This window comes from Oncorhynchus masou, chromosome 27, assembly GCF_036934945.1.
Source record: "Oncorhynchus masou masou isolate Uvic2021 chromosome 27, UVic_Omas_1.1, whole genome shotgun sequence".
Taxonomy (NCBI): Eukaryota; Metazoa; Chordata; class Actinopteri; order Salmoniformes; family Salmonidae; genus Oncorhynchus; species Oncorhynchus masou.
Genome location: NC_088238.1, coordinates 2,696,949 through 2,821,064, shown reverse-complemented (window position 1 = coordinate 2,821,064; position 124,116 = coordinate 2,696,949). Strand labels below are relative to the sequence as shown.

The 124,116-nt window shown below is 46.3% G+C and overlaps 2 protein-coding genes and 2 pseudogenes across 3 annotated transcripts in view; 3 read left to right on the top strand and 1 right to left on the bottom strand.

Annotated features, from left to right (window-relative positions):
- The first annotated feature begins 3,801 nt into the window (after positions 1-3,801).
- LOC135515569 (nuclear pore complex protein Nup107-like) lies at positions 3,802-41,829 on the top strand (annotated as a pseudogene).
- A 90-nt stretch (positions 41,830-41,919) lies between these two features.
- LOC135515568 (solute carrier family 35 member E3-like) lies at positions 41,920-54,964 on the top strand (annotated as a pseudogene).
- Positions 54,965-63,299: 8,335 nt separating this feature from the next.
- On the top strand, positions 63,300-89,140 carry LOC135515567 (E3 ubiquitin-protein ligase Mdm2-like). Of its 2 annotated transcripts, none has more exons than XM_064939189.1 (11): positions 63,300-63,974; positions 65,596-65,685; positions 65,806-65,880; positions 72,008-72,141; positions 73,384-73,433; positions 73,623-73,681; positions 78,510-78,579; positions 80,666-80,829; positions 83,228-83,383; positions 83,681-83,743; positions 88,151-89,140. In XM_064939189.1, exons 2-11 carry the CDS (start codon positions 65,608-65,610, stop codon positions 88,754-88,756), a joined length of 1,455 nt encoding a protein of 484 aa, XP_064795261.1. In that variant the 5' UTR covers positions 63,300-63,974; positions 65,596-65,607; the 3' UTR covers positions 88,757-89,140. The 2 variants fall into 2 exon arrangements, with proteins under 2 accessions (XP_064795261.1, XP_064795260.1); XM_064939188.1 differs by lacking the exon at positions 63,300-63,974 and adding an exon at positions 65,076-65,475.
- A 9,852-nt stretch (positions 89,141-98,992) lies between these two features.
- Positions 98,993-124,116, bottom strand: part of LOC135515566 (carboxypeptidase M-like) — a 123,661-nt gene continuing 98,537 nt past the window's right edge. The window contains exons 5-9 of the mRNA XM_064939186.1: positions 119,173-119,360; positions 116,061-116,231; positions 111,915-112,067; positions 108,751-108,899; positions 98,993-99,629 (exon numbers count right to left, since the gene is read on the bottom strand). Coding sequence (XP_064795258.1) covers positions 99,375-99,629; positions 108,751-108,899; positions 111,915-112,067; positions 116,061-116,231; positions 119,173-119,360 — 916 coding nt within the window. The 3' untranslated portion in view covers positions 98,993-99,374. The remainder of the gene's footprint in view (positions 99,630-108,750; positions 108,900-111,914; positions 112,068-116,060; positions 116,232-119,172; positions 119,361-124,116) is intronic.

Sequence of the window (124,116 nt, the reverse complement as noted above, 5' to 3'; positions counted from 1 at the left end):
TGTCGAGGTCATAATTGAAAGGAAACCCCAAACCAGCAGACACGAGGCCCTCCATGGAATGAGTTGGACACCCTGCTGTAGTAGTACCTGGTTGTCGAGGTCATAATCGAAAGGAAACCCCAAACCAGCAGACGCGAGGCCCTCCATGGAATGAGTTGGACACCCTGCTGTAGTAGTACCTGGTTGTCGAGGTCATAATCGAAAGGAAACCCCAAACCAGCAGACACTAGGCCCTCCATGGAATGAGTTGGACACCCTGCTGTAGTGGTACCTGGTTGTCGAGGTCATAATCGAAAGGAAACCCCAAACCAGCAGACGCGAGGCCCTCCATGGAATGAGTTGGACACCCTGCTGTAGTAGTACTGCTTTCCTCTTTATCCCTCTGTAGCTTTGAGGTAGAGGAGGGTGAGATAGTCAGATACACAGACATACATGAATAGAACCAAGACGCGAAGGAAAGTTTCAGAAATGTTCCTGCTCTGTAATGTAAATCTCGCAGTAAGCAGTTGAAAGACAGCACAGTTAGGCAGCAGCACCAGTCACACTATGGTACCATACTGCAGGAAGTCAGATGTCTTGTTGAATACAAGATCACAGCAGAGCTCACCTGACTAGGGTTCATATAGAAGTCATCTATCACACCATTGGCAGATATTCTGTTTCATGTACCTCTCTTGCCTACTTTCTCTTTCTCTGTCTCTCCCTCACTATCTCACCCATTCTCTTTCTCTCACTGTCTCTCCCTCACTCTCTCACCCATTCTCTTTCTCTCACTGTCTCTCCCTCACTCTCTCACCCATTCTCTCTCTCACTGTCTCTCCCTCACTCACACATTCTCTCTCTCACCGTCTCTCCCTCACTCTCTCACCCATTCTCTTTCTCTCGTGCTCTCTATCTATCACAATCTCTCTCTCCCTCACTCACTTTCTCTCTCTTTCTCTCTCTCCCTCTCTCCATATCTCTCTCTGTCAGGGAAAAAGTCATTATCAGACAGTGGCTAGGAGTGAGCTGCTCAAGCCGAACAGTTAGACTCCATACAATTCACATATCCTACATCTCTTTGTGTATAGAATCACAGAGCACATGATCATTGAAAATATGTTGCTGATAATTAATTCAATTTCTTCTTTAATCCCGTGGATGACATGTTGGGATTTGAGGATCTGAGGCCTCTAGTCCTGTCATCGCATGACTTCCTATAGGGCTGCTATTCAGCGGGATGGGTCTTTAGGATGTCTGGAGACTGGGGGACATGTCTAGTGTAACTCTATCTCTAGTGTACATACAATAAGACAGTAGCAAATGAACTCATCAGCTGCTCTGGGCATCTGCTGCAGAATCTACAGCTAAGCTTAGTGTAACTGATATGCCTGTCAGGGATAGGTGGAAGCAGCTGTCAGGGGTCAGAGAAAATGGAGTCATTCAGGCCAATGATTGGACTCCTTGAGGGTGGGAATAAAGTAAGTCGGGCCAAGGAAGCAAACTATAAGTTAAAATGATGAGGAACGTGGCTGGCCTGAAGTGACTTGCCCAGAGTGAGTTCACCCATGGAGGTTCATAGCAGAGACTGTAACATACAATGAGCAAATAGCAGTCTGGTCCCTTAGGAGAGGGAGTGGGTCTTTATCAGACAAACACACACACACATACATATATATACACACACACACACACACTGCTCAAAAAATAAAGGGAACACTTAAAAACAACACAATGTAACTCCAAGTCAATCACACTTCTGTGAAATCAAACTGTCCACTTAGGAAGCAACACTGATTCACAATAAATTTCACACGCTGTTGTGCAAATGGAATAGACAACAGGTGGAAATTATAGGCAATTAGCAAGACACCCCAATAAAGGAGTGGTTCTGCAGGTGGTGACCACAGACCACTTCTCAGTTCCTATGCTTTCCTGCATTGATGTTTTGGTCATTTTTGAATGCTGGCGGTGCTTTTCACTCTAGTAGTAGCATGAGACGGAGTCTACAAACCCACAAGTGGCTCAGGTAGTGCAGCTCATCCAGGATGGCACATCAATGCGAGCCAGGCAAGAAGGTTTGCTGTGTCTGTCAGCGTAGTGTCCAGAGCATGGAGGCGCTACCAGGAGACAGGCCAGCACATCAGGAGACGGGAGGAGGCCGAGGAGGGCAACAACCCAGCAGCAGGACCGCTACCTCCGCCTTTGTGCAAGGAGGAGCACTGCCAGAGCCCTGCAAAATGACCTCCAGCAGGCCACATATGTGCATGTGTCTGCTCAAACGGTCAGAAACAGACTCCATGAGGGTGGCATGAGGGCCCGACGTCCACAGGTGGAGGTTGTGCTTACAGCCCAACACCGTGCAGGATGTTCGGCATTTGCCAGAGAACACCAGGATTGGCAAAATCGCCACTGGAGACGCCGTGGAGAACGTTCTGCTGCCTGCAACATCCTCCAGCATGACCGGTTTGGCGGCGGGTCAGTCATGGTGTGGGGTGGCATTTCCAGACCTCCATGGGTTGATACATTTGATTTTTTTGATAATGTTTGCGTGATTTTGTTGTCAGCATATTCAACTATGTAAAGAAAAAAATAAATAAATAATAATATTTCATTCATTCAGATCTAGGATGTGTTATTTTAGTGTTCCCTTTATTTTTTTGAGCAGTGTATATAGCCTTTATTTATCTAGACAAGTCAGTTAAGAACAAATTCTTTTTACAATAACGGCCTACATAAACACTCACAATGTGTTATCGGGATACATATTCTCCCTTGAGTCCGTTCCCAGACACATACCTTTTAAATAAACCGTTTTTAAAACTGTCCATCCATTGTTCCTCAACAGTTATTGAACTACTTCTATACTGTGAGTATTGTCCTTTCTGTGCTGGAAACGCCATGGGTGTGTATGAAAATGGCACCCTATTCCTTATATAGTGCACTACTTTTGACCAGCTTCCATAGGTCTCTGGTTAAAAGTAGTTCACTATATAGGGAATACTTAAATGTAATGTAAATGTAAATAGGGTGCCATTTGGGACTCATTCTATGGACTTCTCCAGCGTCTCGCAGGGTGTGACCACTCAGCCTGTCTGACGTTTGTCTCAGAAACACACAGCATCCTTGGAAAAAGCCTGAATCACATAAACAACACAACACACAACGGTGCTATTCTGGGTCTCCAGGAAGTTCTGTGGACAGATACACTTCCTGTTCTTCAACATGCAGGAAAATAACATGGACTTTGATGAAACATTGATATGGCCTTGCACTCTCTGTCTGAAAGGGACTGCTGATGACCACATGGGAGAAAGAAAATGAAAATATATATACTTTTGTTTTAAGACAAATTTGTGCAAAGTGCAACATTCAGACACATAGCCATATGTTATTGTTTAACTTCACGTGCTACAAGTTCATGTTTAATACATTGCCATGATATCAAGAAAGAATGCCTTGGTAAATGAGATTATTTAAAGAAGTGTAGGCTGAGAGAATAACCACTTCATGAGTAAAAAGAAAAGAAAGAATACGGACATTTAACTGTTGCTGCCCGAGGGTGGCGCTGTAGGAATGGTCCGTTATTGAGCGCAACATGACTACTCTTTACAGCCTGTGGAATAGATGACGCTCAGCAGTCATAGAGAATAATAGAGGCCTGTAAAATGGTCCAAATACCAGTTATAGCATGTGTAGCTCCATTGAAGGGCTTCAGCACCATTGTAATGTAGTTAACTGGGTGAGACGTCCAACGTTATTATCTGATCCCTCCGGATGACTCTGTTGGAGTCATGTCCCAATCGGGTCATCAGGAGGCATCAGACAATAGAGAATAAGAAAATGGACTACTTCATATAGAAATTGCCTCAATGGCGCTGCCCCGTGTGCTCACAGATGATATAATGGCACAGATATAAAAACATGAATTATCTATCTATCTCTATGGCATTAGCTGTTTACGGTCATCAGTCCAAAGTAATCGATTATAATCTCAAATATAATTTAATAACTAGTAAACACTGATTTGCCCAATTTAAAATGACTTTATTTAGATTTTAAGAATAATTTTGAGTCGCAAAAGAATGGGATATTGGCTCTATTTAATGGGCGGGGTGTGTATTAATGAACAGTATTGGAGTTCGATTGTAATTCCTTGTCGAGCGGGAACCAGAAGTAGAAACAACCAGACTGGATTAGTTTACTGTGGAGTTAATATCCTGCTGTCATGAACTGGTAAAACTCTTCTTATGCTGATATAAAAATATGAATTACAGGGATATATGTGACATTGTTACAGTATTTAGTGAGTGTACTACATATAAGTACGCTGTCTGTAGATTTGTAATGGCAGGTATGGGACATGTGTTAGCAATATTAGCTAGTTAAGCTAGTCGTTTGAACGTGTCTTGCAGCTGTCTAAGCAAGTGGTTTGTTTGTACCACCAGCTAGTTAACTAGTGGGTCTTTATAGTAAATCACGTTTGCTGGCGTTTTATTTTCATTTGAAGTGTTCAGTAACTTGTGACTTGTTTAACGGGATATATTGTTTCTGGATTACAGGTAGCTAGCGTAATTTTAGCATCTGGTCCTGTGCGGCTTCAACGCCATGTATCTTCATTCAGTTCCCCCATAGAGGATCCCCCCCCCCCCACAAAAATGAAATTTGCAGGAAAACGTTGTTCAGAGTCTTCATGGACAGATATGGAAATATCCAATAGAAATGTAGAAAGAAGATCTAAAAATGAAACCACTATCATGAGTTGCTAACATGACTTGGATAAAGTCGTTGGTTGCTTGACAACGAAATTAAAATAATTGCCTCTACGTTTCTATTGTATGATTTTTGGCTATAGGCTACTTTTGAAGCAAGGTAAGACATTTTAAGGAACAGGGGAAAATATAGCAATGTTATTGACAGGCCTAACCGTTTTCTGGTAGATGGAAAGGCTTTCCTAAAAAAGCTTTCTCAGTTAAATTATAACTAGCTACACAGTATCTGATGTCCACCTGGCAGAATGATATCTGGATTATTTGCGAGTAATGAATTTGAGAGTGCAGAAAGCAATTAAAACCTGTGATTTTTCTTACTCAGCTGACAGCCTAATTTATTCAAATAAATTTATTTTAGATAATTCAGAGTATGTCATTTTTTTTCTCATAGAATTTTTCACACAGGGCATCTTTCCTTTTGTGGGGGAAGGCAGTTTGGGGGAATGATTTGCAACATTTCTCCAGGAACCACTACTGCCAGGGTTCAATATCCTGTCGTTACGTACCTAAGTAAAGTTATTACTAGAACGCTGGCCAACTTGTCTATGTATGCGCAAGCTGTTTCACCAAAATACAAAATAAATGACTTCTGCGCACTTTGTTTACCGTCAAACTATCTCTGGTCAATGAGCATTGGGCCACGTGGCTCTTGTGTAGGGGATGACGCAAAGCCCTGCTTTACAGTAGCTGAACTGACATGGTTCCTCTGTGTAGGGACCAGAATGAGTTGCTATCGCCTGTTGTACGGGATGCTGAAGTGACCAGAGCAGCACGACGAAAGAGTTCAGTTCAGAAGAAGGCTCAATTCAACTGTATCCTTATTGGGCCGTTGCCGTGGTAAACCCACCTACCTGTTGTCTTTGTGGATTGTGCTATGTCTATGTTACACCATTTAAGACCAGCATTACTGATTCAACTGTATCCTTATTGGGCCGTTGACGTGGTAAACACACCTACCTGTTGTCTTTGTGCTATGTCTATGTTACACCATTTAAGACCATTTTACCTTTATTTAACTAGGTCAAGTTAGTTAAGAACAAATTCTTATTTTCAATGAACAGTGGGTTAACTGCCTGTTCAGGGCAGCAGAACGACAGATTTATACCTTGTCAGCTCGGGGATTTGAACTTGCAACCTTCCGGTTACTAGTCCAACGCTCTAACCACTAGGCTACCCTGCCGCCACCCACTGATGCTCATTGGTCACACACACCGTTGCTCAGACTAATAGTTAGCTAACAGAAGTCTCATGGGGCTGTTATATGACTGCATAAGGTGTGTCTTTTAGATAACAGTAACTAGCCAGTTATATTCCCTGACCGTTGTTGTCCAGTCCTTTCTCCTCGTGATGACAACCAAGGTAGTACCACCACACCTGCCCGTTCCCTGCCCTGCCACACACCTGGATCCCTCTTCAAACAGTCCTGTAAGTGTGTCCTCTTCAAACAGTCCTGTAAGTCTGTCTGTCCTCTTCAAACAGTCCTGTAAGTCTGTCCTCCTCAAACAGTCCTGTGAGTCTGTCCTCTTCAATACCAACACAGCCCGCTGGCTCTGCTATGAGAGCATTGTTTGGTTAAAGGTAAAACCGGTGTCCACCACGATAAAGACATCTAGATAAAATAAGACATATGTCCAGTTTGTTAACCCAGACTCTCACCATCCACTAGTTGGTGTCTCCCAGAATGACCGGAGACGAGGCTATACTGTTGTAACAGATTGTTCTATATTGTAATTGCTGTAGTGGTGATTCCTCCTCCCTCTCCCTACAGTCACGCCGAAGAGTGCTGCTAGGAACCCAGATGTGTCGGCCATCTTGGCGACAGGGCGCAGGACTCCTCGTTTCATCCATACACCACGACCTCCCCTGGGCAGTATGAGCATGGTGAGGAGATGGATACCAGTCTTGACTGGGTGTTTTTGTCTGCTGACAGACACTGTGGTTGTGTGTCTCTCTCCAAAGAGGGGATCCGGAGACAGAAGAACCTAGCCAATAGAATAGCCAATTAAACCACACTGCATCACCATTCATCAGTTGTTGACACTTATTAAAGGTAGAATCAGTGATATGACGTAGATGCACAAAGTAAACAGTATAGTGAGTCAATTTTCTGCAACAACTAAAGAGAGTTGGAGCGTGAGGCTAAACTTCTTCACTGTTTTGGTCATGTAGCTACCATGTTGTAAGAGTGTGAAGCGAACCCCGTGCAGATACTGTGTGAGAGGAAGTGTTGCATCTTGCTCGTCGCAATATCTGCGGTGCTGCTCGTGCAAAACGTCATTTCGCTGACTCTACCTTTTAATCAAGTATCGTTGATGCCGATCCACACGCTGAATGTTTCTGTGTTTTTGACTGCGTCTCTGTCTCCCTCTGGGCTCCAGAACCTGGATCCACACGCTGAATGTTTCTGTGTTTTTGACCGCGTCTCTGTCTCCCTCTGGGCTCCAGAACCTGGATCCACACGCTGAATGTTTCTGTGTTTTTGACTGTGTCTCTGTCTCCCTCTGGGCTCCAGAACCTGGATCCACACGCTGAATGTTTCTGTGTTTTTGACTGCGTCTCTTGTCTCCCTCTGGGCTCCAGAACCTGGATCCCACACGCTGAATGTTTCTGTGTTTTTGACCGTGTCTCTGTCTCCCTCTGGGCTCCAGAACCTGGATGACAGTGACTGGACCAACAGCCTGTACCCGTCTCCTCTGTCCGGGCTGGGACTGGGGGACACCAGCTTCACTGACGACATCAACATGTCCTCTGTAATGCTGAAGGAGGAGGATCCTGGAGAGGCTGGTCAGATTCAGTTATTTTCTCCCTGGTTGTTGATTGATTTTTAATATCACTGACGAGCCAGTGGTTCCGTTTCCCAGGTTTCCCAGCCAGGTCTGAAAATCAGTACGTATAACTGACTACAAGGCCCAGATTTGGGGAAAGGGGTTACAGAGGGTAGTGGCTAGGTGTCGTTCTGTAAATGTATAGAATTTATTTTTTAACCTTTTTATTTTAACTAGGCAAGTCAGTTAAAGAACAAATCCCCCCCCCCCAGTCAGTCTGTTCCCAGAGTTCCTCCAGTCCTATCTCAGACACTCCTCCACTGCTGACCTCTGACCCTCCCCTCTGTGTCCTGCAGCGTCAGTCAGTCTGTTCCCAGAGTTCCTCCAGTCCAATCTCAGACACTCCTCCACTGCTGACCTCTGACCCCCCCCCCTCTGTGTCCTGCAGCGTCAGTCAGTCTGTTCCCAGAGTTCCTCCAGTCCTATCTCAGACACTCCTCCACTGCTGACCTCTGACCCCCCCCTCTGTGTCCTGCAGCGTCAGTCAGTCTGTTCCCAGAGTTCCTCCAGTCCTATCTCAGACACTCCTCCACTGCTGACCTCTGACCCCCCTGTGTCCTGCAGCGTCAGTCAGTCTGTTCCCAGAGTTCCTCCAGTCCTATCTCAGACACTCCTCCACTGCTGACCTCTGACCCCCCTCTGTGTCCTGCAGCGTCAGTCAGTCTGTTCCCAGAGTTCCTCCAGTCCTATCTCAGACACTCCTCCACTGCTGACCTCTGACCCCCCCCTCTGTGTCCTGCAGCGTCAGTCAGTCTGTTCCCAGAGTTCCTCCAGTCCTATCTCAGACACTCCTCCACTGCTGACCTCTGACCCCCTCCCCTCTGTGTCCTGCAGCGTCAGTCAGTCTGTTCCCAGAGTTCCTCCAGTCCTATCTCAGACACTCCTCCACTGCTGACCTCTGACCCCCCTCTGTGTCCTGCAGCGTCAGTCAGTCTGTTCCCAGAGTTCCTCCAGTCCTATCTCAGACACTCCTCCACTGCTGACCTCTGACCCCCCCCTCTGTGTCCTGCAGCGTCAGTCAGTCTGTTCCCAGAGTTCCTCAGTCCTATCTCAGACACTCCTCCACTGCTGACCTCTGACCCCCCCCTCTGTGTCCTGCAGCGTCAGTCAGTCTGTTCCCAGAGTTCCTCCAGTCCTATCTCAGACACTCCTCCACTGCTGACCTCTGACCCCTCCCCCTCTGTGTCCTGCAGCGTCAGTCAGTCTGTTCCCAGAGTTCCTCCAGTCCTATCTCAGACACTCCTCCACTGCTGACCTCTGACCCCCCTCCCCCTCTGTGTCCTGCAGCGTCAGTCAGTCTGTTCCCAGAGTTCCTCCAGTCCTATCTCAGACACTCCTCCACTGCTGACCTCTGACCCCCCTCCCCTCTGTGTCCTGCAGCGTCAGTCAGTCTGTTCCCAGAGTTCCTCCAGTCCTATCTCAGACACTCCTCCACTGCTGACCTCTGACCCTCCCCTCTGTGTCCTGCAGCGTCAGTCAGTCTGTTCCCAGAGTTCCTCCAGTCCTATCTCAGACACTCCTCCACTGCTGACCTCTGACCCCCCCTCTCTGTGTCCTGCAGCGTCAGTCAGTCTGTTCCCAGAGTTCCTCCAGTCCTATCTCAGACACTCCTCCACTGCTGACCTCTGACCCCCCCTCTGTGTCCTGCAGCGTCAGTCAGTCTGTTCCCAGAGTTCCTCCAGTCCTATCTCAGACACTCCTCCACTGCTGACCTCTGACCCCCTCCCCTCTGTGTCCTGCAGCGTCAGTCAGTCTGTTCCCAGAGTTCCTCCAGTCCTATCTCAGACACTCCTCCACTGCTGACCTCTGACCCCTCCCCCTCTGTGTCCTGCAGCGTCAGTCAGTCTGTTCCCAGAGTTCCTCCAGTCCTATCTCAGACACTCCTCCACTGCTGACCTCTGACCCTCCCCCTCTGTGTCCTGCAGCGTCAGTCAGTCTGTTCCCAGAGTTCCTCCAGTCCTATCTCAGACACTCCTCCACTGCTGACCTCTGACCCCTCCCCTCTGTGTCCTGCAGCGTCAGTCAGTCTGTTCCCAGAGTTCCTCCAGTCCTATCTCAGACACTCCTCCACTGCTGACCTCTGACCCCTCCCCTCTGTGTCCTGCAGCGTCAGTCAGTCTGTTCCCAGAGTTCCTCCAGTCCTATCTCAGACACTCCTCCACTGCTGACCTCTGACCCCTCCCCTCTGTGTCCTGCAGCGTCAGTCAGTCTGTTCCCAGAGTTCCTCCAGTCCTATCTCAGACACTCCTCCACTGCTGACCTCTGACCCCTCCCCTCTGTGTCCTGCAGCGTCAGTCAGTCTGTTCCCAGAGTTCCTCCAGTCCTATCTCAGACACTCCTCCACTGCTGACCTCTGGCCCCTCCCCCTCTGTGTCCTGCAGCGTCAGTCAGTCTGTTCCCAGAGTTCCTCCAGTCCTATCTCAGACACTCCTCCACTGCTGTCTTTGACCTGCTGGGGGAGTATGAAGCCATCTGTCAAGACAAGGTACCGTTTTCTCACGTACCTCAACCAACTTCCCTCTAATGTGTGTGTTTTAGAACCTGTGTGTGTGTGTTTTAGAACACGTGTGTGTGTGTGTGTGTTTCAGAATCCGTGTGTGTGTTTTAGAACCTGTGTGTGTGTGTTTTAGAACACGTGTGTGTGTGTGTGTGTGTGTTTTGGAACACGTGTGTGTGTGTGTGTGTTTTAGAACCCGTGTGGGTTTTTAGAACACGTGTGTGTGTGTGTGTGTGTGTGTGTGTGTGTGTGTGTGCAAAAGTTTGTAGAGCAGGTGGTTTGCTCCCCAAGCGTGGGTATGTGCGAGGGTATGTGTGTGTGTGAGTCATTGTGTGTTTTATATGCAGAGCTGTGTGCAGCCTTATGAACACAGTGATAATGGTGTATTGTATAGCTATGCTGCCCTTACGAACAGTGATAATGGTGTATTGTATTGCTATGCTGCCCTTATGAACACAGTGATAATGGTGTATTGTATAGCTATGCTGCCCTTACGAACAGTGATAATGGTGTATTGTGTACCAGGTGGGCCTTATGAAAACAGTGATAATGTTGTATGTATGGCTATGCTGCCCTTACGAACAGTGATAATTGTGTACCAGGTGGGCCTTATGAACACAGTGATAATGGTGTATTGAATGGCTATGCTGCCCTTACGAACAGTGATAATGGTGTACCAGGTGGGCCTTACGAACAGTGATAATGGTGTATTGTGTACCAGGTGGGCCTTACGAACAGTGATAATGGTGTATTGTGTACCAGGTGGGCCTTACGAACACAGTGATAATGGTGTATTGTGTACCAGGTGGGCCTTACGAACAGTGATAATGGTGTATTGTGTACCAGGTGGGCCTTGTGAACACAGTGATAATGGTGTATTGTGTACCAGGTGGGCCTTATGAACACAGTGATAATGGTGTATTGTGTACCAGGTGGGCCTGCTCCAGAGGCTGGTATCGAGGGCAGCTCCAGGGCAACAGAAGTCCTCTAAGACTGCTGGTATGAGATGGCTTTTACAGCAGGAGATGGTCACCTGGCGCCTCATCACTTCTCTATACAGGTTAGTGGCTGGCTGGCTGACTGGCTGGCTGACTGGCTGGCTGACTGGCTGGCTGACTGGCTGGCTGGCTGGCTGGCTGGCTGGCGGTCTCACGGTCCGTCTGTCTCTATTTTGACCTCTTCTCTATACAGGTTAGTGTCTGTCTGTCTGTTCCTTCCATTCTCTATCGCTCTCTATCTCTCTCTCTATATATATATTTGTTCTGTGAATTACCAGGGAACTCACAAAACAATATCATCACAATACTTACATGCCGATACCAAATGTATAGTGATTTTATTGAGATTCGATGTTCCAAACATATGCTCACCATATGTCTGCTGCAGAGGGACAAGAGAGAGAGCCATGTTTTAATGCTGAACCAATTGGCTCCCTATTTAAAAAGATAGAGAACAAGCTGTGAAGGAAAAGTTTAGGTACAGCCAACTAGCGCAAAAACAAATGTATAACTAAATGTCGATACGCTATGTCATCCAAAACAATATCCCTATCTACATGTACCTATTTATTTTTGCATTCATTTTCCTCATCACTACATAGAGGAATGGTGTTGCTATGGAGACGTGTGGTTTGACTTTGTTACATCACTGTGTCCCTCCCCCTCAGAGACAGGATCCAGTCAGAGCTGGAGGATGACATCATGATGGATGTGGCTGTGAGTACTCCTCTACAACTATGATGTTGTTAGGGAACTACAGGTGTTTCTTGGAGAGAGAGGGAGAGAGAGAGAGGTGGAGTGACTGTCCTCTCTCCTGTGTGATGGAGAGAGAGAGAAGGAAATGGAGTGACTGTCCTCTCTCCTGTGTGTGTGACCATCTCTCCTCAGGCTCCCGGTGTTAGTGAGAAGGTGGTGATGGAACAACTTTTCCAGAGAGATGCTGTAGTACGCCAGAGCCAGGTTAGACTCTCACACACATACACACATACAGTACCAGTCGACATGTTCTACATTGTAGAATAATAGTGAAGACATCAAAACTATGAAATAACACATATGGAATCAGGTCGTAACCAAAAAAGTGTTAAACAAATCAATGTATTTTAGATTCTTCAAAGTTGCCACCCTTTCCCTTGATGACAGCTTTGCACAATTTTGGCATTCTCTCAACCAGCATCACCTGGAATGCTTTTTCCAACAGTCTTGAAGGAGTTCCCACACATGCTGAGCACTTGTTCGGTTGCGTTTGGGTGATTGTGGAGGCAAGGTCATCTGATGCAGCATTCCATCACTTTCCATCTTGGTCAAATAGCCCTTACACAGCCTGGAGGTGTGTTGGGTCATTGTCCTGATGAAAAACAAATGATAGTCCCACTAAGTGCGAACCAGATGGGATGGAGTATCTCTGCAGCATGCTGGGCTAGCCTTGCTGGTTAGGTATGCCTTGAATTCTAAATAAATCACAGACAGTGTCACCAGCAAAGCACCATCACACCTCCTCCTCCTCCATGCTTCACGGTGGGAACCACACATGCGGAGATCATCTGTTCACCTACTCTGAATCTCATAAAGACACGGCGGTTGGAATCAAAAATCTCAAATTTGGACTCATCAGACCGAAGGACAGATTTCTACCAGTCTAATGTCCATTACTCATGGTTCTTGGCTCAAGCAAGTCTGTTCTTCTTATTGGTGTCCTTTAGTAGTGGTTTCTCTGCAGCAATTCGACCATGAAGGCGTGATTCACACAGTCTCCTCTGAACAGTTGATGTTGAGATGTGTCTGTTACTTGAACTCTGTGAAGCATTTATTTTGGCTGCAATTTTGAGGCTGGTAACTCTAATGAACTTATCCTCTGCAGCAGAGGTAACGTTCCAAGTTCTTGAAATTTTCCGCATTGACTGACCTTCATGTGTTAAAAGTAACGGACTGTTGTTTTTCTTTGCTTATTTAAGCTGTTTTTGCAATAATATGAATTTGGTTTTTTACCAAATAGGGTTATCTTCTGTATATCACCCCTACCCTGTCACAACACAACTGAGTGGCTCAAACGCGTTAAGAAGGAAAGAAATTCCACAAATCAACTTTTAAGAAGGCACACCTGTTAATTGAAATGCATTCCAGGTGACTACCTCGTGAAGCTGGTTGAGAGAATGCCAAGAGTGTGCAAAGCAGTCATCAAGGCAAAGGGTGGCTACTTTGAAGAATCTGAATTTGTTTAAAATGCTTTTTTGGTTACTACATGATTCCATATATGTTATTTCATAGTTTTGATGTCTTCACTATTATTCTACAATGTAGAAAATAGTAAAAATAAAAGGCCTGGAATGAGTAGGTGTTCTAAAACCTTTGACTGGTAGTGTATATACACACACACACACACCACCTCCCCTATTATCTGTCCAAAGTGGTACAGTCCTGTTTGGTCTGATGGATGGTTGTAATAGAGACATTGTAAAGTGTTTAAATAATCGTTTCGCCTCCTCTCTCTTAGTTGGTTGTGGATTGGTTAGAGAGTATCGCCAAAGATGAAATCGGAGACTTCTCCGACAACATTGAATACTACGCCAAGTCTGTCTACTGGTGAGTAGCTGGAGTCATTGGAGAGAGACGAGCACTTTTATGTCGTTAGGAAGACCATGTGCCTCGGCTAATATTCTGTTTAACTTTCAGGGAGAATACCCTTCATGCTCTGAAACTGAGAAGAAACACCTCCAGCACAGGCTTCACTGTTCCCCTGGTTACCGAGCTGGTAAGAGGCTTTTAGTCCTGCTCATCACAGGCTTCACTGTTCCCCTGGTTACCGAGCTGGTAAGAGGGGCTTTTAGGCCTAATCATCACAGGCTTCACTGTTCCCCTGGTTACCGAGCTGGTAAGAGGGACTTTTAGTCCTGCTCTTCACAGGCTTCACTGTTCCCCTGGTTACCGAGCTGGTAAGAGGGACTTTTAGGCCTACTCATCACAGGCTTCACTGTTCCCCTGGTTACCGAGCTGGTAAGAGGGGCTTTTAGTCCTGCTCGTCACAGGCTTCACTGTTCCCCTGGTTACCGAGCTGGTAAGAGGGGCACAGGCCTGCTCTTCACAGGCTTCACTGTTCCCCTGGTTACCGAGCTGGTAAGAGGGGCTTTTAGGCCTGCTCTTCACAGGCTTCACTGTTCCCCTGGTTACCAAGCTGGTAAGAGGGACTTTTAGGCCTGTTCTTCACAGGCTTCACTGTTCCCCTGGTTACCGAGCTGGTAAGAGGGGCTTTTAGGCCTGCTCGTCACCGAAGGCTTCACTGTTCCCCTGGTTACCGAGCTGGTAAGAGGGGCTTTTAGGCCTGCTCTTCACAGGCTTCACTGTTCCCCTGGTTACCGAGCTGGTAAGAGGGGCTTTTAGTCCTGCTCTTCACAGGCTTCACTGTTCCCCTGGTTACCGAGCTGGTAAGAGGGGCTTTTAGTCCTGCTCTTCACAGGCTTCACTGTTCCCCTGGTTACCGAGCTGGTAAGAGGGGCTTTTAGTCCTGCTTGTCACAGGCTTCACTGTTCCCCTGGTTACCGAGCTGGTAAGAGGGGCTTTTAGTCCTGCTCGTCACAGGCTTCACTGTTCCCCTGGTTACCGAGCTGGTAAGAGGGGCTTTTAGGCCTGCTCGTCACAGGCTTCACTGTTTCCCTGGTTACCGAGCTGGTACAAGGGGCTTTTAGGCCTGCTCTTCACAGGCTTCACTGTTTCCCCTGGTTACCGAGCTGGTAAGAGGGGCTTTTAGTCCTGCTCGTCACAGGCTTCACTGTTCCCCTGGTTACCGAGCTGGTAAGGGGGCTTTTAGTCCTGCTCTTCACAGGCTTCACTGTTCCCCTGGTTACCGAGCTGGTAAGAGGGGCTTTTAGTCCTGCTCTTCACAGGCTTCACTGTTCCCCTGGTTACCGAGCTGGTAAGAGGGGCTTTTACCAAATAGGCCTGCTCTTCACAGGCTTCACTGTTCCCCTGGTTACCGAGCTGGTAAGAGGGGCTTTTAGTCCTGCTCTTCACAGGCTTCACTGTTCCCCTGGTTACCGAGCTGGTAAGAGGGGCTTTTAGGCCTGCTCTTCACAGGCTTCACTGTTCCCCTGGTTACCGAGCTGGTAAGAGGGGCTTTTAGTCCTGCTCTTCACAGGCTTCACTGTTCCCTGGTTACCGAGCTGGTAAGAGGGGCTTTTAGTCCTGCTCTTCACAGGCTTCACTGTTCCCTGGTTGGCCGAGCTGGTAAGAGGGGGCTTTTAGGCCTGCTTTCACAGGCTTCACTGTTCCCTGGTTACCGAGCTGGTAAGAGGGGTTTTAGTCCTGCTCTTCACAGGCTTCACTGTTCCCCTGGTTACCGAGCTGGTAAAGGGGCTTTTAGGCCTGCTCGTCACAGGCTTCACTGTTCCCCTGGTTACCGAGCTGGTAAGAGGGGCTTTAGGCCTGCTTGTCACAGGCTTCACTGTTCCCCTGGTTACCGAGCTGGTAAGAGGGGCTTTTAGTCCTGCTCTTCACAGGCTTCACTGTTCCCTGGTTACCGAGCTGGTAAGAGGGGCTTTTAGGCCTGCTCATCACAGGCTTCACTGTTCCCCTGGTTACCGAGCTGGTAAGAGGGGCTTTTAGTCCTGCTCATCACAGGCTTCACTGTTCCCCTGGTTACCGAGCTGGTAAGAGGGGCTTTTAGTCCTGCTCTTCACAGGCTTCACTGTTCCCCTGGTTACCGAGCTGGTAAGAGGGGCTTTTAGTCCTGCTCTTCACAGGCTTCACTGTTCCCCTGGTTACCGAGCTGGTAAGAGGGGCTTTTAGGCCTGCTCTTCACAGGCTTCACTGTTCCCCTGGTTACCGAGCTGGTAAGAGGGGCTTTTAGTCCTGCGCTTCACAGGCTTCACTGTTCCCCTGGTTACCGAGCTGGTAAGAGGGGCTTTTAGTCCTGCTCTTCACAGGCTTCACTGTTCCCCTGGTTACCGAGCTGGTAAGAGGGACTTTTAGTCCTGCTCTTCACAGGCTTCACTGTTCCCCTGGTTACCGAGCTGGTAAGAGGGGCTTTTAGGCCTGCTCTTCACAGGCTTCACTGTTCCCCTGGTTACTGAGCTGGTAAGAGGGGCTTTTAGGCCTACTCATCACAGGCTTCACTGTTCCCCTGGTTACTGAGCTGGTAAGAGGGGCTTTTAGTCCTGCTCGTCACAGGCTTCACTGTTTCCCCTGGTTACCGAGCTGGTAAAGAGGGGCTTTTAGTCCTGCTCGTCACAGGCTTCACTGTTCCCCTGGTTACTGAGCTGGTAAGAGGGGCTTTTAGGCCTGCTCTTCACAGGCTTCACTGTTCCCCTGGTTACCGAGCTGGTAAAGAGGGGCTTTTAGTCCTGCTCGTCACAGGCTTCACTGTTCCCCTGGTTACCGAGCTGGTAAGAGGGGACTTTTAGGCCTACTCGTCACAGGCTTCACTGTTCCCCTGGTTACCGAGCTGGTAAGAGGGGCTTTTAGCCTGCTCTTCACAGGCTTCACTGTTCCCCTGGTTACCGAGCTGGTAAGAGGGGCTTTTAGGCCTGCTCTTCACAGGCTTCACTGTTCCCCTGGTTACCGAGCTGGTAAGAGGGGCTTTTAGGCCTGCTCTTCACAGGCTTCACTGTTCCCCTGGTTACCGAGCTGGTAAGAGGGGCTTTTAGTCCTGCTCTTCACAGGCTTCACTGTTTCCCTGGTTACCGAGCTGGTAAGAGGGGCTTTTAGTCCTGCTCTTCACAGGCTTCACTGTTCCCCTGGTTACCGAGCTGGTAAGAGGGGCTTTTAGGCCTGCTCTTCACAGGCTTCACTGTTCCCCTGGTTACCGAGCTGGTAAGAGGGGCTTTTAGGCCTGGTCGTCTTCACAGGCTTCACTGTTCCCCTGGTTACCGAGCTGGTAAGAGGGGCTTTTAGTCCTGCTCTTCACAGGCTTCACTGTTCCCCTGGTTACCGAGCTGGTAAGAGGGGCTTTTAGGCCTAATCATCACAGGCTTCACTGTTCCCCTGGTTACCGAGCTGGTAAGAGGGGCTTTTAGTCCTGCTCTTCACAGGCTTCACTGTTCCCCTGGTTACCGAGCTGGTAAGAGGGGCTTTTAGTCCTGCTCTTCACAGGCTTCACTGTTCCCCTGGTTACCGAGCTGGTAAGAGGGGCTTTTAGGCCTAATCTTCACAATCTAGCTCTCTCTCTCTTCTCTCTCTCTCTCCTCTCTCCTCTGTCTCCCCTACATACACATGCTCTGACGCCATGATAGGGAATACATAGTTTTAACTCGGTGTGTCTGTAGGACCCTGACGCCCCCATCAGACAGAGACGTCCCCTGGCAGACCTGGACAGAGAGGATGATGCCAGACTGCTGAAGTACCTCTGGACCCTCCTCAGAGCGGGCATGACTGACGAGGTGAGGAACAGGAGACACCTCTCAAATGGCACCATTTGTTCCCTGTGCTCTGTTATTGACCAGGGCTCATAGTTCTCTGGTCACAAAAGTAGTGCAGTGTATAGGTAATAGGGTGGCGTTTTGAGACCGATCTCAGTACAGCGCCACCTGGTGGATGGGAGGGTTACGCTGAACTGGTTTCGAGTCACAGTGACGTGTGGTTGTGTGTAGGCCCAGAGGCTGTGTAAGCGCTGTGGCCAGGCATGGAGAGCTGCTACTCTGGAGGGATGGAAGCTGTACCACGACCCCAACATCGACGGAGGTCAGTTCTCCATCGTACACTCTCACCGACAGATGTATAACAACAAGTGGAGGTCGTGACCTTTTGGTCAGCCGGTGATTGTCATGTGAATAACTGTCTGTCTCACGGTAATTGACCTTTTTAATGAACATAAACACGTTTAGCATCTCCTGGCTTCCACACACAGCCTACAACACACTGATTCAGACCTTTGGAACGTCGGCATTTTAAAAAGTCAAATAAATCTTGCCAACAGAGTGCTGAGTACCAGGCAGTTAGCAGGTTAGGTAGGCTACTAATGACCGGCAGGTTTGGTAGGCTACTAATGACCGGCAGGTTTGGTAGGCTACTAATGACCGGCAGGTTTGGACTAATGACCGGCAGGTTTGGTGGGCTACTAATGACCGGCAGGTTTGGTGGGCTACTAGTGACCGGCAGGTTTGGGGGCTACTAGTGACCGGCAGGTTTGGGGGCTACTAGTGACCGGCAGGCTTGGGGGCTACTCGTGACCGGCAGGCTTGGGGGCTACTCGTGACCGGCAGGCTTGGGGGCTACTCGTGACCGGCAGGCTTGGGGGGCTACTCGTGACCGGCAGGCTTGGGGGCTACTCGTGACCGGCAGGCTTGGGGGCTACTCGTGACCGGCAGGCTTGGGGGCTACTCGTGACCGGCAGGTTTGGGGGCTACTCGTGACCGGCAGGTTTGGGGGCTACTCGTGACCGGCAGGTTTGGGGGCTACTCGTGACCGGCAGGTTTGGGGGCTACTCGTGACCGGCAGGTTTGGGGGGCTACTCGTGACCGGCAGGTTTGGGGGGCTACTCTTGACCGGCAGGTTTGGTAGGCTACTCGTGACCGGCATCATCCGAGCTTAGAGAAGTTTAGTTACCGTGACCAAACGGTCACGTTGGAATTTGACTGCGGTCCTGACTCGTGACCGCCGGTGTGGCGGTAATTGGGTCACCGTAACAACCCACACGTCCCTATGAACGGTCTGTAATGGAACTGAGGTGTGTCCAGGCGGGGCAGAGCTGCTACCGGTGGAGGGGAACCCTCAGCGATGTGTGTGGAAGGTCTGCTGCTGGAGGATGGCTGATAATGAACACTTCAGCAGATATGAGAGAGCCATCTACGCTGTTCTGAGTGGGAACCTCAAACGGGTATGTTGGGTGTTGTCTCCCTAAGACTCTCTCTTCTCTTCTCTAATGGGTATGTTGGGTGTTGTCTCCCTAAGACTCTCTCTCTTTCTCTTCTCTTCTCAAACGGGTATGTTGGGTGTTGTCTCCCTAAGACTCTTTCTCTTCTCTTCTCTTCTCAAACGGGTATGTTGGGTGCTGTCTCCCTAAGACTCTGTCTCTCTCTTTCTGTATGTTGGGTGTTGTCTCCCTAAGACTCTGTCTCTTTCTCTTCTCAAATGGGTATGTTGGGTGTTGTCTCCCTAAGACTCTCTTTCTCTTCTCTTCTCAAACGGGTATGTTGGGTGTTGTCTCCCTAAGACTCTCTTTCTCTTCTCTTCTCAAACGGGTCTGTTGGGTGTTGTCTCCCTAAGAGGATTCTCTCTTTCTCTTCTCTTCTCAAATGGGTGTGTTGGGTGTTGTCTCCCTAAGATTCTATCTTTCTCTTCTCTTCTCTAATGGGTATATTGGGTGTTGTCTCCCTAAGACTCTGTCTGCCTCTCTGTAGCACTTGTATGTGTTGGGGCGGGAGGAGGATTGGGGGGGGGGGAGGAAGAGGATTGGGGGGTCAGGGGGAGGAAGAGGATTGGGGGGTCGGGGGAGGAAGAGGGTTGGGGGGTCAGGGGGAGGAGGAGGATTGGGGGGTCAGGGGGAGGAAGGGGAGGAAGAGGATTGGGGGTAGGTCAGGGGGAGGAATTGGGGGGGGAGGATTGGGGGTCAGGGGGATTGGGGTGGGAGGGGGAGGATTGGGGGGGGTCAGGGGGGGAGGATTGGGGGCAGGGGGAGGATTGGTGGGGTCAGGGGGAGGAGGAGGATTGGAGGGTCAATGTCATAGTAAACATCTAACAACAATGTTCACATAAGAGAGGACTTTAGTAGACTGGTAGTAGACAGGACTATACTAGAGTGATTTGTCTGTCTCTCTGTCTCCCTCTAGCTGCTCCCAGTGTGTGAGTCGTGGGAGGACAGTGTGTGGGCCTACTTCAGGGTTCTGGTAGACTCTCTTGTGGAACAGGAGGTCCGGTCCTCAGGGATGGGCAGTGAGGAGCTGGAGGAGCTGCCACGAGAATACCTGGAGGCCAAGTAAGATCCCCTCTGGTAGAGAATACCTGGAGGCCAAGTAAGATCCCCTCTGGTAGAGAATACCTGGAGGCCAAGTAAGATCCCCAGCCTCTAGTAGAGAATACCTGGAGGCCAAGTAAGATCCAGCCTCTGGTAGAGAATACCTGGAGGCCAAGTAAGATCCCCAGCCTCTAGTAGAGAATACCTGGAGGCCAAGTAAGAGCCTCTAGTAGAGAATACCTGGAGGCCAAGTAAAATCCCCAGCCTCTAGTAGAGAATACATGGAGGCCAAGTAAGCTCCCCAGCCTCTAGTAGAGAATACCTGGAGGCCAAGTAAGGTCCCCAGCCTCTAGTAGAGAATACCTGGAGGCCAAGTAAGATCCCCAGCCTCTAGTAGAGAATACCTGGAGGCCAAGTAAGATCCCCTCTGGTAGAGAATACCTGGAGGCCAAGTAAGGTCCCCAGCCTGTAGTAGGCAGCCTTACCCAGGGACAATACCCTTTAGTGGGTAGCCCTGCCTAGAGAATACAGCCTCTAGTAGATACTACCTGGAGGCCAAGTAAGATCCCCAGCCTGTAGTAGGCAGCCTTACCCAGGGACCATACCCTTTAGTGGGTTGCCCTGCCTAGAGAATACAGCCTCTAGTGGATACTACCTGGAGGCCAAGTAAGATCCCCAGCCTGTAGTAGGCAGCCTTACCCAGGGACCATACCCTTTAGTGGGTTGCCCTGCCTAGAGAATACAGCCTCTAGTAGATACTACCTGGAGGCCAAGTAAGATCCCCAGCCTGTAGTAGGCAGCCTTACCCAGGGACCATACCCTTTAGTGGGTTGCCCTGCCTAGAGAATACAGCCTCTAGTGGATACTACCTGGAGGCCAAGTAAGATCCCCAGCCTGTAGTAGGCAGCCTTACCCAGGGACCATACCCTTTAGTGGGTTGCCCTGCCTAGAGAATACAGCCTCTAGTGGATACTACCTGGAGGCCAAGTAAGATCCCCAGCCTGTAGTAGGCAGCCTTACCCAGGGACCATACCCTTTAGTGGGTTGCCCTGCCTAGAGAATACAGCCTCTAGTGGATACTACCTGGAGGCCAAGTAAGATCCCCAGCCTGTAGTAGGCAGCCTTACCCAGGGACCATACCCTTTAGTGGGTTGCCCTGCCTAGAGAATACAGCCTCTAGTAGATACTACCTGGAGGCCAAGTAAGATCCCCAGCCTGTAGTAGGCAGCCTTACCCAGGGACCATACCCTTTAGTGGGTTGCCCTGCCTAGAGAATACAGCCTCTAGTGGATACTACCTGGAGGCCAAGTAAGATCCCCAGCCTGTAGTAGGCAGCCTTACCCAGGGACCATACCCTTTAGTGGGTTGCCCTGCCTAGAGAATACAGCCTCTAGTGGATACTACCTGGAGGCCAAGTAAGATCCCCAGCCTGTAGTAGGCAGCCTTACCCAGGGACCATACCCTTTAGTGGGTTGCCCTGCCTAGAGAATACAGCCTCTAGTGGATACTACCTGGAGGCCAAGTAAGATCCCCAGCCTGTAGTAGGCAGCCTTACCCAGGGACCATACCCTTTAGTGGGTTGCCCTGCCTAGAGAATACAGCCTCTAGTGGATACTACCTGGAGGCCAAGTAAGATCCCCAGCCTGTAGTAGGCAGCCTTACCCAGGGACCATACCCTTTAGTGGGTTGCCCTGCCTAGAGAATACAGCCTCTAGTAGATACTACCTGGAGGCCAAGTAAGATCCCCAGCCTGTAGTAGGCAGCCTTACCCAGGGACCATACCCTTTAGTGGGTTGCCCTGCCTAGAGAATACAGCCTCTAGTAGATACTCCTGGAGGCCAAGTAAGATCCCCAGCCTGTAGTAGGCAGCCTTACCCAGGGACCATACCCTTTAGTGGGTTGCCCTGCCTAGAGAATACAGCCTCTAGTGGATACCTCCTGGAGGCCAAGTAAGATCCCCAGCCTGTAGTAGGCAGCCTTACCCAGGGACCATACCCTTTAGTGGGTTGCCCTGCCTAGAGAATACAGCCTCTAGTGGATACTACCTGGAGGCCAAGTAAGATCCCCAGCCTGTAGTAGGCAGCCTTACCCAGGGACCATACCCTTTAGTGGGTTGCCCTGCCTAGAGAATACAGCCTCTAGTAGATACTACCTGGAGGCCAAGTAAGATCCCCAGCCTGTAGTAGGCAGCCTTACCCAGGGACCATACCCTTTAGTGGGTTGCCCTGCCTAGAGAATACAGCCTCTAGTGGATACTACCTGGAGGCCAAGTAAGATCCCCAGCCTGTAGTAGGCAGCCTTACCCAGGGACCATACCCTTTAGTGGGTTGCCCTGCCTAGAGAATACAGCCTCTAGTGGAGGGCTGGGGATCAGGAATTTAACCTTTCTAACCTTTCTATTTCTAAATGTAAATTGTACTGTCTCCCTTTCCTCTCCAGCTGGACACTAGAGAAGGTGTTTGAGGAGCTGCTGGCAACAGAGTCAAAGGTCAAGCATCTGTTTTTCTGCTCTGTCAAACTGGCTGTGTGTCTGCATCACACCAGTCTACTAGCTATCTACATCGCACAGGTCTACTAGCTATCTACATCGCACCAGTCTACTAGCTATCTACATCACACCAGTCTACTAGCTATCTACATCGCACCAGTCTACTAGCTGTCTACTATCTATCTACATCACACCAGTCTACTATCTATCTACATCACACCAGTCTACTATCTATCTACATCACACCAGTCTACTATCTATCTACATCACACCAGTCTACTATCTATCTACATCACACCAGTCTACTATCTATCTACATCACACCAGTCTACTATCTATCTACATCACACCAGTCTACTATCTATCTACATCACACCAGTCTACTAGCTATCTACATCACAGTCTACTAGCTATCTACATCACACCAGTCTACTAGCTATCTACATCACACCAGTCTACTAGCTATCTACATCGCACCAGTCTACTATCTATCTACATCGCACCAGTCTACTATCTATCTACATCGCACCAGTCTACAGCTGTCTACTATCTATCTACATCACACCAGTCTACTATCTATCTACATCACACCAGTCTACTATCTATCTACATCACACCAGTCTACTATCTATCTACATCACACCAGTCTACTATCTATCTACATCACACCAGTCTACTAGCTATCTACATCACACCAGTCTACTAGCTATCTACATCACACCAGTCTACTAGCTATCTACATCGCACCAGTCTACTATCTATCTACATCGCACCAGTCTACTATCTATCTACATCGCACCAGTCTACTATCTATCTACATCACACCAGTCTACTATCTATCTACATCACACCAGTCTACTATCTATCTACATCACACCAGTCTACTATCTATCTACATCACACCAGTCTACTATCTATCTACATCACACCAGTCTACTATCTATCTACATCACACCAGTCTACTATCTATCTACATCACACCAGTCTACTAGCTATCTACATCACACCAGTCTACTATCTATCTACATACATCTACTATCTACATCACAGCAGTCTCTATCTACATCACACCAGTCTCTACTATCTACATCACACCAGTCTACTATCTACATCACACCAGTCTACTATCTACATCACACTATCTACATCACACCAGTCTACTATCTACATCACACCAGTCTACTATCTATCTACATCACACCAGTCTACTATCTATCTACATCACACCAGTCTACTTCACACCAGTCTACTAGCTATCTACATCACACCAGTCTACTAGCTATCTACATCACACCAGTCTACTAGCTATCTACATCACAACAGTCTACTAGCTATCTACATCACACCAGTCTACTAGCTATCTACATCACACCAGTCTACTAGCTATCTACATCACACCAGTCTACTAGCTATCTACATCACACCAGTCTACTATCTATCTACATCACACCAGTCTACTATCTATCTACATCACACCAGTCTACTAGCTATCTACATCACACCAGTCTACTATCTATCTACATCACACCAGTCTACTATAGCTATCTACATCACACCAGTCTACTAGCTATCTACATCACACCAGTCTACTATCTATCTACATCACACCAGTCTACTATCTATCTACATCACACCAGTCTACTATCTATCTACATCACACCAGTCTACTATCTATCTACATCACACCAGTCTACTATCTATCTACATCACCAGTCTACTAGTCATCACACCAGTCTACTATCTACATCACACCAGTCTACTATCTATCTACATCAAACCAGTCTACCATCTATCTACATCGTAGCAGTCTACTATCTACATCACACCAGTCTACTATCTATCTACATCACACCAGTCTACTATCTATCTACATCACACCAGTCTACTATCTATCTACATCACACCAGTCTACTACTATCTACATCACACCAGTCTACTATCTATCTACATCACACCATCTATCTATCTACATCACACCAGTCTACTATCTACATCACACCAGTCTACTATCTATCTACATCACACCAGTCTACTATCTATCTACATCACACCAGTCTACTATCTATCTACATCACACCAGTCTACTATCTATCTACATCACACCAGTCTACTACTATCTCACACCAGTCTACTATCTATCTACATCACACCAGTCTACTATCTATCTACATCACACCAGTCTACTATCTATCTACATCACACCAGTCTACTATCTATCTACATCACACCAGTCTACTATCTATCTACATCACACCAGTCTACTATCTATCTACATCACACCAGTCTACATCACACCAGTCTACTATCTATCTACATCACACCAGTCTACTATCTACATCACACCAGTCTACTATCTATCTACATCACACCAGTCTACTATCTATCTACATCACACCAGTCTACTATCTATCTACATCACACCAGTCTACTATCTATCTACATCACACCAGTCTACTATCTATCTACATCACACCAGTCTACTATCTATCTACATCACACCAGTCTACTATCTATCTACATCACACCAGTCTACTAGCTATCTACATCACACCAGTCTACTATCTATCTACATCACACCAGTCTACTAGCTATCTACATCACACCAGTCTACTATCTATCTACATCACACCAGTCTACATCACACTATCTACATCACACCAGTCTACTATCTATCTACATCACACCAGTCTACTATCTATCTACATCACACCAGTCTACTATCTATCTACATCACACCAGTCTACTCGCTATCTACATCACACCAGTCTACTATCTATCTACATCACACCAGTCTACTATCTATCTACATCACACCAGTCTACTATCTATCTACATCACACCAGTCTACTCGCTATCTACATCACACCAGTCTACTATCTATCTACATCGCACCAGTCTACTATCTATCTACATCGCACCAGTCTACATCACACCAGTCTACTATCTATCTACATCACACCAGTCTACTATCTATCTACATCACACCAGTCTACTATCTATCTACATCACACCAGTCTACTAGCTATCTACATCACACCAGTCTACTAGCTATCTACATCACACCAGTCTACTAGCTATCTACATCACACCAGTCTACTATCTATCTACATCACACCAGTCTACTATCTATCTACATCACACCAGTCTACATCACACCAGTCTACTATCTATCTACATCACAACAGTCTACATCACACCAGTCTACATCACACCAGTCTACTATCTATCTACATCACACCAGTCTACTATCTATCTACATCACACCAGTCTACTATCTATCTACATCACACCAGTCTACTATCTATCTACATCACACCAGTCTACTATCTATCTATCTACATCACACCAGTCTACTATCTATCTACATCACACCAGTCTACTATCTATCTACATCACACCAGTCTACTATCTATCTACATCACACCAGTCTACTATCTATCTACATCACACCAGTCTACTATCTATCTACATCACACCAGTCTACTATCTATCTACATCACACCAGTCTACATCACAACAGTCTACATCACACCAGTCTACTATCTATCTACATCACACCAGTCTACTATCTATCTACATCACACCAGTCTACTATCTATCTACATCACAACAGTCTACTAGCTATCTACATCACACCAGTCTACTATCTATCTACACCACACCAGTCTACTATCTATCTACATCACACCAGTCTACTAGCTATCTACATCACACCAGTCTACTATCTATCTACATCGTAGCAGTCTACTATCTACATCGTAGCAGTCTACTATCTACATCACACCAGTCTACTATCTACATCACACCAGTCTACTATCTACATCACACCAGTCTACTATCTACATCACACCAGTCTACTAGCTATCTACATCACACCAGTCTACTAGCTATCTACATCACACCAGTCTACTAGCTATCTACATCACACCAGTCTACTAGCTATCTACATCACACCAGTCTACTAGCTATCTACATCACACCAGTCTACTAGCTATCTACATCACACCAGTCTACTAGCTATCTACATCACACCAGTCTACTAGCTATCTACATCACACCAGTCTACTATCTATCTACATCGTAGCAGTCTACTATCTACATCGTAGCAGTCTACTATCTACATCGTAGCAGTCTACTATCTACATCACACCAGTCTACTATCTACATCACACCAGTCTACTATCTACATCACACCAGTCTACTATCTACATCACACCAGTCTACTAGCTATCTACATCACACCAGTCTACTAGCTATCTACATCACACCAGTCTACTAGCTATCTACATCACACCAGTCTACTAGCTATCTACATCACACCAGTCTACTAGCTATCTACATCACACCAGTCTACTAGCTATCTACATCACACCAGTCTACTAGCTATCTACATCGCACCAGTCTACTAGCTATCTACATCGCACCAGTCTACTAGCTATCTACATCGCACCAGTCTACTAGCTATCTACATCGCACCAGTCTACTATCTATCTACATCGCACCAGTCTACTATCTATCTACATCGCACCAGTCTACTATCTATCTACATCGCACCAGTCTACTATCTATCTACATCGCACCAGTCTACTATCTATCTACATCACACCAGTCTACTATCTATCTACATCACACCAGTCTACTATCTATCTACATCACACCAGTCTACTATCTATCTACATCACACCAGTCTACTATCTATCTACATCACACCAGTCTACTATCTATCTACATCACACCAGTCTACTATCTATCTACATCACACCAGTCTACATCACAACAGTCTACTATCTACATCACAACAGTCTACTATCTACATCACAACAGTCTACTATCTACATCACACCAGTCTACTATCTACATCACACCAGTCTACTATCTACATCACACCAGTCTGCTATCTACATCACACCAGTCTACTGCTATCTACATCGCACCAGTCTACTAGCTATCTACATCACACCAGTCTACTAGCTATCTACATCACACCAGTCTACTAGCTATCTACATCACACCAGTCTACTAGCTATCTACATCACACCAGTCTACTAGCTATCTACATCACACCAGTCTACTAGCTATCTACATCACACCAGTCTACTAGCTATCTACATCACACCAGTCTACTAGCTATCTACATCACACCAGTCTACTAGCTATCTACATCACACCAGTCTACTAGCTATCTACATCACACCAGTCTACTAGCTATCTACATCACACCAGTCTACTAGCTATCTACATCACACCAGTCTACTAGCTATCTACATCACACCAGTCTACTATCTATCTACATCGTAGCAGTCTACTATCTACATCACACCAGTCTACTAGCTATCTACATCACACCAGTCTACTATCTATCTACATCACACCAGTCTACTAGCTATCTACATCACACCAGTCTACTAGCTATCTACATCACACCAGTCTACTATCTATCTACATCACACCAGTCTACTATCTATCTACATCACACCAGTCTACTAGCTATCTACATCACACCAGTCTACTAGCTATCTACATCACACCAGTCTACTATCTATCTACATCACACCAGTCTACTATCTATCTACATCGTAGCAGTCTACTATCTACATCACACCAGTCTACTAGCTATCTACATCACACCAGTCTACTATCTATCTACATCACACCAGTCTACTATCTATCTACATCACACCAGTCTACTAGCTATCTACATCACACCAGTCTACTATCTATCTACATCACACCAGTCTATCTATCTACATCACACCAGTCTACTATCTATCTACATCACACCAGTCTACTAGCTATCTACATCACACCAGTCTACTAGCTATCTACATCACACCAGTCTACTATCTATCTACATCACACCAGTCTACTATCTATCTACATCACACCAGTCTACTAGCTATCTACATCACACCAGTCTACTAGCTATCTACACCACACCAGTCTACTATCTATCTACATCACACCAGTCTACTATCTATCTACACCACACCAGTCTACTATCTATCTACATCACACCAGTCTACTATCTATCTACATCACACCAGTCTACTATCTATCTACATCACACCAGTCTACTATCTATCTACATCACACCAGTCTACTATCTATCTACATCACACCAGTCTACTAGCTATCTACATCACACCAGTCTACTAGCTATCTACACCACACCAGTCTACTATCTATCTACATCACACCAGTCTACTATCTATCTACACCACACCAGTCTACTAGCTATCTACATCACACCAGTCTACTATCTATCTACATCACACCAGTCTACTATCTATCTACACCACACCAGTCTACTAGCTATCTACATCACACCAGTCTACTATCTATCTACATCGCACCAGTCTACTATCTATCTACATCGCACCAGTCTACATCACACCAGTCTACTATCTATCTACATCACACCAGTCTACTATCTATCTACATCACACCAGTCTACTATCTATCTACATCACACCAGTCTACATCACACCAGTCTACTATCTATCTACATCACACCAGTCTACATCACACCAGTCTACATCACACCAGTCTACTATCTATCTACATCACACCAGTCTACTATCTATCTACATCACACCAGTCTACTATCTATCTACATCACACCAGTCTACTAGCTATCTACATCACACCAGTCTACTAGCTATCTACACCACACCAGTCTACTATCTATCTACATCACACCAGTCTACTATCTATCTACACCACACCAGTCTACTAGCATCTACATCACACCAGTCTACTATCTATCTACATCACACCAGTCTACTATCTATCTACACCACACCAGTCTACTAGCTATCTACATCACACCAGTCTACTATCTATCTACATCACACCAGTCTACATCACACCAGTCTACATCACACCAGTCTACTATCTATCTACATCACACCAGTCTACTATCTATCTACATCACACCAGTCTACTATCTATCTACATCACACCAGTCTACTATCTATCTACATCACACCAGTCTACTAGCTATCTACATCACACCAGTCTACTAGCTATCTACATCACACCAGTCTACTAGCTATCTACATCACACCAGTCTACTAGCTATCTACATCACACCAGTCTACTATCTATCTACATCACACCAGTCTACTATCTATCTACACCACACCAGTCTACTAGCTATCTACATCACACCAGTCTACTATCTATCTACATCACACCAGTCTACTATCTATCTACACCACACCAGTCTACTAGCTATCTACATCACACCAGTCTACTAGCTATCTACATCACACCAGTCTACTATCTATCTACATCACACCAGTCTACTATCTATCTACACCACACCAGTCTACTAGCTATCTACATCACACCAGTCTACTATCTATCTACATCACACCAGTCTACTAGCTATCTACATCACACCAGTCTACATCACACCAGTCTACTATCTATCTACATCACACCAGTCTACTAGCTATCTACATCACACCAGTCTACATCACACCAGTCTACTAGCTATCTACATCACACCAGTCTACTAGCTATCTACATCACACCAGTCTACATCACACCAGTCTACTAGCTATCTACATCACACCAGTCTACATCACACCAGTCTACTATCTATCTACATCACACCAGTCTACATCACACCAGTCTACTAGCTATCTACATCACACCAGTCTACATCACACCAGTCTACTAGCTATCTACATCACACCAGTCTACTAGCTATCTACATCACACCAGTCTACTATCTATCTACATCACACCAGTCTACTATCTATCTACATCACACCAGTCTACATCACACCAGTCTACTAGCTATCTACATCACACCAGTCTACATCACACCAGTCTACTAGCTATCTACATCACACCAGTCTACTATCTATCTACATCACACCAGTCTACTAGCTATCTACATCACACCAGTCTACATCACACCAGTCTACTAGCTATCTACATCACACCAGTCTACTATCTATCTACATCACACCAGTCTACTAGCTATCTACATCACACCAGTCTACATCACACCAGTCTACTATCTATCTACATCACACCAGTCTACTAGCTATCTACATCACACCAGTCTACATCACACCAGTCTACTATCTATCTACATCACACCAGTCTACTAGCTATCTACATCACACCAGTCTACATCACACCAGTCTACTAGCTATCTACATCACACCAGTCTACATCACACCAGTCTACTATCTATCTACATCACACCAGTCTACATCACACCAGTCTACTAGCTATCTACATCACACCAGTCTACATCACACCAGTCTACTAGCTATCTACATCACACCAGTCTACTATCTATCTACATCACACCAGTCTACTATCTATCTACATCGTAGCGGTTTTAGGGATTAGTAGTCCATAGTCCTGTGAAAGATGCTGAATGTCTCCTTCCCTCTTCTTCACAGAAAGTCCTGGAAGAGACGAAAGAACACTACCACATTATCCAGAAGTTAGTTATCCTGGATGACCTGGACGGTGAGTCTGTTATTAACCTTTAACTAGCTGTCTAGTGTTTGATATTAACCTTTAACTAGCTGTCTAGTGTTTCCTGGGAGACGGTGAGTCTGTTATTAACCTTTAACTAGCTGTCTAGTGTTTCCTGGGTGACGGTGAGTCTGTTATTAACCTTTAACTAGCTGTCTAGTGTTTCCTGGGTGACGGTGAGTCTGTTATTAACCTTTAACTAGCTGTCTAGTGTTTCCTTGGTGACGGTGAGTCTGTTATTAACCTTTAACTAGCTGTCTAGTGTTTCCTGGATGACCTGGACGGTGAGTCTGTTATTAACCTTTAACTAGCTGTCTAGTGTTTCCTTGGTGACGGTGAGTCTGTTATTAACCTTTAACTAGCTGTCTAGTGTTTCCTGGGTGACGGTGAGTCTGTTATTAACCTTTAACTAGCTGTTTAGTGTTTCCTGGGTGACGGTGAGTCTGTTATTAACCTTTAACTAGCTGTCTAGTGTTTCCTGGGTGACGGTGAGTCTGTTATTAACCTTTAACTAGCTGTCTAGTGTTTCCTGGGTGACGGTGAGTCTGTTATTAACCTTTAACTAGCTGTCTAGTGTTTCCTGGGTGATGGTGAGTCTGTTATTAACCTTTAACTAGCTGTCTAGTGTTTCCTGGGTGACCTGGACGGTGAGTCTGTTATTAACCTTTAACTAGCTGTCTAGTTAACTAGCTGTCTACCTCTAATGAAATAGGACCCAGAATTCATTACAATGTGAGTTAAATCGATTTTCCTTACTATTGTTTTAATTATGTTAAAGAGCAGCCAATTAAACACCGTGACATCATGTTCTATCATGACATCATGTTCTATCATGACATCAGGTTCTATCATGACATCAGGTTCTATCATGACATCAGGTTCTACCATGACATCAGGTTCTACCATGACATCAGGTTCTACCATGACATCAGGTTCTACCATGACATCAGGTTCTACCATGACATCAGGTTCTACCATGACATCAGGTTCTACCATGACATCAGGTTCTATCATGACATCAGGTTCTATCATGACATCAGGTTCTACCATGACATCAGGTTCTATCATGACATCAGGTTCTATCATGACATCAGGTTCTATCATGACATCAGGTTCTATCATGACATCAGGTTCTACCATGACATCAGGTTCTATGAGCAAATGCCAAGCTTTTTTAAACGGTCTGTTTGAGATATAAATTTGAGTTTTTTTTAAATTTATTCATGTTTTGGCTACAAATAAGTATCGGATGAGTCAACAACATTATTTATTATGAGTTAACAGAATATAACTTTTAAAGTGAGATTTTCACTGGACTGTGATTTTAAGTCCATGGCCATGTCTGTGTCAGCCTATGGAATGACCGTACAGTCAGACAAAAGTCACGATGGAGTCAGTCACTCTCCAGGGTGACTTTGTGGTTCTGGTCACCAGATACATGAGGTAGTCAGTGACTATCCAGGGTGACTTTGTGGTTCTGGTTAATGCAGATGCATGAGGTAGTCAGTCACTATCCAGGGTGACTTTGTGGTTCTGGTTAATGCAGATGCATGAGGTAGTCAGTCACTATCCAGGGTGACTTTGTGGTTCTGGTTAATGCAGATGCATGAGGTAGTCAGTCACTATCCAGGGTGACTTTGTGGTTCTGGTTAATGCAGATGCATGAGGTAGTCAGTCACTCTCCAGGGTGACTTTGTGGTTCTGGTCACCAGGTACATGAGGTAGTCAGTCACTATCCAGGGTGACTTTGTGGTTCTGGTTAATGCAGATACATGAGGTAGTCAGTCACTATCCAGGGTGACTTTGTGGTTCTGGTTAATGCAGATACATGAGGTAGTCAGTCACTATCCAGGGTGACTTTGTGGTTCTGGTCACCAGGTACATGAGGTAGTCAGTCACTATCCAGGGTGACTTTGTGGTTCTGGTTAATGCAGATACATGAGGTAGTCAGTCACTATCCAGGGTGACTTTGTGGTTCTGGTCAGCAGGTACATGAGGTAGTCAGTCACTATCCAGGGTGACTTTGTGGTTCTGGTTAATGCAGATACATGAGGTAGTCAGTCACTATCTAGGGTGACTTTGTGGTTCTGGTCACCTGGTACATGAGGTAGTCAGTCACTATCCAGGGTGACTTTGTGGTTCTGGTTAATGCAGATACATGAGGTAGTCAGTCACTATCCAGGGTGACTTTGTGGTTCTGGTTAATGCAGATACATGAGGTAGTCAGTCACTATCCAGAGTGACTTTGTGGTTCTGGTCACCAGGTATGTTACTGCTGTGTGAAAGAGTATAAAACAGTGTTTTGTGTGTTCAGGTTTGTTGGAGGAGTTCAGTAACTGGTTGACCAGGAGTCCTGCTCTGCCCTCTCACCTGCTGCGCTTCATGACACACCTGGTGTTGTTCTACCGCAGTCTGGGCATGCAGCTCAAGGTACAGTAGTACACACACACACACACACACACACACACACACACACACACACACACACACACACACACACACACACACACACACACACACACACACACACACACACACACACACACACACACACACCTGTTGTTCTACCTCTGCCTGGTCATGTAGGTACAGTAGTAAACACACACACACCTGTTGTTCTACCTCAGCCTGGTCATGTAGGTACAGTAGTAAACACACACACACACCTGTTGTTCTACCTCAGCCTGGGCATGTAGGTACAGTAGTAAAAACACACACACACACACCTGTTGTTCTACCTCTGCCTGGGCATGTAGGTACAGTAGTAAACACACACACACACCTGTTGTTCTACCTCTGCCTGGGCATGTAGGTACAGTAGTAAACACACACACACACCTGTTGTTCTACCTCAGCCTGGTCATGTAGGTACAGTAGTAAACACACACACACACCTGTTGTTCTACCTCAGCCTGGGCATGTAGGTACAGTAGTAAACACACACACACACACCTGTTGTTCGACCGCAGCCTGGTCATGTAGGTACAGTAGTAAACACACACACACCTGTTGTTCTACCTCAGCCTGGTCATGTAGGTACAGTAGTAAACACACACACACCTGTTGTTCGACCGCAGCCTGGGCATGTAGGTACAGTAGTAAACACACACACACACACACACACACCTGTTGTTCTACTTCAGCCTGGGCATGTAGGTACAGTAGTAAACACACACACACACACACACACACACACACACACACCTGTTGTTCTACCTCAGCCTGGTCATGTAGGTACAGTAGTAAACACACACACCTGTTGTTCTACCTCAGCCTGGGCATGTAGTTACAGTAGTAAACACACACACCTGTTGTTCTACCTCAGCCTGGTCATGTAGGTACAGTAGTAAACACACACACCTGTTGTTCTACCTCAGCCTGGGCATGTAGGTACAGTAGTACACACACACACACACACCTGTTGTTCTACCTCAGCCTGGTCATGTAGGTACAGTAGTAAACACACACACACACACCTGTTGTTCTACCTCAGCCTGGTCATGTAGGTACAGTAGTAAACACACACACCTGTTGTTCTACCTCAGCCTGGTCATGTAGTTACAGTAGTAAACACACACACCTGTTGTTCTACCTCAGCCTGGTCATGTAGGTACAGTAGTAAACACACACACCTGTTGTTCTACCTCAGCCTGGGCATGTAGGTACAGTAGTAAACACACACACCTGTTGTTCTACCTCAGCCTGGGCATGTAGGTACAGTAGTACACACACACACACACACACACCTGTTGTTCTACCTCAGCCTGGTCATGTAGGTACAGTAGTACACACACACACACACCTGTTGTTCTACCTCAGCCTGGGCATGTAGGTACAGTAGTAAACACACCTGTTGTTCTACCTCAGTCTGGGCATGTAGGTACAGTAGTAAACACACACACACACACACACACACCTGTTGTTCTACTTCAGCCTGGGCATGTAGGTACAGTAGTAAACACACACACACACACACACACACACACACACACACCTGTTGTTCTACCTCAGCCTGGTCATGTAGGTACAGTAGTAAACACACACACCTGTTGTTCTACCTCAGCCTGGGCATGTAGTTACAGTAGTAAACACACACACCTGTTGTTCTACCTCAGCCTGGTCATGTAGGTACAGTAGTAAACACACACACCTGTTGTTCTACCTCAGCCTGGGCATGTAGGTACAGTAGTACACACACACACACACACCTGTTGTTCTACCTCAGCCTGGTCATGTAGGTACAGTAGTAAACACACACACACACACCTGTTGTTCTACCTCAGCCTGGTCATGTAGGTACAGTAGTAAACACACACACCTGTTGTTCTACCTCAGCCTGGTCATGTAGTTACAGTAGTAAACACACACACCTGTTGTTCTACCTCAGCCTGGTCATGTAGGTACAGTAGTAAACACACACACCTGTTGTTCTACCTCAGCCTGGGCATGTAGGTACAGTAGTAAACACACACACACACACCTGTTGCTCTACCTCAGCCTGGTCATGTAGGTACAGTAGTAAACACACACACCTGTTGTTCTACCTCAGCCTGGGCATGTAGGTACAGTAGTACACACACACACACACACACACCTGTTGTTCTACCTCAGCCTGGTCATGTAGGTACAGTAGTACACACACACACACACCTGTTGTTCTACCTCAGCCTGGGCATGTAGGTACAGTAGTAAACACACCTGTTGTTCTACCTCAGTCTGGGCATGTAGGTACAGTAGTACACACACACACACACACACAGACACCTGTTGTTCTACCTCCGCCTGGGCATGTAGGTACAGTAGTAAACACACACACACACACACACCTGTTGTTCTACCTCAGCCTGGGCATGTAGGTACAGTAGTAAACACACAGAGCGAGAGAAACACACTTCTGTTGTCATACACCTATATAAACATCAACCATTCCTCACACAATCCACATATCTCTCCACTCATGCCCCACCCCCTCTAATCCGGCCACCCAATCAGGAGGAGGTATCAGTGGATGTCCTGAAGGCCTACATCTCTCTGTTGATGAGGGAGAAGCACGTTGATCTGATAGCCTTCTATGTCAGTCACCTGCCGCCAGACCTGGCCACCGCCCAGTACGCTCTCTTCCTGGAGGAGGTCACCGAGGCTGAGCAGAGACAACGCTGTCTGGAGCTGGCCAGGGAGGCAGGTCAGTGTCTCACACCGAGGCTGCTGGGATGGGGGGCCCCGCTGGGCCACATTTGGTCCTCCGGACCTCAGTGAAGACCACACTTAAAATGTGTTAGATTTCCTCGACATTTTCTACAAATAATTCCAGAAGTGATGGATGGAGGACTCTTCTCCCTGTTGGGCCAACTTATGGTTTGAAGACTTGTACACGGTTTCAAACCGCTGAAAATACATTATTTGTTGGTTATTGAAAATATATTTCAGTGGTTTCGATGGTACAATGATTCTCTACAGTGTACTTGATTATTTTGTCATATGAACTGAAATTAGGCGAACGATTTGAATTTTAGCAACCAGGAAATGGTGGAGCATATTGCACATTTTAAAGGTACAGGTGTCTAACTGTCCTGTTGTGGCCAGGATGTGACAGCAGTCTGTTAAAGGTGTCTAACTGTCCTGTTGTGGCCAGGATGTGACAGCAGTCTGTTAAAGGTGTCTAACTGTCCTGTCCTTTCCAGGTCTGGATGTGGCAGCGGTCACTAAGATGGTGGTGGAGAACATCAGAGAGAGAGACACTGAGGAGTTCGCTCATCATGACCTCACCCCTGCACTGGACACTGGCACCTCAGCGGTATGAAACACACACACACACACTGGACACTGGCACCTCAGCGGTATGAAACACACACACACACACAAACACACACACTGGACACTGGCACCTCAGCGGTATGAAACACACACACACCATGTGGTCATGTTAACCCTGTAACCCCCCCCTCCCCCCAGGAGGACCAGAGGAAGATCGATGTGATTGATTGGCTGGTGTTTGACCCCGCCCAGAGAGCTGAGGCCCTCAAACAGAGCAACGCCATCATGAGGAAGTTCCTGGGTACGTGACACACAAGGCTGTGAGACAGATCAATGCTTTTCTGTGTGAGAGAGTTGTTCTCCTCCACTACTGACACATCAACCATGTTATTGATCCATTGTTCTCCTCCACTACTGACACATCAACCATGTTATTGATCCATTGTTCTCCTCCACTACTGACACATCAACCATGTTATTGATCCATTGTTCTCCTCCACTACTGACACATCAACCATGTTATTGATCCATTGTTCTCAACCATGTTATTGATCATTGTTCTCTCATACTACTGACACATCAACCATGTTATTGATCCATTGTTCTCTCATACTACTGACACATCAACCATGTTATTGATCCATTGTTCTCTCATACTACTGACACATCAACCATGTTATTGATCCATTGTTCTCTCATACTACTGACACATCAACCATGTTATTGATCCATTGTTCTCCTCATACTACTGACACATCAACCATGTTATTGATCCATTGTTCTCCTCATACTACTGACACATCAACCATGTTATTGATCCATTGTTCTCCTCTACTACTGACACATCAACCATGTTATTGATCCATTGTTCTCCTCATACTACTGACACATCAACCATGTTATTGATCCATTGTTCTCCTCATACTACTGACACATCAACCATGTTATTGATCCATTGTTCTCCTCTACTACTGACACATCAACCATGTTATTGATCCATTGTTCTCTCAAACTACTGACACATCAACCATGTTATTGATCCATTGTTCTCTCACACTACTGACACATCAACCATGTTATTGATCCATTGTTCTCCTCCACTACTGACACATCAACCATGTTATTGATCCATTGTTCTCTCATACTACTGACACATCAACCATGTTATTGATCCATTGTTCTCCTCCACTACTGACACATCAACCATGTTATTGATCCATTGTTCTCCTCCACTACTGACACATCAACCATGTTATTGATCCATTGTTCTCCTCCACTACTGACACATCAACCATGTTATTGATCCATTGTTCTCTCGTACTACTGACACATCAACCATGTTATTGATCCATTGTTCTCCTCCACTACTGACACATCAACCATGTTATTGATCCATTGTTCTCTCATACTACTGACACATCAACCATGTTATTGATCCATTGTTCTCTTATACTACTGACACATCAACCATGTTATTGATCCATTGTTCTCTCATACTACTGACACATCAACCATGTTATTGATCCATTGTTCTCCTCCACTACTGACACATCAACCATGTTATTGATCCATTGTTCTCTCATACTACTGACACATCAACCATGTTATTGATCCATTGTTCTCCTCCACTACTGACACATCAACCATGTTATTGATCCATTGTTCTCCTCCACTACTGACACATCAACCATGTTATTGATCCATTGTTCTCCTCCACTACTGACACATCAACCATGTTATTGATCCGTTGTTCTCTCATACTACTGACACATCAACCATGTTATTGATCCATTGTTCTCCTCATACTACTGACACATCAACCATGTTATTGATCCATTGTTCTCCCATACTACTGACACATCAACCATGTTATTGATCCATTGTTCTCCTCCACTACTGACACATCAACCATGTTATTGATCCATTGTTCTCCTCCACTACTGACACATCAACCATGTTATTGATCCATTGTTCTCTCATACTACTGACACATCAACCATGTTATTGATCCATTGTTCTCTCGTACTACTGACACATCAACCATGTTATTGATCCATTGTTCTCTCGTACTACTGACACATCAACCATGTTATTGATCCATTGTTCTCCTCCACTACTGACACATCAACCATGTTATTGATCCATTGTTCTCCTCGTACTACTGACACATCAACCATGTTATTGATCCATCGTTCTCTCATACTACTGACACATCAACCATGTTATTGATCCATTGTTCTCCTCCACTACTGACACATCAACCATGTTATAAGGGTCCTGTGTGGCTCAGTCGGTAGAGCATGGCGCTTGCAACGCCAAGCGTCGTGGGTTCGATTCCCGCTGGGGCCACCCATATGTAAAAGTAGTGGCCCCAGCCGACTTGTAAGTCGCTTTGGACAAAAGCGTCTGCTAAATGGGATATATTATTGATCCATTGTTCTCCTCCACTACTGACACATCAACCATGTTATTGATCCATTGTTCTCCTCATACTACTGACACATCAACCATGTTATTGATCCATTGTTCTCTCATACTACTGACACATCAACCATGTTATTGATCCATTGTTCTCTCATACTACTGACACATCAACCATGTTATTGATCCATTGTTCTCCTCCACTACTGACACATCAACCATGTTATTGATCCATTGTTCTCTCTGTCGTCTCCTCCAGCCTGTAAGAAACACCATGCAGCTAAGGTGGTGTTCGCTAAGGTCCCCGAGGACTCCATGAGGGAGATCTACCGCCAGTGGGAGGAGCTAGGCCTGGACACGCCCCTTCCCGCAGAGGATGAGAACGCCATCAGGGAACACCTGTGCGTCCGCTTACCTGGTGAGGGGGGACGAGCTCTCGCAGCGCTGTGATTTGGCTCGACTGTTTATTGAGTGTCTTTAGAGAGGTCTCCTGTAGTTGTTATAAGTGGTGTGTGTCTCTCTCTCTTCCCTCCTCCACAGGAAGCTCATGAGGCGTTTAATGAGTGGTTCCATCACATGAACTCCCCCTCAGAAGCCCAGCCTGCCGGCTCAGGCCAAGTTCACTGAGAAGGTGGCCTACGAGATGAAGGAGAACGAGTACCAGGTACCCAAAACGGCAGGTAGCCTAGTGGTTAGAGTGTAGAGGCGGCAGGGTAGCCTAGTGGTTAGAGTGTAGAGGCGGCAGGGTAGCCTAGTGGTTAGAGTGTAGAGGCGGCAGGGTAGCCTAGTGGTTAGAGTGGGAGGGGCGGCAGGGTAGCCTAGTGGTTAGAGGCAGGGTAGCCTAGTGGTTAGAGGCAGGGTAGCCTAGTGGTCAGAGGCAGGGTAGCCTAGTGGTTAGAGGCAGGGTAGCCTAGTGGTTAGAGGCAGGGTAGCCTAGTGGTTAGAGGCAGGGTAGCCTAGTGGTTAGAGGCAGGGTAGCCTAGTGGTTAGAGGCAGGGTAGCCTAGTGGTTAGAGGCAGGGTAGCCTAGTGGTTAGAGCGTTGGACTGGTAACCGAAAGGTTGCAAGTTCAAATCCCCGAGCTGACAAGGTACAAATCTGTAGTTCTGCCCCTGAACAAGGCAGTTAACCCACTGTTCCTAGGCCGTCATTGAAAATAAGAATCAAAAAAAATTAAAACGCACTATATAGTGCACCAAAGGGTTTAATTTGTTTAGTGTAGCTGTTCCTGGATCAGGTGAAGAATGCTAATGCCAACAATACTATTATTTTAGCGTAGTGATAGTAAAGGTGTGACCTTCTCCTCTACCAGGTATACAGTATACTCTGATCCCAGATCAGTCTCTGTGTTATGGGTGAACTGGTGAGGAGTTAAATTTGTTTTAGTGTAGCTGTTCCTGGATCAGATAAAGAACGCTAAAAAGGTGTGACCTTGTCCTGTAGCTGGAACATGACAGCTGGACCGGCCGTCTGGAGGCTCTGACTGAAGACGTGAAGGAGAGGATCTACAACGTCCTGCTGTTTGTGGACGGGGGCTGGATGGTTGACGTCAGACAGGTCTGTCTGTATATCTGACTATTAATGGTGGTATGAGGGGCTCAGCGCTGGGTTAGCATGTCAGCCTGTATTAGAGCTCTCTGTCTCCATGACTACGGTGTTCTTACTTCTACCACTGTGGTTCTATTCCAGGATACGGAGGAGGACCCAGAGAGAGGCCACCAGATGGTGCTGCTTCGTAGACTCTGTCTGCCCATGATGTCCTTCCTGTTGCAGACAGTACTGCAGAGAACACAACGCCACCAGGAGAGTCTCAGACTGGCTGATATCATCGCCTCAGACCAACACCGCCTCTACGAGGTCTGTAGTTTAGACATGATATGTCCATGGTCTGACCTGGGGTCTGACCTGGGATCTGACCTGGGGTCTGACCTGGGGTCTGACCTGGCCTGAGGGCATCCTCTTCTCTCGCCTGTCTCCTTTCCTTCGTCTGCTACAATCTGCGACGACTCTGCTCTGAGGTGCTTCTCAAGTCTACTGTGGTTTCAAGGAAACACTATTGACATTCACCTAGTAGTCTAGTGTGGCTTCCTCTCCTCCTTCATCTGGCACCTGTCCAGTTCTTTCACATCAGTACTGATGAAGGCAATGAGACTAGGAGAGGAGCCCACTTTAGACTATTGGAACGCACCGCCAGTCAGGCTGAATCTCTGGGTAGACGGAGGTTGAGTGTGAGCCTGGACTGACGGCTTCAATCAAATGTATTTATTAAGCCCTTCATACGTCAGCTGATGTCACAAAGTGCTGTACAGAAATCCAGCCTAAAAACCCCAAACAGCAAGCGATGCAGGAGTAGAAAGAGTAGAAAGCACTTCAACGTTGTAGCTCTACACAATATCAACACTATCTTACAGTATCTCTCCCTGTCACTGTGTTGCTTTCTTCTCTTTCCCTCGTCTACTTTCCCATCCTCCTCTTCTTTTTTGCTAACTATGTTCTCCCTCTCTTTCAGGTGTTCTCCAAGGATGAGCTGAGGAAGTTCCTTCAGAAGATGAGGGAGTCGTCTCTTCTCTTATTGGATAAGGGTCTAGACCCGCTGGGGTACGAGATCCAACCATAAATACACCCCACCCGGACATTTTTTTTTTTCAAGTAAATGGAGTGAATGATTTTCTGCATTTTGTATACAATAAAAGTGAGGTGTCTGAAATATTGTTTTGTCTTTGGGCCATGCACAGACAGGATGCATATACCTATCTGAATCTAGAAGAGTATAAGGATGGTTTGAGACACCACCTTGTCTTAGGTCGAGAGGAGATGGTTTAGGTCATCGCCTTCGCGACTTTACAAAGTGTCCATGTGTAGGCGCTGTAGGCCACTGTGACGTGGATATCGTTCTCTTCGCAGAACACGGAAGTAAAGGTCGCATTATGACGTCACTCCTCCCGTTAAGTTTGCCACCAGGCTCTTTCCTGTATGATCCACATGCGATGGTATGAAAGTTGTACAACGCTAACTCTACATGCAGGACTGAAATACTCTAGAATGTAATGCCACTGTATAGGCCCTGTAATTTTTTACGAAAGGGGATGTATGCCCGATCAGTCGGTAGTGTCGAAGCCTGGAGAGACCCCCGCAACTTTTCCTGATGTGTGGCAGAGGGTAGACATTTTTTTTGGTTTACATTAGCTACCTAGCTTCATACTATACAGTACTACTGAAACCTGTATGTAGATTTTACAGGACAGTTCTCAAGACGACCATGGCTAGCCGACTGTCAGACCTTTTCTCGAACAGCCGCCTCGTCATTGGATTATTGGCCAATTTGCTATCATCGATATGCATCGTTTTCATCAACAAATGGATCTATGTTCACTATGGCTTTCCAAACATGACTCTAACTCTGATTCATTTCGTTGTGACATGGCTTGGACTATGGGTATGCCAGAAGATGGACATATTTGCGCCAAAGAGTCTCCAACCCACCAAAATTATCTGGCTCGCTCTAAGCTTCTGTGGCTTTGTGGCTTTCACCAATCTGTCTTTACAAAACAACACTATCGGTACCTACCAGCTGGCCAAAGCGATGACAACTCCTGTGATCATTGTCATACAGACAATGTACTACAAGAAGACTTTCTCCACCAAGATCAAGTTGACTTTGGTAGGTAGGGGGGGGGGGGTTGCAATGTACAAATGCTGTCTGCTACAAACTATCTAGAATTCTATGCAGAATGGCAGATTGGCATTTATTGAGAATTCACTTTTTTTATATTAAATACTTTTCTAATTGTACAAACATAACGGAAGTTGAATTATGCTACAAAGTATCTAGAATTCCATGCAGAATGGCATTTATTGAGAATTCACTTTTTTTTAAATATTAAATACTTTTCTAATTGTACAAACATAACGAAAGTTGAATTATACACAACCAAGCACAAGTTTTAAGAAAAATAAACTTTTACAAACAGAGGTCTTATATACATTAAATGAGGCATATCATGTATGTTTCAAATGTAGTAGTGAGTTTCAGGGCATGTTTTTTTTTTAAACTCATCTTAATGATTGCAAAATAAAAAAGATAAAGCTCTCTTTCAAAAAATAAATTTCAATAATACAATAAAATTATTGACCAGGAAATTGAATTCATTATCATATTGGAATAAACCAAATGTGACGTCATTGTATGTGAAATTGGCAATATTAATATTATATAACTAGCATGCTAGCAGATATCCATAGACTTCTAGTCATTACGCCTACTAGCATGCTAGCAGATATCCATAGACTTCTAGTCATTACGCCTACTAGCATGCTAGCAGATATCCATAGACTTCTAGTCATTACGCCTACTAGCATGCTAGCAGATATCCATAGACTTCTAGTCATTACGCCTACTAGCATGCTAGCAGATATCCATAGACTTCTAGTCATTATGCCTACTAGCATGCTAGCAGATATCCATAGACTTCGAGTCATTACACCTACTAGCATGCTAGCAGATATCCATAGACTTCTAGTCATTACACCTACTAGCATGCTAGCAGATATCCATAGACTTCTAGTCATTACGCCTACTAGCATGCTAGCAGATATCCATAGACTTCTAGTCATTATGTTAGCAACTTCCTTCAAACTGCACGCATTAGACATAAATATGGTGTCCACTAGTTCATCTGACTCTGGGGAAGTAGATAAAGGGCATCATTGACTAAATCCTGAAGTACCCCTTTCAAACCCTGGGGTGGAAGGGTAGCCTAGTGGTTAGAGTGGAGGGGCGGCAGGGTAGCCTAGTGGTTAGAGTGGAGGGGTGGCAGGTAGCCTAGTGGTGAGAGTGTTGGACTAGTAACTGAAAGGTTGCAAGTTCGAATCCTCGAGCTGACAAGGTACAAATCTGTCGTTCTGCCCCTGAACAGGCAGTTAACCCACTGTTCCTAGGCCGTCATTGAAAATAAGAATTTGTTCTTAACTGACTTGCCTGGTTAAATAAAGGTATCAAAATAAATAAAAACCAGGGCTCCCGAGTGGCACAGCGGTCTAAGGTACTGCATCTCAGTGCAAGAGGCATCACTACTACATCACTACAGTCCCTGGTTCGAATCCAGGCTGTATCAAATCCGGCCGTGATTGGGAGTCCCATAGGGTGGAGCACAATTGGCCCAGCGTTGTCCAGGTTTGGCCGGGGTAGACCATCATTGAAAATAAGAATTTGTTCTTAACTGACTTGCCTAGTTAAATAAATAAAAATCCTAATCCTAACTTTTTAAATGTATTTTTATGGTTACAGTAACACTATTTACCTGCTGTTTTCCTGTGTGTCTGTCTACTAGGTGCCCATAGCGTTAGGTGATGTGTATCTGTTATGGGCATCTACTAGGTGCCCATAACGTTAGGTGATGTGTTTTCCTGTGTGTCTGTCTACTAGGTGCCCATAACGTTAGGTGATGTGTATCTGTCTACTAGGTGCCCATAACGTTAGGTGATGTGTGTCTGTCTACTAGATGCCCATAACGTTAGGTGATGTGTGTCTGTCTACTAGGTGCCCATAACGTTAGGTGATGTGTGTCTGTCTACTAGATGCCCATAACGTTAGGTGATGTGTGTCTGTCTACTAGGTGCCCATAACATTAGGTGATGTGTGTCTGTCTACTAGGTGCCCATAACGTTAGGTGATGTGTGTCTGTCTACTAGATGCCCATAACGTTAGGTGATGTGTGTCTGTCTACTAGGTGCCCATAACGTTAGGTGATGTGTGTCTGTCTACTAGGTGCCATAACGTTAGGTGATGTGTGTTCCTGTGTGTCTGTCTACTAGGTGCCCATAACGTTAGGTGATGTGTGTTCCTGTGTGTCTGTCTACTAGGTGCCCATAACGTTAGGTGATGTGTGTCTGTCTACTAGATGCCCATAACGTTAGGTGATGTGTGTCTGTCTACTAGATGCCCATAATGTTAGGTGATGTGTGTCTGTCTACTAGGTGCCCATAACGTTAGGTGATGTGTGTCTGTCTACTAGGTGCCCATAACGTTAGGTGATGTGTGTCTGTCTACTAGATGCCCATAACGTTAGGTGATGTGTGTCTGTCTACTAGGTGCCCATAACGTTAGGTGATGTGTGTCTGTCTACTAGGTGCCCATAACGTTAGGTGATGTGTGTGTCTACTAGGTGCCCATAACGTTAGGTGATGTGTGTCTGTCTACTAGATGCCCATAACGTTAGGTGATGTGTGTCTGTCTACTAGGTGCCCATAATGTTAGGTGATGTGTGTCTGTCTACTAGATGCCCATAACGTTAGGTGATGTGTGTCTGTCTACTAGGTGCCCATAACGTTAGGTGATGTGTGTCTGTCTACTAGATGCCCATAACGTTAGGTGATGTGTGTCTGTCTACTAGGTGCCCATAACGTTAGGTGATGTGTGTCTGTCTACTAGGTGCCCATAACATTAGGTGATGTGTGTCTGTCTACTAGGTGCCCATAACGTTAGGTGATGTGTGTCTGTCTACTAGATGCCCATAACGTTAGGTGATGTGTGTCTGTCTACTAGGTGCCCATAACGTTAGGTGATGTGTGTCTGTCTACTAGGTGCCATAACGTTAGGTGATGTGTGTCTGTCTACTAGGTGCCCATAACGTTAGGTGATGTGTGTTCCTGTGTGTCTGTCTACTAGGTGCCCATAACGTTAGGTGATGTGTGTCTGTCTACTAGATGCCCATAATGTTAGGTGATGTGTGTCTGTCTACTAGATGCCCATAACGTTAGGTGATGTGTGTCTGTCTACTAGATGCCCATAATGTTAGGTGATGTGTGTCTGTCTACTAGGTGCCCATAACGTTAGGTGATGTGTGTCTGTCTACTAGGTGCCCATAACGTTAGGTGATGTGTGTCTGTCTACTAGGTGCCCATAACGTTAGGTGATGTGTGTCTGTCTACTAGATGACCATAACGTTAGGTGATGTGTGTCTGTCTACTAGGTGCCCATAACGTTAGGTGATGTGTGTCTGTCTACTAGGTGCCATAACGTTAGGTGATGTGTGTCTGTCTACTAGGTGCCCATAACGTTAGGTGATGTGTGTTCCTGTGTGTCTGTCTACTAGGTGCCCATAACGTTAGGTGATGTGTGTCTGTCTACTAGATGCCCATAACGTTAGGTGATGTGTGTCTGTCTACTAGATGCCCATAATGTTAGGTGATGTGTGTCTGTCTACTAGATGCCCATAACGTTAGGTGATGTGTGTCTGTCTACTAGATGCCCATAATGTTAGGTGATGTGTGTCTGTCTACTAGATGCCCATAACGTTAGGTGATGTGTGTCTGTCTACGAGGTGCCCATAACGTTAGGTGATGTGTGTCTGTCTACTAGGTGCCCATAATGTTAGGTGATGTGTGTCTGTCTACTAGATGCCCATAACGTTAGGTGATGTGTGTCTGTCTACTAGATGCCCATAATGTTAGGTGATGTGTGTCTGTCTACTAGATGCCCATAACGTTAGGTGATGTGTGTCTGTCTACTAGGTGCCCATAACGTTAGGTGATGTGTGCCTGTCTACTAGATGCCCATAACGTTAGGTGATGTGTGTCTGTCTACTAGATGCCCATAACGTTAGGTGATGTGTGTCTGTCTACTAGGTGCCCATAACGTTAGGTGATGTGTGTCTGTCTACTAGGTGCCCATAACGTTAGGTGATGTGTGTCTGTCTACTAGGTGCCCTTAACGTTAGGTGATGTGTGTCTGTCTACTAGGTGCCCATAACGTTAGGTGATGTGTGTCTGTCTACTAGGTGCCCATAATGTTAGGTGATGTGTGTCTGTCTACTAGATGCCCATAACGTTAGGTGATGTGTGTTCCTGTGTGTCTGTCTACTAGGTGCCCATAACGTTAGGTGATGTGTGTCTGTCTACTAGATGCCCATAACGTTAGGTGATGTGTGTTTGTCTACTAGATGCCCATAACGTTAGGTGATGTGTGTCTGTCTACTAGGTGCCCATAACGTTAGGTGATGTGTGTCTGTCTACTAGGTGCCCATAACGTTAGGTGATGTGTGTCTGTCTACTAGATGCCCATAACGTTAGGTGATGTGTGTCTGTCTACTAGATGCCCATAACGTTAGGTGATGTGTGTCTGTCTACTAGATGCCCATAACGTTAGGTGATGTGTGTCTGTCTACTAGGTGCCCATAACGTTAGGTGATGTGTGTCTGTCTACTAGGTGCCCATAACGTTAGGTGATGTGTGTCTGTCTACTAGATGCCCATAACGTTAGGTGATGTGTGTCTGTCTACTAGGTGCCCATAACGTTAGGTGATGTGTGTCTGTCTACTAGGTGCCCATAACGTTAGGTGATGTGTGTCTGTCTACTAGGTGCCATAACGTTAGGTGATGTGTGTCTGTCTACTAGGTGCCCATAACGTTAGGTGATGTGTGTCTGTCTACTAGGTGCCCATAACGTTAGGTGATGTGTGATATTGTCGTTCTTTTAAGTAACGGAACGCAATCAACCTTGCTAGCTAGCCAGCTAGCCCCCGAATAGCAGCACTGTAGAAACTATTACACTCGACGGAACGACTTGATTAGTGTAGTGTCAACATCGCAGCCACTACCAGCTAGCCTACTCCAGCAGTACTGTTTCATTTCAATCATTTTAGTCAATAAGATTCTTGCTACGTAAGCTTAACTTTCTGAACATTCGAGACGTGTAGTCCACTTGTCATTCCAATCTCCTTTGCATTAGCGTAGCCTCTTCTGTACCCTGTTAACTATGTGTCTATCTATCCCTGTTCTCTCCTCTCTGCACAGACCATACAAACGCTCCACACCGCGTGGCCGCGGCCACCCTAATCTGGTGGTCCCAGCGCGCACGACCCACGTGGAGTTCCTGGTCTCCGGTAGCCTCTGGAACTGCCGATCTGCGGCCAACAAGGCAGAGTTCATCTCAGCCTATGCCTCCCTCCAGTCCCTCGACTTCCTGGCACTGACGGAAACATGGATCACCACAGATAACACTGCTACTCCTACTGCTCTCTCTTCGTCCACCCACGTGTTCTCGCACACCCCGAGAGCTTCTGGTCAGCGGGGTGGTGGCACCGGGATCCTCATCTCTCCCAAGTGGTCATTCTCTCTCTCTCCCCTTACCCATCTATCTATCGCCTCCTTTGAATTCCATGCTGTCACAGTTACCAGCCCTTTCAAGCTTAACATTCTTATCATTTATCGCCCTCCAGGTTCCCTCGGAGAGTTCATCAATGAGCTTGATGCCTTGATAAGCTCCTTTCCTGAGGACGGCTCACCTCTCACAGTCCTGGGCGACTTTAACCTCCCCACGTCTACCTTTGACTCATTCCTCTCTGCCTCCTTCTTTCCACTCCTCTCCTCTTTTGACCTCACCCTCTCACCTTCCCCCCTACTCACAAGGCAGGCAATACGCTCGACCTCATCTTTACTAGATGCTGTTCTTCCACTAACCTCACTGCAACTCCCCTCCAAGTCTCCGACCACTACCTTGTATCCTTTTCCCTCTCGCTCTCATCCAACACTTCCCACACTGCCCCTACTCGGATGGTATCGCGCCGTCCCAACCTTCGCTCTCTCCCCCGCTACTCTTTCCTCTTCCATCCTTTCATCTCTTCCCTCTGCTCATACCTTCTCCAACCTTTCTCCTGACTCTGCCTCCTCAACCCTCCTCTCTTCCCTTTCTGCATCCTTTGACTCTCTATGTCCCCTATCCTCCAGGCCGGCTCGGTCCTCCCCTCCCGCTCCGTGGCTCGATGACTCATTGCGAGCTCACAGAACAGAGCTCCGGGCAGCCGAGCGGAAATGGAGGAAAACCCGCCTCCCTGCGGACCTGTTATCCTTTCACTCCCTCCTCTCTACATTTTCCTCCTCTGTCTCTGCTGCTAAAGCCACTTTCTACCACTCTAAATTCCAAGCATCTGCCTCTAACCCTAGGAAGCTCTTTGCCACCTTCTCCTCCCTTCTGAATCCTCCTCCCCCTCCCCCCTCCTCCCTCTCTGCAGATGACTTCGTCAACCATTTTGAAAAGAAGGTCGACGACATCCGATCCTCGTTTGCTAAGTCAAACGACACCGCTGGTTCTGCTCACACTGCCCTACCCTGTGCTCTGACCTCTTTCTCCCTCTCTCTCCAGATGAAATCTCGCTTCTTGTGACGGCCGGCCGCCCAACAACCTGCCCGCTCGACCCTATCCCCTCCTCTCTCCTCCAGACCATTTCCGGGGACCTTCTCCCTTACCTCACCTCGCTCATCAACTCATCCCTGACCGCTGGCTACGTCCCTTCCGTCTTCAAGAGAGCGAGAGTTGCACCCCTTCTGAAGAAACCTACACTCGATCCCTCCGATGTCAACAACTACAGACCAGTATCCCTTCTTTCTTTTCTCTCCAAAACTCTTGAACGTGCCGTCCTTGGCCAGCTCTCCCTCTATCTCTCTCAGAATGACCTTCTTGATCCAAATCAGTCAGGTTTCAAGACTAGTCATTCAACTGAGACTGCTCTTCTCTGCATCACGGAGGCGCTCCGCACTGCTAAAGCTAACTCTCTCTCCTCTGCTCTCATCCTTCTAGACCTATCGGCTGCCTTCGATACTGTGAACCATCAGATCCTCCTCTCCACCCTCTCCGAGTTGGGCATCTCCGGCGCGGCCCACGCTTGGATTGCGTCCTACCTGACAGGTCGCTCCTACCAGGTGGCGTGGCGAGAATCTGTCTCCTCGCCACGCGCTCTCACCACTGGTGTCCCCCAGGGCTCTGTTCTAGGCCCTCTCCTATTCTCGCTATACACCAAGTCACTTGGCTCTGTCATAACCTCACATGGTCTCTCCTATCATTGCTATGCAGACGACACACAATTAATCTTCTCCTTTCCCCCTTCTGATGACCAGGTGGCGAATCGCATCTCTGCATGTCTGGCAGACATATCAGTGTGGATGACGGATCACCACCTCAAGCTGAACCTCGGCAAGACGGAGCTGCTCTTCCTCCCGGGGAAGGACTGCCCGTTCCATGATCTCGCCATCACGGTTGACAACTCCATTGTGTCCTCCTCCCAGAGCGCTAAGAACCTTGGCGTGATCCTGGACAACACCCTGTCGTTCTCAACCAACATCATGGCGGTGGCCCGTTCCTGTAGGTTCATGCTCTACAACATCCGCAGAGTACGACCCTGCCTCACCCAGGAAGCGGCGCAGGTCCTAATCCAGGCACTTGTCATCTCCCGTCTGGATTACTGCAACTCGCTGTTGGCTGGGCTCCCTGCCTGTGCCATTAAACCCCTACAACTCATCCAGAACGCCGCAGCCCGTCTGGTGTTCAACCTTCCCAAGTTCTCTCACGTCACCCCGCTCCTCCGCTCTCTCCACTGGCTTCCAGTTGAAGCTCGCATCCGCTACAAGACCATGGTGCTTGCCTACGGAGCTGTGAGGGGAACGGCACCGCAGTACCTCCAGGCTCTGATCAGGCCCTACACCCAAGCAAGGGCACTGCGTTCATCCTCCTCTGGCCTGCTCGCCTCCCTACCATTGAGGAAGTACAGTTCCCGCTCAGCCCAGTCAAAACTGTTCGCTGCTCTGGCCCCCCAATGGTGGAACAAACTCCCTCACGACGCCAGGACAGCGGAGTCAATCACCACCTTCCGGAGACACCTGAAACCCCACCTCTTCAAGGAATACCTAGGATAGGATAAGTAATCCTTCTCACCCCCCCCCCCCCCTTAATGACTTAGATGCACTATTGTAAAGTGGCTGTTCCACTGGATGTCAGAAGGTGAATTCACCAATTTGTAAGTCGCTCTGGATAAGAGCGTCTGCTAAATGACTTAAATGTAAATGTAAATGTGTGTCTGTCTACTAGATGCCCATAACGTTAGGTGATGTGTGTCTGTCTACTAGATGCCCATAACGTTATGTGATGTGTGTCTGTCTACTAGATGCCCATAACGTTAGGTGATGTGTGTCTGTCTACTAGGTGCCCATAACGTTAGGTGTGATCCTCAACTCCTACTATGATGTGAGATTCAACCTCCTGGGGATGGTCTTTGCCACACTCGGAGTGTTCGTCACCTCCCTCTATCAGGTGGTAAGTAGTGATGCTATGGGTGAACCGGCTGTCTTCCCAAATGGCACCCTATTCCCTATGAGTCCTGGTCAAAAGTAGTGCACTTGAAAGGGAATAAGGTGCTAGTTGGGATGTGGGCAGACGAGAACACGTCAGTGGACTTTCTTGCCTTATTCATACCTTCTATTATCAAGGTGTATTGTACTATTATCTCAGGCCTCATAATTGATTGATGATACATCTCTCTCTCCCCCCCCCCCCCCCCACATCCCTCCCTCTCTCTCCCCCCCACCTCCCTCTCTCCCCCCCACTTCCCTCTATCTCAGTGGGTAGGTGTGAAACAGCATGAGCTCCAGGTTAACTCCATGCAGCTACTCTACTACCAGGCCCCCATGTCCTCTGCCTTCCTCCTCTCCCTCGTGCCCTTCTTCGAACCTCTCTCTGGGGAGGGGGCATCTTCGGACCCTGGTCCTTCCCAGCACTGGTAAGAGACAGAGAGGGGGGGGGGAGCACCAATCAGATCTCAGCATTGACTCTGTCACTGAGAGTTATTCTACAGTTTCCTCTCTCTCTCTCTGAGACACACAGAGAAACATTATGTTGGAAGAACTCAGCATTGTGAGTCTGTTCAGAACCTGATGAATGCCATGGCCTTGGTTTGGTTCAGGGATGGTGCAGCTGTAATCCCACTACCTGACCTCATACTGCATGACTGGGGCGGCAGTGTAGCCTAGTGGTTAGAGCGTTGGACTAGTAACTGGAAGGTTGCGAGTTCAAACCCCCAAGCTGACAAGGTACAAATCTGTCGTTCTGCCCCTGAACAGGCAGTTAACCCACTGTTCCTAGGCCGTCATTGAAAATAAGAATTTGTTCTTAACTGACTTGCCTGGTTAAATAAAGGTAAAAAAAAAAAAAAGACTTTAAGACCAGGCCTCTTTTGCATGTAAGGTTAGAAAGGGGGAGGAGACTTTGGGGGAATTCCTGGCTTATAGCCTAAATATTCAAATAGTCTTATTTTGTTCATGTAAATTATTTTGAGAGAGAGAGAGGGAGGTGTTTCATACTTTCAGGTTGTCTTCAGAATGAGTGAGAGACTACATCCTGTGATGGATTTACTCAGACGAGATGAGTCACTGAAGACGCACAAGCACTAGTCCTCTACGAACATGTCAAAGCATGTTCAGCTGTGTGTGACCTGTCGTCTGCCCAGCAACCAAACCTGCCACTTGGTCAACGGAGCTCACTTCAACACCGTTGTTCTGACCCCTAAGGTCTACAAGCCTCCACTTCCACCCCTGGAGAAAGACTAGTTATAACACAGTGGTAAAATACTGATGTTGCTAATGCCGCTAACATGCTACTGTGCTGTTGTTACCTTCAGGCCATGGTGATACTAACATGTTGTATCTCTACCTTCAGACCATGGTGATGCTAACATGTTGTATCTCTACCTTCAGACCATGGTGATGCTAACATGCTACTGTGCTGTTGTTACCTTCAGGCCATGGTGATGCTAACATGCTACTGTGCTGTTGTTACCTTCAGGCAATGGTGATGCTAACATGCTACTGTGCTGTTGTTACCTTCAGACCAGGGTGATGCTAACATGCTACTGTGCTGTTGTTACCTTCAGACCAGGGTGATGCTAACATGCTACTGTGCTGTTGTTACCTTCAGACCAGGGTGATGCTAACATGCTACTGTGCTGTTGTTACCTTCAGGCAATGGTGATGCTAACATGCTACTGTGCTGTTGTTACCTTCAGACCAGGGTGATGCTAACATGCTACTGTGCTGTTGTTACCTTCAGACCAGGGTGATGCTAACATGCTACTGTGCTGTTGTTACCTTCAGACCAGGGTGATGCTAGCATGCTACTGTGCTGTTGTTACCTTCAGACCAGGGTGATGCTAACATGCTACTGTGCTGTTGTTACCTTCAGGCCATGGTGATGCTAACATGCTACTGTGCTGTTGTTACCTTCAGACCAGGGTGATGCTAACATGCTACTGTGCTGTTGTTACCTTCAGACCAGGGTGATGCTAACATGCTACTGTGCTGTTGTTACCTTCAGGCCATGGTGATGCTAACATGTTGTATCTCTACCTTCAGAGCATGGTGATGCTAACATGTTGTATCTCTCCCTTCAGGCCATGGTGATGCTAACATGTTGTATCTCTACCTTCAGACCAGGGTGATGCTAACATGTTGTGTATCTCCCTTCAGGCCATGGTGATGCTAACATGTTGTATCTCTCCCTTCAGGCCATGGTGATGCTAACATGTTGTATCTCTACCTTCAGACCAGGGTGATGCTAACATGTTGTGTATCTCCCTTCAGGCCATGGTGATGCTAACATTTTGTATCTCTACCTTCAGACCAGGGTGATGCTAACATGTTGTGTGTCTCCCTTCAGAGCATGGTGATGCTAACATGTTGTGTGTCTCCCTTCAGAGCATGGTGATGCTAACATGTTGTATCTCTATCTTCAGGCCATGGTGATGCTATCTGGCCTCATAGCCTTCCTAGTCAACCTGTCAATCTACTGGATCATAGGGAACACCTCTGCTGTCACGTATCCTTTTGTTCTGGCTGGAGGTCAAGGGTCAACCAATAGGACTGTCTCAAAATGTCAATTAATCTGTCCGTCGATTCCTCACATCGTCTCTCCGACTCAAAACTCATTGGAGAATAAGGTCAGAGTGGAGGGACCTTTGACCTTCTCCTCCAATATTGTTGATAAGGAGGCGGAGATATGAGGAATCACCATGACAACTAGTATAACTCTGGGGTCAATATTACAAAGGTGTGTATGTGATAAATTTCAAATTCACTGTGTGCGCCTTTTTTTATTTGACCTTAACGGTGAACTCCTACAGCTACAACATGTTTGGCCACTTCAAGTTCTGCATCACCCTGTTGGGGGGCTATGTTCTCTTCCAGGACCCCCTGTCTCTAAACCAGGGCCTGGGTATCCTCTGTACACTCACTGGCATCCTCTCCTACACCCACTTCAAGCTGGCAGAGCAGGAGGAGGGCAAAAGCAAGCTGGTCCAGAGGCCATGATAGGCCCACCGGAGTGCCAATCCATAGAGGCTGCTACTCTCATTGGTTGCTCGACAACTCACTGGTTCCCTCGGACTGTTTGGGGGAAGGGCCAGGTTGGAATCATAGAACTAGAGGTTGGAATCATAGAACTAGAGGTTGGAATCATAGAACTAGAGGTTGGAATCATAGAACTAGAGGTTGGAATCATAGAACTAGAGGTTGGAATCATAGAACTAGAGGTTGGAATCATAGAACTAGAGGTTGGAATCATAGAACTAGAGGTTGGAATAATAGAACTAGAGGTTGGAATAATAGAACTAGAGGTTGGAATAATAGAACTAGAGGTTGGAATCATAGAACTAGAGGTTGGAATCATAGAACTAGAATTCTATAGTTGGAATGTGATTGTTGAGTGAAAGGGGAACTGGCCAAACAGTGAGATAAAGGGAGATAGTTCTGTCAGGGAACACTAATGATGACGCTGATAATACACTGTTAAAGAAGTGGAATGTATACTGTACTGGAAGATGTGGGAGCTCAGCAAGCCTAGTATTAACATAGTTTTTGCATTACTGAAGATGCTGTCTTATATTCCAGTATTTTTGCAGGTACGATTAAAGAGAGGACAACTTGCTCTTAACAATGTCCAAATGCTGAAGATACTTTTGCATTATTGAATGATTCTTATTTTTTTTCATACTGTGATCTTCAATAAATTGTATTTTATTGATCGTTTTTGTCTCATTTAGGAATCTTGGGGAAGTTACCTGAACCTGCCACAGAACATTGAGAGGCCCATTGACAGCTGTATGAGTGGAGGTTAGGTAGGGCTACCACTCGTTGTGGTCATAGAGAAAAGAAAGGACTCGGGAGGGAGGTGGGGGGGGGGGTGAGAGGGAGGGAGGTGGGGGGAGGGGGGAGAGGGGGAGGGGGGGGGAGGGGGTGAGGGAGAGAGGGAGGGGGGGTGGGGGGACGGGAGAGAGGGAGGGAGGTGGGGGGAGGGGAGAGGGAGGTGGGGGGGGAGGGGGAGGTAGGGGGGAGAGGGAGGTGGGGGGGGGGAGAGGGAGGGGGGGGGGGGTGGGAGGGAGAAAGGGAGGTGTGGGGAGAGAGGGAGGTGGGGGGGGGAGGGAGGGAGGTGGGGGGAGAGAGGGAGGTGGGGGGTGGGAGGGAGAGAGGAAGGTGGGGGGGGGATAGTGCTGCTCACAACCTATTTATGTCAAAGGTTGCTGAAGTGAATAATGCACGTCTCAAATACTTTCTAATTACAGATTGTTACATGGAAAAAGAACTAAATCACATTCTTTGTTGAACATTCTGATTGCTGCTGGGACAATCCTGAGAAACGAGTACATACAGATGTTTATTTATTTATTATTTATTTCACCTTTATTTAACCAGGTAGGCTAGTTGAGAACACCTTTATTTAACCAGGTAGGCTAGTTGAGAACACCTTTATTTAACCAGGTAGGCTAGTTGAGAACACCTTTATTTAACCAGGTAGGCTAGTTGAGAACAAGGTCTCATTTACAACTGCGACCTGGCCAAGATAAAGCATAGCAATTCGACCCAATACAACAACACAGAGTTACACATGGGCTTGCCCTTTACAAGTTAGTCAACATGATATCATACAGGGCTTGAATAAGAGCTGGGTCGTTATTCATTAGTGCACACTGTAGCAAAACGTTTTGCAACAGATAATCCAAAACTAAGCGTTTCTTACTGGACAAGTTTAGTTATTCCTTCCCTGTTTCAGTCTGTTTTCTTATGTTTGGCGTCTAGTGAATACGAACCTGCGATGGGAGTTGGTGTGGACGAGACGGATCTAGGTGGGGTACCGTGCTACAAGGTACAGGCAGTTCCCTGGTCTCAGAGAGTGACCTCAGGGTTCTGCTGTCTGCTCAGCCTCTCTAGGTTCACAGGCCTGCCATTGTGGCTCAGTGTAGTGTGTACACACCCAACCACCAGAGGCCAACAAAGAACACATTGCCAAAATAACAAGCACATATCTGTGGTGGCACAGAACTTCAGTCTGCATCCCAAATGCCACCCTACTCCCTATATAGTGCACTACCTTTGAGAAGAGCCCCGTGGGGAAGTAGTACCCTAATAGAAAGGGAATAGGATGCCATTTGAGACACGGCTTCCCCTTTCAGTGTAAACTGGAACTGAATGGTTACGTGGCTATTTATACCTCTTCAACGTTAGCCTATCCTGCTCTATTTATACCTCTTCAACGTTAGCCTATCCTGCTCTATTTATACCTCTTCAACGTTAGCCTATCCTGCTCTATTTATACCTCTTCAACGTTAGCCTATCCTGCTCTATTTATACCTCTTCAACGTTAGCCTATCCTGCTCTATTTATACCTCTTCAACGTTAGCCTATCCCGCTCTATGTATACCTCTTCAACGTTAGCCTATCCTGCTCTATTTATACCTCTTCAACGTTAGCCTATCCTGCTCTATTTATACCTCTTCAACGTTAGCCTATCCTGCTCTATTTATACCTCTTCAACGTTAGCCTATCCTGCTCTATTTATACCTCTTCAACGTTAGCCTATCCTGCTCTATTTATACCTCTTCAACGTTAGCCTATCCTGCTCTATTTATACCTCTTCAACGTTAGCCTATCCCGCTCTATTTATACCTCTTCAACGTTAGCCTATCCTGCTCTATTTATACCTCTTCAACGTTAGCCTATCCTGCTCTATTTATACCTCTTCAACGTTAGCCTATCCTGCTCTATTTATACCTCTTCAACGTTAGCCTATCCTGCTCTATTTATACCTCTTCAACGTTAGCCTATCCCGCTCTATGTATACCTCTTCAACGTTAGCCTATGCTCTATTTATACCTCTTCAACGTTAGCCTATCCTGCTCTATTTATACCTCTTCAACGTTAGCCTATCCTGCTCTATTTATACCTCTTCAACGTTAGCCTGTCCTGCTCTATTTATACCTCTTCAACGTTAGCCTATCCTGCTCTATTTATACCTCTTCAACGTTAGCCTATCCTGCTCTATTTATACCTCTTCAACGTTAGCCTATCCTGCTCTATTTATACCTCTTCAACGTTAGCCTATCCTGCTCTATTTATACCTCTTCAACGTTAGCCTGTCCTGCTCTATTTATACCTCTTCAACGTTAGCCTATCCTGCTCTATTTATACCTCTTCAACGTTAGCCTATCCTGCTCTATTTATACCTCTTCAACGTTAGCCTATCCTGCTCTATTTATACCTCTTCAACGTTAGCCTATCCTGCTCTATTTATACCTCTTCAACGTTAGCCTATCCTGCTCTATTTATACCTCTTCAACGTTAGCCTATCCTGCTCTATTTATACCTCTTCAACGTTAGCCTATCCTGCTCTATTTATACCTCTTCAACGTTAGCCTGTCCTGCTCTTCAACGTTAGCCTATCCTGCTCTATTTATACCTCTTCAACGTTAGCCTGTCCTGCTCTATTTATACCTCTTCAACGTTAGCCTATCCTGCTCTATTTATACCTCTTCAACGTTAGCCTATCCCGCTCTATTTATACCTCTTCAACGTTAGCCTATCCCGCTCTATTTATACCTCTTCAACGTTAGCCTATCCCGCTCTATTTATACCTCTTCAACGTTAGCCTATCCCGCTCTATTTATACCTCTTCAACGTTAGCCTATTCTATTTATACTTCTTCAACGTTAGCCTATCCCGCTCTATTTATACCTCTTCAACGTTAGCCTATCCCGCTCTATTTATACCTCTTCAACGTTAGCCTATCCCGCTATTTATACCTCTTCAACGTTAGCCTATCCCGCCTTCAACGTTAGCCTATGCTCTATTTATACCTCTTCAACGTTAGCCTATTTATACCTCTTCAACGTTAGCCTATCTCTATTTATACCTCTTCAACGTTAGCCTATCCCGCTCTATTTATACCTCTTCAACGTTAGCCTATCCCGCTCTATTTATACCTCTTCAACGTTAGCCTATCCCCTATTTATATCCGTTAGCCTATCTATTTATACCTCTTCAACGTTAGCCTATCCCGCTCTATTTATACCCTTCAACGTTAGCCTATCCCGCTCTATTTATACCTCTTCAACGTTAGCCTATCCCGCTCTGTTTATACCTCTTCAACGTTAGCCTATCCTGCTCTGTTTATACCTCTTCAACGTTAGCCTGTCCTGCTCTATTTATACCTCTTCAACGTTAGCCTGTCCTGCTCTATTTATACCTCTTCAACGTTAGCCTGTCCTGCTCTATTTATACCTCTTCAACGTTAGCCTGTCCTGCTCTATTTATACCTCTTCAACGTTAGCCTGTCCTGCTCTATTTATACCTCTTCAACGTTAGCCTGTCCTGCTCTATTTATACCTCTTCAACGTTAGCCTGTCCTGCTCTATTTATACCTCTTCAACGTTAGCCTGTCCTGCTCTATTTATACCTCTTCAACGTTAGCCTATCCTGCTCTATTTATACCTCTTCAACTAGCCTATCCTGCTCTATTTATACCTCTTCAACGTTAGCCTATCCTGCTCTATTTATACCTCTTCAACGTTAGCCTATCCTGCCTTCAACGTTCCTATGCTCTTATTTATACCTCTTCAACGTTAGCCTATCCCGCTCTATTTATACCTCTTCAACGTTAGCCTATCCCGCTCTATTTATACCTCTTCAACGTTAGCCTAGCCTATCCTGCTCTATTTATACCTCTTTTATATCCTGCTCTCTTCAACGTTAGCCTATCCTGCTCTATTTATATTTATACCTATTTATCTCTTCAACGTTAGCCTATCCTATCCCGCTCTATTTATACCTCTTCAACGTTAGCCTATCCCGCTCTATTTATACCTCTTCAACGTTAGCCTATCCCGCTCTATTTATACCTCTTCAACGTTAGCCTATCCCGCTCTATTTATACCTCTTCAACGTAGCCTATCCCGCCTTCAATAGCCTATCCCGCTCTATTTATACCTCTTCAACGTTAGCCTATCCTGCTCTATTTATACCTCTTCAACGTTAGCCTATCCTGCTCTATTTATACCTCTTCAACGTTAGCCTATCATGCTCTATTTATACCTCTTCAACGTTAGCCTATCATGCTCTATTTATACCTCTTCAACGTTAGCCTATCCTGCTCTTCAACGTTAGCCTATCCCGCTCTATTTATACCTCTTACGTTAGCCTATCCCGCTCTATTTATACCTCTTACGTTAGCCTATCCCGCTCTATTTATACCTCTTCAACGTTAGCCTATCCCGCTCTATTTATACCTCTTCAACGTTAGCCTATTAGCTCTTCAACGTTCCTGTCCCGCTCTATTTATACCTCTTCAACGTTAGCCTGTCCCGCTCTATTTATATCCTGTCCCGCTCTATTTATACCTCTTCAACGTTAGCCTTCAACGTTCCTATCCCGCTCTATTTATACCTCTTCAACGTTAGCCTATCCCGCTCTATTTATACCTCTTCAACGTTAGCCTGTCCCGCCTATTTATACCTCTTCAACGTTAGCCTATCCCTCTATTTATACCTCTTCAACGTTAGCCTGTCCTGCTCTATTTATACCTCTTCAACGTTAGCCTGTCCTGCTCTATTTATACCTCTTCCGTTAGCCTGTCCTGCTCTATTTATACCTCTTCAACGTTAGCCTGTCCTGCTCTATTTATACCTCTTCAACGTTAGCCTATCCTGCTCTATTTATACCTCTTCAACGTTAGCCTATCCTGCTCTATTTATACCTCTTCAACGTTAGCCTATCCCGCTCTATTTATACCTCTTCAACGTTAGCCTATTTATCCTTGCTCTATTTATACCTCTTCAACGTTAGCCTATCCTATTTATACCTCTTCAATTTATCCCGCTCTATTTATACCTCTTCAACGTTAGCCTATCCTGCTCTATTTATACCTCTTCAACGTTAGCCTATCCCGCTCTATTTATACCTCTTCAACGTTAGCCTATCCCGCTCTATTTATACCTCTTCAACGTTAGCCTATCCCGCTCTATTTATACCTCTTCCGTTAGCCTATCTATTTATACCTCTTCAACGTTAGCCTATGCTCTATTTATACCTCTTCAACGTTAGCCTATCCCGCTCTATTTATACCTCTTCAACGTTAGCCTGCTCTATTTATACCTCTTCAACGTTAGCTCTATTTATACCTCTTTTATATCCTGCTCTATTTATACCTCTTCAACGTTAGCCTATCATGCTCTATTTATACCTCCAACGTTAGCATATCATGCTCTATTTATACCTCTTTTATACTATTTATACCTCTTCAACGTTAGCCTGTCCCGCTCTATTTATACCTCTTCAACGTTAGCCTATCCCGCTCTATTTATACCTCTTCAACGTTAGCCTGTCCCGCTCTATTTATACCTCTTCAACGTTAGCCTGTCCCGCTCTATTTATACCTCTTCAACGTTAGCCTATCCCACTCTATTTATACCTCTTCAACGTTAGCCTGTCCTGCTCTATTTATACCTCTTCAACGTTAGCCTATCCTGCTCTATTTATACCTCTTCAACGTTAGCCTGTCCTGCTCTATTTATACCTCTTCAACGTTAGCCTGTCCTGCTCTATTTATACCTCTTCAACGTTAGCCTGTCCTGCTCTATTTATACCTCTTCAACGTTAGCCTGTCCTGCTCTATTTATACCTCTTCAACGTTAGCCTGTCCTGCTCTATTTATACCTCTTCAACGTTAGCCTGTCCTGCTCTATTTATACCTCTTCAACGTTAGCCTGTCCTGCTCTATTTATACCTCTTCAACGTTAGCCTGTCCTGCTCTATTTATACCTCTTCAACGTTAGCCTGTCCTGCTCTATTTATACCTCTTCAACGTTAGCCTGTCCCGCTCTATTTATACCTCTTCAACGTTAGCCTGTCCCGCTCTATTTATACCTCTTCAACGTTAGCCTATCCCGCTCTATTTATACCTCTTCAACGTTAGCCTATCCCGCTCTATTTATACCTCTTCAACGTTAGCCTATCCCGCTCTATTTATACCTCTTCAACGTTAGCCTATCCCGCTCTATTTATACCTCTTCAACGTTAGCCTATCCGCTCTATTTATACCTCTTCAACGTTAGCCTATCCCGCTCTATTTATACCTCTTCAACGTTAGCCTATCCCGCTCTATTTATACCTCTTCAACGTTAGCCTATGCTCTATTTATACCTCTTCAACGTTAGCCTATCCCGCTCTATTTATACCTCTTCAACGTTAGCCTAGCAACGTTAGCCTATCCCGCTCTATTTATACCTCTTCAACGTTAGCCTATCCCGCTCTATTTATACCTCTTCAACGTTAGCCTATCCCGCTCTATTTATACCTCTTCAACGTTAGCCTGTCCTGCTCTATTTATACCTCTTCAACGTTAGCCTATCCTGCTCTATTTATACCTCTTCAACGTTAGCCTATCCTGCTCTATTTATACCTCTTCAACGTTAGCCTGTCCTGCTCTATTTATACCTCTTCAACGTTAGCCTGTCCTGCTCTATTTATACCTCTTCAACGTTAGCCTATCCTGCTCTATTTATACCTCTTCAACGTTAGCCTATCCTGCTCTATTTATACCTCTTCAACGTTAGCCTATCCTGCTCTATTTATACCTCTTCAACGTTAGCCTATCCTGCTCTATTTATACCTCTTCAACGTTAGCCTATCCTGCTCTATTTATACCTCTTCAACGTTAGCCTATCCCGCTCTATTTATACCTCTTCAACGTTAGCCTATCCTGCTCTATTTATACCTCTTCAACGTTAGCCTATCCTGCTCTATTTATACCTCTTCAACGTTAGCCTGTCCTGCTCTATTTATACCTCTTCAACGTTAGCCTATCCTGCTCTATTTATACCTCTTCAACGTTAGCCTGTCCTGCTCTATTTATACCTCTTCAACGTTAGCCTATCCTGCTCTATTTATACCTCTTCAACGTTAGCCTGTCCTGCTCATTTGCAAAGCCGATGAAGCCGGTGAGAGACGTGCCATGAGGCTGATGAGGCGGCATCATGTAACATTTAGTATTATGGAATTATTTCCTGTCGTCAGAGACACATCAAGTAAATCTAATCACAATGTTTGATTACTTTACAAAATTCTATAATCATAATCCCATTCGTTGAAGCAAGTGGATAACTTGACTTTAATCGTAAAACTTTAATGACTTTAATATTTTTAAGACATTCAGGCTCAATCCAAATGTGTGTTTAAAATGGCCTTTGTCATTCCATTTGTACTAATTAGAAGTTTATATAAGGATGAATAGCACTTATCGGAGGTTATAAGGCTTCATAACGTGCCCTGACATGTTGAGGCTCTAAAAGAACATGTCGTTCTAAAATAACATCTGACTCATTCTTTTAGCCCTTCTGGGAAGGAGAGGGGGAGCAGACTGGAAAAGATGCCAACAATACCAGAGAAGATCAAAAACCTTCTGCTGCTTCAAGGACAAATACACGTTTTTAGATGGATTTTGATGCACAGGGTACTACTATCAACAAAACAAAACCATTTAAAATGAATCTTCCACTATTCATTTTGTCCATCCATTAAACACATTTGTGAATGATTTCACTAATCCAAATCAAGGAGCCATATCTGACCGGTAAGACCTTTTTCTTTTTAGAAGTTGTGGTTTGACTTTCGTTAAACCAAGGAAAGTCGTGACGTTTCTCTCGGTCTCAATGACCATTAGTTCCATGTATCTTCTGTTGTTGATTCACTGATATCAGTTTATTCTCTGTTCTAGCATCATAAGGACAAGCATCACGGACTAGCATCATGGACTAGCATCATGGACTAGCATCATGGACTAGCATCATAAGGACAAGCATCATGGACTAGCATCATAAGCACTAGCATCATGGCACATAAGCACTAGCATCATGGATGAAGGACAAGTGGACTGCATCAGGACATGTCTCAGCATCATCCTAGCATCATGGCACTATGATGAGACCAGGACATGGCAGACCAGACCAGGGGCAGAGTAGGAGTGCTGATCTAGGATCAGGTCCCCCATGTCCATGTTATCTTATTCATTGTGATCTAAAAGGCAAAACAAATCCTAGATCAGCACTCCTACGCTTGATAAATGGCCCTAGAGCAGAGCTGGTTGACAGAATAACAGAACATAACACAAACACACTTTTGTCTCTGGCAGAGGGAGGCAATGATTTCACAGTCAGCAAGCAGCCATGTGAAGAGTCACAATGCCCCTGTCTCAATGAACGAGTGCCATGTCAAGGGATTGAACCATATTGGAGTGATGATACAGAAAACACTGTTGTATTCCTCTCAGGGGATAATGATGATGAATACACTTATAAAGCTAGACATACACAAACCTGTCTATTATATGAATTCAATGTGGTTGATTTCTTCTTCACACTGACTGTGTGACTTGAATGACGACCAATGTCATTTCCCCTCTGATGATTGTATCAATGATTAGGCAAAGAATGCATTGATGACTCAATCCAGCCAAATCAGGTCTTGGCTGAGCTCGTATATATAGTTCCCATGTTTCTTTCCACTATAAAACTATGAACATTCCCCACATGCAGTTAGTATATTTTCTTCTTGTAAAAACAGATTTTTCTTCTTCTTGTGATTGATTCGTCAACCTGGTTCATCTTCAGTGCTCGTGCCTTACTTTGGACACGCCACTAGGGGCGACAAAATTAACGTTCGTTTTCCTCGCTAACTTTTACAAGCAAGTTATTGGATTGTGAAAGTAACGTAAGTGAAGCCAATAATGTGCTCTAAATCTATTTCAAATCTGCTATGAGAGTTTAAATGGCAAACTAGTGTGTATAATAACTTTAACTGTGTGTTATTTTGACATGTAATTTGTACAACCACTTTATTTTATAGCTAAAGTTTGAATAGCATTAGCCACATGCTACAAGGCCTCTCATCCTCGTGTTTTCCTGATGGCGAAAACGGGAAACTACTAGTAAGGCGTTCACGTTGAATAGCTAGACGTCGACACATAGTAGCGAAGTTGTTGTGGTAGCTAGTAGTACAACGACTAAACATGTAGTGTAATGTTAACCTAGCAAGAGTGTCGTCAAAAAACCGTTTGTTTTTCTATCTGGTGGTGTCGTAGTTACCCATGTAAATACACATGAAGATGCCTCTAAAAAGTGCTGCCTGCTCAGCGATTTGCCAGTCAACGTCCGGACTATAGTAGTTACTCGTTCAACAGTTTTATTTTTGGCGTAACGTTAGTGGTTAAATCACACATGTATTGTAAATACCACACATTGAATATAGCTAGATATAGCTACATTTGACTGTAACGTTGATGTTATCAGATATACTAACTTGTCAATATTGCACACTGGTCTATTTTTACAGGCTTGCAGAGTCCCACTGGGTCGTGGGTCTTTCCAAGCTGTTTGTCTTCATTGTGTTTTGACAGATTGATAGGAAACTATCCCATTTGGTTTGGTAGAAATCAAAAGGATGAGGATTGAAGTGTAGGTAACGTTACTTTTCCGGAGGTCAGTTTCTTTCATGCGATTGAATAGCATTGATGGATATCTGCAACAGAGAAACTAAACTCAACATGACCAAATGTTAGATCAGATAAAACATTGTAATCAGTGAGTCCAGATGTCAAACCCCTCTTAATCTCAGTGACAAATCGTTAATTTGGCGTTAATCCCATACTTTGTAATTTCATATCCACGGTGGTAACGTTAATATCCAGTGGCAACCAGCTTTCATGTCCAATATTTCACCTGTCAACTTGCATGGCTCTTCCTTTGTTTGGAAAAGCAATAGCTGAGGGAGTCAGTTAAGTCGAGACACCCTTCCTCCAACCCTGCCCATGTCAGTCAAACAGCTGATTATTACACAATGCAGGGCTGTAGTAAACTGGGACATGCCCGGGCATATCCAACTCTAGCGGCCAGCTCAGCACTAAGGGTGGAGGCGGATGCACAGACGCAGGGTGGCCGCTAGGTGTGCTCGTCATATGTTAAAACATGTTACGTGAGGTTAGTCATCTAGTTTCAACCATACGCCGGCAGCGCCCAATAGCATCCTAGCGTTAACAGCCGGAGCAGTGCTAGTCCTGACATGTCTCTGTGCCTATTTAAATCCGGGGGAGACGGGGAAGTGGTTCCTAATGCTACCAGCCGAGCTGAAGCACTTTATGTACAGAATATGAAGGGTGTATTATAGAGGGGGTGTATCAAGAACATCTCATTAGTACTTCTATTTATTTATTTAGGTAAACTTGTTTTTGTCTTCCAAAGCTTTACCTTGACATTGTATGTAATTGTATACTTTTACAAGGCGTTGCATGTTCACTTGGAAATGGAAATGTATTTTACCTCCTACTCTTCGACAGGTGAAAGACAGAATGGCAGAGAATTGTGAGAGAATGTCAGAATGGCATAGAAGTAGTTCCCAAATAAATACGTTGGACAACGAGAAACTTGTAAGTAATCAACTTAAATCTCTGTCTCTCTGTCACACTGTTTAAGTCAGTCATTTGTTTACAGTTACATAGAATGTAAAATAATGTTTTTTTTTTGTTTTATGTGCTATATTTTCACAGGTACGACCTAAAGAGAAACTGTGCGTGTTATTGCAGCAGGCAGGTGCAGACAAAGACGTTTTCACCATGAAAGAGGTAAGAAGTGACCTGACAGCTGGCTGTTTTGTTTCCTTATGTCCTGCTGATATCGAACCACTAGTCTTTGGCTTAACTTTAGTTAATCAAGATATTGTTCCATGAAGCAGACAGAGGAAACCTTTTTAAGATCCTCAATAGACATTATCTCCCGGACTTTTCAGTTTCGGTAATTATTTTCTAGTCTCACATTTTTTTATTTTATTTTTTATTATTTTTTACATTTAAATATTTGATGTTTTGAATTTCCAATTGCAGTATATCTTAGGGTTTACTCCTAGAATAGTGGATATTAGTTTCTAAGGGGGGAAACTCACTCTTAATTTGTCGTTAGCAGCCAAACTACTGGTATATACATTGTGTAGGTGTTTCTGGATTATTCTCTGCATTGCTAGATTTACACGAGTTTCACTATTGATTGTCACTTTCATAAACTAAGCACTGCATACGGTAGATGCTGTCACATACTAGAATGGCTTTTGACTTGGTTCTATTGTTTTCCCATTGATATGCTGTTTTACCTACTGTAGTTGATTAAACTGATTGTAGTGTCTACTAAGCTAGAATACAAATGCACTGTCTTTTTAAGAGCTATGATTGGCTAGCAGACAGGCCACCTTGGTTTGAGGACACGTCACACAGCTTTGATGAGACGTGTCCGAGGGGGGGGGTCTGTCTGTGTGAGAGTCTGAGTCATAGAGAGAGACTGGTGATTATCTTAGTTAGAATGTTAGAATGTTCAGTTGCCTCTTGACTTCTACTCTGACTCACTGGGGTTCTAACGGACCTCTGGAATGTCTAACTAGTCTGGGATTCCGTGTTTGGCTCCTTCCTCTCGGTTGTTCATCAGGGAGACAGAGTTATCTCAGAGAGCGAGAGAGAATGAGCGTGCTCCTCTGATGCTTTAGTTTATAGAGTGTATGGGAGTGCAGAGCCTTTTACTGGTCCACATTGATTGCTGGAAAATGTGTTTACAGTCTGTGTTAACCGCTTTTATGATAAGGAACTGATGCCTTCGTGCCAGTGATCAGTCTATCACAATAGCCTCCTGTCAGCTAGAGAAGAATATCAGGTGGAGTCATATACTTCTACCCAGTGCAGTGATCAGTCTATCACTATAGCCTCCTGTCAGCTAGAGAAGAATATCGGGTGGAGTCATATACTTCTACCCAGTGCAGTGATCAGTCTATGACTATAGCCTCCTGTCAGCTAGAGAAGAATATCGGGTGGAGTCATATACTTCTACCCAGTGCAGTGATCAGTCTATCACTATAGCCTCCTGTCAGCTAGAGAAGAATATCGGGTGGAGTCATATACTTCTACCCAGTGCAGTGATCAGTCTATGACTATAGCCTCCTGTCAGCTAGAGAAGAATATCGGGTGGAGTCATATACTTCTACCCAGTGCAGTGATCAGTCTATCACTATAGCCTCCTGTCAGCTAGAGAAGAATATCGGTGGAGTCATATACTTCTACCCAGTGCAGTGATCATGTGTCTTATCAGTTGCCTGTCTAATATTCTGGATCAGTATGGGATGAGGTGTATCAACTAGACTGAGACAGGACTGTCTGGATCAGTATATGGAGGGAGGGTATCAACTAGACTGAGACAGGACAGTCTGGATCAGTATATGGAGGGAGGGTATCAACTAGACTGAGACAGGACTGTCTGGATCAGTATATGGAGGGAGGGTATCAACTAGACTGAGACAGGACTGTCTGGATCAGTATATGGAGGGAGGGTATCAACTGGACTGAGACAGGACTGTCTGGATCAGTATATGGAGGGAGGGTATCAACTAGACTGAGACAGGACTGTCTGGATCAGTATATGGAGGGAGGGTATCAACTGGACTGAGACAGGACTGTCTGGATCAGTATATGGAGGGAGGGTATCAACTAGACTGAGACAGGACTGTCTGGATCAGTATATGGAGGGAGGGTATCAACTAGACTGAGACAGGACTGTCTGGATCAGTATATGGAGGGAGGGTATCAACTAGACTGAGACAGGACTGTCTGGATCAGTATATGGAGGGAGGGTATCAACTAGACTGAGACAGGACTGTCTGGATCAGTATATGAAGGGAGGGTATCAACTAGACTGAGACAGGACTGTCTGGATCAGTATATGGAGGGAGGGTATCAACTAGACTGAGACAGGACTGTCTGGATCAGTATATGGAGGGTATCAACTAGACTGAGACAGGACTGTCTGGATCAGTATATGGAGGGAGGGTATCAACTAGACTGAGACAGGACTGTCTGGATCAGTATATGGAGGGTATCAACTGGACTGAGACAGGACTGTCTGGATCAGTATATGGAGGGAGGGTATCAACTAGACTGAGACAGGACTGTCTGGATCAGTATATGGAGGGAGGGTATCAACTAGACTGAGACAGGACTGTCTGGATCAGTATATGGAGGGAGGGTATCAACTAGACTGAGACAGAACTGTCTGGATCAGTATATGGAGGGAGGGTATCAACTAGACTGAGACAGGACTGTCTGGATCAGTATATGGAGGGAGGGTATCAACTAGACTGAGACAGAACTGTCTGGATCAGTATATGGAGGGAGGGTATCAACTAGACTGAGACAGGACTGTCTGGATCAGTATATGGAGGGAGGGTATCAACTAGACTGAGACAGGACTGTCTGGATCAGTATATGGAGGGAGGGTATCAACTGGACTGAGACAGGACTGTCTGGATCAGTATATGGAGGGTATCAACTAGACTGAGACAGGACTGTCTGGATCAGTATATGGAGGGAGGGTATCAACTAGACTGAGACAGGACTGTCTGGATCAGTATATGGAGGGAGGGTATCAACTAGACTGAGACAGGACTGTCTGGATCAGTATATGGAGGGAGGGTATCAACTAGACTGAGACAGGACTGTCTGGATCAGTATATGGAGGGAGGGTATCAACTAGACTGAGACAGAACTGTCTGGATCAGTATATGGAGGGAGGGTATCAACTAGACTGAGACAGGACTGTCTGGATCAGTATATGGAGGGTATCAACTAGACTGAGACAGGACTGTCTGGATCAGTATATGGAGGGTATCAACTAGACTGAGACAGGACTGTCTGGATCAGTATATGGAGGGTATCAACTAGACTGAGACAGGACTGTCTGGATCAGTATATGGAGGGAGGGTATCAACTAGACTGAGACAGGACTGTCTGGATCAGTATATGGAGGGAGGGTATCAACTAGACTGAGACATTCCCAGGCTTCTTCTCTTGACCCCTGCCTGTATTCCCTGTTACACTCTCTCTCCTTGACCCCTGCCTGTATTCCCTGTTACTCTCTCTCTCCTTGACCCCCCTGCCTGTACCCCCTGTTACACTCTCTCCTCGTGACCCCTGCCTGTTACCCCCTGTTACTCTCTCTCTCCTCTTGACCCCTGCCTGTATCCCCTGTTACTCTCTCTCTCCTTGACCCCCCTGCCTGTACCCCCTGTTACACTCTCTCCTCGTGACCCCTGCCTGTATCCCCTGTTACTCTCTCTCTCTCCTCTTGACCCCTGCCTGTACCCCCTGTTACACTCTCTCCTCGTGACCCCTGCCTGTATCCCCTGTTACTCTCTCTCTCCTCTTGACCCCTGCCTGTATCCCCTGTTACTCTCTCTCTCTCCTCTTGACCCCTGCCTGTATCCCCTGTTACACTCTCTCTCCTCGTGACCCCTGCCTGTATCCCCTGTTACTCTCTCTCTCCTCGTGACCCCTGCCTGTATCCCCTGTTACTCTCTCTCTCTCCTCTTGACCCCTGCTTGTATCCCTGTTGCTCTCTCTCTCCTCTTGACCCCTGCCTGTATCCCCTGTTACACTCTCTCTCCTCTTGACCCCTGCCTGTATCCCCTGTTACTCTCTCTCTCCTCGTGACCCCTGCCTGTATCCCCTGTTACTCTCTCTCTCCTCGTGACCCCTGCCTGTATCCCCTGTTACTCTCTCTCTCCTCGTGACCCCTGCCTGTATCCCCTGTTACTCTCTCTCTCCTCTTGACCCCTGCCTGTATCCCCTGTTACTCTCTCTCTCCTCGTGACCCCTGCCTGTATCCCCTGTTACTCTCTCTCTCCTCTTGACCCCTGCCTGTATCCCCTGTTACACTCTCTCTCCTCTTGACCCCTGCCTGTATCCCCTGTTACTCTCTCTCTCCTCGTGACCCCTGCCTGTATCCCCTGTTACTCTCTCTCTCCTCGTGACCCCTGCCTGTATCCCCTGTTACTCTCTCTCTCTCCTCTTGACCCCTGCTTGTATCCCCTGTTACTCTCTCTCTCCTCTTGACCCCTGCCTGTATCCCCTGTTACTCTCTCTCCTCTTGACCCCCTGCCTGTATCCCCTGTTACTCTCTCTCTCCTCGTGACCCCTGCCTGTATCCCCTGTTACTCTCTCTCCTCTTGACCCCCCTGCCTGTATCCCCTGTTACTCTCTCTCTCCTCGTGACCCCTGCCTGTATCCCCTGTTACTCTCTCTCTCTCCTCTTGACCCCTGCTTGTATCCCTGTTGCTCTCTCTCTCCTCTTGACCCCTGCCTGTATCCCCTGTTACTCTCTCTCTCCTCTTGACCCCTGCCTGTATCCCCTGTTACTCTCTCTCCTCTTGACCCCTGCCTGTATCCCCTGTTACTCTCTCTCTCCTCTTGACCCCTGCCTGTATCCCCTGTTACTCTCTCTCCTCTTGACCCCCCTGCCTGTACCCCCTGTTACTCTCTCTCTCTCCTTGACCCCTGCCTGTATCCCCTGTTACTCTCTCTCTCCTCTTGACCCCTGCCTGTATCCCCTGTTACTCTCTCTCTCCTCTTGACCCCTGCCTGTATCCCCTGTTACTCTCTCTCCTCTTGACCCCCCTGCCTGTACCCCCTGTTACTCTCTCTCTCTCCTTGACCCCTGCCTGTACCCCCTGTTACTCTCTCTCTCTCCTTGACCCCTGCCTGTATCCCCTGTTACTCTCTCTCTCTCCTTGACCCCTGCCTGTATCCCCTGTTACTCTCTCTCTCTCCTCTTGACCCCCCTGCCTGTATCCCCTGTTGCTCTCGCTCTCCTCTTGACCCCTGCCTGTACCCCCTGTTACTCTCTCTCTCCTCTTGACCCCTGCCTGTACCCCCTGTTACTCTCTCTCTCCTCTTGACCCCTGCCTGTACCCCCTGTTACTCTCTCTCTCCTCTTGACCCCTGCCTGTACCCCCTGTTACACTCTCTCCTCTTGACCCCTGCCTGTATCCCCTGTTACTCTCTCTCTCCTCTTGACCCCTGCTTGTATCCCCTGTTACTCTCTCTCTCCTCTTGACCCCTGCCTGTATCCCCTGTTACTCTCTCTCTCCTCTTGACCCCTGCTTGTATCCCCTGTTACTCTCTCTCTCCTCTTGACCCCTGCCTGTATCCCCTGTTACTCTCTCTCTCCTCTTGACCCCTGCTTGTATCCCCTGTTACTCTCTCTCTCCTCTTGACCCCTGCCTGTATCCCCTGTTACTCTCTCTCTCCTTGACCCCCCTGCCTGTATCCCCTGTTACTCTCTCTCCTTGACCCCTGCCTGTACCCCCTGTTACTCTCTCTCTCCTCTTGACCCCTGCCTGTATCCCCTGTTACTCTCTCTCTCTCCTCTTGACCCCTGCTTGTATCCCCTGTTACTCTCTCCTCTTGACCCCTGCCTGTATCCCCTGTTACTCTCTCTCTCTCCTTGACCCCCCTGCCTGTACCCCCTGTTACACTCTCTCCTTGACCCCTGCCTGTATCCCCTGTTACACTCACTCCGTGACCCCTGCCTGTTACCCCCTGTTACTCTCTCTCTCCTCTTGACCCCTGCCTGTATCCCCTGTTACTCTCTCTCTCCTTGACCCCCCTGCCTGTACCCCCTGTTACACTCTCTCCTTGACCCCTGCCTGTATCCCCTGTTACACTCACTCCGTGACCCCTGCCTGTTACCCCCTGTTACTCTCTCTCTTCTCTTGACCCCTGCCTGTATCCCCTGTTACTCTCTCTCTCTCCTTGACCCCTGCCTGTATCCCCTGTTACTCTCTCTCTCCTCTTGACCCCTGTCCTGTATCCCGTTTATATCTCTCTCGTGTGTGTTACGCTGTGGTGTTGACCTCTGACCCCTGTGCTGTCTATGTGTCAGGTGATATTCTACCTGGGCCAGTACATCATGAAGAAACAGCTTTATGACATGAAGCAGCAACACATAGTGCACTGTGCTGACGACCCCCTGGGGGCTGTACTGGGAGTGGACAGCTTCTCTGTTAAAGAACCACGGTGAGGACACACACATTGCACGGTGTGGACATCTTCTCCATCAAAGAGGCACACGCACAATAACACACACAGCTTGGGACGGACAATAAACCCCCAACACACACGCCCTGTTTGCTCGGCTAGCGTTGCTCTAATATAACATCCTGGGGGCTTCTAATGCAGCCCTTCTACACAGCCTCTAATGCAGCCCTTCTACACAGCCTCTAATGCAGCCCTTCTACACAGCCTCTAATGCAGCCCTTCTACACAGTCTCTAATGCAGTCCCTCTACACAGCCTCTAATGCAGCCCTTCTACACAGTCTCTAATGCAGTCCCTCTACACAGACTCTAATGCAGTCCTTCTACACAGCCTCTAATGCAGTGTCTCTACACAGCCTCTAATGCAGTCCCTCTACACAGCCTCTAATGCAGTGTCTCTACACAGCCTCTAATGCAGCCCTTCTACACAGACTCTAATGCAGTCCCTCTACACAGACTCTAATGCAGTCCCTCTACACAGCCTCTAATGCAGTCCCTATACACAGTCTCTAATGCAGCCCTTCTACACAGCCTCTAATGCAGCCCTTCTACACAGCCTCTAATACAGCTCCTCTGGTTCTCTAATACAGACTCTGGCCTCTAACCTCTAATGCCGACTCTGGCCTCTAACTTCTAATATAGACTCTAACCTCTAATACAGACTCTGGACTCTAATACAGCTCCTCTGGTTCTCTAATACAGACTCTATCCTCTAATACAGCTCCTCTGGTTCTCCAAAACAGACTCTGGCCTCTAATACAGACTCTAATACATCTCCTCTAACCTCTAATACAGACTCTGCCCTCTAATACAGCTCCTCTAACCTCTAATACAGACTCTGGTCTCTAATACAGAATCTTGTCTCTAACCTCAAATACAGACTCTAACCTCTAATACAGCTCCTCTGTCCTCTAATACAGTCTATGTTTCTCTAATACAGACGCTGGCCTCTAGTACAGGTTGTCTGGTCCTCTAATACAGACGCTGGCCTCTAATACAGCACCTCTAACACAGACTCTGTTCTCTAATACAGATCCCCTGGCCTCTAATACAGCCACTGAATATGCTGTCACCTGTTGCATGTGTTGGCTCAGATGTGTACTGATGATTCAAAAATACGTTACTGATGAGCAGCCTTCTGTTTGCTAAACAAATCAGAGATGTGTGATAGTGAAACCGTTTCACTATGCTCACGTTAGCCTTGTGTGTTTTTGTTCTTTCAGAGTTCTGTTCGCTATGATCACACAAAATCTCCTAGCAGTGAAAAATCAAGGTACTTTTAGCTTTTCTTTTGTCACTTCTATTATCCTGTAGTTTCTAGTTGATATACATCTCTCTTGAAAAAAAAACATTTGTACGCTAGGCAGTTCAATGTTGCGTTATGTATTGGGCTGATAAGACAAGTGAGGAAGTAGTCTATTCTGATTTTTAAAATGTAGATGTTTCATTTTTTTCCCATTAGAATCCCAATCTGTCTTCACGGAACCCAGGAGCCAGAGTGAACCGGATAGAGGGCCTAAGGTAAGAAATCCACATAGAAAGAGCGTCTATTCATTGTATTTCTATGGTAGACACATTAAACTAAATGAAGGGGGGGGGGGTGGACAAGAGCATGTGATTGGTTGAAACATTCCAGTTGGGGGAGGGGACATTGCCATAATGTTGCTGTACTAGATGGCAGCTGTTTTACAAGCTAGAGCACTCAACTTTGCTATTTTGTAATTCTTTAGTCGTAATTATAAAAAATAATTACGCTGTCATTTATTACAACCGACAAGACCTTTTGAACATCAGTTCCGACTCCAACTCATCTGCCCTGGGCTCTTTCTGTAAATCCAACTCATCTGCCCTGGGCTCTGTCTGTAAATCCAACCCATCTGCCCTGGGCTCTTTCTGTAAATCCAACTCATCTGCCCTGGGCTCTTTCTGTAAATCCAACTCATCTGCCCTGGGCTCTTTCTGTAAATCCAACCCATCTGCCCTGGGCTCTGTCTGTAAATCCAACCCATCTGCCCTGGGCTCTTTCTGTAAATCCAACCCATCTGCCCTGGGCTCTTTCTGTAAATCCAACCCATCTGCCCTGGGCTCTTTCTCTTAAATCCAACTCATCTGCCCTGGGCTCTTTCTGTAAATCCAACCCATCTGCCCTGGGCTCTTTCTGTAAATCCAACCCATCTGCCCTGGGCTCTTTCTGTAAATCCAACCCATCTGCCCTGGGCTCTTTCTCTTAAATCCAACCCATCTGCCCTGGGCTCTTTCTGTAAATCCAACCCATCTGCCCTGGGCTCTTTCTGTAAATCCAACCCATCTGCCCTGGGCTCTTTCTGTAAATCCAACTCATCTGCCCTGGGCTCTTTCTGTAAATCCAACTCATCTGCCCTGGGCTCTTTCTGTAAATCCAACCCATCTGCCCTGGACTCTGTCTGTAAATCCAACCCATCTGCCCTGGGCTCTTTCTGTAAATCCAACTCATCTGCCCTGGGCTCTTTCTGTAAATCCAACCCATCTGCCCTGGGCTCTTTCTGTAAATCCAACCCATCTGCCCTGGGCTCTTTCTGTAAATCCAACTCATCTGCCCTGGGCTCTTTCTGTAAATCCAACTCATCTGCCCTGGGCTCTTTCTGTAAATCCAACTCATCTGCCCTGGGCTCTGTCTGTAAATCCAACCCATCTGCCCTGGGCTCTTTCTGTAAATCCAACTCATCTGCCCTGGGCTCTTTCTGTAAATCCAACTCATCTGCCCTGGGCTCTTTCTGTAAATCCAACCCATCTGCCCTGGGCTCTGTCTGTAAATCCAACCCATCTGCCCTGGGCTCTGTCTGTAAATCCAACCCATCTGCCCTGGGCTCTGTCTGTAATTCCAACCCATCTGCCCTGGGCTCTTTCTGTAAATCCAACCCATCTGCCCTGGGCTCTTTCTCTTAAATCCAACTCATCTGCCCTGGGCTCTTTCTCTTAAATCCAACTCATCTGCCCTGGGCTCTTTCTGTAAATCCAACCCATCTGCCCTGGGCTCTTTCTGTAAATCCAACTCATCTGCCCTGGGCTCTTTCTGTAAATCCAACCCATCTGCCCTGGGCTCTGTCTGTAAATCCAACCCATCTGCCCTGGGCTCTTTCTGTAAATCCAACCCATCTGCCCTGGGCTCTTTCTGTAAATCCAACCCATCTGCCCTGGGCTCTTTCTGTAAATCCAACTCATCTGCCCTGGGCTCTTTCTCTTAAATCCAACTCATCTGCCCTGGGCTCTTTCTGTAAATCCAACCCATCTGCCCTGGGCTCTTTCTGTAAATCCAACCCATCTGCCCTGGGCTCTTTCTGTAAATCCAACTCATCTGCCCTGGGCTCTTTCTGTAAATCCAACTCATCTGCCCTGGGCTCTTTCTGTAAATCCAACCCATCTGCCCTGGGCTCTGTCTGTAAATCCAACCCATCTGCCCTGGGCTCTTTCTGTAAATCCAACTCATCTGCCCTGGGCTCTTTCTGTAAATCCAACTCATCTGCCCTGGGCTCTTTCTGTAAATCCAACCCATCTGCCCTGGGCTCTGTCTGTAAATCCAACCCATCTGCCCTGGGCTCTTTCTTTAAATCCAACTCATCTGCCCTGGGCTCTTTCTGTAAATCCAACCCAATTTTACAGGCTGCCCCTTGAGAAAACGTTTGGGTTTGTAGCCACTAGTGTTTAACCAGGGCTGGGATCATGTGAATGTTGCATTGACTATACAGTGTGGCTGGTACTGTTTGGTACTTGTGAGATCTGTTTAGGACAGTTTGGTACTGTCTGGTACTTGTGAGATCTATTTAGGACAGTTTGGTACTTGTGAGATCTATTTAGGACAGTTTGGTACTTGTGAGATCTGTTTAGGACAGTTTGGTACTTGTGAGATCTGTTTAGGACAGTTTGCGGTGGAACACGTGAAAATTGTATGTACTTTCAGAGTAGTTTGTCGAGCTCGTCATAGGTGGGCTGGTAGCTACTGGTCGCTGGCTATCGACCTGTTGGAGAGCACTGCCCTAGACCCACTCCAAACTGCACACCGCCCCAACCGATGTTCCCTTTGGGTTTTTTTTTTATCACTGAGCAAATCTCAGGTCTGATGAGCACAAACTTGAACGTTGTGACAATCCTGTTCCTACTGGAGAACTTATTTGTATCGCTTTTAATCTTTTTAATGAATTTATCTTATTAACACATTGTTCTAGCTAGCTATTTGTGTAGGTAGCTATCAAGTAAATGCAATGACGCTTACTGTAAACATTGAGGCGTGCACCCGCTTTAAGTTACAGTTGTAACAGTGGCCTAGTAGGCTACTGTGTCTTGTTTGATCCTAATGTAGTCCTACCTGAGTGGCCTACCATCAAAAACAATGGAGAAAATTCATCCCATTAATATGGAAATAGCTGTTATATCTTTCAGCGGACAGTAGCAGCCAATGTGTAGTGTTCAACGTAGACCTACATTTCACAAGACTTTTGAAGAGAAAAAAAAACAAAACATTGACCTTTTTAACCTGTTTTATCCACTTGTCCTTCAGACAAATGAGGTGACTGAATATTGTGTTTGATGCAAGAAACCACTTGACAAAATAAAATGCATTATTATTCCCACACCATTACTACAGAGAATCAGATACATTATACTAACCTCTGCCTATTGGCTACTTAGCTTATTCAAACCTGTCTCAAAATACAGTACTGCCCCTTTAAGACAAAAAAAAAATATATATTTTTTTACCTGACTGGCTTTTTCAAATATGTCTAGAAATGTACACGTTTTGTGCTCTTGTAGGAAGCAATCACTTCCCTATTGCTGACGACAAATGATCTATAACTGGGCTAATAACTCACTAACTAGAAAATAATATGAACAAATGTGCACAAGTCGATCTCACTTTGATCTCAAAACAAGCGCATCTACTCACGACCGCTCATGCTGTAAACACAGTCCAGTGAATGGCACAGATCCATATATGGCAATGGTCTATTTGCATATAGGCCTACTGCAGCTCTGATTGGTTATGGCTCACCGGCCTGAGTCGTGCCTGTCAGTGCAACTAGAATCCTACTCATTCTGACCAATTTCTAATTTTCCACTTCTCTTTGGCCGTTGTAAATAAACAGATAGGAATGATTAGTAGCATTTTTTTTTAAATATAGACTATTTAACAAAAGTAATTGCGAGCACTTTAAGATGTTGTTTTGATGGTATGTCATGGGAAAATATTTAGGCCGATGTGGAGTTTGCTTAAACGGACATTTCTCATGTCTTTCAATTGTGTATTTCACCACGTGAGAGAGCAGCCAAAGGCTTCTGGAAACCTTGGATTTACAACCCGTCTCAAAAATAGTTGTACAGCGGTGGGCCACCGTTACTAAATGGATATAGGGGGAAACACTTCTCCATCACCCTCCACTTTAAAGAGTTACAAACAGACTTGTAAATCAAATTTGATTGGTCATATACACGTGTCTAGCAGATGTTATTGGTCACATACACGTGGTTAACAGATGTCATTGGTCACATACACGTGTCTAGCAGATGTCATTGGTCACATACACGTGTCTAGCAGATGTTATTGGTCACATACAGGCAGACAGATGTTAACAGATGTTATTGGTCACATACACGTGTCTAGCAGATGCTATTGGTCACATACACGTGGTTAACAGATGTTATTGGTCACATACACGTGGTTAACAGATGTTATTGGTCACGTACACGTGTCTAGCAGATGTTATTGGTCACGTGCACGTGGTTAACAGATGTTATTGGTCACATACACGTGTCTAGCAGATGTCATTGGTCACATACACGTGTCTAGCAGATGTTATTGGTCACATACACGTGTCTAGCAGATGTTATTGGTCACATACACGTGGTTAACAGATGTTATTGGTCACATACACGTGGTTAACAGATGTTATTGGTCACATACACGTGTCTAGCAGATGTCATTGGTCACATACACGTGGTTAACAGATGTTATTGGTCACGTACACGTGTCTAGCAGATGTTATTGGTCACGTGCACGTGGTTAACAGATGTTATTGGTCACGTACACGTGGTTAACAGATGTTATTGCGAGTGTAGCGAAAAATGCTTTGTGATCAAACTAATTGCCTATCTCTGGGTCACAGACATAAACATACTCGACCTCAAGTTGAACCAACTGTAGTTTTGTTGCAGAGGGATGTTTATACTGGCACGTGTTCCAAAGACCGGTTGTTCCCCCTGTGATGTCGTTTTAAGTGGTAGCTGTGTCCGAGTGAGTTTTATCGACAGACCTCCTCAGTGTCCTGGTTCACTGGTTGATTTCTCTAACGGTTCCTTCTGGTTAATCTGTTGACAGGAGACAGACTCAGACTGTCATTCATCATCTACCTCAGAACGCAGGAGGAGAAGGAGGAGTAGTGACCCTGGTGAGTGTCTGTCTGTCTGCCTCTCTGCCTCCCCCTCTGTCTGTCTGTCTGTCTGTCTGTCTGTCTGTCTGTCTGTCTGTCTGTCTGTCTGTCTGTCTGTCTGTCTGTCTGTCTGCCTGCCTCTCTGCCTCCCCGTCTGTCTGCCTGCCTCTCTGCCTCCCCGTCTGTCTGCCTGCCTGTCTGCCCCTCTGTCTGTCTGTCTGCCTGTCTGCCTGTCTGTCTGTCTGTCTGTCTGTCTGTCTGTCTGCCTCCCCCTCTGTCTGTCTGTCTGTCTGCCTGCCTGCCTGCCCCTCTGTCTGTCTGTCTGCCCCTCTGTCTGTCTGTCTGCCCCTCTGTCTGCCTGCCTGCCCCTCTGTCTGCCTGCCTGCCCCTCTGTCTGTTGTTGTAGTACTCCAGCAGTGTGTACATAAACCTACACCTACTAACTACACCAGTCCTGCTCATCTGTCTGTCTGCCTCTCTGTCTGTTGTTGTAGTACTCCAGCAGTGTGTACATAAACCTACACCTACTAACTTACACCAGTCCTGCTCATCTGTCTCTCTGTCTGCCTGTCTCTCTGTCTGCCTGCCTCTCTGTCTGTTGTTGTAGTACTCCAGCAGTGTGTACATAAACCTACACCTACTAACTACACCAGTCCTGCTCATCTGTCTGTCTGCCTCTCTGTCTGTTGTTGTAGTACTCCAGCAGTGTGTACATAAACCTACACCTACTAACTTACACCAGTCCTGCTCATCTGTCTCTCTGTCTGCCTGTCTCTCTGTCTGTCTGCCTCTCTGTCTGTTGTTGTAGTACTCCAGCAGTGTGTACATAAACCTACACCTACTAACTACACCAGTCCTGCTCATCTGTCTCTCTGTCTGCCTGTCTCTCTGTCTGTCTGCCTCTCTGTCTTTTGTTGTAGTACTCCAGCAGTGTGTACATAAACCTACACCTACTAACTACACCAGTCCTGCTCATCTGTCTCTCTGTCTGCCTGTCTGTCTGCCTGCCCCTCTGTCTGTTGTTGTAGTACTCCAGTAGTGTGTACATAAACCTACACCTACTAACTACACCAGTCCTGCTCATCTGTCTCTCTGTCTGCCTGCCCCTCTGTCTGTCTGCCTGCCTCTCTGTCTGTCTGCCTCTCTGTCTGTCTGTCTGTCTGTCTGCCTCTCTGTCTGTAGTTGTAGTACTCCAGCAGTGTGTACATAAACCTACACCAGTCCTGCTCATGTGGATCTGTGTTGTACCTTTTCTCCTGGATGAAAAACTGTCATGTCAGGCCTCATGGCTTCATGTGGATCTGTGCTGTACCTTTTCTCCTGGACTGTTGCCCAGTCAAGTCTGTTGGGGAAGCAAAGACCGAGTTCTGGAATGCATAGAACCATCAGTCCCTTCTAATGGGTCCGTAGGAACACTCTGGTCTGGAGGCTGTGGGTGTTTTTAGACGACTTCTGCTCACAATGAGTCTCTTCAGGCCCAAAAGCAGCCTGACGGCATCCACACCACAACGACACCACAACGACGTGCCTGTTTCCCTGTTTCCTAACGGACCAGGGGAGAATCAACAACAGTCCTAGTCTGATGGATTGAAACGGACCATTTTTCAAAGGACTGGGGTTTTATTGCTCTTAGCTACTGGTTGTACCTCAGGGCCCCAGTACACAACATACGGCTATAAACAAATCCTCCATGTCTTGTGAACATCACATATTCATTGTGGGGGGCAGGGTAGCCTAGTGGTTAGAGCGTTGGACTAGAAATCGGAAGGTTGCGAGTTCAAACCCCCGAGCTGACAAGGTACAAATCTGTCGTTCTGCCCCTGAACAGGCAGTTAACCCACTGTTCCTAGACCGTCATTGAAAATAATAATTTGTTCTTAACTGACCTGCCTGGTTAAATAAAGGTAAAATAAAAAAATAATTAAAATGTCATCAAGGGAGAAACAGCTTTGTTGAAGACGTGTCAGTATGTTTCAATATGTCAACGGAGTGATCGGATGCACAATATGCTTCTCTATTTTACCGTCAGAGAGGAGAAATGGCGTATTTGAAAGAAATTGTTAGACGTAAAACCACTGCTCAGACCCTCTCTGTTCTATTCCAGAGGGGACGTCGTCGACCCAAGAGGAGGACGGGTGTGAGTCCAGGAAGAGACACAGGTCAGACAGCTTTTCTCTGACCTTTGATGACAGCATGTCCTGGTATGTGATTGGAGGCCTGAGACGAGACCGGAGGAGCAGTGAGTCTTCAGACTCACACAGTAACACTGTGAGTAGCCTCCTGTAACTCTGTGGGGGAGCCTCCTGTAACACTGTGGGGGAGCCTCCTGTAACACTGTGAGTAGCCTCCTGTAACTCTGTGGGGAGCCTCCTGTAACACTGTGGGGGAGCCTCCTGTAACACTGTGGGGGAGCCTCCTGTAACACTGTGAGTAGCCTCCTGTAACTCTGTGGGGGAGCCTCCTGTAACACTGTGATTAGCCTCCTGTAACACTGTGGGGGAGCCTCCTGTAACTCTGTGGGGGAGCCTCCTGTAACTCTGTGGGGAAGCCTCCTGTAACTCTGTGGGGGAGCCTCCTGTAACTCTGTGGGGAAGCCTCCTGTAACACTGTGGGGGAGCCTCCTGTAACTCTGTGGGGGAGCCTCCTGTAACACTGTGGGGGAGCCTCCTGTAACTCTGTGGGGGAGCCTCCTGTAACTCTGTGGGGGAGCCTCCTGTAACTCTGTGGGGGAGCCTCCTGTAACTCTGTGGGGGAGCCTCCTGTAACTCTGTGGGGGAGCCTCCTGTAACTCTGTGGGGGAGCCTCCTGTAACTCTGTGAGTAGCCTCCTGTAACACTGTGATTAGCCTCCTGTAACACTGTGAGTAGCCTCCTGTAACACTGTGGGGGAGCCTCCTGTAACACTGTGGGGGAGCCTCCTGTAACTCTGTGGGGGAGCCTCCTGTAACTCTGTGGGGGAGCCTCCTGTAACTCTGTGGGGGAGCCTCCTGTAACTCTGTGGGGGAGCCTCCTGTAACTCTGTGGGGGAGCCTCCTGTAACTCTGTGGGGGAGCCTCCTGTAACTCTGTGAGTAGCCTCCTGTAACACTGTGGGGGAGCCTCCTGTAACACTGTGATTAGCCTCCTGTAACACTGTGAGTAGCCTCCTGTAACACTGTGATGGAGCCTCCTGTAACACTGTGAGTAGCCTCCTGTAACACTGTGGGGAAGCCTCCTGTAACTCTGTGGGGGAGCCTCCTGTAACTCTGTGGGGGAGCCTCCTGTAACTCTGTGGGGGAGCCTCCTGTAACTCTGTGGGGAAGCCTCCTGTAACACTGTGGGGGAGCCTCCTGTAACTCTGTGGGGGAGCCTCCTGTAACACTGTGGGGGAGCCTCCTGTAACTCTGTGGGGGAGCCTCCTGTAACTCTGTGGGGGAGCCTCCTGTAACTCTGTGGGGGAGCCTCCTGTAACTCTGTGAGTAGCCTCCTGTAACACTGTGGGGGAGCCTCCTGTAACACTGTGATTAGCCTCCTGTAACACTGTGAGTAGCCTCCTGTAACACTGTGGGGGAGCCTCCTGTAACACTGTGAGTAGCCTCCTGTAACTCTGTGGGGAGCCTCCTGTAACACTGTGGGGAGCCTCCTGTAACACTGTGGGGGAGCCTCCTGTAACACTGTGAGTAGCCTCCTGTAACTCTGTGGGGGAGCCTCCTGTAACACTGTGATTAGCCTCCTGTAACACTGTGGGGGAGCCTCCTGTAACTCTGTGGGGGAGCCTCCTGTAACTCTGTGGGAAGCCTCCTGTAACTCTGTGGGGGAGCCTCCTGTAACTCTGTGGGGAAGCCTCCTGTAACACTGTGGGGGAGCCTCCTGTAACTCTGTGGGGGAGCCTCCTGTAACACTGTGGGGGAGCCTCCTGTAACTCTGTGGGGGAGCCTCCTGTAACTCTGTGGGGGAGCCTCCTGTAACTCTGTGGGGGAGCCTCCTGTAACTCTGTGGGGGAGCCTCCTGTAACTCTGTGGGGGAGCCTCCTGTAACTCTGTGGGGGAGCCTCCTGTAACTCTGTGGGGGAGCCTCCTGTAACTCTGTGGGGGAGCCTCCTGTAACTCTGTGGGGTAGCCTCCTGTAACTCTGTGGGGGAGCCTCCTGTAACTGTGGGTCAGCCTCCTGTAACTCTGTGGGGGAGCCTCCTGTAAGTCTGTGAGTAGCCTCCTGTAACACTGTGGGGGAGCCTCCTGTAACACTGTGGGGGAGCCTCCTTTAACTCTGTGGCGGAGCCTCCTGTTAATCTGTGGGGGAGCCTCCTGTAACTCTGTGGCGGAGCCTCCTGTAACTCTGTGGGGGAGCCTCCTGTAACTCTGTGGGGGAGCCTCCTGTAACTCTGTGGGGGATCCTACTGCAGTACAACTATTTACCCTGTCAGACTGTAGTTTCACCAATCCTAAATAAAAGGAGGGTGAGATCCTAAACTAGAGAATACCTGCTGGGTTACCACATTATGCAGATGATAGAATGGGATTATTCATTCCTACACATTCAGACGAAATGTTTCACGTCTAGTGTGTGACATCGGTTTGTTCAGTACTTTAGATTCTGAGTAAAAAAAATGATGATTGTAATTTGTAAATCTTATCGGCAGCTGTGTCCCAAGTCCCATGTTACTGAGCTCTCTCTCGTCTCTCTCAACAGGAAGTCGGTTCATTGGTCAGTGACGCGTGTGACGATGTTCTGAGCCAGGATCTGGGCTCAGACTCTGATAACTTCAGCGTGGAGTTTGAGGTGGAGTCCATTGACTCGGATGCCTACAGCGATCCTGAAGAGGCTTCAGTGTCTGGAGAGGACGAGGTCTCGGCTCACTGTCTTTTCAACTGTCTCTGTGTGTGTGTGTGTGTGTGTGTGTGTGTGTGTGTGTGTGTGTGTGTGTTTCCGCTGCATTTATTTAGCTGTGGTGCACCACCACACCAACAAAAAGCGGACCTTTTCGGTGGTTCTAAAATTATCACCGTGGGGGGGGGGGCATGCTCCCGGACTCCCCGAGGAAACATTGATGTGTGTGTGTGTGTCATTTCAAACAGCTCCCTCTAGTGTCCTGGGGTCAAACTGCAGCTGTTGACTCCCTGTGTGTCTGTCGTTCTCTCACAGGTGTATGAAGTCACCATCTTCGAGGAGGACTCGTTCGACGACGACACTGAGATCACGGAAGCAGTACGTTTCATATTTCCCTTAATAAAACACATCTAAATCAACACAAGTATACAACAGATCATTTCTCAGAATTCTGATTGGCCAACGAGCTGCTTAGCTGGGGGTTTTTTGTCACTCGCTACCAATGTTCTGGTTGGCTAGTGCCTGTGGTCTAATCTAGTGGTGGTGCCTGTGGTCTAATCTAGTGGTTTTGTCTAATCTAGCGGTGGTGTGGTCTAATCTAGCGGTGGTGTTGTCTAATCTAGCGGTGGTGTTGTCTAATCTAGCGGTGGTGTGGTCTAATCTAGTGGTGTTGTCTAATCTAGTGGTGTTGTCTAATCTAGCAGTGTTGTCTAATCTAGCGGTGTTGCCTGTGGTCTAATCTAGCGGTTTTGTCTAATCTAGCGGTCTTGTCTATGGTCTAATCTAGTGGTGGTGTGGTCTAATCTAGTGGTGGTGGTGTGGTCTAATCTAGCGGTGGTGGTGTGGTCTAATCTAGCGGTGGTGGTGTGGTCTAATCTAGCGGTGGTGGTGTGGTCTAATCTAGCGGTGGTGGTGTGGTCTAATCTAGCGGTCTTGTCTGTGGTCTAATCTAGCGGTCTTGTCTGTGGTCTAATCTAGCGGTGTTGCCTGTGGTCTAATCTAGCGGTGTTGCCTGTGGTCTAATCTAGCGGTGTTGCCTGTGGTCTAATCTAGCGGTGTTGCCTGTGGTCTAATCTAGCGGTCTTGTCTGTGGTCTAATCTAGCGGTGGTGCCTGTGGTCTAATCTAGCGGTCTTGCCTGTGGTCTAATCTAGTGTTGTGTGTTGTTTAATCTAGTGGTGCTGTGGTCTAATCTAGTGGTGTCATCTAGTGTTGTGTGTTGTTTAATCTAGTGGTGTCATCTAGTGTTGTGTAATCTAGTGGCGCTGTGTTCTAATCTAGTGGTGTCATCTAGTGTTGTGTGTTGTTTAATCTAGTGGCGCTGTGGTCTAATCTAGTGTTGTGTGTTGTTTAATCTAGTGGTGCTGTGGTCTAATCTAGTGGTGTCATCTAGTGTTGTGTGTTGTTTAATCTAGTGGTACTGTGGTCTAATCTAGTGTTGTGTGTTGTTTAATCTAGTGGTGCTGTGGTCTAATCTAGTGTTGTGTGTTGTTTAATCTAGTGGTGCCGTGGTCTAATCTAGTGTTGTGTGTTGTTTAATCTAGTGGTGCTGTGGTCTAATCTAGTGATGTCATCTAGTGTTGTGTGTTGTTTAATCTAGTGGTGCTGTGGTCTAATCTAGCGGTGTTGCCTGTGGTCCAATCTAGTGTTGTGTGTTTAATCTAGTGGTGCTGTGGTCTAATCTAGCGGTGTTGCCTGTGGTCCAATCTAGTGTTGTGTGTTGTTTAATCTAGTGGCACTGTGGTCTAATCTAGTGGTGTCATCTAGTGTTGTTTAATCTAGTGGCGCTGTGGTCTAATCTAGCGGTCCAATCTAGTGTTGTGTGTTGTTTAATCTAGTGGCGCTGTGGTCTAATCTAGTGGTGTCATCTAGTGTTGTTTAATCTAGTGGCGCTGTGGTCTAATCTAGTGGTGTCATCTAGTGTTGTTTAATCTAGTGGCGCTGTGGTCTAATCTAGTGGTGTCATCTAGTGTTGTGTGTTGTTTAATCTAGTGGCGCTGTGGTCTAATCTAGTGGTGTCATCTAGTGTTGTGTGTTGTTTAATCTAGTGGTGCTGTGGTCTAATCTAGCGGTGTTGCCTGTGGTCCAATCTAGTGTTGTGTGTTGTTTAATCTAGTGGCGCTGTGGTCTAATCTAGTGGTGTCATCTAGTGTTGTTTAATCTAGTGGCGCTGTGGTCTAATCTAGCGGTCCAATCTAGTGTTGTGTGTTGTTTAATCTAGTGGCGCTGTGGTCTAATCTAGTGGTGTCATCTAGTGTTGTTTAATCTAGTGGTGCTGTGGTCTAATCTAGCGGTCCAATCTAGTGTTGTGTGTTGTTTAATCTAGTGGTGCTGTGGTCTAATCTAGTGGTGTCATCTAGTGTTGTTTAATCTAGTGGTGCTGTGGTCTAATCTAGTGGTGTCATCTAGTGTTGTTTAATCTAGTGGTGCTGTGGTCTAATCTAGCGGTCCAATCTAGTGTTGTGTGTTGTTTAATCTAGTGGTGCTGTGGTCTAATCTAGTGGTGTCATCTAGTGTTGTTTAATCTAGTGGTGCTGTGGTCTAATCTAGTGGTGTCATCTAGTGTTGTGTGTTGTTTAATCTAGTGGCGCTGTGGTCTAATCTAGTGGTGTGTGTTGTTTAATCTAGTGGTGTCATCTAGTGTTGTTTAATCTAGTGGTGCTGTGGTCTAATCTAGTGGTGTCATCTAGTGTTGTGTGTTGTTTAATCTAGTGGTGCTGTGGTCTAATCTAGTGTTGTGTGTTGTTTAATCTAGTGTTGTGTGTTTAATCTAGTGGCGCTGTGGTCTAACCTAGTGTTGTGTGGTGTTTAATCTAGTGTTGTGTGTTGTTTAACCTAGTGTTGTTTAATCTAGTGTTGTGTGTTTAATCTAGTGGCGCTGTGGTCTAATCTAGTGTTGTGTGTTGTTTAATCTAGTGGTGCTGTGGTCTAATCTAGTGTTGTGTGTTGTTTAATCTAGTGTTGTGTGTTTAATCTAGTGGTGCTGTGGTCTAATCTAGTGTTGTGTGTTGTTTAATCTAGTGTTGTGTGTTTAATCTAGAGGTGCTGTGGTCTAATCTAGTGTTGTGTGTTTAATCTAGTGGCGCTGTGGTCTAATCTAGTGTTGTGTGTTTAATCTAGTGGCGCTGTGGTCTAATCTAGTGTTGTGTGTGGTTTAATCTAGAGGTGCTGTGGTCTAATCTAGTGTTGTGTGTTGTTTAATCTAGTGTTGTGTGTTTAATCTAGTGGCGCTGTGGTCTAATCTAGTGTTGTGTGTTGTTTAATCTAGTGTTGTGTGTTTAATCTAGAGGCGCTGTGGTCTAATCTAGTGTTGTGTGTTTAATCTAGTGGTGCTGTGGTCTAATCTAGTGTTGTGTGTTTAATCTAGTGGTGCTGAGGTCTAATCTAGTGTTGTGTGTTTAATCTAGTGGTGCTGTGGTCTAATCTAGTGTTGTGTGTTTAATCTAGTGGCGCTGTGGTCTAATCTAGTGGCGCTGTGGTCTAATCTAGTGGTGTGTGTTGTTTAATCTAGTGTTGTGTGTTTAATCTAGTGGCGCTGTGGTCTAATCTACTGGTGTGTGTTGTTTAATCTAGTGTTGTGTGTTTAATCTAGAGGTGCTGTGGTCTAATCTAGTGTTGTGTGTTTAATCTAGTGGCGCTGTGGTCTAATCTAGTGGTGTGTGTTGTTTAATCTAGTGTTGTGTGTTTAATCTAGTGGCGCTGTGGTCTAATCTAGTGGTGTGTGTTGTTTAATCTAGTGTTGTGTGTTTAATCTAGTGGCGCTGTGGTCTAATCTAGTGGTGTGTGTTGTTTAATCTAGTGTTGTGTGTTTAATCTAGTGGTGCTGTGGTCTAATCTAGTGTTGTGTGTTTAATCTAGTGGTGCTGTGGTCTAATCTAGTGTTGTGTGTTTAATCTAGTGGCGCTGTGGTCTAATCTAGTGGTGTGTGTTGTTTAATCTAGTGTTGTGTGTTTAATCTAGAGGTGCTGTGGTCTAATCTAGTGTTGTGTGTTTAATCTAGTGGCGCTGTGGTCTAATCTAGTGGTGTGTGTTGTTTAATCTAGTGTTGTGTGTTTAATCTAGTGGCGCTGTGGTCTAATCTAGTGGTGTGTGTTGTTTAATCTAGTGTTGTGTGTTTAATCTAGTGGTGCTGTGGTCTAATCTAGTGTTGTGTGTTTAATCTAGTGGTGCTGTGGTCTAATCTAGTGTTGTGTGTTTAATCTAGTGGCGCTGTGGTCTAATCTAGTGGTGTGTGTTGTTTAATCTAGTGTTGTGTGTTTAATCTAGTGGCGCTGTGGTCTAATCTAGTGGTGTGTGTTGTTTAATCTAGTGTTGTGTGTTTAATCTAGTGGTGCTGTGGTCTAATCTAGTGTTGTGTGTTTAATCTAGTGTTGTGTGTTTAATCTAGTGGTGCTGTGGTCTAATCTAGTGTTGTGTGTTTAATCTAGTGGTGCTGTGGTCTAATCTAGTGGTGTGTGTTTAATCTAGTGGTGCTGTGGTCTAATCTAGTGTTGTGTGTTTAATCTAGTGGCGCTGTGGTCTAATCTAGTGGTGTGTGTTGTTTAATCTAGTGTTGTGTGTTTAATCTAGTGGCGCTGTGGTCTAATCTAGTGGTGTGTGTTGTTTAATCTAGTGTTGTGTGTTTAATCTAGTGGTGCTGTGGTCTAATCTAGTGGTGTGTGTTTAATCTAGTGGTGCTGTGGTCTAATCTAGTGTTGTGTGTTTAATCTAGTGGTGCTGTGGTCTAATCTAGTGTTGTGTGTTTAATCTAGTGGCGCTGTGGTCTAATCTAGTGAGGTTGTTTCAGGACTACTGGAAGTGCTCAAAGTGTGAGGAGTTGAACCCTCCCCTCCCCCGAAACTGCAACCGCTGTTGGACGCTAAGAATGGACTGGTTTCCCGATTCTGACAGCAACTCTGCTGCCCCCAACCTCAAACCCTTACCCCCCAAGCCTACCCCAGCCCCGACAGAGCCCGACGAGACCGAAGGTCTGGATGTCCCAGACGGGAAGAGAGCCAGGTCGCCCCTTCCCCTCCTCAAAGACTCCCAGGAATTGATGTCTGTCTCTGGCCCCGATTCCCAAGACTCAGCCTGCTCCTCCCAGCCCTCCACCTCTTCTTCGAACTCCAACGGCGTGGGCTCAGGCTCGTCCTCTACTAGCGCCCCCTTCAGTCAAGAAGTGATGGCACCAGACTTGGAGCGTTTCAACAGCCTGGAGGCTCACCTCCCCGCCAGCTGCCTGGAGCCCTGCGTCATCTGTCAGACCAGGCCCAAGAACGGCTGCATCGTACACGGACGCACTGGGCACCTCATGGCCTGTTACACCTGCGCCAGGAAGCTGAAGAAGAGGAACAAGCTGTGTCCGGTCTGCAGGCAGCCTATCCAGTCTGTCGTCTTAATTTATCTCAGCTGAGGACGGCTATCGGCTAGACTGTGCATTCCAAATAAGCAGTCTATTCCCTTATGTAAGTGCACTACTCTCAACCATGGCCCCAATAGGACTCTGGTCTAAAGTAGTGCACTATTTAGGGAATAGGGTGTAACCCATAGCTACACAACTCCCTGTTCCTCAAAAACAACTTAAATCCTGAATGAATAAATAATGTTTTAATTTTGTTTATTTGGAAGTGATTTTATTTATGAACTCTATCAAACAAGGTGCCTGTTGTTGTGTTGATTTGGGATTGATTTCTAGTGTTCAGTCAAATAGCCTTTCTAGTTTTTCAAATTTATCAAATTATCTTAGTGGTGAAATATTCAATATATTTTATTAAATAAAGAATGTTTAGCAAATTAACAGAGATGGGTTTTCCTTTGTTTATTTTCACCTCGTCTTCCCTCTATTCTGCACAGATGATAATGATAGCGTTTTATATCATTGTATCTATAATGCCGTGGGGTTTAAACTACGTGAAAGTCAAATGTCTCAATAAAGTTCGCCGGTAGAAAGAGTCGTTTGTTGTTGACTCCGTCGACAAGAGCGAGTGGGTAGTGGTTACCAGGGTGACGACTTTTCATTTAAATCTTCAGGAAACATGTCTCAACCTGTTCTCTTGTCGAGCCCCATCCATATCTATTGCCCCTGGTGATAACTTGCCCCCCCCCCAAAAGCCCAAAGTCACTAGGGTAACCTATTCCCGTTTCTAGTGCACAGCTATTAACCAGGGCCCATGGGGAGCCATTTGGGTCACAAGATGACACTAAAACACTGCTGCTTTCTCAAGTCTCAACCCAGGCAAGACGACGAACTGCAGTTTGAAACATTTAAGGCTGTCGTTGATGCCATTGGAGTGCCGAAGAGACATTTTGAACGATATTAAACCCAGGTTTTGATTTATATGGGCTAACATGTATTTGGTTTGCTGTGATTCTCGTTCTTTTATCCCTGTTTTGGTAGTTAAACCTTCCGCCACCTGACAAGCCTCCAATCTAGTACTAAACCTTCCCCTACCTGACCCCTACCTGACAAGCCTCCAATCTAGTACTAAACCTTCCTCCACCTGACAAGCCTCCAATCTAGTACTAAACCTTCCCCCACCTGTCCCCTACCTGACAAACCTCCAATCTAGTACTAAACCTTCCCCCACCTGTCCCCTACCTGACAAGCCTCCAATCTAGTACTAAACCTTCCCCCACCTGTCCCCTACCTGACAAGCCTCCAATCTAGTACTAAACCTTCCCCCACCTGTCCCCTACCTGACAAGCCTCCAATCTAGTACTAAACCTTCCCCCACCTGACCCCTACCTGACAAGCCTCCAATCTAGTACTAAACCTTCCCCTACCTGACAAGCCTCCAATCTAGTACTAAACCTTCCCCCACCTGACAAGCCTCCAATCTAGTACTAAACCTTCCCCCACCTGTCCCCTACCTGACAAGCCTCCAATCTAGTACTAAACCTTCCCCCACCTGACAAGCCTCCAATCTAGTACTAAACCTTCCCCTACCTGTCCCCTACCTGACAAGCCTCCAATCTAGTACTAAACCTTCCCCTACCTGACCCCTACCTGACAAGCCTCCAATCTAGTACTAAACCTTCCGCCACCTGACAAGCCTCCAATCTAGTACTAAACCTTCCTCCACCTGACAAGCCTCCAATCTAGTACTAAACCTTCCCCTACCTGACAAGCCTCCAATCTAGTACTAAACCTTCCCCCACCTGACAAGTCTCCAATCTAGTACTAAACCTTCCCCTACCTGACCCCTACCTGACAAGCCTCCAATCTAGTACTAAACCTTCCTCCACCTGACAAGCCTCCAATCTAGTACTAAACCTTCCCCTACCTGTCCCCTACCTGACAAGCCTCCAATCTAGTACTAAACCTTCCCCTACCTGACCCCTACCTGACAAGCCTCCAATCTAGTACTAAACCTTCCTCCACCTGACAAGCCTCCAATCTAGTACTAAACCTTCCCCTACCTGACAAGCCTCCAATCTAGTACTAAACCTTCCCCCACCTGACAAGTCTCCAATCTAGTACTAAACCTTCCCCTACCTGACCCCTACCTGACAAGCCTCCAATCTAGTACTAAACCTTCCTCCACCTGACAAGCCTCCAATCTAGTACTAAACCTTCCCCTACCTGACCCCTACCTGACAAGCCTCCAATCTAGTACTAAACCTTCCCCTACCTGACCCCTACCTGACAAGCCTCCAATCTAGTACTAAACCTTCCCCTACCTGACCCCTACCTGACAAGCCTCCAATCTAGTACTAAACCTTCCCCTACCTGACCCCTACCTGACAAGCCTCCAATCTAGTACTAAACCTTCCTCCACCTGACAAGCCTCTAATCTAGTACTAAACCTTCCCCTACCTGACCCCTACCTGACAAGCCTCCAATCTAGTACTAAACCTTCCCCTACCTGTCCCCTACCTGACAAGCCTCCAATCTAGTACTAAACCTTCCCCTAATCGACCCCTACATGACAAGCCTCCAATCTAGTACTAAACCTTCCCCTACCTGACAAGTCTCCAATCTAGTACTAAACCTTCCCCCACCTGACAAGCCTCCAATCTAGTACTAAACCTTCCCCTACCTGACAAGCCTCCAATCTAGTACTAAACCTTCCCCTACCTGACCCCTACCTGACAAGCCTCCAATCTAGTACTAAACCTTCCTCCACCTGACAAGCCTCCAATCTAGTACTAAACCTTCCCCTACCTGACCCCTATCTGACAAGCCTCCAATCTAGTACTAAACCTTCCCCCACCTGACAAGCCTCCAATCTAGTACTAAACCTTCCCCCACCTGACAAGCCTCCAATCTAGTACTAAACCTTCCCCTACCTGACCCCTACCTGACAAGCCTCCAATCTAGTACTAAACCTTCCTCCACCTGACAAGCCTCCAATCTAGTACTTCTAGCTATAATGGCATTCCCCTCCACAGTGGTCTTAGTCTGGGTTGTCATGGTTTTCCCATCCACAGTGATCTTATTCTGGGTTGTCATGGCATTCCCCTCCACAGTGATCTTATTCTGGGTTGTCATGGCGTTCCCCTCCACAGTGATCTTAGTCTGGGTTGTCATGGTGTTCCCCTCCACAGTGATCTTAGACTGGGTTGTCATGGCATTCCCCTCCACAGTGATGTTAGTCTGGGTTGTCATGGCGTTCCCCTCCACAGTGATGTTAGTCTGGGTTGTCATGGCATTCCCCTCCACAGTGGTCTTAGTCTGGGTTGTCATGGTGTTCCCCTCCACAGTGGTCTTAGTCTGGGTTGTCATGGCGTTCCCCTCCACAGTGGTCTTAGTCTGGGTTGTCATGGTGTTCCCCTCCACAGTGATGTTAGTCTGGGTTGTCATGGCGTTCCCCTCCACAGTGATGTTAGTCTGGGTTGTCATGGCGTTCCCCTCCACAGTGATCTTAGTCTGGGTTGTCATGGCGTTCCCCTCCACAGTGATCTTAGTCTGGGTTGTCATGGCGTTCCCCTCCACAGTGATGTTAGTCTGGGTTGTCATGGCGTTCCCCTCCACAGTGATCTTAGTCTGGGTTGTCATGGCGTTCCCCTCCACAGTGATCTTAGTCTGGGTTGTCATGGCGTTCCCCTCCACAGTGATGTTAGTCTGGGTTGTCATGGCGTTCCCCTCCACAGTGATGTTAGTCTGGGTTGTCATGGTGTTCCCCTCCACAGTGATCTTAGACTGGGTTGTCATGGCGTTCCCCTCCACAGTGATGTTAGTCTGGGTTGTCATGGCGTTCCCCTCCACAGTGATGTTAGTCTGGGTTGTCATGGTGTTTCCCTCCACAGTGATCTTAGTCTGGGTTGTCATGGCGTTCCCCTCCACAGTGATGTTAGTCTGGGTTGTCATGGCGTTCCCCTCCACAGTGATGTTAGTCTGGGTTGTCATGGCGTTCCCCTCCACAGTGATGTTAGTCTGGGTTGTCATGGCTTTCCCCTCCACAGTGGTCTTAGTCTGGGTTGTCATGGCGTTCCCCTCCACAGTGATCTTAGTCTGGGTTGTCATGGCGTTCCCCTCCACAGTGATCTTAGTCTGGGTTGTCATGGCGTTCCCCTCCACAGTGATCTTAGTCTGGGTTGTCATGGCGTTCCCCTCCACAGTGATCTTAGTCTGGGTTGTCATGGCGTTCCCCTCCACAGTGATCTTAGTCTGGGTTGTCATGGCGTTCCCCTCCACAGTGATCTTAGTCTGGGTTGTCATGGCGTTCCCCTCCACAGTGATCTTAGTCTGGGTTGTCATGGTTTTCCCCTCCACAGTGATCTTTGTGTTCGCTGTGAGAGAAGTATTAAATGTGTCCTGTTCTACTAGTGCTGAGGAATCCCAGGATTTGTTATCTCATATTAAAGACATGTATATATGGCAACGTCATCAATTCTTAAATCATTGCAGAATCAGTAACGTGTCTTGTTCTCCCCGAAGAAAGTGTCTCCTCTACTCCAATTGGCGCTGCTGTTTTCTGCCTCCCCCTGCTGGTAAAAAGGTGCAATTACATTTTTCAGAATCATCATCATCCATCCACCAACACATCCACCTCGTTCAAGCAAGGTAAATAACTTGCATAGAGACGTTGTATTCAACTCCCCTTGGTAACATTTGAATTGATCCACATTGCAGTTATTCCTTATTTACCACTAAAAAACGAAATGATAAACATCCGAAAATAATGACTGGCCCAAGGGACATCCGCTGAGCAGAACATTAGGAACAGCTTCCTATTATTGAGTTGCAAACCCTTTTTGCCTTCAGAACCGCCTCAGTTTGTCGTGACGTGGACTCCACGAGGTGTCGAACGCAGGCCGGCATCCCCGTGCAACATGATCATTCCAATGCTTCACACAGTTGTCAAGTTGTGCTGGATGTCCTTTGGGGGGTGGACCATTCCTGGTACCTACTACCATACTCCGTTTAAATATTTTGTCTTTCCCCATTCACCCATTGAATGGTACACAGTCCATGGTTTCAATTGTCTCCTCCCTATCATCAACACCAGGGTGGCCCAACCCTCTTCCTGGAGATCTATTGTCCTGTATGTTTTCAGTAGTTAATAATAATAATAATTATTAAGTTAATTATTAACCTTTCGGTTACTAGTCCAACACTTTAACCACTAGGCTACGCTGCCTCTAAGCACTAGGCTACCTGCCTCTAACCGCTAGGCTACCTGCCTCTAACTGCTAGGCTACCTGCCTCTAACCGCTAGGCTACCTGCCTCCAACCGCTAGGCTACCTGCCTCTAACCGCTAGGCTACCCTGCCTCTAACCGCTAGGCTACCCTGCCTCTAACCGCTAGGCTACGCTGCCTCTAACCACTAGGCTACCTGCCTCTAACCACTAGGCTACACTGCCTCTAACCACTAGGCTACCCTGCCTCTAACCACTAGGCTACCTGCCTCTAACCACTAGGCTACACTGCCTCTAACCACTAGGCTACCTGCCTCTAACCACTAGGCTACCCTGCCTCTAACCACTAGGCTACCTGCCTCTAACCACTAGGCTACGCTGCCTCTAACCACTAGGCTACACTGCCTCTAACCACTAGGCTACCTGCCTCTAACCACTAGGCTACCTGCCTCTAACCACTAGGCTACCTGCCTCTAACCACTAGGCTACCTGCCTCTAACCACTAGGCTACCTGCCTCTAACCACTAGGCTACCTGCCTCTAACCACTAGGCTACCCTGCCTCTAACCACTAGGCTACCTGCCTCTAACCACTAGGCTACCTGCCTCTAACCACTAGGCTACCTGCCTCTAACCACTAGGCTACCTGCCTCTAACCACTAGGCTACCTGCCTCTAACCACTAGGCTACCTGCCTGTCTTGTATTTCTTCAGGTCAAACACCTCCAGAACCTGGTCTGATATCTGCAGCATGAAGGCCAACGCTTCATTAACAGTAAGTAAGTGGCAGGCTGAACATTTCAGTTAATGTAACAATGCAAAGAAATTCTAAGAATCATATGAACACTCATGCTCTTGTTAATAATAGACAATAGATATTACATTCTGATTGGTTAATGTTGGGACTAGACAATAGATATTACATTCTGATTGGTTAATGTTGGGACTAGACAATAGATATTACATTCTGATTGGTTAATGTTGGGACTAGACAATAGATATTACATTCTGATTGGTTAATGTTGGGACTAGACAATAGATATTACATTCTGATTGGTTAATGTTGGGACTAGACAATATATATTACATTCTGATTGGTTAATGTTGGGACTAGACAATAGATATTACATTCTGATTGGTTATTGTTGGGACTAGACAATATATATTACATTCTGATTGGTTATTGTTGGGACTAGACAATAGATATTACATTCTGATTGGTTATTGTTGGGACTAGACAATAGATATTACATTCTGATTGGTTAATGTTGGGACTAGACAATAGATATTACATTCTGATTGGTTCATGTTGGGACTAGACAATAGATATTACATTCTGATTGGTTAATGTTGGGACTAGACAATAGATATTAAATTCTGATCGGTTAGTACTAAACCTTCCCCCACCTGCGCCCTGATCGGTCCAGTAGATCACTACATCCTGTATCTGGTCCTCCTTAAAGTCCAGTAGATCACTTCCTACTCATCACTACATCCTGTATCTAAAGGTTGCCAGGTCCTCATTAAAGTCCAGTAGATCACTTCCTTATTCACTTTTTTTGTTTGGTTTATAAAGCTCTACTACACATGGTTGGTTAACTCTCTGAGGTTCCGCGGGTCGTCACCGAATTAGGAGAATCCGCTTTTAGTTTTAATGTGCCTCACTGCTGGAACAATTTGCAGAACGAATAACAATTGGATATTCTGGTGCAGTTTAGTGTGTTGGGGACCTAGTAGCTGAGGAATGACCGTAGCTGAGGAATGGCCGTAGCTGAGGAATGACCGTAGCTGAGGAATGACCGTAGCTGAGGAATGACCGTAGCTGAGGAATGGCCGTAGCTGAGGAATGGCCGTAGCTGAGGAATGGCCGTAGCTGAGGAATGACCGTAGCTGAGGAATGACCGTAGCTGAGGAATGGAACATTCTTGTGCTTTTTTAAAAACATTTTATTAGACATTGTATTGATTACTGTTTGGTTTCACATCGTTTTTTTAAATGTATTGTTGTAGTACTGTAAATCAGGGCACCCTGGGGGATGAGACCCTGGTCTCATTGGTTTTCCCCTGAATAAATAAATAAAATGACAGATCTGGGTTTATGGTGGTGTGTGGGTCTGGCTGGTTGCCCAGGCGACTGACGACAGTCGACCTATCCCTGACCTGCAGATCTTTAGGCATAGAGGAGACAGGACTCCACCTGCTGGTTAAAAAGCTCATAACTACTATCAGAATCTTCATCCGTCCACTTCCCATCATCCCCTCTCAAGCAAGGTTCATGTGTAGTGTCATGATTTAAGCTACTGATATTGAAGGCGTAACCCGGGACTCGATCCCGGGTCCAACGACTATCAAGCCAACACATGAATCGCTACATTATATCGGTTAACTTTGACACAACACCTGAAGACACATGAACAATGTAACCACAGACGTGGAGGGGGAAAAAAAGACTGATCCTAAAACATAAATTGACAGATTTAATCGTCAAGGCACAACAATCATTGTCAGCTGAAAGGTCAAAAGGTCAGTTGATAGATGAGGTAGAACAACACAAGAGGCATCTATGGACAATTTTGTCTCTGTCCCAAATGGCACCCAATCGATTCCCTATATAGTGCACTACTTTTAACCAGTGCCTATAGGGCTTTGGTAAAAATGTAGTGCACTAGGTAGGGAATAGGGTGGCATTTATGGGTCTACCATCCATCATTACCCATAATGCTTCAGGAAGGTTCTGTTTTTGACAATAACTATAGTGATACAGTCTCCAGTCCACCAGTACAGGTATTGTGATAGTCTCCAGTCCACCAGTACAGGTATTGTGATACAGTCCACCAGTACAGGTATTGTGATACAGTCCACCAGTACAGGTATTGTGATAGAGTCTCCAGTCCACCAGTACAGGTATTGTGATACAGTCCACCAGTACAGGTATTGTGATAGAGTCTCCAGTCCACCAGTACAGGTATTGTGATACAGTCCACCAGTACAGGTATTGTGATAGAGTCTCCAGTCCACCAGTACAGGTATTGTGATAGACTCTCCAGTCCACCAGTACAGGTATTGTGATAGTCTCCAGTCCACCAGTACAGGTATTGTGATACAGTCCACTAGTACAGGTATTGTGATAGTCTCCAGTCCACCAGTACAGGTATTGTGATACAGTCCACCAGTACACCAGTACAGGTATTGTGATACAGTCCACTAGTACAGGTATTGTGATACAGTCTGGAGAGAGGATATGTTTCAATTTATGTTCTGTCTGTGCAGTGAGCTCAGGCAGGTTGTCTCTGTGCTGTGCAGTGAGCTCAGGCAGGTTGTCTCTGTGCTGCGCAGTGAGCTCAGGCAGGTCGTCTCTGTGCTGCGCAGTGAGCTCAGGCAGGTCGTCTCTGTGCTGCGCAGTGAGCTCAGGCAGATCGTCTCTGTGCTGCGCAGTGAGCTCAGGCAGATCGTCTCTGTGCTGCGCAGTGAGCTCAGGCAGGTCGTCTCTGTGCTGCGCAGTGAGCTCAGGCAGGTTGTCTCTGTGCTGTGCAGTGAGCTCAGACAGGTCGTCTCTGTGCTGTGCAGTGAGCTCAGGCAGGTTGTCTCTGTGCTGCGCAGTGAGCTCAGGCAGGTCGTCTCTGTGCTGCGCAGTGAGCTCAGGCAGATCGTCTCTGTGCTGCGCAGTGAGCTCAGGCAGATCGTCTCTGTGCTGCGCAGTGAGCTCAGGCAGATCGTCTCTGTGCTGCGCAGTGAGCTCAGGCAGATCGTCTCTGTGCTGCGCAGTGAGCTCAGGCAGATCGTCTCTGTGCTGCGCAGTGAGCTCAGGCAGGTTGTCTCTGTGCTGTGCAGTGAGCTCAGGCAGGTCGTCTCTGTGCTGTGCAGTGAGCTCAGGCAGGTTGTCTCTGTGCTGTGCAGTGAGCTCAGGCAGATCGTCTCTGTGCTGTGCAGTGAGCTCAGGCAGGTCGTCTCTGTGCTGTGCAGTGAGCTCAGGCAGGTTGTCTCTGTGCTGTGCAGTGAGCTCAGGCAGGTTGTCTCTGTGCTGTGCAGTGAGCTCAGGCAGGTCGTCTCTGTGCTGTGCAGTGAGCTCAGGCAGGTCGTCGCTGTGCTGTGCAGTGAGCTCAGGCAGGTCGTCTCTGTGCTGTGCAGTGAGCTCAAGCAGGTCGTCTCTGTGCTGTGCAGTGAGCTCAGGCAGATCGTCTCTGTGCTGCGCAGTGAGCTCAGGCAGGTCGTCTCTGTGCTGTGCAGTGAGCTCAAGCAGGTCGTCTCTGTGCTGTGCAGTGAGCTCAAGCAGATCGTCTCTGTGCTGTGCAGTGAGCTCAGGCAGGTCGTCTCTGTGCTGCGCAGTGAGCTCAGGCAGGTTGTCTCTGTCTAAAAGTCTTGTCATGTTTGCAGGTAGAGGTGTGATTCCAGGTGTTTGCAGGTGGACTGGTAGGATCTTAGAGGCACTTCTAGACCTTCTCAACACCCCTCCATCCCTCCCTTACCCCCTGTCCTCAACAACCTTCCCTCCCTTACCCCGTGTCCTCAACACCCCTCCCTCCCTTACCCCCTGTCCTCAACACCCCTCCCTCCCTTACCCCCTGTCCTCAACACCCCTCCCTCCTTCCCTCCCTTACCCCCTGTCCTCAACACCCTTCCCTCCCTTACCCCCTGTCCTCAACACCCCTCCCTCCCTTACCCCCTGTCCTCAACACCCCTCCATCCTTCCCTCCCTTACCCCCTGTCCTCAACACCCCTCCATCCTTCCCTCCCTTACCCCCTGTCCTCAACACCCCTCCCTCCCTTACCCCCTGTCCTCAACACCCTTCCCTCCCTTACCCCCTGTCCTCAACACCCCTCCATCCTTCCCTCCCTTACCCCCTGTCCTCAACACCCCTCCCTCCCTTACCCCTGTCCTCAACACCCCTCCCTCCCTCCCTTACCCCCTGTCCTCAACACCCCTCCCTCCCTCCCTTACCCCCTGTCCTCAACACCCCTCCCTCCCTTACCCCCTGTCCTCAACACCCCTCCCTCCTTTACCCCCTGTCCTCAACACCCCTCCCTTACCCCCTGTCCTCAACACCCCTCCCTCCCTCCCTTTAGTCTCTTCTTCTCAGCTTGGCATGGCAGATTGCTGGCTGGCAGTAATTGCTTTCTTTCAGCACAATATTTAAAAAAAACCTAAAAAAGCATCAATACAAAACATACCATTTTTAAAAACACAAAATGGCTCACGTGTTTGTGCAAGGTAGAGCAATGCAAAGTGTTACAAGAAAATATATATAGGATTTTCTTTGTTTGTACAAAAATACTGAAAAAAAAAGAAGAGATTGTCTCTGGACTGGGAGATCCCATCTCAGTCAGTCTGTCTGTCCGTCTCCATGGATACGTCCCAAATCGCATCCTGTCCCCTATATAGTGCACTACTTTCGACCAGAGTCCTACACTACACAGGGAATAAGGTTCCATTTGGGACGTGACCCGTCTCTCGGTCACAGTAACACGGCATCCCAGAGAACCAGGAGCACCAGGAGGAGGGTGACGTCCGAGGGGCCCAGGCTGGGAGAGTGGCCACCCAGGGGCCTCCAGACCTGGGGTGGGGTGCAGGACTGGGTGGGGGGGCTGGGGCCAGGGGTGGCGGCTGCGGACCTCTGCAGATGGAAGTTGTGGACGAGGGCCGAGAATGAGTCGGGACCGTACGGGACCGTCAACGTCTCCGTCAACACCTGGTGGCCCGAGAACGTCACCTGGCGATCACATCGATTAGTTCATGTATTGATCAATTATTACAATGTTGAGTAAACACACAGGCAAATATGTCAATCACATTGATTGATTTGATACTATTGATTGATTGATTCATACCCAGATGTATACCAACTAAAGATACAGTATTGTACTGTAGATTGATTCATACCCAGATGTATACTAACTAAAGATACAGTATTGTACTGTAGATTGATTCATACCCAGATGCATACCAACTAAAGATACATTATTGTACTGTAGATTGATTCATACCCAGATGCATACCAACTAAAGATACAGTATTGTACTGTAGATTGATTCATACCCAGATGTATACCAACTAAAGATACAGTATTGTACTGTAGATTGATTCATACCCAGATGTATACCAACTAAAGATACAGTATTGTACTGTAGATTGATTCATACCCAGATGCATACCAACTAAAGATACAGTATTGTACTGTAGATTGATTCATACCCAGATGCATACCAACTAAAGATACAGTATTGTACTGTAGATTGATTCATACCCAGATGTATACCAACTAAAGATACAGTATTGTACTGTAGATTAAGTGTCTATTCTGTCTGAACAGATGAATTTTAATAAAGTTTCACAATATCTCTGTTGTTGTTAAATGTTCTGGTGCTTTCTCTGAGCCGCCTGTCGGAGGAACGGTTGTTATCTGTCCGTTGATCAGATGTTTACTGGAGACTGTGGGACCTCAAACGTGCTACTGCACCACACCACCCGGGAGGACCACCCACGTGGCTTTGTATGAGCTGGCTCAAAATAAAAACACTCAGAAACATTCATTGAGGCCGTGTCCTAAACGGCACCCTATTCCCTATTTAGAGTGCACTACTTTTGGACTTAGAGCCCATAGGATTGTCTCACTCTAGACAGTCTTAAACGGCACCCTATTCCCTATTTAGAGTGCACTACTTTTGGACTTAGAGCTCATAGGATTGTCTCACTCTAGACTGTGTCCTAAACGGCACCCTAATCCCTATATTGTGCACTAGTTTGACCAAAGCCCCATGTCCTCTCCACGCCACTTAGAGACAGATGACCCTCCACCCTCTTTGGTTTATTTGAGAGAAGTTAAATAATTCCTATCAGTCCCAGTCCAATCTCAGTGTTGTATTTAGGGAGGGGGGTGAGGGGGGGGGGGGCTCAAACAGCAAACATGCATCCAACAAGTTTGTAGAGTCACAAGTTCGATGAAGTCCTTGCTTGCTAGCAATATGGGACCAAATACTACACTTTTGACTACTTTAATACACATAGGAGGTACATTTGTCCAAATGCTTATGAGACAGGCAGTTAACCCACTGTTCCTAGACCAGTTAACCCACTGTTCCTAGACCAGTTAACCCACTGTTCCTAGACCAGTTAACCCACTGTTCCTAGACCAGTTAACCCACTGTTCCTAGACCAGTTAACCCACTGTTCCTAGGCAGTTAACCCACTGTCCCTAGGCAGTTAACCCACTGTCCTTAGCCAGTTAACCCCACTGTTCCTAGGCATTTAACCCACTGTTCCTAGGCAGTTAACCCCACTGTTCCTAGGCAGTTAACCCCACTGTTCCTAGGCAGTTAACCCACTGTCCCTAGGCAGTTAACCCCACTGTTCCTAGACCAGTTAACCCCACTGTTCCTAGACCAGTTAACCCACTGTTCCTAGGCAGTTAACCCACTGTTCCTAGACCAGTTAACCCACTGTTCCTAGACCAGTTAACCCACTGTTCCTAGACCAGTTAACCCACTGTTCCTAGACCCAGTTAACCCACTGTTCCTAGACCCAGTTAACCCACTGTTCCTAGACCCAGTTAACCCACTGTTCTTAGACCCAGTTAACCCACTGTCCCTAGGCAGTTAACCCACTGTCCTTAGCCAGTTAACCCCACTGTTCCTAGGCATTTAACCCACTGTTCCTAGGCAGTTAACCCCACTGTTCCTAGGCAGTTAACCCCACTGTTCCTAGGCAGTTAACCCACTGTCCCTAGGCAGTTAACCCCACTGTTCCTAGACCAGTTAACCCCACTGTTCCTAGACCAGTTAACCCACTGTTCCTAGGCAGTTAACCCACTGTTCCTAGACCAGTTAACCCACTGTTCCTAGACCAGTTAACCCACTGTTCCTAGACCAGTTAACCCACTGTTCCTAGACCCAGTTAACCCACTGTTCCTAGACCCAGTTAACCCACTGTTCCTAGACCCAGTTAACCCACTGTTCTTAGACCCAGTTAACCCACTGTCCCTAGGCAGTTAACCCACTGTCCTTAGCCAGTTAACCCCACTGTTCCTAGACCAGTTAACCCACTGTCCTTAGCCAGTTAACCCCACTGTTCCTAGGCATTTAACCCACTGTTCCTAGGCAGTTAACCCCACTGTTCCTAGGCAGTTAACCCCACTGTTCCTAGGCAGTTAACCCCACTGTTCATAGGCAGTTAACCCACTGTTCCCTAGGCAGTTAACCCACTGTTCCCTAGGCAGTTAACCCACTGTTCCCTAGGCAGTTAACCCACTGTTCATAGGCAGTTAACCCACTGTTCCTAGCCAGTTAACCCCACTGTTCCTAGGCAGTTAACCCCACTGTTCCTAGGCAGTTAACCCACTGTCCCTAGGCAGTTAACCCCACTGTTCCTAGACCAGTTAACCCCACTGTTCCTAGACCAGTTAACCCACTGTTCCTAGGCAGTTAACCCACTGTTCCTAGACCAGTTAACCCACTGTTCCTAGACCAGTTAACCCACTGTTCCTAGACCCAGTTAACCCACTGTTCCTAGACCCAGTTAACCCACTGTTCCTAGACCCAGTTAACCCACTGTTCCTAGACCCAGTTAACCCACTGTTCTTAGACCCAGTTAACCCACTGTCCCTAGGCAGTTAACCCACTGTTCCTAGGCATTTAACCCACTGTTCCTAGGCAGTTAACCCCACTGTTCCTAGGCAGTTAACCCCACTGTTCCTAGGCAGTTAACCCACTGTCCCTAGGCAGTTAACCCCACTGTTCCTAGACCAGTTAACCCCACTGTTCCTAGACCAGTTAACCCACTGTTCCTAGGCAGTTAACCCACTGTTCCTAGACCAGTTAACCCACTGTTCCTAGACCAGTTAACCCACTGTTCCTAGACCCAGTTAACCCACTGTTCCTAGACCCAGTTAACCCACTGTTCCTAGACCCAGTTAACCCACTGTTCCTAGACCCAGTTAACCCACTGTTCTTAGACCCAGTTAACCCACTGTCCCTAGGCAGTTAACCCACTGTCCTTAGCCAGTTAACCCCACTGTTCCTAGACCAGTTAACCCACTGTCCTTAGCCAGTTAACCCCACTGTTCCTAGGCATTTAACCCACTGTTCCTAGGCAGTTAACCCCACTGTTCCTAGGCAGTTAACCCCACTGTTCATAGGCAGTTAACCCACTGTTCCCTAGGCAGTTAACCCACTGTTCCCTAGGCAGTTAACCCACTGTTCCCTAGGCAGTTAACCCACTGTTCATAGGCAGTTAACCCACTGTTCCTAGCCAGTTAACCCACTGTTCCTAGACACAGTTAACCCACTGTTCCTAGACCCAGTTAACCCACTGTTCCTAGACCCAGTTAACCCACTGTTCTTAGACCCAGTTAACCCACTGTCCCTAGGCAGTTAACCCACTGTCCTTAGCCAGTTAACCCCACTGTTCCTAGACCAGTTAACCCACTGTTCCTAGACCAGTTAACCCACTGTTCCTAGACCCAGTTAACCCACTGTTCCTAGACCCAGTTAACCCACTGTTCCTAGACCCAGTTAACCCACTGTTCCTAGACCCAGTTAACCCACTGTTCTTAGACCCAGTTAACCCACTGTCCCTAGGCAGTTAACCCACTGTCCTTAGCCAGTTAACCCCACTGTTCCTAGACCAGTTAACCCACTGTCCTTAGCCAGTTAACCCCACTGTTCCTAGGCATTTAACCCACTGTTCCTAGGCAGTTAACCCCACTGTTCCGAGGCAGTTAACCCCACTGTTCATAGGCAGTTAACCCACTGTTCCCTAGGCAGTTAACCCACTGTTCCCTAGGCAGTTAACCCACTGTTCCCTAGGCAGTTAACCCACTGTTCATAGGCAGTTAACCCACTGTTCCTAGCCAGTTAACCCCACTGTTCCCTAGGCAGTTAACCCACTGTTCCTAGACCAGTTAACCCACTGTTCCTAGACCAGTTAACCCACTGTTCCTAGACCAGCTAACCCACTGTTCCTAGACCAGTTAACCCACTGTTCCTAGACCCAGTTAATCCACTGTTCCTAGACCAGTTAACCCACTGTTCCTAGCCAGTTAACCCACTGTTCCTAGCCAGTTAACCCACTGTTCCGAGGCAGTTAACCCACTGTTCCGAGGCAGTTAACCCACTGTTCTGAGGCAGTTAACCCACTGTTCCTAGGCAGTTAACCCACTGTTCCTAGGCAGTTAACCCACTGTTCCCTAGGCAGTTAACCCACTGTTCCTAGGCAGTTAAACCCACTGTTCCCTAGGCAGTTAACCCACTGTTCCTAGCCAGTTAAACCCACTGTTCCCTAGGCAGTTAACCCACTGTTCCTAGGCAGTTAACCCACTGTTCCTAGGCAGTTAACCCACTGTTCCTAGGCAGTTAACCCACTGTTCCTAGGCAGTTAACCCACTGTCCCTAGGCAGTTAACCCACTGTTCTTAGCCAGTTAACCCCACTGTTCCTAGGCATTTAACCCACTGTTCCTAGGCAGTTAACCCCACTGTTCCTAGGCAGTTAACCCCACTGTTCCTAGGCAGTTAACCCCACTGTTCATAGGCAGTTAACCCACTGTTCCCTAGGCAGTTAACCCACTGTTCCATAGCAGTTAACCCACTGTTCCTAGGCAGTTAACCCACTGTTCCTAGGCAGTTAACCCACTGTTCCTAGGCAGTTAACCCACTGTTCCTAGGCAGTTAACCCACTGTTCCTAGACCAGTTAACCCACTGTTCCTAGACCAGCTAACCCACTGTTCCTAGACCAGCTAACCCACTGTTCCTAGACCAGCTAACCCACTGTTCCTAGACCAGCTAACCCACTGTTCCTAGACCAGTTAACCCACTGTTCCTAGACCCAGTTAACCCACTGTTCCTAGACCCAGTTAACCCACTGTTCCTAGACCAGCTAACCCACTGTTCCTAGACCAGTTAACCCACTGTTCCTAGACCCAGTTAACCCACTGTTCCTAGACCCAGTTAACCCACTGTTCCTAGACCCAGTTAACCCACTGTTCCTAGACCCAGTTAACCCACTGTTCCTAGGCAGTTAACCCACTGTTCCTAGGCAGTTAACCCACTGTTCCTAGACCAGTTAACCCACTGTTCCTAGACCAGTTAACCCACTGTTCCTAGACCAGTTAACCCACTGTTCCTAGACCAGTTAACCCACTGTTCCTAGACCAGCTAACCCACTGTTCCTAGACCAGTTAACCCACTGTTCCTAGACCCAGTTAACCCACTGTTCCTAGACCCAGTTAACCCACTGTTCCTAGACCCAGTTAACCCACTGTTCCTAGACCCAGTTAACCCACTGTTCCTAGACCCAGTTAACCCACTGTTCCTAGACCCAGTTAACCCACTGTTCCTAGCCAGTTAGCCCACTGTTCCTAGCCAGTTAACCCACTGTTCCTAGCCAGTTAACCCACTGTTCCTAGCCAGTTAACCCACTGTTCCTAGCCAGTTAACCCACTGTTCCTAGCCAGTTAACCCACTGTTCCTAGGCAGTTAACCACACTGTTCCGAGGCAGTTAACCCACTGTTCCGAGGCAGTTAACCCACTGTTCCTAGGCAGTTAACCCACTGTTCCTAGGCAGTTAACCCACTGTTCCCTAGGCAGTTAACCCCACTGTTCCCTAGGCAGTTAACCCCACTGTTCCTAGGCAGTTAACCCACTGTTCCCTAGGCAGTTAACCCACTGTTCCTAGGCAGTTAACCCACTGTTCCTAGGCAGTTAACCCACTGTTCCTAGCCAGTTAACCCACTGTTCCTAGCCAGTTAACCCACTGTTCCTAGCCAGTTAACCCACTGTTCCTAGCCAGTTAACCCACTGTTCCTAGCCAGTTAACCCACTGTTCCTAGCCAGTTAACCACACTGTTCCTAGGCAGTTAACCACACTGTTCCTAGGCAGTTAACCCACTGTTCCTAGGCAGTTAACCCCACTGTTCCTAGGCAGTTAACCCCACTGTTCCTAGGCAGTTAACCCACTGTTCCTAGGCAGTTAACCCACTGTTCCTAGGCAGTTAACCCACTGTTCCTAGGCAGTTAACCCACTGTTCCCTAGACAGTTAACCCACTGTTCCCTAGACAGTTAACCCCACTGTTCCTAGACCAGTTAACCCACTGTTCCCTAGGCAGTAAACCCCACTGTTCCCTAGGCAGTAAACCCCACTGTTCCTAGACCAGTTAACCCACTGTTCCTAGACCAGTTAACCCCACTGTTCCTTAGGCAGTTAACCCACTGTTCCTAGGTAGTTAACCCCACTGTTCCTAGACCAGTTAACCCCACTGTTCCTTAGGCAGTTAACCCACTGTTCCTTGGCCATCATTGAAGATAATAACACATTCTTAACTGACTTGCCTAGTTAAATAAAGGTAAAATAGATTGTAAAAAAAATACCTTCAAAAAGAAGCATAAAGCGGAGCCCTATATAATCTATCATTATTATTATTATTATTAATTAAAATATAAATGGGATTTTCTAAAATCCACAACAATGTTTAAACCACATCAGGAGAGAACTTTTGAGGTTTAGGAAATGTTCAGTTTTGGGGTGTCGTTCCCCTTTAATTCCCCTGTGCACCCCAACGAGGCTGCTGTTTAGTTGTGTTTTTATGGCACACGTGTGATGGTAGAGTTGACTAAACAAATGACCCATATGAGGTTTGTGTGTTATGCACTATAGCCTATATATATTATATATACTATATATATATATGTGATTGAATATTATCTGCTGTTGGCTTGTGATGTATGTATATGTTATGCAACAGAGCTGACTTGAAACATTGTTAACAGGCTCAGGGCCATGGGCCTTTCTCATGATGGAAAAATACAGAGAAGCATGAAGACAGGAACTGTTCAATGAGTTGGGAGGGGGGCACATTCAGAGCGGGGTGTTGCGAGAACAAGCGGTCTTTTGTTAGATAACAGGAGGCAGGTGCGAGATAACGGTATGGAGCATGAGAACCTGGATGTACATCTATCAACAGACGCGCCAAGAGGCGGGGACCCGCCTGAGCGCCTGCAATAGGCTGAGCAAGTTTAAACCACGCCCAGCCTCTACTGTGATAGACAGTTCCAACCCTTCTGTTGGCCTATCACAGTATAAAGAATACTGTTTTACATACATCCTGTCAGTTCTCTGTTTTGCCCTGCGAGGTGGGACAGAGAGCCCGTATATAAGAAAATTGCATTTACCACTTATTGCTTAGCTAATAAAAAATACATAGCATACAATCGGTGACTCATTGTCATATTTATCCTGATACCAAATTGGAATTGACGCAACCCCCACCGGACTGAATCAAATAATCATGATATCATTCTGCCAGGAAGGCAATAGACTACTTTGTAGTTAACATTTTAATTGAGAAGGTTTTTTTTCCTGTGAAAGCCTTTCCATCTACCAGAAGACCATTGTGGTTTTATTAGCATCATCGCTAACAGCTATTTATTAGCATCATCGCTAACAGCTATTTATTAGCTTCATCGCTAACAGCTATTTATTAGCATCATCGCTAACAGCTATTTATTAGCATCATCGCTAACAGCTATTTATTAGCATCATCGCTAACAGCTATTTATTAGCATCATCGCTAACAGCTATTTATTAGCATCATCACTAACAGCTATTTATTAGCATCATCGCTAACAGCTACACCGAGTGGTAGCCGGGCACATACACAGACGGTGGGGGATTCTCGATGCCGGTTCAGAAACCTGAAAGAAATACGAATCACTGACGCATTCTGTTCTCGTCTTATTATAAACTTGGGTAAATTCATACATTTAGTTGATTTCCTACTATATTCCATATATTTTTGAATAGTGTTGAATTCCGTGTTATTATCTAGTTTCCGTGATTCAGCGTTCTTCGCATCACGGATTTTTAAATCGGACCCTAAATAAAAAGTGCTTTCATTTCTAAACGTTAAAACCGATATGTATGAAACTACCCTCAAATAAAAAGGTGACATTTTGTACATTCGCCTCATATGAAACATTTTTATCTCAAATCCAAAATGCTGGGAATAATAGAGCCAAATAAAAAGTTTAGGTTCACTGTCCAAATAAATAACTACCACCCAGATACACAGACCGGTACCAAATGGCACCCTATTCCCTATATATAGTGGAATAGGGCTCCGGTCAAAAGTAGTGCCATCTGAGACAGCAGCAGTAGTTGAATAAACTATCCTAAACGATCATTACTACCACTAGAGGGTGCTGTCTCAAATGGTAACCTATTCCCTATATAGTGGTATAGGGCTCTGGTCAAAAGTAGTGCACTACATAGGGAATAGGGTGCCATTTGAGACAGCAGTAGTTGAATAAACCCTAACTATCAGCACTACCACCAGAGGGGGCTGTCTCACCCTAAAGGTGTAGTTGCCTGGCAGCAGCAGTAGTTGAATAAACCCTAACTATCAGCACTACCACCAGAGGGGGCTGTCTCACCCTAAAGGTGTAGTTGCCTGGCAGCAGCAGTAGTTGAATAAACCCTAACTATCAGCACTACCACCAGAGGGGGCTGTCTCACCCTAAAGGTGTAGTTGCCTAGCAGCAGCAGTAGTTGAATAAACCTAAACTATCAGCTCTACCACCAGAGGGGGCTGTCTCACCCTAAAGGTGTGGTTGCCTGGCAACAGCAGTAGTTGAATAAACCCTAACTATCAGTACTACCACCAGAGGGGGCTGTCTCACCCTAAAGGTGTAGTTGCCTGGCAGCAGCAGTAGTTGAATAAACCCTAACTATCAGCTCTACCACCAGAGGGGGCTGTCTCGCCCTAAAGGTGTGGTTGCCTGGCAGCAGCAGTAGTTGAATAAACCCTAACTATCAGCACTACCACCAGAGGGGGCTGTCTCACCCTAAAGGTGTAGTTGCCTGGCAGCAGCAGTCTGTAGTATTCTCCATGGCGGTCGGTTCTGAAGGGACAGAGGTTCTGTCTCCCCTCCACCTCCACCAGAGCATTCTGTGATGGGTTTCCCTCCGCGTCCATCACCTGCCCTTTCACACCTAGAGACACACACACACACACACACACACACACACACACACACACACACACACACACACACACACACACACACACACACACACACACACACACACACACACACACACACAGCAGGACGGAAGGAGAGAAAGACAATCAATACCAACCAAGCCAATTGGTTTTCAATTTATGGTCATCCAAATTGTTAAAAGGTTTTTAAAACCATTCGAGTAAATGCAACAGTTGAACAACGGACGAAATTCCTCCAAAACTCCATCAGGTATCGACTGGATTATAGCACATAAAACATTTTATTGGAACAGACAAATAATACCTGGGATTTTGGTACTCAATATGTCAAATTTCACTTTTATTTTCTTAGCATTCACTCATATGCACATTTTGAAATGGTATCTGGTATTTAAAACAATATGTGTTCAAATAAAGAAAACGACTTATGCCTCATTTGCATAAACACACGAGGTAATTTGCATATATGAATAAATTCACCTAGGTGGAACTGGCCTGCAACCACCAACCACTAGCTCTGTCTAGGCTTACCTGCTCGGTCTAGACAGCCTCATTCATTACTGTTGTCAAGTTCTGTTGCATAATTCAACATGTTGCGTCACTAGCAGGATAGCCTCAGATTAAAGATCAACAGGCTTGGCTCTAGATCACATCTATCTAAACAGACATAATATCACTATCGTCCCAGTGTTCATGTTCAGGAAGTTGCTTTCATGTCAACTCATCTAATTTGTAAACATTTTAAAAAAAAGACAGACACAAGCAAAGACTATGAAAGATTCGCAGTAGTAAAATGAATGTAATCAATCCAGCGAGATTTAAGTGCCAAGTGGATTTCGCCCCTCCCCCCTCAGACACAGGAAATAGATCTTCAGGTGGGCGGAGTTTGCGCGCTGCTACTCCAATTGTCCGGGTGTTAGTTAGACGATACTCCATTAACTATTCAGAAAGGGGCGGAGTTTCCCCATTCTTAACTTTACTGGAATGAATGAACCCTTCGTCGCCCTATTCTGTGTTTACCTCGACACAACACAGGAGAACAGTCAGACTATTCTGTGTTTAACACAACACAGGAGAACAGTCAGACTATTCTGTGTTTAACACAACACAGGAGAACAGTCAGACTATTCTGTGTTTACCTCGACACAACACAGGAGAACAGTCAGACTATTCTGTGTTTACCTCGACACAACACAGGAGAACAGTCAGAATATTCTGTGTTTACCTCGACACAACACAGGAGAATAGTCAGACTATTCTGTGTTTACCTCGACACAACACAGGAGAACAGTCACCCTATTCTGTGTTTACCTCGACACAACACAGGAGAACAGTCACCCTATTCTGTGTTTACCTCGACACGACACAGGAGAACAGTCAGACTATTCTGTGTTTACCTCGACACAACACAGGAGAACAGTCAGACTATTCTGTGTTTAACACAACACAGGAGAACAGTCAGACTATTCTGTGTTTAACACAACACAGGAGAACAGTCAGACTATTCTGTGTTTAACACAACACAGGAGAACAGTCATACTATTCTGTGTTTAACACAACACAGGAGAACAGTCAGACTATTCTGTGTTTACCACAACACAGGAGAACAGTCAGACTATTCTGTGTTTACCTCGACACAACACAGGAGAACAGTCAGACTATTCTGTGTTTAACACAACACAGGAGAACAGTCAGACTATTCTGTGTTTACCTCGACACAACACAGGAGAACAGTCAGACTATTCTGTGTTTACCTCGACACAACACAGGAGAACAGTCAGACTATTCTGGAAAAGCTTTCGACTGGACTACAGGGGGAGCTTCTGTTGGGTTATTAAATATGACCTTTTAGCCAGGGTCACATTACAGTGGTGATTGTTGTGATGTCAGTTGAGGCACCAAGCATCACACCGACTCTCCTCTGCATCCCAAATGGCGCCCTAATACCTATATAGTGCACTACTTGACCAGAGTCCTATGGCACCCTATTCCCTATATAGTGCACTACTTTTGACCAGGGCCCACATCCCAAATGGCACGATATTCCCTATATAGGACACCACTTTTGACCGTGATGACTGACCTGGACCAGGAGTCGTCCCAGGGTAGACCATTGTTGTGAGATCTGATCTGTAGATCTATTTTAGTGCCTGGGGGCTTTTCAGCATGTGACATAACATTGTGATTTTTTTTTTTACAGAATTACCTTAAGCTTACATTCAATATCCACAAATCTTAAATGAATCGTTTAACCTTACCGATTCTTACCTAAATTAATCATACTACCACTGAAATGATCAAGCCACCACCTGGTAGTGAAACACTGTATAGCAGTATTGATTGATTTGATTGTATTTACGATAGACAGCGTGGTACTAACCCGCGACAGACAGTGTGGTACTAACCCACGATAGACAGCGTGGTACTAACCCACGATAGACAGCGTGGTACTAACCCACGACAGACAGCGTGGTACTAACCCACGATAGACAGAGTGGTACTAACCCACGATAGACAGAGTGGTACTAACCCACGATAGACAGCGTGGTACTGACCCACGACAGACAGCGTGGTACTGACCCACGACAGACAGCGTGGTACTAACCTGTGACAGACAGCGTGGTACTAACCCGTGACAGACAGCGTGGTACTAACCCACGATAGACAGCGTGGTAGTAACCCACGATAGACAGCGTGGTACTAACCCACGACAGACAGCGTGGTACTAACCCACGACAGACAGCGTGGTACTAACCCACGACAGACAGAGTGGTACTAACCCACGACAGACAGCGTGGTACTAGCCCACGACAGACAGCGTGGTACTAACCCACGATAGACAGCGTGGTACTAACCCACGATAGACAGAACGGTACTGACCTGTGACAGACAGCATGGTAATAACCCACGATAGACAGCGTGGTACTAACCCACGATAGACAGCATGGTACTAACCCACGATAGACAGCATGGTACTAACCCACGATAGACAGAGTGGTACTGACCCAGATGGACCTGTTGCATGTATGCCAGCAGCGCGGCCCGGTTGGCGTCCCAGAGCTCAGGCAGATCACTCTCTGGAGGGAATTTACAACAGGACAGCTCCAAGGTGATCTCTAGACACTGGCCCCACACGTAGTTATAGTCCTGCATCCCTCCTAGGAAACAGATAGAAGAACATGAAACTGAGCCAGACTGGAGCCATAATGGTGCTCTTCACTGTAGTCTATTAGACCAGTATCCTAGGAAACAGATAGAAAAACATGAAACTGAGCCAGACTGGAGCCATAATGGTGCTCTTCACTGTAGTCTATTAGACCAGTATCCTAGGAAACGGATAGAAAAACATGAAACTGAGCCAGACTGGAGCCATAATGGTGCTCGTCACTGCACAAGTCACTGTAGTCTATTAGACCAGTATCTTAGGAAACGGATAGAAAAACATGAAACTGAGCCAGACTGGAGCCATAATGGTGCTCTTCACTGTAGTCTATTAGACCAGTATCCTATGAAACGGATAAAAAAACATGAAACTGAGCCAGATTAGAGCCATAATGGTGCTCGTCACTGCACCAGTCACTGTAGTCTATTAGACCAGTATCCTAGGAAACGGATAGAAAAACATGAAACTGAGCCAGACTAGAGCCATAATGGTGCTCGTCACTGTAGTCTATTAGACCAGTATCCTAGGAAACGGATAGAAAAACATGAAACTGAGCCAGACTAGAGCCATAATGGTGCTCGTCACTGTAGTCTATTAGACCAGTATCCTAGGAAACGGATAGAAAAACATGAAACTGATCCAGACTGGAGCCATAATGGTGCTCGTCACTGTAGTCTATTAGACCAGTATCCTAGGAAACGGATAGAAAAACATGAAACTGAGCCAGACTAGAGCCATAATGGTGCTCGTCACTGTAGTCTATTAGACCAGTATCCTAGGAAACGGATAGAAAAACATGAAACTGAGCCAGACTAGAGCCATAATGGTGCTCGTCACTGTAGTCTATTAGACCAGTATCCTAGGAAACGGATAGAAAAACATGAAACTGAGCCAGACTAGAGCCATAATGGTGCTCTTCACTGCACCAGTCACTGTAGTCTATTAGACCAGTATCCTAGGAAACGGATAGAAAAACATGAAACTGAACCAGACTGGAGCCATAATGGTGCTCGTCACTGTAGTCTATTAGACCAGTATCCTAGGAAACGGATAGAAAAACATGAAACTGAAACAGACTGGAGCCATAATGGTGCTCGTCACTGTAGTCTATTAGACCAGTATCCTAGGAAACGGATAGAAAAACATGAAACTGAGCCAGACTAGAGCCATGATGGTGCTCGTCACTGTAGTCTATTAGACCAGTATCCTAGGAAACGGACAGAAAAACATGAAACAGAGCCAGACAGGAGCCATAATGGTGCTCGTCACTGCACCAGTTACTGTAGTCTATTAGACCAGTATCCTAGGAAACGGATAGAAAAACATGAAACTGAACCAGACTGGAGCCATAATGGTGCTCTTCACTGTAGTCTATTAGACCAGTATCCTATGAAACGGATAAAAAAACATGAAACTGAGCCAGACTGGAGCCATAATGGTGCTCTTCACTGTAGTCTATTAGACCAGTATCCTAGGAAACAGATAGAAAAACATGAAACTGAGCCAGACTGGAGCCATAATGGTGCTCTTCACTGTAGTCTATTAGACCAGTATCCTAGGAAACAGATAGAAAAACATGAAACTGAGCCAGACTGGAGCCATAATGGTGCTCGTCACTGCACAAGTCACTGTAGTCTATTAGACCAGTATCTTAGGAAACGGATAGAAAAACATGAAACTGAGCCAGACTGGAGCCATAATGGTGCTCTTCACTGTAGTCTATTAGACCAGTATCCTAGGAAACGGATAGAAAAACATGAAACTGAGCCAGACTGGAGCCATAATGGTGCTCGTCACTGCACAAGTCACTGTAGTCTATTAGACCAGTATCTTAGGAAACGGATAGAAAAACATGAAACTGAGCCAGACTGGAGCCATAATGGTGCTCTTCACTGTAGTCTATTAGACCAGTATCCTATGAAACGGATAAAAAAACATGAAACTGAGCCAGATTAGAGCCATAATGGTGCTCGTCACTGCACCAGTCACTGTAGTCTATTAGACCAGTATCCTAGGAAACGGATAGAAAAACATGAAACTGAGCCAGACTAGAGCCATAATGGTGCTCGTCACTGTAGTCTATTAGACCAGTATCCTAGGAAACGGATAGAAAAACATGAAACTGAGCCAGACTAGAGCCATAATGGTGCTCGTCACTGTAGTCTATTAGACCAGTATCCTAGGAAACGGATAGAAAAACATGAAACTGATCCAGACTGGAGCCATAATGGTGCTCGTCACTGTAGTCTATTAGACCAGTATCCTAGGAAACGGATAGAAAAACATGAAACTGAGCCAGACTAGAGCCATAATGGTGCTCGTCACTGTAGTCTATTAGACCAGTATCCTAGGAAACGGATAGAAAAACATGAAACTGAGCCAGACTAGAGCCATAATGGTGCTCGTCACTGTAGTCTATTAGACCAGTATCCTAGGAAACGGATAGAAAACATGAAACTGAGCCAGACTAGAGCCATAATGGTGCTCTTCACTGCACCAGTCACTGTAGTCTATTAGACCAGTATCCTAGGAAACGGATAGAAAAACATGAAACTGAACCAGACTGGAGCCATAATGGTGCTCGTCACTGTAGTCTATTAGACCAGTATCCTAGGAAACGGATAGAAAAACATGAAACTGAAACAGACTGGAGCCATAATGGTGCTCGTCACTGTAGTCTATTAGACCAGTATCCTAGGAAACGGATAGAAAAACATGAAACTGAGCCAGACTAGAGCCATGATGGTGCTCGTCACTGTAGTCTATTAGACCAGTATCCTAGGAAACGGACAGAAAAACATGAAACAGAGCCAGACAGGAGCCATAATGGTGCTCGTCACTGCACCAGTTACTGTAGTCTATTAGACCAGTATCCTAGGAAACGGATAGAAAAACATGAAACTGAACCAGACTGGAGCCATAATGGTGCTCGTCACTGTAGTCTATTAGACCAGTATCCTAGGAAACGGATAGAAAAACATGAAACTGAGCCAGACTAGAGCCATAATGGTGCTCGTCACTGTAGTCTATTAGACCAGTATCCTAGGAAACGGATAGAAAAACATGAAACTGAGCCAGACTAGAGCCATAATGGTGCTCGTCACTGTAGTCTATTAGACCAGTATCCTAGGAAACGGATAGAAAAACATGAAACTGAGCCAGACTAGAGCCATAATGGTGCTCTTCACTGCACCAGTCACTGTAGTCTATTAGACCAGTATCCTAGGAAACGGATAGAAAAACATGAAACTGAACCAGACTGGAGCCATAATGGTGCTCGTCACTGTAGTCTATTAGACCAGTATCCTAGGAAACGGATAGAAAAACATGAAACTGAAACAGACTGGAGCCATAATGGTGCTCGTCACTGTAGTCTATTAGACCAGTATCCTAGGAAACGGATAGAAAAACATGAAACTGAGCCAGACTAGAGCCATGATGGTGCTCGTCACTGTAGTCTATTAGACCAGTATCCTAGGAAACGGACAGAAAAACATGAAACAGAGCCAGACAGGAGCCATAATGGTGCTCGTCACTGCACCAGTTACTGTCGTCTATTAGACCAGTTTCTATAGGGTGAAGGGACATAATGACTGAACGTACGTACATGTGCAGTTCTATATGTATTCTACACTGAGATGATGCGGAACACTCCGGAACATTTACATAAATCTCCCATTGACATCAATGATCGGATGTCTTAGCAACTCTGCTAAATCTTAACCCAATATCTCCAGGGTTGATGACAACACGGACAAGTTGACCCAGCGAAAGGTCATGTATGTACAGTCGTGGTCAAAAGTTTTGAGAATGACACAAACATTAATTTTCACAACACGACTGTAAACGTGACCTCTAGTATTAGTACTGTATCGAATTTATCCCGTTTTGAACTATGAACCCGGGAGGGGGGGGCAGCTTGCGACTATCAACCCAACACCCTTAACTATTACCCCAGATCTGTAAGCTGATAGATGTATTGACTGACCTGGCAGAGGGTACCAGTAGTAGCCGTTGGTGATGCCCTCCTTAAAGTCCTTGGAGTCGTAACAGTGGTCTCCCTTGTGCATCTTGCTGTGGGTGTAGGAGTAGGTCTTAGCCAGCTGGATCAACACGTCGTTGTCGGGGGCAACACTGGATCCACTCTGCAGCTCACTACCTGTGTGACAACACAACACGTCAACCTGTTCCCTATATAGTGCACTACTTTAGACCAGAGCCCTATTCCCTATATAGTGCACTACTTTAGACCAGAGCCCTATTCCCTATATAGTGCACTACTTTAGACCAGAGCCCTATTCCCTATATAGTGCACTACTTTAGACCAGAGCCCTATTCCCTATATAGTACACTACTTTAGACCAGAGCCCTATTCCCTATATAGTACACTACTTTAGACCAGAGCCCTATTCCCTATATAGTACACTACTTTAGACCAGAGCCCTATTCCCTATATAGTGCACTACTTTAGACCAGAGCCCTATTCCCTATATAGTACACTACTTTAGACCAGAGTCCTATTCCCTATATGGTACACTACTTTAGACCAGAGCCCTATATAGTACACTACTTTAGACCAGAGCCCTATTCCCTATATAGTGCACTACTTTAGACCAGAGCCCTATTCCCTATATAGTACACTACTTTAGACCAGAGTACAATTCCCTATATAGTACACTACTATAGACCAGAGCCCTATTCCCTATATAGTACACTACTTTAGACCAGAGGCCTATTCCCTATATAGTGCACTACTTTAGACCAGAGCCCTATATAGTACACTACTTTAGACCAGAGCCCTATTCCCTATATAGTGCACTACTTTAGACCAGAGCCCTATTCCCTATATAGTGCACTACTTTAGACCAGAGCCCTTTTCCCTATATAGTGCACTACTTTAGACCAGAGCCCTATTCCCTATATAGTACACTACTTTAGACCAGAGTACAATTCCCTATATAGTACACTACTATAGACCAGAGCCCTATTCCCTATATAGTACACTACTTTAGACCAGAGGCCTATTCCCTATATAGTGCACTACTTTAGACCAGAGTCCTATTCCCTATATAGTGCACTACTTTAGACCAGAGCCCTATTCCATATATAGTACACTACTTTAGACCAGAGCCCTATTCCCTATATAGTGCACTACTTTAGACCAGAGCCCTATTCCCTATATAGTACACTACTTTAGACCAGAGTACAATTCCCTATATAGTACACTACTATAAACCAGAACCCTATTCCCTATATAGTACACTACTTTAGACCAGAGGCCTATTCCCTATATAGTGTACTACTTTAGACCAGAGCCCTATTCCCTATATAGTGCACTACTTTAGACCAGAACCCTATTCCCTATATAGTGCACTACTTTAGACCAGAGCCCTATTCCCTATATAGTGCACTACTTTAGACCAGAGCCCTATTCCCTATATAGTGCACTACTTTAGACCAGAGCCCTATTCCCTATATAGTGCACTACTTTAGACCAGAGTCCTATTCCCTATATAGTGCACTACTTTAGACCAGAGCCCTATTCCATATATAGTACACTACTTTAGACCAGAGCCCTATTCCCTATATAGTGTACTACTTTAGACCAGAACCCTATTCCCTATGTAGTACACTACTTTAGACCAGAGCCCTATTCCCTATATAGTGTACTACTTTAGACCAATGCCCTGGGCTATTTGGGACACAATGGAGACATAACCAATATTGATGTGATTGACTGATTGGTTGATCTATTGATCTCTTGACAGGGACACCTGTTGTTACTCTGTAGTCATTCTAGTAGTCTCTATATTAGACACCTGTTGATTCTCTACTCTGTAGTCAGTCTAGTAGTCTCTATATTAGACACCTGTTGTTACTCTGTAGTCATTCTAGTAGTCTCTATATTAGACACCTGTTGATTCTCTACTCTGTAGTCATTCTAGTAGTCTCTATATTAGACACCTGTTGATTCTCTACTCTGTAGTCATTCTAGTAGTCTCTATATTAGACACCTGTTGATTCTCTACTCTGTAGTCATTCTAGTAGTCTCTATTTTAGACACCTGTTGATTCTCTACTCTGTAGTCATTCTAGTAGTCTCTATATTAGACACCTGTTGATTCTCTACTCTGTAGTCATTCTAGTAGTCTCTATATTAGACACCTGTTGATTCTCTACTCTGTAGTCATTCTAGTAGTCTCTATATTAGACACCTGTTGATTCTCTACTCTGTAGTCATTCTAGTAGTCTCTATTTTAGACACCTGTTGATTCTCTACTCTGTAGTCATTCTAGTAGTCTCTATATTAGACACCTGTTGATTCTCTACTCTGTAGTCATTCTAGTAGTCTCTATATTAGACACCTGTTGATTCTCTACTCTGTAGTCATTCTAGTAGTCTCTATATTAGACACCTGTTGATTCTCTACTCTGTAGTCATTCTAGTAGTCTCTATATTAGACACCTGTTGATTCTCTACTCTGTAGTCATTCTAGTAGTCTCTATATTAGACACCTGTTGATTCTCTACTCTGTAGTCATTCTAGTAGTCTCTATATTAGACACCTGTTGATTCTCTACTCTGTAGTCATTCTAGTAGTCTCTATTTTAGACACCTGTTGATTCTCTACTCTGTAGTCATTCTAGTAGTCTCTATATTAGACACCTGTTGATTCTCTACTCTGTAGTCATTCTAGTAGTCTCTATATTAGACACCTGTTGATTCTCTACTCTGTAGTCATTCTAGTAGTCTCTATATTAGACACCTGTTGATTCTCTACTCTGTAGTCATTCTAGTAGTCTCTATATTAGACACCTGTTGATTCTCTACTCTGTAGTCATTCTAGTAGTCTCTATATTAGACACCTGTTGATTCTCTACTCTGTAGTCATTCTAGTAGTCTCTATATTAGACACCTGTTGATTCTCTACTCTGTAGTCATTCTAGTAGTCTCTATATTAGACACCTGTTGATTCTCTACTCTGTAGTCATTCTAGTAGTCTCTATATTAGACACCTGTTGATTCTCTACTCTGTAGTCATTCTAGTAGTCTCTATATTGGGATCACTCAGCCTCTTTCTCTCTTTCTGTGTGTAAAGTACCTCCGTTGCTGTTGTCGTAGGGGTAGCTGGCCACCACAGCCCCACCGTGCAGGTTGGCCGACAGGACGAAGCTCTCAGTCTTCAGCCAGTCCATAATGGCTCTCACCTCCATTTCTCTCATTCCACTCTCCTTCTTAGAGAAGGCATCTGGGAAGTTCCTGTTCAGATCGATGCCGTTCTTATTGAACCTGTCAGGGAACCATATGACAAAATACAGAATATTAAGTTCACTAGGTACCGACCAAATAAAATACAATTTTATTTGTCACATGCGCCAAATGCAACAGACCTTAGTGAAATGCTGAATACAACAGGTGTAGTAGACCTTACAGTGAAATGCTGAATACAACAGGTGTAGTTGACCTTACAGTGAAATGCTGAATACAACAGGTGTAGTAGACCGCACAGTGAAATGCTGAATACAACAGGTGTAGGTAGACCTTACAGTGAAATGCTGAATACAAACAGGTGTAGGTAGACCTTAGTGAAATGCTGAATACAAACAGGTGTAGGTAGACCTTAGTGAAATGCTGAATACAACAGGTGTAGTAGACCTTACAGTGAAATGCTGAATACAAACAGGTGTAGGTAGACCTTACAGTGAAATGCTGAATACAACAAGTGTAGGTAGACCTTACAGTGAAATGCTGAATACAACAGGTGTAGTAGACCTTACAGTGAAATGCTGAATACAACAGGTGTAGGTAGACCTTAGTGAAATGCTGAATACAACAGGTGTAGATAGACCTTAGTGAAATGCTGAATACAACAGGTGTAGATAGACCTTAGTGAAATGCTGAATACAACAGGTGTAGTAGACCTTATTGAAATGCTTCCTTACAAGCCCTTAACCAACAATGCAGTTAAGAAAATACCAACAAAAAAAGTACGAGATAACAAATAATTAAATAGCAGCAGTAAATAACAATAGCGGGGCTATACACAGGGGGTACCGGTACAGAGTCAGTGTGCTGGGGCACCGGTGTTGATGTACATGTAGGTAGAGTTATTGAAGTGACTATGCATAGATAATAAGAGAGTAGCAGGGGTTTAAAATGGGGGGGCAATGCAAATAGTCTGGGTCGCAATTTGATTAGCTGTTGATTAGCTGTTCAGGAGTCTTATGGCTTGGGGGTAGAAGCTATTAAAGGGGCCTCGTGGACCTAGACTTGGCGCTCAGGTACCACTTGCTGTGCGGTAGCAGAGAGAACAGTCTATGACTAGGGTGGCTGGAGTCTGACCATTTTCAGGGCCTTCCTCTGACACCGCCTGGTATAGAGGTCTTGGATGGCAGGAAGCTTGGCCCCAGTGATGTACTGGGCTGTACACACTACCCTCTATAGCATCTATAGCACCTGGTATAGAGGTCCTGGATGGCAGGAAGCTTGGCCCCAGTGATGTACTGGACCGTATGCAGTACCCTCTGTAGTGCCTTGCGGTCGGATGCCAAGCAGTTGCCAGACCAGGCAGTGATGCAACCTGTCAGGATGCTCTTGATGGTGCAGCTGTAAAACCTTTTGAGGATCTGAGGACCCATGCCAAATCCTTTTAGTCTCCTGAGGGGGAGTAGATTTTGTCGTGCCCTCTTCACGACTGTCTTGGTGTGCTTGGACCATGTTAGTTTGTTGGTGATGTGGATGCCAATGAACTTGAAGCTCTCAACCTGCTCCATTGCAGCCCGTCGATGAGAATGGAGGCGTGCTCGGCCCTCTTTTTCCTGTAGTCCACAATCATCTCCTTTGTCTTGATCACGTTGAGGGAGAGGTTGTTGTCCTGGCACCACACGGTCAGGTCTCTGACCTCCTCCCTATAGGCTGTTTCATAGCTGTTGGTGATCAGGCCTACCACTGTTGTGTCATCAGCAAACTTAATGATGGTGTTGGAGTCATGCCTGGCTGTGCAGTCACGAGTGAACAGGGAGTACAGAAGGGGACTGAGCACGCACCCCTGAGGGGCTCCAGTGTTGAGGACCAGCGTGGCGGATGTGTCGTTACCTACCCTTACCACCTGGGGGTGGCCCGTCAGGAAGTCCAGGATCCAGTTGCAGAGGGAGGTGTTTAGTCCCAGGGTCCTTATCTTAGTGATGAGCTTTGAGGGCACTATGGTGTTGAACGCTGAGCTGTAGTCAATCAATAGTATTCTCAGATAGGTGTTCCTTTTGTCCAGGTGGGAAAGGGCAGTGTGGAGTGCAATAAAGATTGCATCATCTGTGGATCTGTTGGTGCAGTATGCAAATTGGAGTGGGTCTAGGGTTTCTGGGATAATGATGATGTGAGCCATGACCAGCCTTTCAAAGCATTTCATGGCTACAGACGTGAGTGCTACGGGTCGGTAGTCATTAAGGCAGGTTACCTTAGTGTTCTTGGGCACAGGGACTATGGTGGTCTGCTTGAAACATGTTGGTATTACAGACAGGGAGAGGTTAAAAATGTCAGTGAAGACACTAGCCAGTTGGTCAGGGCATGCTCGGAGTACACGTCCTGGTAATCCATCTGGCCCTGCGGTCTTGAATGTTGACCTGTTGAAAAGGTCTTAATCACATCGGCTGCCAGAGAGCATGATCACACAGTCATCCGGAACAGCTGATGCTCTCATGCATGTTACTTGCCTCGAAGCGAGCATAGAAGTTATTTAGCTTGTCTGGTAGGATCGTGTCACTGGGCAGCTCTTGGCTGTGCTTCCCTTTGTAGTCTGTAATGGTTTGCAGGCCCTGCCACATCTGACGAGCGTTGGAGCCGGTGTAGTACAATTCAATCTTAGTCCTGTATTGAGGCTTTGCCTGTTTGATGGTTTGTCGGAGGGCATAGCGGGATTTCTTATAAGCTTCTGGGTTAGAGTCCCGTTCATTGAAAGCGGCAGCTCTACCGTTTAGCTCAGTGCAAATGTTGCCTGTAATCCATGGTTTCTGGTTGGGGTATGTACGTACAGTCCCTGTGGGAACGACATCCTCGATGACCTTTTTGATGAAGCCAGTGACTGATGTGGTGTGCTCCTCAATGCCATCGGAAGAATCCCGGAACATGTTCCAGTCTGTGATAGCAAAACAGTCCTGTAGTTTAGCATCTGCTTCATCTGACCACTTTTTTTTTAATAGACAGAGTCACTGGTACTTCCTGCTTTAATTTTCGCTTGTAAGCAGGATAGAAGTATGGTGAGATTTACCACATGAGGGCGAGGGAGACGCGTCTCTGTGTATGGAGTAAAGGTGGTCTAGAATTGTTTCCCCTCTGGTTGCACATTTAACATGCTGACAGAGCCATCAGTATGAGATCCATGGGACATGGTTTATCCCCCCCACAGAGCCAACACCCGTCTGAAAGCATCTCTCTCTCTCTGCTCTGCGAAGACTTTCAGAGCACTGATATCCCATTCAGTGTGATCAGACCATTCCTTTTTTAAAAACAGTCATTGGTCCATTCATAAGATTCAGGCAGAGAGCTCGAATTGAAATTCTGTGGTCGCTGTTTACCCAGTGACGAGCGAGGATAACAAACAGTCACTCACCGTACAGACTAAGGTGGCCCTATACCAAACAGTCACTCACCGTACAGACTAAGGTGGCCCTATACCAAACAGTCACTCACCGTACAGACTAAGGTGGCCCTATACCAAACAGTCACTCACCGTACAGACTAAGGTGGCCCTATACCAAACAGTCACTCACCGTACCGACTAAGGTGGCCCTATACCAAACAGTCACTCACCGTACAGACTAAGGTGGCCCTATACCAACAGTCACTCACCGTACAGACTAAGGTGGCCCTATACCAAACAGTCACTCACCGTACCGACTAAGGTGGCCCTATAACAAACAGTCACTCACCGTACAGACTAAGGTGGCCCTATACCAAACAGTCACTCACCGTACAGACTAAGGTGGCCCTATACCAAACAGTCACTCACCGTACAGACTAAGGTGGCCCTATACCAAACAGTCACTCACCGTACAGACTAAGGTGGCCCTATACCAAACAGTCACTCACCGTACAGACTAAGGTGGCCCTATACCAAACAGTCACTCACCGTACAGACTAAGGTGGCCCTATAACAAACAGTCACTCACCGTACAGACTAAGGTGGCCCTATACCAAACAGTCACTCACTGTACAGACTAAGGTGGCCCTATACCAAACAGTCACTCACCGTACAGACTAAGGTGGCCCTATACCAAACAGTCACTCACCGTACAGACTAAGGTGGCCCTATACCAAACAGTCACTCACCGTACAGACTAAGGTGGCCCTATACCAAACAGTCACTCACCGTACAGACTAAGGTGGCCCTATACCAAACAGTCACTCACCGTACAGACTAAGGTGGCCCTATAACAAACAGTCACTCACCGTACAGACTAAGGTGGCCCTATACCAAACAGTCACTCACCGTACCGACTAAGGTGGCCCTATACCAAACAGTCACTCACCGTACAGACTAAGGTGGCCCTATACCAAATAGTCACTCACCGTACCGACTAAGGTGGCCCTATAACAAACAGTCACTCACCGTACAGACTAAGGTGGCCCTATACCAAACAGTCACTCACCGTACAGACTAAGGTGGCCCTATACCAAACAGTCACTCACCGTACCGACTAAGGTGGCCCTATACCAAACAGTCACTCACCGTACAGACTAAGGTGGCCCTATACCAAACAGTCACTCACCGTACAGACTAAGGTGGCCCTATACCAAACAGTCACTCACCGTACAGACTAAGGTGGCCCTATAACAAACAGTCACTCACCGTACAGACTAAGGTGGACCTATACCAAACAGTCACTCACCGTACAGACTAAGGTGGCCCTATACCAAACAGTCACTCACCGTACAGACTAAGGTGGATCTATACCAAACAGTCACTCACCGTACAGACTAAGGTGGACCTATACCAAACAGTCACTCACCGTACAGACTAAGGTGGCCCTATACCAAACAGTCACTCACC

Excerpts from the sequence above, each read along its gene's own strand:
- LOC135515567 (XM_064939189.1), top strand. The coding sequence starts at position 65,608 with ATGGCAGAGAATTGTGAGAGAATGTCAGAATGGCATAGAAGTAGTTCC. Across the intron at positions 65,881-72,007 it reads ACGTTTTCACCATGAAAGAG|GTGATATTCTACCTGGGCCA; the intron begins GTAAGAAGTGAC and ends TCTATGTGTCAG. Across the intron at positions 72,142-73,383 it reads TTCTCTGTTAAAGAACCACG|AGTTCTGTTCGCTATGATCA; the intron begins GTGAGGACACAC and ends TTGTTCTTTCAG.